This window comes from Gobio gobio (genome assembly GCF_949357685.1).
Source record: "Gobio gobio genome assembly, chromosome: 22".
NCBI lineage: Eukaryota > Metazoa > Chordata > Actinopteri > Cypriniformes > Gobionidae > Gobio > Gobio gobio.
Window position 1 is genome coordinate 39,527,524 of NC_137118.1, and position 133,229 is coordinate 39,660,752.

Below are 133,229 nucleotides of genomic sequence, written 5' to 3' on the forward strand. Positions count from 1 at the left end.
ACGTGCTGCGTAACACGAGAATGAACCTCATTGGTTCTTGCAGAAGCTCAAATGTGCTGCGTAACACAAGAATGAACCTCATTGGTTCTTGCAGAAGCTCAAATGTGCTGCGTAACACCAGAATGAACCTCATTGGTTCTTGCAAAAGCTCAAATGTGCTGCGTAACACAAGAATGAACCTCATTGGTTCTTGCAGAAGCTCAAACGTGCTGCGTAACACAAGAATGAACCTCATTGGTTCTTGCAGAAGCTCAAACGTGCTGCGTAACACAAGAATGAACCTCATTGGTTCTTGCAGAAGCTCAAACGTGCTGCGTAACACAAGAATGAACCTCATTGGTTCTTGCAGAAGCTCAAACGTGCTGCGTAACACAAGAATGAACCTCATTGGTTCTCCCACGTCAAGCGAACATGCTTGAGCTTCCGTTTACTACAACTGATGTGTGAGTTGATAAATGTTTTTATTTGAATAAAAGCATTAATTTCAATCTGTTCATTATATAAAGAGATAAAGAGTCTCTTCAGAAAATTTGGACTAAACCACTCTATTCATATGGATTAGTTTTATGATATCTTTATAAACAATTAAGAGTTTATAACTTGCACTTGTGAGAAAAAGGTCAGAATTGTAAGATAAAAAGTCACCTTTTTAATTTTTTCATTCCTTGGCGGAAACAAGCTTTCATACATTAGAGATCATTAGAGTCATAATGCAATTCTTCATTTTGAATTTTGAATGTATATTTTATAAAAGGGTGCCCATGTGACCATCAACGCTCGATCAGAGGATGATGTTGAACCTGCTGCCATCATGGAGAAAGTGTCCAAGGGCTCGGGCGTCAACTACAACATTCACAAAGAATTAAACCAGAACAATAATAGTGAAATTATTGGACGTGTGGTGAGTGAAGCAATGAATTATGTCCATACCTCATATTTAAAGGGGATTTGAATATCTGCATGCTTGCCTTCTGAATTACTCCAAGCCTCTGTTCTCACAGGGGTCTGTCTATAAAAAGATCAGTGCTTTAGCTGAAATCCAAGGTACGAACAGAGAAAACTTCTGGGCTCAGGCTGAGGTGAGGAAAACGTCACAGTAAAACGCAATGCTTTTATCTTCTCAACTGCTCTTGACGCGTTCTCTCCCATCTCCTTTATCAGCAAGATGAAAAGAACCGCCGGCAGGAGGAGCGCAGGAAGGCAAATGAGGAGAGGCAGCGTCTGGAGAAAGAACAGAGCCAGCAGGAGGCTAGAGAGGCAGAAGAACGAGAACGAAGGCGGAAGGAGAGAGAGAAAGAGATCGAGCAACAGAGGCAAGTGATTTTGTGTCTGTCCCATTCATATCATCAAATAGAATCTAGACTGCTGTTCAAAAGTTCGGGGTTTAGAAAGGTTTTTAAAGTTTTATTTAGCAAGGACACATTCATTGGATCAAAAGCGACAGTAAAGTCGTTTATAATGCGTTTCCATTTCTTCAAAGAATCCGGAAACAAAAGGTATCACAGTTTCCACAAAAATATTAAAGGAACACTACACTACTTGTGAAAATAGGCTCATTTTCCAACTCCCCTAGAGTTAAACAGTTGAGTTTTAACGTTTTCAAATCCATTCAGCCGATCTCCGGGTCTAGCGGTAGCACCTTTAGCATAGCTTAGCATAGATCATTGAATCTGATTAGACCGTTAGCATCTCGTTAAAAATCTTTTAATTTTTTTTCCTATTTAAAACGTATCACTTCTGTAGTTACATTGTGTACTAAGGCCGACAGAGCGCCTTTTCTATGCGATATGGCTAGGAACTATACTCTCATATACTCTCTTATACTCCCTGCTTAATAATCAAGGAACTTTCCAAAAACAGTGGAGTGTTCTTTTAAGCAGCACAACTGTTTTCACTATTGATAATAATAATAAATGTTTCTTGAGCAGAAAATCAGCATATTAGAATGGTTTCTGAAGGATCATGTCACACTGAAGACTGGAGTAAAGTAACTGGAATACATTATATTTTAAAATATATTAAAATATAAAAGTTATTTAAAATTGTAGTAATATTCCACAATATTACTGTATTTACAGACCCCAAACGTTTGAACTGTGTATATCAGGGGTGTCCAATCCTGCTCCAACCCCAATTAAACACACTTGAACCAGCTAGTCAAGGTATTATTAGCAGAAATGGACTGTGTCCGAAATCGCCCCCTATACCCTCATTCACTATTCCCTACATTAGTCCACTCATATAGTTCACTTGAAGGGGAGAATGAAAACAAGTGAGTGGATTCCTGCACTGAGTGCGCTGGAAGGGCTGACACTTTTGCATAGTTTGTGCTCGCTATTATTTGACACTTATCAAACTGGCAGCTCCAAGAGTAGTGAAAACAGTTATTTTGAACTCTGTCATGGAAACTATCTATAAACCTTAAAGGGATAGTTCACCCAAAAATGAAAATTCTGCCATAATTTGCTCACCCTAAAGTTGTTCCAAACCTGTATAAATATCTTTGTTCTGCGGAACACAGGAAGATATTTGGAAGAATGATTCAGCGGCGGGCGCCATCTTCTGGCGAGACATGGGAATTCATTCGGAGCGTGACTCTGACAGTGCATTATGGGTATTCTCTAACCATTGAGCGTACATCGGTTGTACACTCGTTATTGCGGTGCATTGTGAGATTAAATGAGTGCACTCGATAACGTTTACTTTCGGACACCACTACAAATGGCTGTTCCCTCAAATAGTGCCCTATTTAAGGGCGTAGAGGGCAATTTCGGACACAGCATTGTCTAATTATTGGGAGATGCAAGAGTCCGTGGCTCTACCATCACAAGCGCAACGGCTAACTTGGATCACGTGAGCCTTGATAACTAATCACAATGCAGCCTTCACGTCATTGAATTTCGTTCAGTGTTGTGCAACCGTCAATCACTGTTTGCAGATACCATAGACAGGAATGAAAAGTGAACAGATTCAAACCTGTTGCACAATTGTCTGTGACTTAAATCTTATATATCTCTTTTTTTCAGCATAACTCTAAAAATAGATAAATCCAAAACGAATGTTTAAGAGCAAACATGTTGAAGATTAGCCGATGGGCTGTCGATTCATTAAATGATAAGCTGTTTTCCCATAATAGCAGCTTATTCTGCTTGTATGACATCCATTAAAAAACGGCCTCTGGTCTCCTTTCATGCATACCACAGTGTTAGGAGGGATTACTCTTCTTTTTTTTGTGCTAACCTTGCACGCTTGCCTTCAAGTGGCTTTGTTACTAGGTAGACTAGAAACTTCCAGAAAGGTGAGTTGAGTTAAGTTAGAGCTAAACTCTGCAGGACAGTGACCATCCAGGACTGAGTTTGGACACCACTGGTGTATATAATTCACCAAATATTTAAAAGTTGCTTTGGAAATACATGTGTACTAAATAACTACCTACTTGGTGTCTCACAGGCTTTATGAAAAGAAACAAGAGGCAGCAAATAAAGAACAGGAGCAAGGAAAATGGGTAAAAAAAGAAAGAAATAAAACTGCGGCGGAAACCAGCTTTAATACATTAGAGATGGTCATAATGTAATTCTTCATTTTGAATTTTGTATGTGTATTTTATTAAAGGGTGCCCATGTGACCAATGCTCGATCAGATGATGATGTTGTACCTGCTGCCATCATGCAGAAGGTCTCAAGCGTCAACTACAACATCCAAAAAGAATCTAACCAGAACGATAATAGTGAAATTATTGGACGTGTGGTGAGTGAAGCAATGAATTATGTTCATACCTCATATATAAAGTGGATTTGAATATCTGCATGTTTGCCTTCTGAATTACTCCAAGCCTCTGTTCTCACAGGGGTCTGTCTATAAAAAGATCAGTGCTTTAGCTGAAATCCAAGGTACGAACAGAGAAAACTTCTGGGCTCAGGCTGAGGTGAGGAAAACGTCACAGTAAAACGCAATGCTTTTATCTTCTCAACTGCTCTTGACGCGTTCTCTCCCATCTCCTTTATCAGCAAGATGAAAAGAACCGCCGGCAGGAGGAGCGCAGGAAGGCAAATGAGGAGAGGCAGCGTCTGGAGAAAGAACAGAGCCAGCAGGAGGCTAGAGAGGCAGAAGAACGAGAACGAAGGCGGAAGGAGAGAGAGAAAGAGATTGCGCAACAGAGGCAAGTGATTTTGTGTCTGTCCCGTTCATATCATCAAATATTTAAAAGTTGCTTTGGAAATACGTGTCTACTTAATAACTTGGTGTCTCACAGGCTTTATGAAAAGAAACAAGAGGCAGCACATAAAGAACAGGAGCAAGGAAAATGGGTAAAATTATGATTTCCGTGCAATAAATCTGGACATTTTAAAATCATATTTTATATATAATGTTAGTCACTCACTCTTGATTGCCTCAATTGTTGTTAAGGAGAACGAGGAGAAGGAACACCAGTCTCCTGTAAAAGCAGGGATATTGCGATCTCAGTCTGTGCAGAAGGCCAATGTGAGTTCACCCTTTGATGAGTCTAAATAAATACAGCACAACAGCGAGTGTCCTTGGATCTTGAAGACTATTTCCCATTGATTTTCTCCATAGAGATTTCAAAAGCTTTTTAGTAAAGAAGTCATGTACAATTCCTCCTAGATGAATCACTGGTTCGAAGCAAAAAGTATATTAAAATCATCTGATCAATTGAACTATATTTCCCATGAAGCATTGGGAAAGATGCAATAAAAAATAAAACAATAGTATAATATAAAAAAATATTGACTTGATGTGAATGGTTATAAGTATAAAAAACATATTTTATATATTAACACTATATACAGTATATACATATATATGACCAGCACCGGTATGTATGTATGTGTATATATATACATATTTATTTCACTAATTCCATTCAAAAAGTGAAACTTGTATATTATATTCACTCATTACACACAGACTGATATATTTCAAATGTTTATTTCTTTTCATTTTGATGATTATAACTGACAACTAAGGAAAATCCCAAATTCAGTATCTCAGAATATTTGAATATTACTTAAGACCAATACAAAGAAAGGATTTTTAGAAATCTTGGCCAACTGAAAAGTATGAACATGAAAAGTATGAGCATGTACAGCACTCAATACTTATTTGGGGCTCCTTTTGCATGAATTACTGCAGCAATGCAGCGTGGCATGGAGTCGATCAGTCTGTGGCACTGCTCAGGTGTTATGAGAGCCCAGGTTGCTCTGATAGTGGCCTTCAGCTCTTCTGCATTATTGGGTCGGGCATATCACATCTTCCTCTTCACAATACCCCATAGATTTTCTATGGGGTTGAGGTCAGGTGAGTTTGCTGGCCAATCAAGAACAGGGATACCATGGTCCTTAAACCAGGTACTGGTTGACCTTGGACCTCAGAAAACACAGTGGACCAACACCAGCAGATGACATGGCACCCCAAACCATCACTGACTGTGGAAACTTTACACTGGACCTCAAGCAATGTGGATTGTGTGCCTCTCCTCTCTTCCTCCAGACTCTGGGACCCTGATTTCCAAAGGAAATGCAACATTTACTTTCATCAGAGAACATAACTTTGGACCACTCAGCAGCAGTCCAGTCCTTTTTGTCTTTAGCCCAGGCGAGATGCTTCTGACGCTGTCTGTTGTTCAAGAGTGGCTTGACACAAGGAATGCGACAGCTGAAACCCATGTCTTGCATACGTCTGTGCGTAGTGGTTCTTGAAGCTCCAGTCCACTCTTTGTGAATCTCCCCCACATTTTTGAATGGGTTTTGTTTCACAATCCTCTCCAGGGTGCGGTTATCCCTATTGCGTGTACACTTTTTTCTACCACATGTTTTCCTTCCCTTCACCTCTCTATTAATGTGCTTGGGCACAGAGCTCTGTGAACAGCCAGCCTCTTTTGCAATGACCTTTTGTGTCTTGCCCTCCTTGTGCAAGGTGTCAATGGTCGTCTTTTGGACAACTGTCAAGTCAGCAGTCTTCCCCAGCAGAGAACATTTAAAGGCCTTTGCAGGCATTTTGAGTTAATTAGCTGATTAGAGTGTGGCACCAGGTGTCTTCAATATTTAACCTTTTCACAATATACAAATTTTCTGAGATACTGAATTTGGGATTTTCCTTAGTTGTCAGTTATAATCATCAAAATTAAAAGAAATAAACATTTGAAATATATCAGTCTGTGTGTAATGAATGAATATAATATACAAGTTTCACTTTTTGAATGGAATTAGTGAAATTAATTAACTTTTTGATGATATTCTATTTATATGACCAGCACCTGTATATTAGGGGTTGCACAGACTAGTCGACTAATCGACTAGTCGACTTTAATGCTCTATCTTGACGCTTTAAGCTTGACAGTGACTAGTCAATACTAGTAATATATTTATATATATATACACACACACACATGTTGGGTTTTCATGTTTTATGGGGACTTTCCATAGGCGTAATGGTTTTTATACTGTATAAACTGTATTTTCTATCCCCCTACACTGCCCCTGCCCCTAAACCTACCCATCACAGGAGACATTCTGCATTTTTACATTTTCAAAAAACATCACTTAGTCTGATTTATAAGATGTTTTCCTCATGGGGACCTAAAAATGTCCCCACAAGGACGAGGATTTCGGATATTGCCATCTTTGTGGGGACATTTTGTCCCCATAACGTAGGGATTACCAGTCCACACACGCGCACACACACTGTATATAGTGTTTTTGAAATAAGTCTCTTATACTTATAATACTTATACTAAAATAGCTACAGTAAAAACAGTAATGTTGTAAATTATTATTATAGTTTAAAATATTGGTATTTAAAAAAAATTGATTTATTCCTGTGATGTAACACTGAATTTTCAGCATCATTATTACTCGAGTCTTCAGTGTCACTTGATCCTTCAGAAATCATTCTAATATGATGATTTAGTGGTCAGAATTCAGTTTTTCAGAATTATTTAATGAATATAAAGTTCCAAAAAATAGCATTTATTTGAAATGGAAATATTTTGTAAGGGTATTAATATACTGTCACTTTTGATCAATTTAATGCATCCCTGCTGAATAGAAGTTAAAAAAAAAATAAAAAAATTAAAATCTAACTGTACTTAAAGTTTTTTAAGGAGAAAATGAATGGGATTTTATTTCTGGAATTCCAATATTTTCCTCTATTATATTTTGAAGAGAATGTAAGACCAGACCAGTAAGAAAATAAGGCCATAGTGGACATAAAAATAGCATATTCTACCTTTATTTCAGGAGGCGGCATCAATCATCTCTCAGCGTTCCATCAATCCCAGGGAGCTGTTCATGAAGCAGGAGAAAAGCCTGATCAACAGTGAAACAATTTCTTCAGCTTCTCGACCAGGTACAAAAAACTCTTATCTAACAGTTCTTCACACATTACATCCGACAAAATCTCGTATATAAAACATGCACAGTTTCAAGGCATTCATCTCAATATTCAGATTACTCTTGCCTTTTCCCCTCAGGTCAGTTGAGAAGCCCATTTTTATCCCAGCAAGCAGCCGGTGCAGAAAACTCTTCTAGTGAGAGCAGGTCTCAGTCCTTATCTCCAGTTCGCCCTGCGGCAGCCACCTATGTTTCACATGTACCAGCTCCCATGTCTCCTGTGCGCGAAACACAGACTTTCCCTGTAAAAAGTGCAGGTGAATAAAAGCAACATTCCATCATGTTTCTCTAGTTCAACATTATATGTCAGTAAGTTATAAGTTGCCTTATTTCTGCCTTTCAGACCCCTTCTCTGATGATGCATTTGTATATGAACAAGCCGAGGGATCTGAAGATGAATGGGATGGTATATATTCTCTCAATAATGCTTATTAACCCCAGTCAGTCATATTTATGCCTGAAATCTGACTTACTGTGTATCCTGGTGGAGTTTCAGATGAGGAGGAATTGAGCCCCGCTGCCGGGAACCAACAAGATGAAGATGAAAACAGCATCTATACGAACGTCCCCTCACATCAAAGTCTCTATGAGAACATTAACCAGGTTGGTACCTTGTCATCTCATCCAAACCATGCAACCATGACCTTTTTAGGAATAATTTTCTCTAGTAATAATAATGATTTAACTGGGTTTAAGATATTGTGTGTTACAATAAATGGTTGTTTCATCTAAATGCCATTATTTATCCTAATTTTTGAAGGATTTCCAAACCCCTGCTGGCGAAGATGAGGAGACAGGCGATAACCCGAACATCTGCGCAAGAGCACTATATGACTACCAAGCTTGTGAGTGCTTGAATTCTGCTGTATTATCTAAAAAAATCATGCAATAAATTGTCAATATGAGAGAGTGAGAGAGAGAGAAAATGTTATACAGTATACATATCATCTTTCATGACTTTAAAGAGAATTTTACTTGCCCGACCAGACAAATGATTCTGATTTTATTTCATTTAGTGTAAGTGGTGATTGATAGTTTAGAAATCTAAACAAATGAGCGCAGCACACACAAAGAAACTCAGTTAACATACTGCGGTAAAAATTCAAAATGTGGAGTTTGTGTATAACACAATACAACATTTTTGAATGAATCAGCTGTTTAAACCAATAGTTTGAATGAATGACTCAATGAGCCCTATTTTAACGTTCTAAGCGCATGGCACAAGTGCACTAAGGGCGTGTCCTAATCCACTTTTGCTAGTTTAACAACGGGAAAAATGGTCGGCGCACCCGGCGCATGGTCTAAAAGGGTTGTACCTAGTCTCTTAATGAGTAATGAGTGTGTTTAGGGCATAATGTACAATAAACCAATCAGAGTCTCATCTCCCATTCCCTTTAAAAGCCAGTTGTGCTCGCGCCATGGCGGATTTGCTATTTACATGGCGCAATATAGACACCCTCAACCTGACGAGTCAGTTTAAATACATGTGTGTATTTGCCACGATTGGTTAAATAAGTAGCCAATTCCATTCGTCATTACTGCAAATAGGTAATTCTGATACATGCAATGACTATCCATTATGACATGTAGGCATTTTTATCTTTACGTACACAATAATAATCTTTTACATTGTAATTCTTTTATTTTTAATATTTGCCATGTTTGTGTGCTGCTGCGCGTCCCTGTGTGTGTAATATGCAGAGTGTAAACGCTTTATGCATCCGCCCATAGGCGCATATTACTAACACGCACTTTAAATAACACAAAAAATACTGCGCTATTGACTTTAGACCAGGTTTTGGTAGTAAATGGCGCAGTCGTTTTCAGTTGCCTCAAAATAGCAACGCGCCAACAATGTGCCTGAACACACCTCATTTTCATGGGCGAACAAATGGGCGCAAATGCATTTGCTATTTAAAGAACGTGGTGCGGGACCTGAAAATGATAACTGCGTCAGAATGAAACTAGCAAAAAACACTTGAGTCATGCCTGGCGTCCGGGTGTATGATAGGGCCAATGACTCACCTATTTAAGGCGGTCTCTTGCCACCACCTACTGGCAGGCGGTGTAGTTTCATGTTTAAAAGTCATTATTCTTTCCAACATTTCTTATTTGTATGTTCAAAAAACTCATAAATTATTAAATGCAATTGGAATTTCTAAGTGTAAATTATTTGATTTGATTGATAACAGCCCTATAGTATCTTAGTATTCTAATCGAATTTATTGATCAATTTAAAATGAAAAGATTTATTAAAGGGGAAAATTCCCTTTATAAAAGTAAAAGAAAATGCCCTCGGGGTAAATATCACAAATATGCAGATTTAAATATGTCAGCGCTGTTAGAGCACTGATAAGAATATTGCTTCAGAATAAATTAAATTCACAAAAAGGGACAAGCAACTTTTTTTCTTGTACAAGTGAATGACTGATCACATGATTACAAGGCTTAATGTGGAGCCCTGTGTGTGTATATATATTTGTATATATATATATATATTTATTATACTTTTTGTTGTAGTTGTTGTAAATTTGTTGTAAATTTAGAACTTGAGAATATTCCATACTCTCTTTTAATCAATGAAAATGTGGTATTGAAAACATATCAATTTGTTATATTTTCTTCCCATTTAGCGGATGACACAGAGATCTCCTTTGACCCGGATGATATTATCTCAGGGATCGAGATGATAGATGAGGGCTGGTGGAGGGGTTACAGTCCTGATGGTCACTACGGAATGTTTCCTGCTAATTATGTGGAGCTTTTTTAAGTCTACAGTAACCAATCAGATGCAAAGCTATGTGACAAAATGATTGTGGTTTGTTGGTGTACTTTAATGATGCTACGGGGCATTTGTAAAATCGGATTTCTTAAATTTGTACTTTATCTAAATATTGTTCAATAAAAGTTGTGTCTATTTTATGTTCTTTTCATGTCGATTCAAATAATCCAATCAAACAAAGCAAAGAAAATAAATGAAAATATTCCCATACAAAACTTACTTTCCTCAAACATTTACCATGGTGACTACAGTTTCCACATTCAATTTACAGTTCAAATCAGATCATAAGGTACTGAAAAATTACTATGTACCATTGTATTTAAAGGTACTTTGTATAAATTACATGCCAAAACCATGAAATATATATAAAAAGAGGTAATATTTTTTGTTACTACATCAAAACTGTGATGATTTTGCATTAGCCACTGCGGAAAAAAACATTAAAGAATACTTTTGTTTGAAGGACATCTCAAATTCTTTGTATGATTACAGAAACAATAACTGTAGAAACTATGTAATTTGGTCAAAACTACAAATAAAAAAAATATTTGTATTATAAATAATATAAATATTTTTGTGTCTTGAGGCTTTTCTGTCTAATATATATATTATATATATATATATATATATATATATATATATATATATATATATATATATATATATATATTGTGTGTATAAAATATTTTATTATGAGAAATAGATAATTCATAACAAAGTCTACATTTCTGTCCTCAAGTAATAGATGGAAAAAAAGATATGTTTTATCCAATTAAGCACCTCATTCCAAAATGGATTAACCAAAGTACATTGAGAAACAGTTTCAATATCATTATTACAAATCACACAAGTATTTGAATCCACATTCAATCTTAATATTAGAACTTCCTTAGCTGGGTAAATATCATATTCATCGCTATACACTTCACACCAGAGGGTATGGATTACATATGGTGATGACGTCTAACGCACGCGACGTGATGGTTACATAAGCGCCTCCTCTACGTCATCAGCCCGATTCTGGTAGTTTTGGGGAAGAGGAAGACATGGCTGCAAGGTTACTGCTGAGAACCGCCGTACGGGCCGCGACGACCTGCAGGCCGTCTCCAGCGGTCGCTCTGAGCAGAGGGATGTCGGCGGGAGGTCAGTCTTTTATCTCGGGCTGTTTTTAACAAACGAAACGAGCCACAGCATCATTTGAGAGTCAGTTTGAACGCGTGCCAAGGGCGCGATGCCTTCCGCGGAGGTCGATGCTCTCACCGCACCGGCAGTTTAAACAGGAACACAGTTGTTTAGTTATGATTTATCATGGGATATTATAAGAGATTGTGATGTTTTAGTGTTTTAATGTGTGTTATTGAGATGTATTTGTGTAGTTTGAAAGAAATCACGTGAATGTTATATTGACAGTTAGCAGAATGGACTAAGGCCGGTACGTTAAGTCTTTTAACAGAAATGTGACTCTTTTTCCCCCTACAGGTATTCCCACTGACGAAGAGCAGGCAACTGGACTCGAGAAGAAAGTTATGCATGCTCTGAAAACCGGCTCAGTATGTATTCTGGTCTCAAAGCTGTCAAACTTGATGTTGTTTATGCTTATATAAAACATCAGTTTCATAGATAAATCCAGAAATGAAATGGTCTTCTGTTGGTCCAAACCCACATGCTGTTCATTTTCCTAACGTAAATTGAGTTTTGAAGAATATTTATGTAGTTATTTCAATACAACAACTTATGGGGTCATGTCTGACATACTCCAAAAAATACATAAGTTGTCCATTTGACTTTCAAATATGGTGCATTTGATGGTCTCATGTTGGGTTTAATGTCATTATGAAATTACATTATGGTTCTCATGAACTTGAAGAAAGACGTTGTGACCAAATGTCATTGATGAAATGAAGTGACGTGAAGGCCAAGTATGGTAACCCATACTTGGAATTTGTCCTCTGGATTTAACCAGTCCAAGTTAGTGCACACGCATTAGCAGTGACTAGTGAGCAGACACACAATGCAAGCGATTGGGGGGTTAGGGCACCTCAGTCGTTTCCTACCGGTACTGAGAATCGACCTGCGACCTTCAGGTTTACAAGTCCAACTCTCTAACCTTTTGGCCAAGACTGGTGCCATATTTGATATGATCATGCATACATTTATCATTAAATAAAATTAATTTATATTCCTAGTTTAGAAAAGGGCTGCATTTACATACTTTTTTGTATGTATTAACATTTACATACCCTTGGTGTTGCCAACAACATGCTCCATTTTTATCTTCTATCCTGTCCTTCCATCTTTCAGGATCCTTACAGCATGCTGAAGCCCAAGGAGTACGCAGGGTCAAAGTCAGACCCCCATCTTGTACCTTCCATCACCAACAAAAGAGTTGTTGGCTGTGTCTGTAAGTTGAAACGCTTGATTCTAGACCAGGGATGGGCAACTTCGGTCCTGCAGAATTTAGTTCCAATAATAATCAGTCCCCCCCCATACCCTCATTCACTGTTCCATTACTCCACTAATATAGTTCACTGAGTGCGTTGGAAGGGCTGCTGCTTTTGCATACTTTGTGGTTTAATTATTTTAAACTTAGCAAACTGGCAGAACCAGTAGTAAGGAAAAGAGAACTATGTATAAACATTAATTTAATAATGTAATCAATTAAAATGGTATTTATACCTGTATGATATTACGCTGTACTCGCATTGGACCAGCGGTTTGGAAAATGGATGGATGGATGATTCATCTGTGGGTGAAATCTTCTGGCGAGACGTGGGAATTAATTCGGTACGAACCTCACAGTGCATTATGAATATTCTATAGAGCTCCGGAGGTCATGTGACCCATTCTGTTTACAACGGCATTTTGGCAGGCAGGACCAGCTGGCGCCAGCATGAGTTTCAAGGTAACGGAGTTCACTGCGCTCTTTAATTCAAAAGACATGGACTTGTACATAGCAAAACTTAATCGATTAAACATAACAGATCCCTATAATGCCCCCGGGGTGCTTTTTACGTGTATCGAAAAAGGAACGGATAGCTTTCCTGTCAGGACACCTGTGGCACCAGCTGTGCGCAAGTTACAACTAGCCTAGTTGACGTAAATGGGCACTAAGTTACTTAATATGCACTCCTAAATATTTTTGCGGTACACCATTAAACTTAGTTGGAGCCTAAATCTACGTATAAACTAAATATATACAGAAGCCTCCGATCAGGAGTAACATTAACAGATAAACTGCATCAATACGCTCTTGTTTTACATGACAGACTTCAGGTGCGTCTCAATCAGCTCTCTAGTTCACTAGTCAGGCCACTGATCAGGGATCAGCCCATTGCCTTATGTACTGATCAGTGCCCTGACTACTGAACCAGGGGCTGATTGAGACGCACCCTTCAATTCTTTACACGTATATGATAATGCTGACATACAGGCCTACATGCGCTTACATTTTAAGAGAGAAAACATGTGAATGGATTAATCGCCGCTGTGTGCATCTGTTCCTGCATCTGCAATCATAATCAATATTTTGTTTCAGTATTCAAATAGCCTTTCTTGATGTTATTTATATATAAAAGCACTTATGTTGTTCACGATTAAGTATCGTATTTAATGGGAACTTATTTTTATCATTAGTTACTTGAGGCAAAAGTAGTTAAGAATAAGGAATAAACTGAAATTCAAGGCATTTCAACAACTTATTGTGATAAAATGCTTTCCCCCGCCTGTTCTGGAATCCTGGCGCACATCAACTGTCCATCATGTTGAAATAGTAAGGTTTAAACAGCCCGGTTTTAAATTATTTTATAGATACCAATGTAGAGGTCTGCGCGGGACTGTTTTTTAAGTCCCGCTCCCGCTGGGGTTATATTCTGCACCCACCCGTTCCCGCTATATATATACACTCTTTGTTCACCCGCTGTCCGCTTAGAATAATTGTCTTCCCACCCGACCATCCCGCTAAATTTAGATCTCGTTTCCAGAATTTCACATTTAAATTTCCACTGAGAAAATCAAAATGTAGTCTGCACAAAAATTGTATTTATTATTTTATTCGCCTTGTCAAGATCCAAAATGCAACATTTTGCTGCCAACACAGTAGGGGGAAAATGTTGCTGAGAAATTTAAAAAAAAATTGAAGCCTATTTGTTATTTATATACAAAATATCTGGTCGGGTCGCATGCAGACCTCTATACCAATGCAACAGCCGCTCTAGCGCCCCTGGTCGCCTGGTCGAGTTTAGGCTGCGTGACGTCAACCTCCGGAGCTCTAGCAGTTGAGCGTACATCGGTTGTACACTCCTTATTGCCGTGCATTGTGGGATTGAATAAGTGCACTCAATATCGTCCACTATGGTTTCAGCTGTTCCCTCAGTAGTAGCAAAATGGCTACTATTTCCCAAATGACGCACTGCACTTATACACACTGAACTTGTGCACTATGTTAATCCGTCTAGTGTATGAGTTTTTTATGGTTATTGTCATTCACTGTCTGATAGCCCCTCCCCCTCCACTATGTAATTAAAGCTGCGACAGTTGGATAAAGTGTCCAACATTGCACACTTTGTTTTTCCTGTTGTTTTAGTGCATCATCCGGATGTCTAAAGTGTACTTTTTCTATGTGGAATTTTCAGTGTGAACACACTACTTGCACTATTTATACTAAAAACGTTATAGAATAGTGCACAAGTATGCAAATTGGGAAGCATCTATTGATAAGCTTGTTCAAGTGTGTTTGATTAGGGTTGGAGCCCTCCAGGAAGCTGCCCATTTCTGTTCTAGACATTACACATGGTTCTTTTTGTTAGAGTTTGTATTAAGCACATGCTTGTGTGTCTGTCTAGGTGAGGAGGACAACACCGCTGTGGTGTGGTTTTGGCTCCACGAGGGTGAACCCCAGCGCTGTCCCTCATGCGGCTCTCATTACAAGCTCGTGCCACACGAGCTGCCTCACTGAGCCAATGTGTCACATCCCAGAATTCCAGAGACCTGGTGACCTCATTCATGTTTGTCTTTTTGCAAAGTACAGGGGATGTAACCTGTCCTCCTGATGTGGGTGACCAATGTTTTAACAATCAATTTCCGTAAATTATTGGAGTGTATGTTTTGCTCTTGGTCCGGTTACACCTAATAAACATGCTTACTCTGACTTTGCCTCTTGTATTTTTATTCAGGTTCATTAAATTCTCTGTGCACCGCTGGTTAAAAGTGTGGACACTTGACTGGATTTGTTTCTTGTGACCCTTAAAAACCTTTTAAATGAAATGCTTAATTTTTGTTGACAAATATGAACTGTGCCTTTTGTATAAATGTTTACAAAACTATCATTGTCATTTTAATTTGAGTATTCCATAGTCATTTTAGTAGATCATTTTAGTTTCAGACAACATATATTTACATATTTATCACGTTTAGCAGTGTTTTATGTAACTTCAAAGGGTTTACTGTAAAATGACACCATTTTGTATTTAGACCACTGTATGTGGGTATGGGAAGCTTTTCAATTTGGGTAGGCCAAATCCAGGTGGAAATGATACCAAAGTAATTTAATGTAAATAAGTTACTTTGTGTAAAACAAATGCCCAAGTGATGCATGTCTCCAGAAAGTAGAGACTCTAAGCTTTCAAATGGTTCCACATATGAGGTCAGAGCTCCTCCACAGACTTTTACAATTGAAAGTATATACTTGATGTCATTCCTGTGCAGGGTCTGCAGAGTTTAAGTGGTTAGTAGTCTTCGATTTAGTTTACAAGAACAATAAAGTTAATTTTTAAACTTTAGACTAGTTTGGCAGTTTAAATGGTTCACGACCGACTTCTAGCTTTAATTTACTCTCTGTGTGTTAATCTGTTTGCTTTGCCATATAGTACTCTCACAACATAATGAAGTTTAGCTGTTGTTTCTGTATTTGTGATTTCTACCTGCATCCACAAGGGGTCACTTGTTTATAAGAATGAGAATTGAGGAATGCAAACACAGGTGCCCTTAAACATTATGCTGTTGCTTTGTCATTTCTCTATTCTTACATTGCCTCAAATATTCAAGATACAACTATTATTTTATTCAATTGCTAAAAAGTTCTTATACAGTTTCCTATACTCTATATAGTTCCCATATTGCTATTATTTTAATATTAAAGGGTTAGTTCACCCAAAAATGAAAATAATGCCATTTATTACTCACCCTCATGACGTTCCACACCCGTAAGACCTCTGTTCATCTTCGGAACACAAATTAAAATATTTTGGTTGAAATCCGATGGCTCAGTGAGGCCTCCATAGGGAGCAAACCAATTTACACTCTAAAGATCCATTAATGTACTAAACACAATTAAATCAGTTCATGTGAGTACAGTGGGTCAATATTAATATTATAAAGCGATGATGATATTTTTGCTGCGCCAAAAAAAAAGTAAATATCGACTTCTATAGTGATAACCGATTTCAAAACACTGCTGCATGAAGCTTCGAAGTGATTCGAATCAGTGAGTCGATTCAGTTGTTCGGAGCGCCAAAGTCACGCGATTTCAGCAGTTTGGCGGTTTGGCACGCTGATTCGATACCCTCCGAAGCTTCATGAAGCAGTGTTTTGAAATCGTAAATTAATAGTACATTAATGGATCTTGAGAGTGTAAATTGCTTTGCTCCCTATGGAGGCCTCACTGAGCCATTGGATTTCAACAAAAATATCTTAATTTGTGTTGCGAAGATGAACGAAGGTCTTACGGGTGTGGAACGGCATGAGGGTGAGTAATAAATGACATTTTTTGTTTATGGTTTCCGTTGTTTTGAACAGATTATGTGTTTTGTTAACACTGTAACAAAATCCACAAACTAAAGCCTAGAGTCAAACTGCCCAACTCCAAACACTGATCACCATAATGGTGACCAATATTTCCAATAAAACCAACATCTAAACCTCTGTTAATTCTCAATAAGAGCTTCTATAGATGTCTTTCAGGGTTGGAGCCAAACTCTGCAGGACAGTGACGCACTAGGACCGAACTTGCCTGCCAATGGTTAATTGTAGGCGTAATTGTACCCTAAGGACCAATTGTGTACCTTTAAAGGTACAGTTATACGTTTTGTTCCCCAAGGAACAAAATTGTACCTCCACTGTACCTTTTTTTCTGAGAGTGTACCGGGTTTCTACTGATACAAAGCTTAATGCTAATCGCTGAAGTAAACCCTTTAATCTACTACTGCAAGTGATGATGCACAATGTATTTCCTTAATAGTATTTGTTTGTATTTTAGTGTTAAATGTAATTAAAGTGGGTAATTAAATTGCAGGTTACACATTATTGATTTACATCTATGAGTCTAGGCTGATATTTAATCTTTTAGAATGGCTGAGCAAATTGGCTTTTAATGCTGCTTTTCCTATGACAAAAAAGACACTTGATTCTTGATTACCTAATGTCTATTAGCATAATGGAATTCATCAATATTATATCCAAGCTGTCGTTTCAGCGTCTCTCCTGTTTACTGCACCTACCTACAGTATGTGTGAAACATTTAATAAGCATTGCAGAAGCATCGATTTGTTTATACCTCATAAGTCATTATAATCAATGCATCACACAAGATTCATTTTTTTCAGGAATGTGAAAAATGCCCTTAGTGGGTCATTTATGCCTTCTGTATGTTTTTTTTTTTTTTTTCATTTTTTCTCTGACAAGAAAACCTGAAAGCGAGATGGTATGAGCAATTTGCACATAATTGCCAACATTTTCTGAGGCAGACTGTGAAAGCGAGGAAACTGCAACAGAGACATTTGAGGGGGATTTTATTTCCTGTTCATCGCTCCAATGAGTTGTTAGACATTGTGACGTTGTGGAAAAAAAATTCACTGCAGATATTTTGTTTCGTTTTTTCCTCCCAAGAGTGTCTTTCAGAACGTGCACTGGCAGTCATTTATATTTGCAGTTTAAACGGGTTTATAACCTTGCTTATTTTTTCACTTATTTTAGGTGGAAATGTCACTGAACTGTACAAAAGGGTTTTTTGAGAAAAGTTAAAAGTCAAGGCAACATAATGCACTGAGATCTTTCATTTCACTTAACAACTGTCTTAATAAATTATTCATGCTGCCACGCATTCGTGCTCACAAACCCAGCAACAGTTTTGTTTGTTCAGACCGCTCAGACAACAAATAGACTTGTTAGAACAATATTTGAGGGGATATTGTTTGCCTGACTTGTGTATTTATGCAGATTCAAAGTAATTCTTTGTCTGTGTTGGAATGATAATGGCCTGAGTTTGCCACATGCTGAATACTGCACAGTATATACTGTATTGCCTACTGTTTTTTTTTGTTTTTTTTAATAGTAAGTGAAACAGCATGGCATGCATTATTCCTTGATCAATATTTTGAAAAATAGTAAGTTACATTGTTATCACATGACCACACTACATTTGTTACATGACCTGGTCATGTTGCATGTATGGCTGCATCCCGATTCGGAGGCTGCATTCTTTGAAGGCCGCATTCGAAGGCCGATTGTGTCACATGCAGCGGGACTACAAATGCTGTCCCAATTCGAAGGCTCCTTCAAATGCAGCCCTCAAATGCGTCCTGTGTTTCCCGTGGAATGAAGGATACAACAGATGGTTCCTTCGTGGCCTTGACTACCCAAGAATTCATTGCACGCCAGCGATAACAGTATTTTTTTGAGAAATTGCAGAATTACCTTTTATTTTTACATTATTTTTAAAGGTAAATTACCTTTTAATTTACCTTTGCCTTTTAAACGTATAAGGTTTCTGCTTACTCAAATATCTAATGATACAAATGTAAAAATAAAAAAAGCAGTTCAAATGTTGACATATTTTACTAACATGCAATTATATAGTTTATACTCTATTACAGAAATGGACCGTGGAGAACATATTAAGACAGTTTGTGAATCCTGTTTAATATACACCATATTGCCAAAAGTATTGGGACACCCCTCCATATCATTGAATTCAGGTGTTCCAATCACTTCCATGGCCAACTTTCTGCAGAGTCAATAGCTACAGACCTCCAAACCTTGTGTGGCCTTCAGATCAGCTCAAGAACAGTGTGTAGAGAGCTTCATGGAATGGGTTTCCATGGCTGAGTGCAATGCAAAGCGTGGGATGCAGTGGTGTAAAGCACGCCGCCACTGGACTCTAGAGCAGTGGAGACGTGTTCTCTGAAGTGACGAATCGCCCTTCTCTGTCTGGCAATCCGATGGACGAGTCTGGGTTTGGCGGTTGCCAGGAGAACGGTATTTGCCTGACTGCATTGTGCCAAGTGTAAAGTTTGGTGGAGGGGGGATTGTGGTGTGGGGTTGTTTTTCAGGAGTTGGGCTTGGATCCTTAGTTCCAGTGAAAGGAACTCAATGTTTCTACATACCAAGACATTTTGGACAATTTCATGCTCCCAACTTTGTGGGAACAGTTTGGGGATGGCCCCTTCTTGTTCCAACATGACCGCGCACCAGTGCACAAAGCAAGGTACATAAAGACATGGATGAGTGAGTTTGGTGTGGAGGAACTTGACTGGCCTGCAAAGAGCCCCAACCTCAACCCAACAGAACACCTTTGGGATGAATTAGAGCGGAGACTGAGAGCCAGGCCTTCTCGTACAACATCAGTGCCTGACCCCACAATTGCGCTTCTAGAAGAATGGTCAAAAAGTCCCATAAACACACTTCTAAACCTTGTGGAAAGCCTTTTCAAAAGAGTTGAAGCTGTTATAGCTGCAAAGGGTGGACCAACTCCATATTAAACCCTACGGATTAAGAATGGGATGTCATTAAAGTTCATGTGCATGTAAGGCATACGTCCCAAAACTTTTGGCTATATAGTGTAACTTTCTGTTACTGTCACTCATCAATGGCAGCTGTTACAGTTGCCAGGAGACAAGAACATTCCTCCGTAGGCTAGACCATCCTATTTAATAATGCTCAGTCTGACCTTTGTGGCCTTTAAAGTCAGAGTCCTTCAAAGGATGAAGCCTCTCAATTGGGACGCAGCTTTTAATTCAGTGGCTACATCTGAAATCGCGTACTTCCGATTTGACAAAAATAAGTATGTCCGAATTGAGGGTAGCCTACTCATAAAAGAGTACCCGGATAACCTATTACTTCCAGCGAGATTCTGAAGCATGCATCTGATGGACACTTTAGTATCCCATGAGGCCACGGGAGAGAATTTATGAATGGTGGTGATGCGACGCAGCTGCCGCTGGTATGTCACATGATAATGACAAAATGGGGAATCTAGTATACTCTAGTACGCTCTAGGATTATATTCATACTATAAACATTAATAATATATAGAAATTACTTTTAATAGTCACAAAGTAATTACTTGTTCAAAAGAAGTACCTACTCAGCGAGTTTGTGAATTTGATTTGTTGCACATCACACGCATCTTGTATTAGGTTATGTGTGAATATTAGGTTATGTGTGTATTTTCCCACAACAATGTCCCACATTTTGTTTACTATGCACAGTAGTTCTTTTTTAGAAGTGAACAACTAGCATTTTTTTACCATCTTTTAAATTTTAAGTTAAAGGAACACACCCCTTTTTTTTTGAAAATAGGCTCATTTTCCAACTCATCTAGAGTTAAACAGTTGAGTTTTACCGTTTTCGAATCCATTCAGCCGATCTCCGGGTCTGGGGGAAGCACTTTTAGCGTAGCTTAGCATAGATCATTGAATCTGATTAGACCGTTAGCATCTCGCTCCAAAAAATGACCGAAGAGTTTCAATATTTTTCCTATTTAAAACTTGACTCTTCTGTAGTTACAACGTGTACTAAGGCCGACGGAAAATGAAAAGTTGCGATTTTCTAGGCCGATATGGCTAAGAACTATACTCTCATTCCTGCGTAATAATCAAGGGACTTTGCTGCCGTACCATGGGTGCAGCTGGTACAATAATATTACGCAGTGCCTGAAAATAGGCTAACTTCCGTCAGCATAACCCACGTGACAACCTGCTTACACAGGGAGTATGCAGGGGACTATTTTCAGGCGCTGCGTTCCTTGATTATTACGCAGGAATGAGAGTATAGTTCCTAGCCCTTTTGACCTAGAAAATCGCAAATTTTAATTTTCCGTCGGTCTTAGTACATAATACAGAAGAGTCAAGTTTTAAATAGGAAAAATATCGAAACTCTGGTCATTTTTTGAGCGAAATGCTAACAGTCTAATCAGATTCAATGATCTATGCTAAGCTATGCTAAAAGTGCTACCGGAGATCGGCTGAATGGATTTGAAAATGGTAAAACTCAACTAGAAAATTAGCCTATTTTAAAAAAAATGAAGTGTTCCTTTAAAGTTATGCTTATGTTTTTAAGTGTTAGAAAGGATCTTGTTTTTTTTTAGCGGGGTTGGAAGTGAACTATTGTTCTTTAGTTGATCCTTTTAGCACAGTCATCTACATAATGTGACCGTCCTTGCAGCGTGTCCTCGTTGAATGGCGTTCCAACGAAAGCGTCCCGCGATGCGTAATGAAAGTGATGAGAGGTGTAATGAGATAGATGAGGACGATTTGCTCCCTCTGTAGTGGGCTGCCCGTCACATCTGGCCTAAATGATTGAATAATACCGCTCAGTAGTCCACAGGGCCTGGTACATGCTCCCGCAAAAAAAAATGACTGAAAAAAGCCGAAGCTCCAGGCGGCCTGAGTATGTTGTGAGATTACAAAGAGTCAAAGATGAAATGATGTGAATTTCAAGTGGACATACATGTTTAATATCCTTCCATTCTGTCTGAAATCATTTGTAAAATCCCGCTTGACTTGTCAGCGGAGCTACGAGAGATTGCCTTTAATTAGTCTCCGAATGACACTAAACAAAAGCGTTGAGCGATACTGGCATCCTAACAGTGAAAAAGCATCCATTTCACAGACGAGGAAGCTTAGTCATAGCCTTTCACAACTGCGTAAATAGGGTTGTTCTTTGTGATTCGAGCAACTGCATTCGATATGATGACGGTAATGTTACATAATAGTGCCTTCCAGAGCCATCCTAACAAGAGGTGTACAATGAATCTCACAGAGAATATGCCATGCGTGTTTCCGGAGGGTATACTGTGACGCTTCATGTTCTAAAAAACGCTCAGATATACACCGTTTTTGATAGGCTAGACTTAATAATTTAATAACTATTGTTTTCAGGCCAAAAAGGGCTCTCAGCGCCCTTGCACAAGTCATCTCTGCTTTTCAATTCTCCACTTCTGTTCTGCATTTCTCAGTGGGGCCGAGAAAAGAAAACAACTGCAGAAGGGGAGAATTCTAAGGAGGGGCGGATTTAAATGTACCCGAGGAGACCAGCCAGACATTTGGCAGGCGGGGTCCGTCACACAGGGGCATGGGAGACGCACAACGCGTTTCAGGACAATAGTCTATGATTAGCAATGTGCTTATCTGCGCAACGCCGCCTGCCATTAGTGTGCTGCAGGGGCGCTGTCTCCATAGCAACCAATCTGCCTGAAGTCCAAGCCCCAGTTGTGCTTGTCAAAGATCCACTCAAAAACCTCTATTCACCGTTTTTTGCCTTGAAAGCCCATTTAAGGCTATAATGGCCGTTGTGGGGTGGTGGGATCACGGAGATCTTGACGTGGCTGTAAACCCTCACATTAACTCCATTTGAAGAAGATTAATTAACCCATGTGACCGGCGCATAAATGTTTGGAAGTGAACCTCGCTCATAGCCTGACACCTGCCACTTGATATTTTCAGACCCACTGCATCGTGGGTGTATGATAGGACCCCCTGATTTTCATGGAATCATGGGAGTTGTTGTCTTCACCTCTACAGCCGGTGGAAAACAATCCAGCGGGACTCGGGAAGAAATCATATTTATCATAATTGGATGAGCTAATGTATTAAAGATTTATTAACGTTACTGTAGCAGGGTGGAGTGGAACGAGGCCGCTGATTGCTAATGAGAGACAAGCGCGACACGCAACTCGAGAGCAGTGGAGCTTTTATTATGCCACAGACAACCGCTTCTGCTTCATCCAGTCATGCGTATGTGGGGAAACGCTGTTTATTCATATTAAACGCATTTGAGTGTGTTGAAAGTTATATTATAATGACACTCATATGCGGCTACTATGAGACACTTGTTGCACACTGCAGTAAGCTTGATCGAGATTAGGCATAATAAAACATGGTACTCGTAGTAAATCAAGAAAATGAGATTTAAACAATAAGATGTGTTGAGCTTTATAACAATCATTTGTATTCTGTTTATGAATGTATCCAAACAGTTGCTAACCTGTCTAATAAAACACATAGGCCTATATTAAAACGTCTTTGGTTTCTATAAAATAAAATCGAGGGTAATGTAGATATTATGTCATTGATAGGCAACGCACGGACACTGTCCGTGTCCTGGTTAAAATTACATATTTCTCTGGATTTAAATATTCTTGGAAACATTTGGGATAATGTAAGTACACAAGTCAACAAAATATATAACATTGTTCTAGTGGTTTTTGGATAATTTAATCCACAAATCTTACAAATTGTGCCTTTAACATAAAGGTTTGTAAATATGCTGTATGTATATATATATCTCGGTGTTTCTGCCACTACGGCCGATTTTGACTATCCCAATTTTTAAAAAATCAACCTCTATGAATTAAAATTTTAACCATCACAGTCTGTAATACATATAAAAATCTACACAAAATTGAATGTAGTCGTTATGATTTGTAATCTGGAACTGAAATCATGTTTATTTTTTATGTTTTTCATCTTCTTAAAAAGTGTCCTTATTTTATCATTTCTATAAAAATTTAATATATTTAAATAGCTTTTTCAAATTTGATGCAGTTTTGTAAATACTGATATAAAAAAATTATATACAAAATAGCGAATTTGGAAATAGGAAAATAGAGCAGCGCTGCGGTAATGACATATTGTGTCAGTAAGGACACAATGTTAAAGTGCCACAAAATCAAAAACAGGCTACTGTAGAGAACAACAGTAAAAGTAAAAAAAAATACATCAGTACTAATCAATACATCATATTATACTGAATATTTGTCATTTAATATACAGTAAACCTTGAATTTGTCTTTACCGCGACACAAGGTCTGTACCGCAACACCTACATTTGTTGCGGTAAAGAAATGTTTCGGTAATTAAATTTTTGCTAATACTTTAGCTAATTGGCAGCTAGCAAGGCCTACTATATTAGTTTTGACTCTTAGCATCTTAATATACATGAATTCAACAGTAATATACATTTATTTTTAAAATGTAGTTCAAAATACACAATTATTAAGCTGAATGGTAAGGACGCACAATAAATACTAGAGCAGAAAAGATATTTTCTTATTTTTTTGGTATCTTGTGAGTGAGGTAGTGTGGTGGCTCAGTCTGTCAGCAATGTGCTCAAGTGAAAATTTCTGTTTCCATAGAAACTAGTCTTGTTTGTGTTTGATAAAATTTCATAATAAAAGCTTTTTTTCATTGTTGCGGTAAGGACTCAAAAGTGTGGGACAGGCACATTTAGTAAAAAATCATAAAAATGATCAGTAAATAATACAAAGAATTTAAAGATGCTGTAAATGAATCTGTATGTTAAAAAATTCCATTTGAAATAATGTCAAAATATATATATATATATATATATATATATATATATACAACCCCAAATCAGAAAAAGTTGGGACAGTATGGAAAACGCAAATAAAAAAAAAAGAAGTGATTTCTAAATGTACTTTGACTTGTATTTCATTGCAGACAATATGAACACAAAATATTTAATGTTTGTCTGGTCAACTTCATGTCATTTGTAAATATGCATCCTTTCCTGTCATTCAGACCTGCAACACATTTCAAAAAAAGTTGGGACAGTAAAGCATTTATCACTTTGTAATGTTGCCATTCCTTTTCACAACACTTAAAAGACGTTTAGGGACTGAAGACACCAAGTGATGAAGTGTTTCAGGTGTAATTTTGTCCCATTCTTCCTGCAAACAAGTCTTTAGGTGGGCAACAGTACGGGGTCTTCGTTGTCGCCTTCTGCGCTTCAAAATGCGCCACACATTCTCTATTGGAGACAGGTCGGGACTGCAGGCAGGCCAGTCAAGTACATGTACCCTCTTCCTCCGCAGCCAGGACTTTGTAATGTGTGCAGAATGTGGTTTTGCATTGTCTTGTTGAAATATACATGGACGTCCCTGGAAAAGATGTCTTCTTGAAGGCAGCATATTATGCTCCAAAATCTCTATGTACTTTTCAGCATTAATGGTGCCTGCACAGAAGTGCAAGTTACCTTTGCCAAGGGCACTGACACAACCCCATACCATGACAGACCCTGGCTTTTGGACTTGTTGCTGGTAACAGTCTGGATGATCCTTTTCTTCTTTGGACCGGAGCACATGGCGTCCATTCCTCCCAAAAAATACCTGAAATACTGATTCATCTGACCACAGTACACGTTTCCACTGTGTGATGGTCCATCCCAGATGCCTCCGAGCCCAGAGAAGTCGACGGCGCTTCTGGACACTGTTAACATAGGGCTTCCTTTTGGCACAGTACAGTTTTAACTGGCATTTGTGGATGTAACTACGTATTGTGGTACTTGACAAAGGTTTGCCAAAGTAGTCCTGAGCCCATGTGGTGATATCGCTTATAGATGAATGGCGATTCTTGATGCAGGGCCGCCTGAGGGATCGGAGATCACGGTTGTTCAGCTTAGGCTTGCGCCCTTGTCCTTTACACACTGAAATTCCTCCAGATTCCTTGAATCTTTTAATTATGTTATGCACTGTTGAATGTGAAATATCCAAATCTCTTCCTATCTTTCTGTGAGGAACATTGTTTTTAAACATTTCAATAATTTTCTCACGTATTTGTTGGCAAACTGACGATCCTCGGCCCATCTTTGCTCCTAAAGGATTAGACCTTTCTTGGATGCTGCTTTTGTACCAAATCATAATTACAATCACCTATTGACATCACCTGTTTCAAATCACATCATTATTTAACCATTTTACCTCATTACTAGCCCTAAATTGCTCCTGTCCCAACTTTTTTTGAAATGTGTTGCAGGTCTGAATGACAGGAAAGGATGCATATTTACAAATGACATGAAGTTGACCAGACAAAACATGAAATATTTTGTGTTCATATTGTCTGCAATGAAATACAAGTCAAAGTAAATTTAGAAATCACTTCTTTTTTTTGCGTTTTCCATACTGTCCCAACTTTTTCTGATTTGGGGTTGTATATATATATGTGTGTGTATTTGACAGCTCAGCACAAAAAAGACTCTGAACAGCATTTCAACACACTGAAAACCACCCAGAACACCCTGGCATTGTGGTGGTGAGTTTCACACTTACATGTTCTAGTTCTTCTCAAAATGTGAAAATGTAGTTTTAGCTAATGCAGTTTTGAAAATGCATTGTTATCACACACTGTTCATGTCTATTCTTGCTGCGCGTTCATTGTCTCGTCTCTTTGTGTTCTCACGCAGGTATCGACGACACGGTGACACTGGCTGGTGCTTAACTTGCACCCTGGTTGAATCATCTCAAATTAAAGCACATTCTAGTCGCATGCTCCAAAAATGAGGATTATCAAATGCAGACTCACAGCCTGTCTCTTGATCTCAGGGCACCTGTGTCTTTTTTGCAAGCTCAGGGAGAGCCTATTCAGACACATCTGGTCTGCCGAGGAGTTCTGATAGAGACCAGCGTGATTTCAAAGGGAGATAAAACCTCTGAGAATTGCATTGCACTGAAAGACCTGACAGTCCTCTTTACCCACAGGGTGACTTTAGCCCGGGCACCCGCTGTCACGCCATTATGAGAGGAGATTCTTTATAATTGCCCATTCCAGAAATGGCAGATAAGGTGTCTGATATAAATTGATAGGACAACTTGAAATTTGACTGGAAAACCTGCTAGAAAAAGAGTCTTGTAACATTTATATCACATCATAATGTGAATCTAGACTATAGTGTTGGAGTTTAATTGGCAATTTAAAACATTGCTAAATCTGATAATAATATTCATCATTTAAATGAGCTTTTTGACTTTTGTTTCGAGTCATTAACTCTTTCTCTGCCACTGACTGATTTTTTCCATCATTTATGACACAATGCCTCCCCGCCATCAGTTTGCCAATTTTGGACACTTTGTCACTAGATTATTGACTTTTCAGACCCATGTATAAACGTAGCAACCTAGCAACTAGCAACACATTTTGTGACTTTTCACAAGTTCACACTTACAGATATAGCTAGTTTAAAATATATTTCACGAGTTCACACTTACATCAAATTATAGTAAATTTAGTAAAGATGCGTATTTGGCGTGCTGTCCGGGGGATGAATTTTGGCCCGAACCCAGAGTATCCCCCCCGTGATAGAGATAGAACTAGACTGCATTGTATTATGGATTGTGTTGACGTCTAATAAGAGTTTATTCATTCAAAATGAGGAGATGGAGTAGGGATGCTAAAAACTGTCAACGAAATGGAGGTACATCTGCAGTATTTATACACCTCTTATCGCTGATTAAATTGATTAACTTAATGTGCTCCACTCGTGTTTAATTAGGGTTAACTATCTGAACATGTTCCACTTGTGTTTACTAGGTTTAATTATCTGAACGTGCTCCTCCCAAAATATGTTAATAAAACCACGTATTTGCCCCGAACCCAGAGCACTCAATCCCAATCCCTTGCTGGGATAGTAATAATTGAGAGTGAGGAGTTGGGGTGGAAGAGGGATGCTGGAAAACTGTTGTGTCATTTTCTCAGCTTTTTGTTGAAAATTTGGCTTTTTTCCGTCCTTTTTTTTTTTTTGTGAAACTTACCCACAAACAAGCGTTCATATAAAAAAAATGCATTAGGTTTTTTTTTTTTTTTTTTAAATAGATATTCGTACAACAAATCATTCTGGGACATGAAATTATGAGTTTACTATTATGAGTTTATCATTTAATTTCCCCAAAATTGCCTTAATACAATACATGTACTTAAACATGAATAACTTATGTTAAAATGAGTTATTTCAACCCCCAAAAGGAACTAAAGTAAAATACACGAGCTCACTGAGCTGAGGAAAATGTCAGCTTTCTAATTTCAGCTTTGCTGAATAGGGTCAACAGAAAGACATTTTCTTTGTGGCTAATTTGAATGCAAATTTTTTATTGAGAGCATACTCGAGCACTTGCTGACCTTTTCTTTGAAGAGGATAAAAGAATTCTACATGAATGATCACATTAGAAGGGAATTAAGAAGGGAATTAACTTTTAAAGGGAAAGTTCACTCAAAAGATGAAACTTCTGTAATCATTTACTCAGCCTCATGTTGTTCTATAACTGTATGCCTTTTTTTTTTAGTCTGTGGAAGATAAAAGATATTTTGAGAAATGTCTTTATTGTTAGTGTTTTGTTTTTTTTGTCCATACAATGGAAGTCAAATAGCCCGGATGCCAGCCGAGCTTAGCCCCGCCCACAACATTTGAGGTCGGCAAGTTTGGTCTGGACTTGATCCATTGTGGAGCAACTATGCTCGAACCAATGCTCTTCGGACCAATCAAATTGTCAGGGCGGGCTTTATACGATGATCGTTTACACTCATCTTCTTTTTCTACTTCTTCCAGCATGCGTGCAGTTGAGTTCTGTTGACAACCATGCGTTTTTATAAAATTTGTATTAAACATTACAAAACATCACAGTATTAAAGCAATACAGATAGACATGTAAACGACAACTTTGCGTTAGTGATGTGTCGTTCATGAACGATTCGTTCTATTGGAACTAATCTTTAATATGACTCAGGAACAACGAGTTGTCTCAGAGAGCGATTCGTTCATTTTGTGCTGACCACGCGTGCACTGTACAGGATCTTCTGCATTCATAGCCTGGCTCCGCCCTCCTACGTACTTCCGCTCAATTTTCATTTTCCTTCAGTAATCCGTCTGGGACTGCGGTATATGCTTTGGTTTTCTCCGGAAAAAATTTTACCGGTCCAATCAGCGAACAGAGGAAGTGGCTGAGAACGATGATGTTGATGTTGTGCGCTAGTTTGAGTTGTAGTTCAGTAATGGCGGCGGAGAAAAGATGCGAGCGAAGCCATTCATTCCGTTGTGGCACCGCTGCCAAATATCCAGAAGTTAAAGCCGGAGCAAGAACAATATTTGCTGTGGTGTAAAAACAATATTTTGTTGGTGGCCATGATGTTGTGGCCCTCCTCCCCACGGTTCGGGAAAAGTTTGATTTTCCAGCTCGCTCCGTTAGTGGTGGAGGAGTTGGCTGAAGCCCTATTCGGACGGTAATTGTTTCTCGTGGGGTCGGAAGGTATTGTCATCATTTACAGGGGCTAGTCAGTGATTTTATTGCCGTCTGTCTCCCACCACCCGCGTAAAAATCCCCGGCCGAATTACCTAACGTAGGGCCTACTGTTTTAGACAAACACCAAGGTCGTGTGGTAATTTAATTGCTGTCCTAATCCACATCTCTGAGTTGTCAAGAATATATCACTTCAAAATTCACTGTTTATATCCTTTTTGACCCCTGCAGAGCACTGTACGGTTGCGCTTCACTGTAATTTAGATGCATTTCTAGACTTGTATTTCTTTAAATGCTGGCAAGTATTTACAAGACCAAAATATTTCATCACTGCTCAAAAAGTTAAAAGAAGAAAAGCACATAAACATTTGAATTGGGCCGTTATTTACGGCAGCATTTATTCTTATCATACCAAGCATATGACATTTTATTTACAGCATACAATCATGTTACGGACCACATGAGTAGCGCGTTCCCGATCACAAAACTCTCCCCTCCACACTGTAAAAAAAATCCTCGTAAAATTGACGGTAAAAAACGGCAGCTGTGGTTGCCAGAACTTTACCGTAAAAAATACAGCAGTAACGTTTTAGGTTTTTAGGGACAGCACCATATAATTTAAAGGTTTATAATGTAATAATTACGGTTAAAAATGTTTTATTTTACAGTTCAAAACCATGTAATTTAAAGGGTTATAATGTAATAATTATGGTTAAAAAAAAATATTTTACAGTTCAAAACCGTATAATTTAAAGGTTTATATTGTAATGATTATGTTTACACTGTAAACAATTTACGGTAAAAAAACATATTTCATTAACTGAAATAATGTTAAATTACCATTCTATTGAAATACTAATATCTGTTATGTACCTTTGATATATACGGACAACCACCAATCACAGTGGTGATGAGAATCACGTGATGAATCAAAGCTCATCACAAGCAGCTTTTAAGAGGACAATAATAATATATAGAAGGTGCTCAGTGTCATTCACACAAACACTAAACACCATCATGGTAAAACACATGAAATTTAAAAAATGCAATAAACATTAATTTAACAACATCAGATGTAACATAAAACCCTAATGTACATAACTGATTAGAAAAAACAAAGAAGAAACAGATATTGCAATGAAAATACATCAAATGCGAAGTGTCACGCAGGGAATTCTGGGGATGTCAATTTACGGGTTTTCACTGTAAATTACACAATGACTTGTTCTTTTTCACTTCCAAAAACAGCAATTTAACGGTATTTTACTGTAAAATTACATGAAATGTAAGGTTAGCTCTATTACAGTTATTCACCATATATAGTATGGAAACTTTCTGTTAACCAATGAAGTATTTTTCACTGTAGCATTTTTACAGTAAAATACCATTATAATCACAATCATTTTTTACAGTGCACCGTGAATAAATCACAATCCGAATGCACAAGTTTTAGGTTTTATCACTGAGGTGGCATGCTCAATCTGCACATTTATTTTTACGGATTTCCATGTGAGAAACAGGCGAACGGTGCACGACATACCTCACGACCAAACGTTAGCGATTGGTTATGGCAGATCCAGAGTGGCTTCTGGCAGATCCAATAGTTTTAAACTTCAACAGAGTATCCGCCTTCAAGGAAGTAAACGCTTGTCAATGGAGAGTGGCCAGACTCTCTGTACAAATGAAATGTACGAGAGTCTGGTAAGACCAGGCTACTGCATTCAGCCTATGGGGCTGTGAGTTGGTGAACAAATGACTCCAACCTGAAGACTCGAGAGGCGAACTAATCTTTCCAGGGAATAGACGTGATTAAATGTGAAGTGACAAAAAGAAAGAACGGCTCGGATTCAGAGCTGAGGTGAACTAACAGACTGCATAGCCTGAAGACCCGGCTAAGCAATTAATGAATCATTTCTTTCTTAAAGTCTGGCCTTGGCTGCATTAGCTTATAATTTATTATTTATTCCAAATGTGATCAACATTTGCGTAAATACTAGATGTGTTGGGGAATTTAACATGTGACATTTTAACTATATTCTGCTGAAATGAATGAAATTATTTTTTTTCCCACTTCGAACTTCCCACTACTACTATGCGTCGCTCAACTTACTCCCTTGCTCTGATTGGTTGTAGGTCTATCCAATTGAGCAGAGGCATTTCGGTTGAGACACGGCCCATAATCACAGCCCAAAAGAGCAGTATCAGACTCATATTCTGACTAGAATCTGGATATGACAACGTCAGGCTAGAAGTCAATGGTTTCCAGCGTTCTTCAAAATATATTTTTTAGGTGGACTGTCCCTTTAAGGTTACATGTTTGAAGTGTGGCTTTAAATAGTGTTGCAGTTAAATAGTTTACAGTTGTGACCTTATCAGCTGGCACTGCGGGCAGCGTTGGATGCTAGTGTCATATTTGTGTCACCACGGGGCGAGCGTGCTAGGGTTGGATCCCCTCCCACTCCACTGGCAATCAACCCTCCATCATCTCCTGCCATCTGGCCTTTGATTAGATCACCGCAGTTATTCTTTTTTATTACAGCCTTTTTTTTGTTGCCACTGAGTCTGAATGCAACTACCATCTCTTTTATATCCTCTTTCAGTTGATAGTGTCCAGCACCACGGGACTGTTAATCTACTGGCTGCCGAAAAATGGGCTTGTGTATAAAACCTGTGAAATGCATCATGTGGCTTAGTGTGACTTCTGACAGGATGCAATAAGCGACTTTTGAATGCTTTTGGGTGTCTGAAGCGCAAAGACTTTTGAAGAGTTGAAATGAACACAGGCTGCCCACTATATGAATGGAACATTCATGCAAATGTTCAAGGGGAAACTGCACATCTGAAGAGGCGTGGCAGGGGCAAAAGGGATCTCTGATTAATTATGCGGGTTGTAGCAGAAACAAAAACACATGAAATGAGTGAACACGGACTGTCAGACTCGATACATCTCTGCTCCAGTGCCTGTTTACATTTATTCATAGTGGAAAGACATAAGGGTCATTCAGCACGTGCCATCTCTTTCCAGCTTCTGTGCCAACAAATGTGCACATCATTTTGATAGCCTACTATATATACATATATATGTATCATACAAAAATTTTTAGATTCTAGTTAGAATAATATATTATTAAGAGGACTAAGTCAACCCTGTTCCCATCATATTTTTACCTTTTAATGTAATGAAATATTACAAAAATGATGCATTGATGCAATAATTTGATTGTATATATATATATATATATATATATATATATATATATATATATATATATATATATATATATATTAATGCTGTCAAATAGATTAATTGCTATTAATCTCATCTAAAATAAAGGATTGTGTTTATACAATATGTGTGTACTGTGTATAATTATTATATATATTTAAGAATTATATATATATATATATATATATATATATATATATATATATATATATATATATATATATATATATATATATATATATATAAACATCTACACATAATAATTATACAGAAAAAATAGTACACACATATATATTGTGTAAACACAAACCTTTATTTTAGATGCGATTAATCGCGATTATTCGACCTGACAGCACTAAATATATGTGACCCTATATATATATATTTATATATATATATATATATATATATATATATATATATATATATATATATATATATATATATGACCACCAAACCAGTCGAAAGTCGCATGGGTATATTTGTGGCAATAGCCAACAATAAAAGTATGGGTCAAAATGATTGATTTTTCTTTTATGCCAAAAATCATTAGGATATTCAGTAATTAATAATTTTCCATAAAGATATTTTGTAAATTTCCCACCATAAATATATAAAAAATTTATTGTGAGTAGTAATATGCATTACTATGGACTTCATTTAGACAACTTTAAAGGCGATTTTCTCAATAGTTAGATTTTTTGCACTCTCAGATTTCAGATTTTCAAATAGTTGTATAAATATCAGGTGATGTATAAATCTCAATTTCCAGGGTCCAGGGTCACACACACACACAAACATACACCGATCTTAACATTATGACCACTGACAGGTGAAGTGAATAAAACTGATTATCTCTTCATCACAGCACCTGTTAGTGGGTGTGATATATTAGGCGGCAAGTTAACATTTTGCCCTCAAAGTTGATGTGTTAGAAGCAGGAAAAATCTAGCCTGACAAGCCAGACCCACATCAAGATGATAATTTTCTGCCGCTAGGGTGCGTCTAGATTTCTAGGCTAGGAAAAATGGGCAAGCGTAAGGATTTGAGTGAGTTTGACAAGGGCCAAATTGTGATGGCTGGACGACTGGGTCAGAGCATCTCCAAAAACTGCAGCTCTTGTGGGGTGTTCCCAGTCTGCAGTGGTCAGTATCTATCAAAAGTGGTCCAAGGAAGGAATCTGGGTAACACAAAAACTGCCCAAACACTGGGTTGTTACATTTGACCCAGGATCTGAGTTACACAAAAAATACCCAAACACTGGCTTGTTACATCTGACCCAGGATCTGGGTTACACAAAAACTACCCAAACACTGGGTTGTTACATCTGACCCGGGATCTGGGTTACACAAAAACTACCCAAACACTGGGTTGTTACATCTGACCCAGGATCTGGGTTACACAAAAACTACCCAAACACTGGGTTGTTACATCTGACCCAGGATCTGGGTTACACAAAAACTACCCAAACACTGGGTCTGACCCAGGATCTGGGTTACACAAAAACTACCCAAACACTGGGTTGTTACATCTGACCCAGGATCTGGGTTACACAAAAACTACCCAAACACTGGGTTGTTACATCTGACCCAGGATCTGGGTTACACAAAAACTACCCAAACACTGGGTTGTTACATCTGACCCAGGATCTGGGTTACACAAAAACTACCCAAACACTGGGTTGTTACATCTGACCCAGGATCTGGGTTACACAAAAACTACCCAAACAATGGGTCTGACCCAGGATCTGGGTTACACAAAAACTACCCAAACACTGGGTCTGACCCAGGATCTGGGTTACACAAAAACTGCCCAAACACTGGGTTGTTCCATCTGACCCAGGATCTGGGTTACACAAAAACTACACTCTAAAAAATGCTGGGTTATAAATAACCCAAGTTAACTAACCCAGCAATTGGGTTGTTTTAATCCAGCGATTGGGTTGTTTTAACCCAGCAATTGGGTTGTTTTAAGAAAACATTTAACCCAACCGCTGGGTTAAAACAACCCAATTGCTAAGTTAAAACAACCCAATTGTTGGGTTAGTCCATTTTCAACCCAACTTGGGTTATTTATAACCCAGCATTTTTTTTAGAGTGTACCGAAACACTGGGTGGTTCCGTCTGACCCAAGATCTGGGTAACACAAAAACTACCTTAACACTGGTTGTTACTTCTGACCCAGGATTTGGGTATACTAGCACTAAATTCAACTCTGTTGTTTTCAATCCTGTGAGCTTTTTTGAAGGCACAATTGTGTCCCAACATATCGCCACCTTGGAATTTTAAGGTTCAATCTGCATTCTGAGCGGTTTTGAGATATTGAGTTACAAAGTTTTTGCATTCCCTTTGACTTTGTACCTTTTTGTCTCCTAAATAAAGTCCCAAAATCTATACATAAAAAAACATCACTTAATGTAAATAAATTGTCACAGAATACAGAATTATGTAAATAACTACATTAGATGGAACCTTATAATTACCTGGTGATGATATTTTAGAATGTACTCCTTTAGCTTAAGGTGGCTCAATGCAATTTATTATTATCAACCTATTGTACAGCATTATAGAGTGTTTACAATCTATTAAAATACAGCTAAATAGCAATAATTAAGACCATTCATGATTTCCTCACCCAAACAAATCAAATGTGGAGGATGAGCGAGAGAGCCGTACAGGGATTATGTAAATGTCAGACACTCTTTTTTTTATCATCGGGTCACAATACAGGCTAGATGACGTGAAGGGATACTCCAGAGAAATGTCATCACACATTACGTCTCCACATAACAACTGAGCATTTTAAATCATTTAGTTTGGTATTTCTCACAGAGCTCATGTAAAGTGGAGGAGTGGGTGAATTTGATTTTAGAGTTTGGCCGAGCCATTTTTAACCATGTGGTTAAGACAAGCATAAGAAGCTTACAGATCGGTTCACTCGCCAAAATGTGTTCTCAGTGGAAGACCCTTGAGAGAGCAGCAAATGTAACATTTATGCATTTTTTAAGATGCTTTCCTTACATGTTCTGTTTCTCTTTTTACACACGCAAAAAAATAAAGACCCAGAAACAGTTGCTCCCTTTTGATGGATGTTCTGAATGCAGAAACTCTGGTTTTATCTTTCAGGGATGATTGCAAATATGACGAAACGAGTGCTAGATGACATCAGAGGCTTAGTGAACTAATTTCAATGGTGCTGCAGAGAGATTTTCCAGGGATTTTCCCAAGACCGTTTACGACTTTTAAGCTTTTCACCACTTAAGACTCAGAATTGGGATGCATTCAATTTCTCAAGTGCCCAATGAAGGCACTGAGCTTCAAGAAATTACCTTCCAAATGAAGCTAATAAATAATATTCTTCAGAACCGGGGCTGCGACACAGAAAAAAAAGGCTGTATCTCATTAACTGTAAGGTTTTGAGTCAAAACGTCAATTACACAAATGCTTATTTTTATTCATAAGTGGTTATGTTGATTTCAAACACTTAATTTTCATCTAAACTAAATCCTTAAAAGACTTAAATCCAAGCTAAGTCACATAACATCTCTCCAAATGAAGCTAATAAATATGAGTTGACGAAAATATTTTGATCCCGTTATTGATTGTACAGAACCGGGGTTAGTTGTCACACGGAGAAGGGCTGGAATCTCATAAACTGTATAACAAAAGTACAGTTATGTTGATTTCAAATAATAAGCTAAAATTCTGATAAAATCTAATTAGATAAGAGATTAAAAACTGAACACAATAAATACAGGCATGAGCCTGTCACAGTTCATGAATCTGCTGTCTCTCTCTCGTCTCGTGTTGTGTCTGTGGGCGTGGTCACTGATCATTGCTGATCAGCAGCGCCAGCTGGTTCCAATTGTTTGTGTCTTTATATGTGCAGTGACTGGTGTCTCATGTTGTCAGATCGTTGTGGTTTCCCCGGTGTGTGTTCCTGCCCTGGTTGTTCCCTCGCTGTCGTCTGGTTCCTGGTTCCATGTTCTTCGTCGTGTTCGTTCTGGATTCTCCACTCAGCACTGGGATTATGGGCACCTTCACGAGGATTCACCACACCTGGATTGAGCACGATCACCGTCTGTCCACCGAAGTCCCTGCGTCACCATACCATCCAGCTTGTGTCTGTCTGACCACCTGTGTGTGTGTGGACTGCCGGTTTTGACCGCGAACCTTGTCATTTAATAAAGAGCGTTTTGCACTTGCATCCTGAGCCTGTCATTGTTACAGAACGATCTGACCAACGATGGATGCAGCAAGCGCAACAAGCTGGGATGAGTTCGCTGCACGGAGCATAGCGAGAATGGATCAACAAGAGGAAGGTATCGCACACACAGGTCGGGCAGTCCAAGCTCTTGTGACGCAGGTGTCTGAGCTCACCCGTCAACTACAACTGCTGAGGACTCCCACTGCGCCACCCACACCGCCCGTGCAGCCTATACCAACGGAGGAGAGTTCCCCACGAGAGCCGCGATTGCCCACCCCGGAGGAATACGCAGGTGAGCCTGAATATTGCAGAGCATTTCTGACCCGTTGTTCAATGCATTTCTCCCTGCAACTGTAGACATTTCATCTTGAACGGTCCAAGGTGGCCTTCGTTCTCACCTTATTGGCTGGAAAAGCGGCTCTTTGGGGAACGGCGGTGTGGGAAAGTCAAGACCCATGCTGCACCTCGTTCCAGGCACTCTCCGCGGAGATGAAGAGGGTTTTCGGCGGGTAAGGAGGCGGCCAGGTTACTCGCCGATCTCCGCCAGGGAGAGCGCTCGGTGTCGGAATATTCCATCCAGTTCCGCACCCTGGCCGCAGAGTGCCGTTGGAACGAGGAGGCGCAGTGGGACAGATTCCTGCATGGGTTGGCTGACCGTGTCCAAAAAGAGATTTATATGTTGGACCTTCCAACCAGCTTGAATGGACTCATTGAACTGGCGCTAAGAGTTGATGCTCGGTTGAGCAGAATGGGCCGATTCCAGCAGAATCACCAGTTTCGTGGCGTGGAGGAGTCCCGCTCCGGCAGAGGGGACACGGTCAGTCCCGTCGCCGATCACGAGCCCATGCAGGTGGGGAGAGCTCGGCTTTCCCGGGAGGAGAGAGAGAAGCGGAGATCCCAGGGACTTTGCCTGTACTGCGGCAAGGCGGGCCACTTCATCCACTCCTGCCCGGTAAAAGATCAAGCCCGGTAGTAACATTGAGGCTACTATCGGGTGGGATCTCTGCTGAGAAGACCTCATCATGCTGAGAAGACCTCAGATCTGACAAGATGGCGCCGCCGTGCTCGGTCGCCGTTCAGGTCGCTCCGCTAAGACTTTGCTTTTATTTATTATTCTACTCTCTTTTACTCTCTATTTTTTCCAACGGATCATCTGCTTTGATCTGTTACGACAGCAAAACACTTCTGGAAATTGGTTACCGCTACACTGACCTGTTTCAGGACACTTTCTCCAATCTTCCATCTGAGATTCGCCGGGACGCCGAGTTGAACAATGGCCACTCGAGTCGACGGCGAAGATTCAAAAAACACCGCGGGAAACGCGCTGGGATCCGCAACAGACTGAGAAAAAGAGCATTCAGTCCTCCTCTCCCGAGCATTTTGCTCGCAAATGTCCAATCCTTGGAGAATAAGATGGACGATCTTAGAGCCAGGATAAGTTTTCAACGGGACATGAGAGACTGCAACATCTATTGTCTGTCCGAAACATGGCTCACGCCAGCGGTCCCGGATACAGCCGTGACGCCGTCCGAGAACTTCTCTGTTTTTCGGATGGACAGAACAGCCGAGGCCGGGAAATCTAAAGGCGGTGGAGTGTGTTTCATGATAAACAAGAAATGGTGCGATCCTAGGAACATCTCCATTCTTTCGCGATCCTGCTCGCCTCACTTGGAACATTTAACTATCATTTGCCGGCCTTTCTACCTACCGAGGGAGTTTTCCTCGGTCATCACCACTGCCGTTTATATTCCACCACAAGCAGACACGGGGCTGGCTTTATCTGCCCTCCATGATGTGACCAGCGGCTTCATAAACAAACACCCCGACGCTGCTTTCATCGTCGCGGGTGATTTTAACAAAGCAAACCTAAAGAAAGTATTGCCAAACTTTCACCAGCATGTCTCCTGTCCCACACGAGGAGCAAACACACTGGATCATTGCTACTCTCCGTTTAAGAACGCCTACAAAGCTCGTTCACAGCCAGCTTTTGGCAAATCGGACCATGCCGCCATTTTCCTCACACCGGAATATAAACAAAGGCTCGTTCAAGAGCCCCCGGTGAGGAGGGAAGTCAAACGCTGGTCATCCCATTCAGAGATCACGCTACAGGCAGCTCTTGATGACGTCGACTGGGACATGTTCCGCGCGAGTTCTGAAGACGTCAGCGAGTTCACAGAAGTGGCGCTCTGCTTTATTAACACACTGACAGAGCAAGCCACACAAACATTAACTATAACGTCCTTCCCTAATCAGAAACCGTGGGTGGACAGTTCAATTCGCACTGCAGTAAACTCGCGCACCACCGCTTACAATGCCGGTCTCCTAACGGGGGATATGAGGGAGTACAAAGCTTCATGTTACGCCCTCCGGCGCGCCGTTAAAGCCGCAAAACTCCGCTATAAAGACAGAGTGGAATCTCATTTCCAACTCAACGACTCCCGGCGGATGTGGCAGGGACTGAGATCCATCTGTGCTTTTGGAACTAAATCCTCTGCAGAGGTGAGAGCTGATCCGTTACTGGTGAACGAGTTAAACTCTTTCTACGCTCGCTTTGATGGTAATCGCGGCAGCGCGACTCCGGCGAGTGACGCGTCAGAGAGAGTCCCTCAGAGCAGCAACGGTCACGTGATCTCTGTCTCGGAGGACGAGGTTCGGAGGGCACTCAAACGTGTGGATGTCAGGAAAGCTGCTGGGCCGGATGGTATTTCAGGTCGTGTTCTGCGGTCCTGTGCTGATCAGCTCGCAGGGCTCTTTACATCCATATTCAACGAGTCCCTTGCTACATCTGTTGTCCCCACCTCCTTCAAACGATCCTCCATCATCCCTGTACCTAAGATCAGTAAACCCTCTTGCTTAAATGACTATCGTCCAGTGGCTCTCACATCTTTAGTCATGAAGGTCTTTGAGAGACTCATTAAAAACAACATTTGCTCCTCCATTCCTGACACTTTGGACCCTCTTCAGTTTGCCTATCGTCCCAATAGATCGACTGAAGATGCCATTTCTCACGTCCTTCACTCCTGCCTCACTCACATCGACAGCAAAAGTGGGAACTATGTCAGGTTGCTATTTATTGACTATAGCTCAGCCTTTAACACCACAGTTCCCATTAAGCTAACACACAAACTCCTGGATCTAGGCCTGAATTCTTCTCTCTGCCTCTGGATTGAAGATTTCCTCACTGGCAGACCCCAGGCGGTGAGAGTAGGCCAGTTCACCTCCACCTCCATCACCCTGAGTGTTGGAGTTCCACAGGGCTGTGTGCTGAGTCCCCTGCTCTACTCTCTCTACACCCATGACTGTTTGTCCACACACAGCTCCACCTCGATCATCAAGTTTGCTGATGATACTGTTGTCCTGGGTCTCATCTCCAACAACAATGAGACGGCATACTTGGACGAAGTGGAGCAACTGACATCATGGTGCCAGGACAACTGTCTCTCTCTGAATGTTAACAAGACCAAAGAACTGATTGTGGACTTCAGGAAGAGACAGCATCGGTCATACTCCCCTCTCATGATCAGCGGGACACCGGTAGAGAGAGTGAGCAGCTTCAAATACCTGGGAGTGAACATCTCCGAGGATCTGACCTGGACTACACACATCCAGACACAGGTGAAAAAAGCCAGGCAAAGACTGTACCACCTGCGCCAGCTGAGGAAATTCAGGGTTTCACCAGCCATCCTGAAAACCTTCTATCGAGGGGCGATAGAAAGTGTCCTGACTCAGTGCATCACAGCGTGGTACGGGAACAGCACCAGTCACGATGGCAAAGCCCTGCAAAGAGTGGTGCGCTTATCCGAGCGCATCTCAGGCTCAGCTCTCCCGTCTCTGCAGGACATCTACACCAAACGCTGCAGAGGTAGAGCTACCAAAATCATCAGAGACATTAATCACCCTGCAAACTCTCACTTCACCCTGCTGCCATCTGGTAAGCGCTTCCGTAGCCTGATGGCAAAGACTGAAAGACTCAGGAGGAGTTTCTTCCCCCAGGCCATCAGACTCCTGAACTCAGTCACGTGACTTCACTTCACCCCGCACACGCATAAACATACGGTTTTTTAACATTAACATCCACATACTGCAATTGCACTGCACTTTACTTTCCTATTGTTACTGCGTAACAACCTGTAATAAACCTAGCACATTATACTTCTTTATATATACATATATATATATTTTATGTTAACCACTTATTTTTAAGTCTACAGTTTATCTCACTTATCATATCCACATATTTTTTTATATATATATATTTTTTTTTTATATTTTTATTTATCTTATTTCCTATTTTTATCTTTTACTTGATTTATTTATAATTCTACTTATGTTAATACTTTTTATTCTAATTTTATTCTATTTCTATTTTAATTTCTTGTAACTGTTATTTGCACTGTCCATGGAGCGGACCTGTTTACATTTCACTGCCAGTTGTATATTGTGTATATAACTGTGTATGTGACAAATAAAACTCTTGAATCTTGAATCTTGAATCATCCACACTCCTCCCGGTAAGACTAAGGTGGGCAGCTCACATGCACGACACCAAGGCATTACTGGACTCAGGGGCTGAAGGTAATTTTATGGACTTTAAACTGGCTCAAAGACTTCAGATTCCTTTCTCTCCACTTACACGCCGCATCTCCGTCAACGCTCTCAATGGCCAAGCACTACCCAACATTTCTCACATTACTGACTCCATCACTCTCATCACATCCGGCAATCATACAGAGACCATCACATTTTTTCTCATGAACTCACCTTTGGCACCCGTTGTTCTTGGACATCCGTGGCTCACCAAGCATAACCCCAGAGTCGATTGGGGCCACAACACTGTGTCTGAGTGGAGTAGTTTGTGTCATGAGTCTTGTTTAGTGTCTGCTTGTTCGTCTGTTCCTGTCTCTGTGTTCCAGGAGGAGGCAGTGGATTTATCTAACGTGCCCGTGGAGTACCAGGACCTGAGGAGAGTGTTCAGTAAGTCTCGTGCTGCTTCTCTTCCTCCGCATCGTCCCTATGACTGTGCTATAGACTTAGTACCGGGTGAGTCTCCGCCTAAGGGCAAATTATATTCACTTTCTGTTCCAGAGAGGGAGGCTATGGATAAATATATTTCTGATTCGCTAGCATCCAAATTCATTCGCCCTTCCTCATCTCCAGCGGGGGCAGGGTTCTTTTTTGTGGGGAAGAAGGATGGCTCTCTGCGACCGTGTATTGATTACCGGGGGCTGAACAACATCACGGTAAAGAATACTTATCCTTTGCCGCTGATGTCTTCAGCTTTCGAGCGATTACAGGGAGCATCCGTCTTCACAAAATTGGATTTAACGTAACGCTTATCATTTGGTTCGCATAAGGAAGGGTGATGAATGGAAGACCGCATTTAATACCCCTAGGGGGCACTTTGAATACTTGGTCATGCCGTTCGGGCTGTCCAACTCCCCAGCGGTCTTCCAGGCACTCGTCAATGGCGTGCTGAGAGATATGGTCGACCAGTTCATATATGTCTACCTGGACGACATATTGATTTTTTCATCTTCTCTCCAGGATCACGTTCAGCATGTCAGACGAGTGCTTCAGAGGTTGTTAGCGAATGGGCTTTTTGTCAAGGCGGAGAAATGCGTTTTTCATGCACAGTCTGTTCCTTTTCTAGGGTACATCGTCTCGTCTGAGGGAGTGCGTATGGATCCTGACAAGGTTAAGGCTGTGATAGATTGGCCAAGTCCGGATTCACGTAAGGCCCTACAGAGGTTTCTGGGATTTGCCAATTTTTATCGCTGTTTCATTCGCAACTACAGCCAACTAGCCGCACCTCTGACTGCCTTGACCACCCCCAGAACGACGTTCAGGTGGTCCGATACAGCAGAAGCTGTATTCGTCAAACTCAAAAGCCGCTTCGTTTCGGCTCCCATTCTCGTTGCACCTGATCCATCACGTCAGTTCGTGGTGGAGGTCGACGCATCAGAGGTGGGGGTAGGAGCAGTTCTCTCCCAACGTTCTTCCACAGACGACAAGATGCATCCCTGCGCGTTTTTGTCTCATCGTTTATCACCTGCCGAACGTAACTATGACATTGGTAACAAAGAGTTTTTGGCTGTCAAGTGAGCGCTGGAGGAGTGGCGTCACTGGTTGGAAGGGTCAGGGGTACCTTTCATTGTTTGGACCGATCACAAGAACTTAGAATATATCAGAACCGCGAAAAGACTCAACTCTAGGCAGGCTCGGTGGGCACTTTTTTTTGGACGTTTTGACTTCTCACTCTCGTACCGCTCGGGTTCCAAAAACATCAAACCCGATTCTTTATCTCAAATTTTTGACCAATCCGAACGCCCGTCTACTCCTGAGTGTATTTTACCCGAGACCCTTTTTGTCTCCACTCTTAGGTGGGAGATCGAATCGAAGGTTATATCAGCCTTAGAAGGGGTAACGCCTCCGCCCGATTGCCCACCGAATCGTTTGTTTGTGCCAGAGGGAAATCGGTCCGACGTTATTCAGTGGGGTCATTGTTCCAGCATAGCTTGCCACCCAGGGGTGCACCGCACCAGTTATTTTAGATTAGATTAGATTAGATTCAACTTTATTGTCATTACACAAGTACAAGTACAAGGCAACGAAATGCAGTTTAGGTCTAAACAGAAGTGCAATAGCAGCAAGTGCAGGATATACAATGGATGCGTAAGTGCAGGACATGGATATGTACTGAATATGTATAAATATGTATAAATAGAGAGACGTTATTACTATAAACAGAACTGAATTTACAGGTGAATATGTACAGTGAATAAATATACAGATGGCTATTACTATAAACAGAATTTACAGGTGAATATGTACTATGAATACAATATACAGATGGCTATTACTATAAACAGAATTTTACAGATAGAGGTATACAATAATATGCTAGGCTAATATGAGGAATAGCAGTGGATTAGGGTAGTGCAATAAATTATGGACAGAGCTATCCGGAAAAAAAAAAAGTGTAAAGTGCAGTGGAAAGTGGTTGCATATTACAGTTAGAAGTACAGTGCAAAATGCAAATGTAAACATTGGTACTATAAATACAGTCGGCAGTGCAAATGAGCATAATCCAGTTAAGATATGGCAGTGCAAGATGCATATGTAAACAGTTGTTACTGTGATAAACAGTCGGTAGTGCAAATAACAAAGTGAAGGAAGATGTGAGGTAGGAGAGTTATCAGTTTATGAGGGAAGTGGATCAACGGGGGTTTGAGTTCAATAAAGAGACAGCTCTGGGGAAAAAACTGTTCTTTAGTCTGCTGGTCCTGGTCCGGTGGATCCTGAAACGCCTGCCGGAGGGCAGGAGAGAAAACAGTCTGTGGGCTGGGTGAGAGGAGTCCTTAAGGATGCTGCGAGCTCGATGCAGACAGCGTTTCCTCTGGATGTGTTCGATGGCAGGCAGTGGAGTCCCTGTGATGCGCTGGGCAGTTTTCACCACCCACTGCAACTGGTATTTGGTAAGACAACGATTCTGGTGGCCACTTATGGCTCGCGACATCCGCAATTTTGTCTTGGCTTGCTCGGTTTGTGCCACTGGTAAAACTTCCAATCATCCTCTGGATGGGTTATTGCAACCGCTGTCAGTCCCTTCGAGACCCTGGTCCCATATCGCTCTAGATTTTATTACCGCCCTCCCGCCCTCCCAGGGCAAGACGGTCGTTTTGACCGTTGTGGACCGGTTCTCGAAGGCGGCTCATTTTATTCCCTTACCCAAATTACCCTCAGCCAAGGAGACAGCGGTTACTGTCATTGATCACATCTTTCGATTACATGGCCTCCCGATGGACGTGGTGTCTGACAGGGGTCCCCAATTTGTGTCCAAATTTTGGCAAGAGTTTTGTAGACTTCTGGGGGCGAGTGTCAGTTTATCTTCGGGGTTTCATCCTCAAAGCAATGGACAAACCGAGAGAGCCAACCAAGACTTGGAGAGAGTGTTGCGATGTTTGGTTTCCAGGAATCCTTCCTCCTGGAGTCATCAACTCTCAATAGTGGAGTACGCTCACAATTCGTTGCCAGTGTCATCCACGGGCCTTTCTCCGTTTGAATGTAGTCTAGGTTACCAGCCACCAGTTTTTCCCAGTTTGGAATCCGAGGTCGCGGTCCCCTCCGCTCACGCCTTCATCCAGAGGTGCCGTCACACCTGGAGCAGAGCCCGAGAGACTCTTCTCCAGGTAGGGGCGCGCACCAAGGCTAAAGCCGATCGCCACCGGTCGAAGCCTCCCGTATACGTCGTTGGTCAAAAAGTGTGGCTTTCTACTAAGAACATTCCTCTCCGAGTCTAATAAGCTTGCTCCTAAATTTATTGGCCCGTTTCCTGTCACCAAGATCATTAGTCCGGTGGCAGTCCGACTCAAACTTCCTCCTGCGTACAGGAGAATTCATCCCGCCTTCCATGTATCTAAAATTAAGCCCGTGTTTCATGCACACATTAATCCGCCGTTCTCGGTTCCTCCCCCGCCGCGTCTCGTAGATGGGGAACCCACTTATTCGGTTAACCGTATTCTGGATTCGAGAAGGAGGGGACGCGGATTTCAATACTTGGTGGACTGGGAAGGTTACGGTCCGGAGGAGAGAAGTTGGGTTCCTGCTAGAGACATTCTGGATCACTCCCTGATCGATGATTACAATCGACAGGTAAGTCCGTCTGGGAATGTCAGGAGACATTCCTAGAGGAGAGGGTAATGTCACGGTTCATGAATCTGCTGTCTCTCTCTCGTCTCGTGTTGTGTCTGTGGGCGTGGTCACTGATCATTGCTGATCAGCAGCGCCAGCTGGTTCCAATTGTTTGTGTCTTTATATGTGCAGTGACTGGTGTCTCATGTTGTCAGATCGTTGTGGTTTCCCCGGTGTGTGTTCCTGCCCTGGTTGTTCCCTCGCTGTCGTCTGGTTCCTGGTTCCATGTTCTTCGTCGTGTTCGTTCTGGATTCTCCACTCAGCACTGGGATTACGGGCACCTTCACGAGGATTCACCACACCTGAATTGAGCACGATCACCGACTGTCCACCGAAGTCCCTGCGTCACCATACCATCCAGCTTGTGTCTGTCTGACCACCTGTGTGTGTGTGGACTGCCGGTTTTGACCGCGAACCTTGTCATTTAATAAAGAGCGTTTTGCACTTGCATCCTGAGCCTGTCATTGTTACAGAGCCAGTAATATTATGAACATTAAGTGGTATTTTTCATAAATGTTTTAATGAACTGTTTTAAATATTGTAATTGACATATAAAATAAAAATATTTTAATTGTAATAAAATATTGTACAGTCATCCAAAACAATGACATTTTTGTATGTACCTTTTACTTTTTTGCTTTTAAAAATGTTTTATAAAATTTTTGTTGTTTGAAAATCCATAAACCCTTTTAGCGACTTGCTTTGGATTCAAGATACATGTTTCAATTCAGTTCAAGTTTTCACAATGCATATTGTTTCAAAATAATGTCAACATGGCAGTAATACACAGCTATAATATAATTCATGTTATGTGGTTATTTAACCTCGTGTATTCTGTTAAGCAGACACAATAAACGTATTTGGCAGAAAGGACAACTTTAACGATTACAATATAAAGGCCTGTTCACACCGGGACGATTTTCACGCGCGTTTATCGCCGACGTTTAACGCCTCGTGACTAAACATAGGGCGCCAATGTGAGTGTACACACCGACGTGCAAAACGGCAGACGTAAAAGCGTAATTTTAAAAAAAATGCCTTGGGTTCATTTTTTTATTTTGACGCGGTGGGTGTGAATACTCAAGACAAACGTCACGAAAAACGCTGGCGATAAACGAGTGCGATATTTGTCCCGGTGTGTACAGGCCTTAAGGATAATATTACAATATTAGTATAATATTTTAATGTTTTGCGTGTTAATCCAAAATTGCCGTCATCTGAAAAATAAATACTCTTAGATATTTAGCCTACACTGTAAATCCGAATGTTGGCAAAACGGAAAAAAATTCAGGCAATCAGTTGTAATCATACATTTTAATTACTCTGAACATGAAATAATTGAGTAAGCTAATTCATACATCTAACTTAAAAATATCATGTAAACTCACATTTTTAGTAGTGGAAACTTGACTAGCTTTAGCTATTTCAATAAATGCCACCTTGCTAATTGGTTACACAATGCTTTGGTAGCATTAGCATAGCACTTGCTGAATGAGGACAGCAATATAATACATTTGAATCTGTTCTCAAACTAAGCTCATGCTGCACTCGTCACCATAAAAAAACAACATAACAGAAACTCTTCTAAACTAGCCTAACAAAACATTGTTGTTTGCTATGTATGTGGTGCACTATGTAACATTTATTCAGTAAAATATCCCAAAACCACCAAGCCAGTGTTATATATTTTGTTCAGTTGAGTACAATATGCCAAATGTTTCCAACAATTTGTAAATCGTGAGAAAATTGCTATTTTTAACCAAGGAAATGGGACGTGTGAGGGAGCTGCCTGTCAATTGCGTCATATCTGCGTTCCCCTCGGTTTCCGTTTTTATTTTGCAGAAACGCTTTACTCTGACTGCAGTGTGAACAAGTGTCATAGCAGCCGCCAAGCGAACGCACAGAGTAACATAATTTTCAACACACTCAAATGTATCTAATATGATAAACAGAGCTGCATTACCTCATACTCATGACCGGAAAAGCGGAAGTGGCGCCGGCGACTGTGTCATGATAAAAGTCCCGCTGCTCACGAGGCGTTTGTTGCGTTCATCTTATTAACAATCGCTCCAGCATCTTTGTTCATCTCCCACAACTGCATCATACTACACTAAAGTTAATAATCGCATCCATGAACATGATTTCTGCCGAGTCCTATCCCAATTCTTTTCCACCGGCTGTGAGGTGAAGACCACATGTCCCAAGATTCTGCGCTCAAACTTGGCGTCATCAAACTACACTTTTGTTTTGAACAGGTGACCTCTAGTGGATGGAAAAGTTACATAGTGCACCTTTAATGTTAATATTGCACAAAAAAAATGAATTTTGGCATTTACTCCCTTTTAAGAGTCATGGCAAAGCATGGGAAATAGAAATCCCAACCCAGTTTTAGTAACATTTAAGTTTGTCTAAATTAAGTTCATAAAACGCAAAACAATGAAACATTTCAGTTTACTTAAAATGTGTCAGTTTTGAGAACTCAAAAGAAAAAAGTTCTAAATACTCATAAAAGGTTTTGTTTGAACTAATTTGTTTAATTTGAGTTGGCTCTACTCAAAACAATTAATTATTTTGAGTGTCAGGCTTTACAGTGTACTGACACTATTGGATGAGAACAGCACATTAACTGAATTGAGCTGAATAACGACACACCACTGTTTTCTGTAGAGCTGCTTTATCGCTAAATCGACTTTGTTTCGTAATTGACACATTTTGCAAGACTGATACATATTGAACTGAATTGAATCAACATCGAACTGACTCAAAGTGAATCATGACACTATTGTCTTCTGTAGAGCTGCTTATAGCTGAATTGAACTCATTTCATGATGAACTTTACACAGTTATTGAACATAATTTTTTTTTTATTTTTTTACCTTTTTTTCATCCCTGATCATTATTTTTCTGTTTATCACTGTAAAGCTGCTTTAAAAAAACAATCGGTATTGTTTAAAGCGCTCTATAAATAAAGCTAACTGACTTGACTAGAGTAAATCTTCCCTTTTAAAGAAGAAAAGAACACACCACCTTGAACATCCGTTGCTCAAAACAGCAGCATCGCCTGCCTTTCTTGTGCAGACTGCTCAAGTTCTGCGCTTCAAAGCCTTTGGCTCCTGAAGTACTTCTGAAAGTGGTACTGAGAAGAAGCTCATTTGCAATTCAAGAGCATGGGTTTAGTATCTTAAATGGGTCATGAACTGCATTATTTTATAATGTTTCCTGTGGTGCGCTTATAAAGTTAGAAGGATTTTTGTATTAAATATTGTCATAATCTAGAAATAAAAGCTGTGATTTAAGCCCTCTGATTTGAACGCTCTGTTTGAAGGGGTGAGTGAGGTTGTACAATTTTGTACGGATTAGCCACTTCGTAAAATACGTGCAAATTGCTGTGAGCTCGGGTTTAAATAGCCCACCTTGTTGGCAGAGGCTGTTTACACTAACTCCCACTGTAGGGAGGGCTTTATTGGCCCAAAGGTGGCATCTATTTAATATTTTTTAATAAATATAATATGGCCATCCCCAAACTGTTCCCACAAAGTTAGGAGCATGACATTGTCCAAAATGTCTTGGTATGCTGAAGCATTAATAGTTCCTTTCATTGAAACCAAGGGGCCAAGCCCAACCCCTGAAAAACAACCCCACACTATAATCCCCCTCCACCAAACTTTACACTCGGCACAGTGCAGTCAGGCAAGTACTGTTCTCCTGGCAACCGCCAAACCCAGACTAGTCCATCGGATTGCCAGACAGAGAAGCGTGATTCGTCCCTCCAGAGAACACCGCTTTGCATTGCACTTGGTGATGTAAGGCTTGGATGCAGCTGCTCGGCCATGGAAACCCATTCCATGAAGCTTTCTACGCACTGTTCTTGAACTAATCTGAAGGCCACACGAAGTTTGGAGGTCTGTAGCTATTGAAATATAGCTATTGAAAGATGGCGATTTCTGTGCACTGTGAGCCTCAGCATGCGCTGACCCCGCACTGTGATTTTACATGGCCTACCACTTTGTGGCTGATTTGCTGTTGTTCCCAATTGCTTCCACTTTGTTATAATACCACTAACAGTTGACCGTGGAATATTTAGACGTGAGGAAATTTCATGAATGGACTTTTTGCACATGCAGGTGACAACCAATCACGGTACCACGCTTGAATTCTCTGAGCTCCTGAGAGTGACTCATTCTTTCACAAATGTTTGTAGAAGTGTCTGCATGCCTAGGTGCTTGATTTTATACACCTGTGGCCATGGAAGTGATTGGAACACCCGAATTCAATGATTTGGAGAGGTGTCCCAATACTTTTGGCAATATAGGGTACGTCAACAAGGAAAATTTGATTTCTCAATTCATGATCCCTTTAAAGACAAAAAAGAAAAAAGTTTTGTCTCCCAGCAAGGTTTCTTGTATAAGATCTGCTTTACATCACACATAAGCCAAAAATAGTATAGGGCCTGTGCAGTAAATCATAGACAAGAACCAGCGAAGTGAGTTTAATATTTTCCATGCTCAGTTCACACGTCAAGGTCTAGCCATCACCGACTGCACCACCCCTGCCGCCGAAGTAACTCAAACTCCCACCGCACATCTAATCAAACATTCGGTTAGGCAGCAGACAGCCTGCTCGTTGTGATTTCTTTTCTATTTTTCCTGAGATGAAAGAGCGATATTCGTAATGACAGTTTCTTCTCCGGCTTGCCTTCGTTGTCTTGCGTGCTCTGCTCCTTTTATTATCTTCTGTCTGCAATCCTTTTCCCAGGGTCTGAAAACTCATTATTCACTCAAATTGATGTGATTACCAGTTCTCAACAATACACCCCAGTGGAGATTTCTTGGATTTCATTTGTTCTTAAATCATACTGTCATGTTCCAATGGAGCCTGAAGAATTAATTTTGACCCTTAATTGTGTCAAATGTCAGAAAAAAGTAATAAGAGTACATCTGTTTGACTATCTAATCTTTGAAGCATATACTTTGCGGTATCGTTCCAGCTGCTGGCTGGTGAATAGCTTGTGTGGACGGGTACAGCATTGTCACTGAATATTCAGTGAACTAAAAATACTTTTCTCTTCACTCTCTTTTCTCGAAATGTTCTTTATGCTGCAGTAGTTGAATGAGATATAATGTTGGGATTTTAGATCAATCATAACCAGAAAATAACTTTAAAGAATATTTTAGGATAAACTTCAAGTCGGAAGAGTACAGAATAACATGTCAGTTTCAATCTACAATCAAAGTGCACTGTAAAAAGTAAAAATGCAGATGTTGAGCTGCCTTTTTTCGGTGTGTCAATTACACTTAGTGCAAATAGCCAACGCTATCTCACAACCAATCTGTACGTATTTGTACGAGGTGACTAATTCGTACGAATTGATACGACCTCACTTGTATGAATTCGTACGATTTGTCTATACTGCAGTGATGGGTAGGTATTAGGGGCGGGGTTAGGGGTAGGTCATTCGTATTTTTTTAGCAAAAATCGAACGAGTGAGGTCGAACAATTTCGTACGAATTAGCCACCTCGTAAAATACGTACGAATTGCCGTGAGATTGGGTTGAAATAGCCCAACTTGTTGGCAGAGGCTATTTACACTAACTCCGCCCACTGTAGGGAGGGCTTTATTGGCCCAATGGCGGCATCCATTTAATAATTTTAATTAATATAATAATTTACACTCTATGTTATTATTGCACACCGTTTACTGTACAACAACACCGAGGTGCAAATAGTATCTGCCACTATTTATAAGTATAAATAGCATCTAACTACTATTTACATATGTTGCAAAGAAAATACTGTAATTTTTATGTAGTGTAAATAGAATCTATTGCTACTTGCACTTTTTATATTTTTATCTGATCTAACTATAAAAATGACTTTTGTTGGTTTAATTTAATGTAGTTTTAGCAGCATCCTGCTGTGTGAGACATAATAATTCATCTAAATGACCCCCCCCCCCCCCACACACACACACACACACACACATTTTTCTATAATAATTATAGACCTATAGACTTATGCATAATTTATGACTTCATATTAACTGAGAGGCAACGGCAATGCTGGCACAGGTGTATGCAATTTTTTCTGGATCTGTTAATTTATTAAAACAAATACATTAAAAAAATGTAATTCATACAAACATGAACAAACCTTTACTGAGATTTGTCATGTACTATGACATTTTTCCGTTTTTTAATTTAAAAAATAATTTATTTATAAAACATTTTGTGGGGCTTAAAGGCCCACTGAAGTGCCTTAAAATGCGCAGCATTATTTAATGTGTTGATGTAATTTCCACTGAAACAGGAAGACAAGGCGGGACATATCAAACAGCTCCTCCCCTTTTTTTAAATAGCCAATAGCAAGTTTGTATCTCAGCTCGGCCAGAGCTGTTAAACTTGTTAAAGTTGCAGTTTCTTCCTAATCTCTAACTGTTTCTCCATCTAATCTCCTCCATATCGCTTTAAAATATAGCATTCTGTGCAGGATTCAAATGGGTCCGATATTTGCTCATATGATCTGCTCTGTGCTATTGTGTCTGGACGAATGACCAGACTTCATTCGCCCCAATGGAAACTGTCTGAACTCCCTATCCCCTATATCAGATATCACTATGTGCCATTTACCATACAGAAAATAGTTATTGAGAACAAGCTTCAGTGTCTATTTATAATGTAGGGGGCGGAACGCTCTAGAGCATTTGATTAGACTGAAAATCTGACGAGAAGCTGAAGTGCAGAGTGATGTCATCAAAATCATTGATCCATATGGGCAGAAGTAAGAGACTGAAGTTTTGAATGCTTATATCTTCTAAATATGAATTATGTCATTGTTTTGAAGCACACTAGCTTATAGATAACAGTAAGGCTAACATATTCATAATAAAAGCCAAAAAACATTAGACTTTAACGTCAAAAAGGTCTAATTGGCATAACCAACTACCCAGAGATTGTTCAAAAAAAGAGAAACAAAAATACATTAAAAATGTTTCATTCTTAAGTATAATCAATGTTAGCTTAAGTAGATTAAAAAGAAAACTATATCTGAAAACGTTTGTCCGTCAAATCAAAGCCAGTTGTGCGTAACCAAGGAGCTATAGGGCTTAACCAACACTCAGGAAGCCATTGTTTTCATGGGAAGAAAGTCGAAAACAGAGGACTCACATTTTGACATTTTGACACCACATTTTGAGAGGGGTTTTGAAAATTCAGAGCCACTGGATGACGAATACGAAAAAACGCATACGAAAATTTCGGAGCTAATGTGTTGAGCTAACAATGATTTCTGTCAATGAATGTATCCAAACAGTTGCTCACCTGTCTAATAAAACACATAATATATTAAAGTGTCTTTGGTGTTTCCATGGTTTCTACAAAATAAAACAATAAAACCGGAAATTGAGGGTAATGCGGGTATGATGTCCTTGATAGGCGACGCACGGACATGCTTATTTCTCTGGATTTGAACATTGTTGGAAACATTTTGGATAATGCACTGGTCAGGGCCAGCAAGTCCTTCTCTGCTGGCCTAATCATTATCAGAATCACTGACTTAAATTTTTATATATTTTTTTTTCCATGAATGTGTGTTAAATTATTCCCAATAGTCTATTTTCTTAATTTCATAGCTTTTCTCTTGGTTGCGCTGCTTCCAGTAGTTCGTTTATGTTAGAGCTTTTATCCAATCATGTTTCAGGCATCCTGTGTTGCCAGGGTCAAAGAAATCTGCCTTGAGGCCTTCAGAATCAATATTGGCCCTGTCCCAAATGACACACTTAATGTGCACTTTCGGTCTTGTGGACTTACAATGGCCGCTGTGTGCACATGTCCATTAAGTCCACAAGACCGTAGGGTGTCCCATTCGTCATTTAAGCTTAAAGAAGGGTGCTTGTGAGCGCCCCCTTTGCGGCTGCTATGGGCCCTTGATGCGCACTTCAGCTGAGCCCGCAAGTTCACCAGCTACGCAGAGGACTTCTACCTGGAAACGCGGCTATATCGGCATTATGTTGTGAAAGTGCGGACTCAGAGGAAGACCGTGAGGGTTTAGGGGGCCATTTGGGACAGGGCCATTTGTGGGCGCCTCTAGCTTAAAATGAATGGCAATGAAACTGTGCGCTTTAACCAATCAGATAATCACTCAGATTTAAACAGCCAATAAGATTTCGAGTTGACGACACCAACATCTAGCCGGCGTACAATAACAGCCCCTGTCTCAAATGGCACCCATCATGGTCTTCCTCTGAGTCCGCACTTTCACAACGTAATGCCGCTTTGACTGCCAGGAAGAAGTCCGCTGTGAAATCCGCACCAGTGCAGGCTCGGCAGAAGTGCGCATCAATGACGCATATCGACCTCAAAGTGGGCACTCGCGAGCACCCTTCTGAGACCTAAAATGACAAATGGGACACCCTGCGGTCTCGTGGACTTAACGGACATGCGCACGCAGCGGCCATTGAAAGTCCACAAGACCGATGCTGCGTTCCAATTCGTTTTTATTATGCCCTTCACTCGTTAACTTCCCTCTGTCTCGTTCACTCGGATGTGCATCATTGCTTACGTTGCATGAGTGCCCACTACTGGAGGAACCTTTGCAATGGACTGAACTGTAACGTCCTAAGCCCTTGATCACTTCGAATCCACTATGGAGTTGATTTATTAAGAATTTTTTTCCTTTACGAAATTGTTTAATGCTGTATTCTATATGTATATAGGTGTATTTGGGTTGTTTTAAATGTTTTTAAAAATAATAAAAAATATCATAGAGTTGTTTGTGGTGGGGTAAATTAAACGCGATATGCGGTGACGTCACAATCGTGTTGCATTGTGGTATATGAAGCTGCCTGAAGTGTACAGTAGACTCGCTCCCTCTGTCAAAATCGAGGGAGCAAGGGTCTGTCCATATAACCTTCCCTTGTCCACTTCACGAAGTGGAACGCACTTCAAAATGGCGGCGGGGATTCCCCCAAGGGGAAGTGCTTAGGGAAGTTCGCAAGTGTGGTGTTGCGTTCCAGTTCATTTTTATTATGCCCTTCACTTGCTAACTTCCCTCCGTCTCGTTCACTCGGATGTGCGTCATTGCTTACGTAGCACGAGTGCCCACTACTGGAGGAACCTTTGCAATGGACTGAACTGGAACGTTCTAAGCCCTTGATCACTTCGAATCCACTATGGAGTTGATTTATTACTGATTTTTTTCCTTTACGAAATTGTTTAATGCGGCATTCTATATGCATATAGGTGTATTTGGGTTGTTTTAAATGTTTTTAAAAATAATCAAAATAACGCGGTATGCAGTGACGTCACAATCGTTTTGCATTGTGGTATATGAAGCTGCCTGAAGTGTACAGCAGACTCGCTCCCTCGGTCAAAATCAAGGGAGCAAGGGTCTGTCCATATAAACTTCCCTTGCCCACTTCACGAAGTGGAACGCACTTCAAAATGGCGCCGGGGATTCCCCCGAGGGGAAGTGCTTGTTCGCAAGTGCGGTGCTGCGTTCCAGTTCATTTTTATTATGCCCTTCACTCGTTAACTTCCCTCCGTCTCGTTCACTCGGATGTGCGTCATTGCTTATGTTGCATGAGTGCCCACTACTGGAGGAACATTTGCAATCGACTGAACTGGAACGTCCTAAGCCCTTGATCACTTCGAATCCAATGTGGAGTTGATTTGTTATTATTTTTTTCCTTTACCAAATTGTTTAATGCAGAATTCTATATGTATATAGGTGTATTTGGGTTGTAAAATGTTTTTAAAAATAATAAAAAATATCATAGAGTTGTTTGTGGTGGGGTAAATTAAACGCAATATGCGGTGACGTCACAATCGTGTTGCATTGTGGTATATGAAGCTGCCTGAAGTGTACAGTAGACTCGCTCCCTCTGTCAAAATCGAGGGAGCAAGGGTCTGTCCATATAAACTTCCCTTGTCCACTTCACGAAGTGGAACGCACTTCAAAATGGCGGCGGGGATTCCCCCGAGGGGAAGTGCTTGTTCGCAAGTGCGTGTCTAAAACTGAAGTGGAACGCAGCACGAAAGTGCTCATGAAGTGTGGCATTTGGGACAGGGCAACGTCGGCATTTGAACGTCCTTTCATTGGATCAGAGAGCAGCCTACTATAACTAGTAGCTTAGTCAGAATAACTAGCAAACCGCAGAAGATAAATCCGATAATGTAAGTAGGCTACACAAGTCAACAAAATATAACATTGTTCAAGTGGTTTTCGGATATTGTAGGCGAAAAATTCCAAAAATTGTAGGCGTAGCCTACATATTGTGCCTTTAAACGAGCATATTTTTGCAGAGTAGGCTATTGTATATTTTGTACATTTTGAATGTAGCTATTACTATTTATTTTAGGTTGAATTCGTGTTTATAAAAAAGACATTTCCGTAGAAATTTCGTATTCTCAAAGTCACGCGGTTTAACGAGAAAACGTTGGCATTGTTTTTTTTTTTTTAAATTGCTTGTGTATTCGACGTGCAAGTATCTTACCTACTTGACAGCTAGTTACACCATTTGAGATTTTTTTGCGTCATTAAAATCAACCATTTGGTTTTAATGACCTTCGTTCTTAATGTAAAGTTCACCCGCATAAAACATCAATATTTGAAAAAATGACGAGACATTTCTTTTCAATCAATAACAACACAGTGGCATTGCAGCAATTACTTATCAACCTTAATTAACCGTCTGATTAATTACCCTTTCTCACAGCATGCAGCGCGATCAAGTCAGCTTCAAACAACAACCAATCGAGCGATGAGCCGGGTGCCCGTGAAATCTGCGCGCGAGGGGGAGGACCACACCGAAATCACGTCCACGCAAAGTTTCCCAGCATTTCATCTCGACACTTTCTGCCCATCTGTACGCATGAAGTCTCGTTGAGAGAATCAGACAGCTGCTGATGCTGTTACACTACAGGGAGTTTCATCCTCCTCCTCCTCCTCCGTCAGTAGTCGCACTGTCGGTATCGGCGCAGGAGAAAACACAGCTTTACGGGTAAGATTGTTTATGTATCGTGAATATGTCGTGCTGTAGAGGTTTAGAAATAACACAAACTCTGTTTTATGTAGTCTATTATGTGTGAACATCTGAGCAGATTTGAACAGTTTAAAAGCATCTGGAGTTATTTTAGGATTCCTCGCATTTCTGTGTTGAGTAGTTATGCAACTGATTTTCATCGTCACAAATGTGTGTTTTTTGACTTTTAGATAAAATGCTAAATTATCCTTGAGGTATTTTAAATAAACTTATGCTTATGGGAGATGAAGTCGTTAAAAATGTGTGTCCAACAATCTAGTGAGCAATTTGCTCAAGTATCTGAGCATAATCTCAATTCAGGAAGCATCATGTGAAATGTGGATATCTGTTGATGGAAATCATAACTGAAAGGAGGTGAGAGCATTTTCACCTTTTCCACCAAGTTGGAATTTGAGACTTGATAGAATGATCTAGTTGACAGCTGAACGTGATGGGGAAACAATTGGAGCAAATAGTAAGTCTGGGGAAGAATAATCACAATACTGGAGATTTCGACGAGTGGGATTTAAAATATAATATCTGGCTTGTGTTTGTCAGGGTGCATTAAAAATCTTTAATCTCAGAAAATAATGTTTTTTTGTGTGTCAAGACTAGACACATGGATTGTTCGGTTATGCAGCTTGAGAGACAAAAGATTAATGTGAGGATGAGAGGTGTTATTGTTCTTTATAGATTAAGAACGCTTCCCGTCCTTGTGGAGTGTTTGGTTTCTGTCTTCCTCCCGGCGGTTTAATCGACAGGTGTGAAAGGATCTCAAGGTAATGGTTATTACAAAAATAGACCATTACTTATTTCCTGGAGATATACTCAAAACCGTATCACGATTCAGAGAGACTCTTCAGTCAAGACATGGTGCTGGGAGGTTGTCATCTAGAAATAAGTCACCATAAGATTAGTTTTCGGGCGGCACCTTGTATTATCCGGAGTTCAAGGGTTTGTACTTGACCATCGAGATTGCTTGTAATCTTAGATGTCATTGCATATGAGCAACACTTCACATTGTGTAGAAGATTGCACAAGATGGAAGAATGGGAATGGCAGAACATTATTTTTAATCTATTTAAAAAAAAAACAATATGCTCAGAAACAAAAACAGATGGTCATAGCAGTTTTAGTTTATGTAGCTTAAATAGGAACCCTCAACTGGTGAGTTAATATACATATAAATGGGGGGCAATGCTAAATGCACAAAATAAAATGCATCTAACCATATAATTGTGTTTAGTTGGGGTCAACTTTTAAAAGGGAGCAGAAATGCAGCAAAAAACTTTTGCTCTTGACGTCAAAAGGGTCAAATTTATGTCATTTGGTTGACGTTAGACAAATTAGGTTTGCGTTATAAGAATTGGTGTAAGGGTGTGTTCACACTTGGCATGTTTGGTTCAATTAAAACAAACTCTGGTGTGATTTGTTAGTGTGGTTCATAGGCCTGTCGCGATTGGTCGATACAATCGACTGTGTCGACGCTGTTAATTAGTCGACGTCAATATTCTTTGTCGACTGGGTAAGTCTGGTAGGATATGAACTTGTATTAGTACCGGTACTTTAAAAATGACAGCACTCTAATAAGAGCAGTAGTTCTTAATTTGCGTCGATGTGTGACAGCAGGAGTGAGGACGTGTGTGTGTGAGCTCTGCTTCCACCGTTCACTAAACAATGGAAGCAGAACAGTCAAATATATACGCGCAGCTCAGGAAAAAGAAAGCAACAGAAAAGTGCGGCGCACACGCCTTTCACACAGACAGATTGTGACGTCAGTTTCGCGGATTATTGGGTTTGAATGGTTAAAAATATGTAGGGTTTTTTAACCCTAAAACAATGAATAGTAAGTTCTGTCATATTATTCAATTACTTTTACTGTTTTTTGCCATGGTATGGATTCAGTATCGGTATTGAGGTATTTTAGTCTGGTATCGTATCAAAGTCATAATTTTGGTATCGTAACAACACTATTCTATATAAAAAGTATTTTCTGATACTCTCTTTTTTTTGTTATGTTGGTTTACAAATGTGTACCTTTTTACTCTTTTAGTTTTACATTTTGTCAAGGGCTTGTTTACATTTATACTTTTTTATAGTACACTACTGAAGGCCAATGTTGCAAGTTAAATTCAATGTTTTTAAAGGTGAACTATGTAAGATTTTTGCAGTAAAATATCCAAAAACCACTAGGCCAGTGTTATATATTTTGTTCAGTTGAGTACTTACAATATCCCAAATGTTTCCAACTATTTGTAAATCGTGAGAAATTGCTATTTTAACTAAGGAACCGGGACGTGTGAGCAATGCGTTTGAGGGAGTCGCCTGTCGATTGCGTCATATCTGAGTTACCCTCGGTTTCCGGTTTTATTCAGCAGAAACGCTTTACTCTCACTGCAGTGTGAACAAGTGTCATAGCAGCCGCAGAGAGAACGTCATAACTTCCTTTTCAACACACTCAGATGTATCTAATACGATAAACAGAGTTGCGTTACCTCATACTCATGACTGGAAAAGAGGAAGTGGCGCCGACGACCGTGTCATAATAAAAGTCCCGTCGGTGACTATGCCATAACAGTCCCACTCTTCAATCGCTCCTGCGGCCTTGCTCAGCTCCACAACACTCGGGCCTGCTCTGCTTCATACTACAGTAACGTTAATAATCGCATCCATGAACATGACTTCTGCCAGAGTCCTATCCTGACTCTTTTCCACCGGCTGTGAGGTGAAGACCACATGTCCCAAGATTCTGCGCTCAAACGTGGCGTCATCAAACTACGCCTTTGTTTTGAACAGGCGACCTCTAGTGGATGGAAAAGTTACATAGTTTAGCTTTAAGTAAAATTGTTGAAAATTATTGCGATAAATTAGTCTATTGATTAATCGATATAAAAAAGTCGTTAGTGGCAGCCCTTTCATTTGAATAAGTGTAAACGCTGCCATCTGAACCCTGGTGTGCACCAAACAAGTGGGCCGAGACGCTAAAAAGATGGGTCTTGGTCCGCTTCCAAACGAACTCTGGTGCGGTTCGAATGAATTATGAACCAAAAACAGGACGTGATGTCACAAGATGTGACCCTAAAAAGGAAAGAATGCCCAACACAGTTCGGTACAGGCGCCAGAACCGCATCTCCTTGCAGCAGATCTTCGTTTGTGTGTGTGATGGAGGGATTTCTGCGGCTGTTTTGACTCCTTTACACACTGGTTAAAATACCACCATATGTAGGCTACGCACATACAACGAGCGCATTTAGCCCAGCACACAGCATTGTTTTGGATGTTCGGTAAGTTCCGTCTTGAAATATACGTTATATAAGCCGCCTAATAAGGTTGTGAACATATCCCTATGTTCGGTGTCCGGACCAAACAAACCAAGCGAACTGAACTACAAGTGTGAAGTGTGAACACACCCCTAAGAAGTGATTTTGGGTTTGGTTCATACTTGATGTCCAATGTAAAATCTGCATCCTCCAGCAAAACCAGTTGAGAATCGGTGCAATGTACAACATAAGGTGTATTTCTATAGATTGTGGATCATTGATTGCTCCTGTATCTTTCCTATTTGTCTTCAGAGGAGCAATAGGTTCAAGGTTGGGAAAAAAGAAAGAAAAAAGTCTTTACATGAGTGTGGAGGGTTTTCTCAATGGATAGAGATCACATATATAGCATATATGTCTGTCTGATGTGAAACCATATTAGATAGTGAGGGGAAGCTTTCCCAACCTAAAAAGGTGCTGATGAAACATCAAAGGTCAGTGGATGGATGTAATACATTTTGATGGATTGTCAAACTTCATCAGTTGAATGAAGATGAAGTGTCTGGAATATATTCTTTTACGACACTTGTGTCATGCTTAAGCCATCCCCCGGTGCATTTTCAACAACCGTCTCCCAAGAACCAAGGTGACACCAGGAGATTCTTTAAAGGATACCCTGCAGCAATTATTGGAAGGGGTGAAGTTTGAGATGATGGGTAGCCTGTGTTTTTTACTACAGCCCTGTGGCCCAAAATCTGACATTTTAAAGAAAATCTTGTCACACATTTTTAGTGAATGTGAAGGTTCGGTCAAAAATCAATGTGTGTGTGTGTGTGTGTGATCCCATGTATGTGTGTGTGTGAGTATATATATGCACTGTTCAAAAGTTTGGGGTCAATAAAATTGTATCATGTTTTTGAAAAGAATTAAGAAATTATATTAAGAAAATATAATTTCACAATATTAAATATTATTCCACAATTTAAAAGAACTGTTTCCTATTTAAATATATTTTCAAATGTAATTTATTCCCGTGATGCAAAGCTGAATTGTCAGCATCATTATTTCAGTCTTCAGTGTCACATGATCCTTCAGAAATCATTCTAATTTGATGATTTCATGCTCAAGAAGCATTTATTATTATTATCAATGTTGAAAACATATAATATTTTTGTGGGAACAGTGATACATCTTTTTCCCCTTTGATTCCTTGATTAATATAAAGTTCAAAAGAATGGCATTTATTAGAAATAGAATTTTGTAATGTGTTTACTGTCACTTTTGGTACATTTTATTCTTCCTTGATGTATGAATAAATGTATGAAAAAAATTCTTACTGATCCCAAACTTTCAAATGGCTGTGTGTGTGTGTGTGTATGTACATAATATGCATATACACACATTTTAGGGATATATTGAAAGAGAATAGTGACCAGGTTTAAGGGTGAGTATGAGTGAATGACAGAATTTTCATTTATGGGTGAACTGGAACTATGCCTCTAGACGGAATTTTAATGCTTTCCCCCACACATAGCTTTATGCTTTATTTCCTGCTATTTTCATGTCCTTCCACATAATAGACTACGTTAGAGCCCTAGTGCAGCTATTCTACAACCCTGATTTTTCCGATAAATTGACTTGTCTCTATGTAGTTGGCCTGCCCAGATGGATTTTAACCACATCGCCTCGGGCCACTTTGAGGTATTTCAGCAGTGTTATTACTTTCAGTGTGTGTCCTATGTAGTGAATTGCCCTTCCACCATCCCTAGAGAGACTCATATTTATGGAAACACAGCAGTGTTCCTCAGAACTGATGTAAATCCACTACCTCTTCAATCAGAGATTCTGAGGGCTTCTGTGGCCATGAACCCGCATACATAACGCTATTTTTCAGCTACCATATGTGGCATGTCATTGTCCTTTTGCTGAAGGTCGAGAGAACTCATTCCAAAGAAGGAGAGAGATAATATCCCGCTATCCAAGGTTGTTGAAATGTGTAATTGCCGTCTGTGTAAAGAACATAATGAGTGGAAATGTGTTTGTATGGTTATCAGAATAGCTCAGGGATACACTTCTCAATCAAGATGGGATTCCATCCTTGAAAGCTACATAATATATATATATATAATTTTTTGTTTAAGTCCCCCTGTAGCCAATAATTGTATTTCTTAAAACTCATCTTTGATCACCAAAATTACATATTTAAATGTTTTTTTCCAGTGAAATTGTTTTCTTTGTGCCTTAAATAGCTTGAATGTAACACTCTACACCCTTGCTTCATTTAGTATACGTGGATTCATGAATATGCAAATTAGCACCGCCTCCACTCATAAATACAGTCGGGCAACTTGCTGAGGTAAACGCTGCACAATGGCGCACTTTACAATGCCGGACACATAACGGTAATTCATATTTTTGAGATACTCCTTTAAGATAAACAAATTACACACTTCAACAAGACAATTATTTTAAGACCGAAGGAATGGTTTGATTAGGTTTGATCACTCCCATTATAATTTGTAGATTCAACAGTTCCATCAAGAGTCTGTTTAATCAGAGGTTGTGATAAGCCTGACATAACTCAAGGTCATTATAACGCTGTCAATTTCCCAAGTGACTCACAGCTGCTAATATGATTCAAATATCTTTCTAATGCCGAGAGCACAATAAAGTACCAATAAAAAGGTTGTAAAAACATATCATATTGAGATCATCATAGTGGGGGCCAATATCTCCCCATCCCCCTTTCCCAAGCTCAAGGTCGCTAAGCAGCAAAACACTATACAGAGGAAGGCTAGAAATACTGTAAAAAAAAGATCTACCACTCATTGATGATAGATGAAAACGAGGTATAGTAATCAGTTTTAAGTCAGATCACCGAAAAGAGCGAGGAAGTGTATAATAGTGCAGCAGTTCAGATAAATAATGGGGCGCAAGTCCAAGACATTTAAAAGTTAACACGAGAATTTTATACTGAAGGTGGACAGAAACAGGTAACCAATGTAGATTATAGAGAAAAGGGGCAATGTGATCCCATTTCTTGACTTGATTGATGACTCTGGCAGCAGAAATTTAAACAATCTAGTTATTGTTTTAGCGGGCAGCCATAGAAGCGAGTCAAGGCCCTTTCACACTGAAGGCAAAATTTGGCGTAAATGTTTGCCGCGATGACACTCTTGAATCCAAACAATAGATCCCTATGGGGCTATTCACACAGAATAGGACAGAACATTCGCGATGCGGAAAAAACATTTTTGACCTGTGTGTCGAAACATTTATTATTTTTAAATAAAGAGGAGGGAATGGTCAAAAAACAGGGCAGGATTATGCTGGCCAAGCTAGCCTAGTTTTATAGATACTTTTTTAAAGGTCCCATGGCATGAAATTTTCATTTTATGAGGTTTTTCAACATTAATATCAGTTCCCCTAGCCTGAATATTGTCCCCAAGTGGATGGAAATGTTGATCGGTGTAAAACCGAGTTCTGGCTGTCTTTCTCTGCCTTTGAGAAAATGACAGGCCAGACGAGCCAATCCTGAAGTCTCCTGTTTTGACGTCCAAGCAGGAGCGGTTACCTCCCTTTCCTCCGCCCAGAGAATCTGGCACACCCATGCAAACGCTCGAGTCGAGAGATCATTACTTGTGAACGAGTGAACGCTGGCAGTTTCTCAGTGTTCGGATGTAACTTACAAATGAAAACAGAAGTCTTTTTTCAGTTCCTTCTGATCTGTGATCAGTGATTTCTGATGTGTAGCTAATTATTTATTATTCGTGCACACAATGCGGCTTCTCTCTCTCCAGACAGAACGGTGTTTTCGTGTTTTCTATCTTGTGAGTCAGTGTTTTTGTACGTCCTCGTCGCGTCTATCGGTTCTAAACTGTGCATACAGGCATGAGTTTCTGCTCAACATCAGCAGAGATAAACCTCACACACGCCGAAGCTCGGCCTTAAACATCCCCGACCCCCAGTACTGCATCTGGTCCACAGCGGAGGAGCCAAACGCGGCGTGAGATTAAGCAGAAGGGGGGTAAGCGTGAGCATATCCGGGCTAGCCAGCTTTCCCCACAATAAACTGGATTACATTCGATTACTGCTGTTGTGTCTTTGTTTGCGCTGTGTACTCAACGCGCGTCACTGACGCTTTTATTTTATTTTAAAAATAATGCTATTATCAACACTTACTTTTAACTCGTTCATCTCGACAGCTGTAATGGTACTTTGCATGTGTTACAAAGTTGGTAGAATAATGATGAAGACGGACTCTGTGTGACTGGGACTCGTGTTTACTCTCAGATACAAACAAAATAACCTTGCGCTGACTGACAGCGCTCTCATAACTCAGTAGTTACTATAAATAACTTTGTTAGCAATCGCTGATCTCCGTCTCTAGTACGTTAGTGATGTCCGGTTCGCGAACGATCTTTCTTTTGAACCAGTTCTTTTTAGTGAACCGAATCAGTTCACCAAATCGGACTGAATCGTTCTAAACGGTTCGCGTCTCCAGTCAGCGCTGATCCATAATTTACTAAAGTTACTAACTTTCTGACATGAGTGACAGTCCCTCCGACTAGAAATAGACTAATAACCTGAAGTATATGCTGTAACTACAACAGTTCAGACATGCTGAGAACTGATGTGAAGTGAACTCAGGTCCATCCGTCTCTCTGGCAGCTGCTCGTGCCTGCTCGTGCCTCGTTAAACCACGCCCCCTCCAATCATATAAAATGCAAAGATGTCAGCCAATCACAACAGTGGGTGTTTTTACTGAAGTCTCACAGCAGACACGCCTCTTGAAGCAGGGCATTCAAGCCACAGGGCAAACAGCAGTATTGAAAAAATGCCTTTTATTTCTAAATTATGACATTTTATGATGTAAAAGTCATACTAACAATATAAGTACAGCTCAGGAAACATTATAAAATAATAGAAAAATGCCATGCCATGGGACCTTTAAAACAATGAATAGTAAGTTGTCATATTATTAAATTTCTTTTACTGTTTTTTGCCGTGGTATTGATTCATTATTGGTATCGAGGTATTTTTAGTCTGGTATCGTATCGAAGTCATAATTATCGTAGGCATTGTGACAACACTAAAACATATTGTAGCCTAGTGATTGTTTTAGCAGGCAGCCCAATAAGAAGCGAGTCAATGCCCTTTCACACTGAACGTGAAATTCGACGCAAATGTTCCGCGCGATGACACTCTTGAATCTAAACAATAGATCCCTATGGGGCTATTCACATGGTGTAGGGGTGTGGACGTCATGATTGATGGCTGTGATTGACAGCTTCTCTGAGCGAAGTTGACTGCCTACTGCACAGACACCTGTGTCCAAAAAGATGGACAACGCCTCTTCACTACCTTTCAATGAAGAAAAGTGAAGCCGCCAATGTCCGAATATGGCGCTGACATCTTGTGCTGATTTGGGACCTGCGTCTGCGCAGTAGTGACCTCGGGACCTGAGTCTGCGCAGTAGTGACCTCGGGACCTGAGTCTGCGCAGTAGTGACCTCGGGACCTGAGTCTGCGCAGTAGTGACCTCGGGACCTGAGTCTGCGCAGTAGTGACCTCGGGACCTGAGTCTGCACAGTAGTGACCTCGGGACCTGAGTCTGCGCAGTAGTGACCTCGGGACCTGAGTCTGCACAGTAGTGACCTCGGGACCTGAGTCTGCACAGTAGTGACCTCGGGACCTGAGTCTGCGCAGTAGTGACCTCTGGACCTGAGTCTGCGCAGTAGTGACCTCGGGACCTGAGTCTGCGCAGTAGTGACCTCGGGACCTGAGTCTGCGCAGTAGTGACCTCGGGACCTGCGTCTGCGCAGTAGTGACCTCTGGACCTGATTCTGCGCAATAGTGACCTCGGGACCTGAGTCTGCGCAGTAGTGACCTCGGGACCTGAGTCTGCGCAGTAGTGACCTCGGGACCTGCTTCTATGCAGTAGTGACCTCGGGACCTGCTTCTGCGCAGTAGTGACCTCGGGACCTGAGTCTGCTTAGTAGTGACCTCGGGACCTGAGTCTGCGCAGTAGGGACCTCGGGACCTGCGTCTGCGCAGAAGTGACCTCGGGACCTGCGTCTGTGCAGTAGTGACCTCGGGACCTGCGTCTGCGCAGTAGTGACCTCGGGACCTGCGTCTGCGCAGTAGTGACCTCGGGACCTGATTCTGTGCAATAGTGACCTCGGGACCTGAGTCTGCGCAGTAGTGACCTCGGGACCTGAGTCTGCGCAGTAGTGACCTCGGGACCTGAGTCTGCGCAGTAGTGACCTCGGGACCTGCTTCTACGCAGTAGTGACCTCGGGACCTGCTTCTGCGCAGTAGTGACCTCAGGACCTGAGTCTGCGCAGTAGTGACCTCGGGACCTGAGTCTGCGCAGTAGTGACCTCGGGACCTGAGTCTGCGCAGTAGTGACCTCGGGACCTGCGTCTGCGCAGTAGTGACCTCGGGACCTGAGTCTGCGCAGTAGTGACCTCGGGACCTGCGTCTGCGCAGAAGTGACCTCGGGACCTGCGTCTACGCAGTAGTGACCTCGGGACCTGCGTCTGTGCAGTAGTGACCTCGGGACCTGAGTCTGCGCAGTAGTGACCTCGGGACCTACGTCTGCGCAGTAGTGACCTCGGGACCTGCGTCTGCGCAGAAGTGACCTCGGGACCTGCGTCTGTGCAGTAGTGACCTCGGGACCTGCGTCTGTGCAGTAGTGACCTCGGGACCTGAGTCTGCGCAGTAGTGACCTCGGGACCTGCGTCTGCGCAGAAGTGACCTCGGGACCTGCGTCTGTGCAGTAGTGACCTCGGGACCTGCGTCTGCACAGAAGTGACCTCGGGACTTGGGTCTGCGCAGAAGTGACCTCGGGACTTGGGTCTGCACAGAAGTGACCTCGGGACTTGGGTCTGCGCAGAAGTGACCTCGGGACTTGGGTCTGCGCAGTAGTGACCTCGGGACCTGCGTCTGCACAGAAGTGACCTCGGGACTTGGGTCTGCGCAGTAGTGACCTTGGGACCTGCGTCTGCACAGAAGTGACCTCGGGACTTGGGTCTGCGCAGTAGTGACCTCGGGACCTGCGTCTGTGCAATAGTGACCTCAGGACCTGAGTCTGCGCAGTAGTGACCTTGGGACCTGCGTCTGTGCAGTAGTGACCTCGGGACCTGAGTCTGCGCAGTAGTGACCTCGGGACCTGCGTCTGCGCAGAAGTGACCTCGGGACTTGGGTCTGGTCAGTAGTGACCTCGGGACCTGCGTCTGCGCAGTAGTGACCTCGGACCTGAGTCTGCGCAGTAGTGACCTTGGGACCTGAGTCTACACAGTAGTGACCTCGGGACCTGAGTCTGCGCAGTAGTGTGCGTTCGGAGCATATAGACGTGCCTGGCACACACAGGTATTTGCGCGTCAATGATGAGAGAAGTGGTTATCTTTAACGGTTACTTTAACATCTACGGTGTAGAACCCAAAATGTTTCCAGACACTACTTTTAAGATGGGTTGGGGTCGTAATTGTCCGCTCAGGCTGGCAGTTCTGAGAGTTATTTTCCATTTTCAAAACAGACTGGCTATTATTCGCTTTATTTGGTCATGGGCCTACGCTAAAATACGTTTAGAGCGCCCTCTATTGGATGAGATGACAAAACAAAAAATAAAAAACAAACGGTCTAATCATGAATGCGCTACAAATGAATGCGCTACAAAATTGATTATGGATGTTTCACGTCATGTTCGAATGCATATTCGAATATCGAATAAAAAGTGACAGCCCTAGTGCAGACGTAAATGCATTCTCGTGACAGGTGATCAGTCGTTTTGCGTTCGGTGTGAAAGGTCTGTTCCTCTGCGATTCGCCTCGCTTTTCCGCATCATGCTCATTGTGAAAGGGCCTTTACAGTAGTCAATGTGAGAGGTTATCAAAGCATGAATTAGAGTTTCAGTGTCTATAGTGCTGAGAACAGGTCACAGTTGGGCAATATTGCGAAGGTGGTAGAATGTAGTCTTGGACAAGAAACTTGCAGCTACAGTGAAAATGACAGGATCCAAATCATGAGGAATGATCTAATAAACTAGAGCAGGGGTGTCCAATCCTGTTTCTGGAGATCTGCCTACCTGCAGAGTTCAGACCCAACACTGATCTAACAAGCCTGTCTGTAATTATCAAGTGTCTTAATTGGCTGGTTTAATTGTGTTCAGGGTTGGAGCTGAACTTTGCAGGAAGGTAGATCTCCAGGAACAGGATTGAGCAGCCCTGTACTAGACCATTTGTCAAAACTCCTCATGGTTAATGGAAACAGAAAGCACTTTGGCAAAATCCACTCTTTTGTTTTGACTGAATCTATTGGATCTGACCTTGTAGACAGTCAGCAGCTCACAAACAGTGATAAATGTCCTGTTGTGTTTTGGATTCCTGTGAGAGGAGTTTTACATCACGTTGTTCCATTTTTTTCTTGGAACACACACAAAAGGAGTTTCAGTGAAGGCAGATGGGTAGGGGATATCAAGCCAATATCTATTATTAAAAAAGATATATCAATATAATAGTACTTCATATGACTTTTATGTGATAATTCAGGTCTTCTTGTTTAGCAGTGGTCACCATTTACTTTCATTGTACGGGCCAGCTTGGATATTTTGCTATAATTTTCTCCTTTTGTGAAATAAAAAAAGTCATACCGGTTTGGAAATGACATGAGGGTGAATAAATAATGACATAATCTTCATGTTTGGGTGAATTATTCCCTTTACGTGTTCTTTTTGACCTTAGCTTGATTTAGATGCCTGCTAAAAGCACTCCTTTGCCTTCATTTTTGTTATTTTGGTTTATTTATTTCTTCAATTCTTTTTTATTTCAAACACAATGAGTATTTGATTTGCACAAGTAGCGAATCTCAGTGAGTGGTTATGAAAGCATGTCGCTCAGACTTGTCTGTGTGATATGAAAATTAGATGATTAATTTTGTTCTGCCTTATATAATTTCACACACTCCCTTAAATTCTTGAGTCACTCTCTCCACACACACAAACCTCAGATACTGCTGCCTCTGATATATGCCATTATATTTCAAATAGACAGCATGTCAGCGCTGTGGTAATACGATATACTTTGTATCCTGTGAAGGACACACCTATCAAAGATATCACATATCAGATATATGCTATTCTCTTATCTGACCTCTATTTTAGAATGTAGTGCTTTTAAAAATGCTGGGTTGTTTCAACCTATGTTTGAGTCAAATATGGTCAAACCCGACCGTTGTGTAGTGATTAGTGATTAAAAATATATATATTTTTAATGGTTTAGTTTAAATGGTTAAATAGATCTAGTAAATATAAATATAATTCCAATTCTTACTGCCAGTAATTGTCACATTTGCATACATTGTATCAATATTTTCCTAGCGAATTGTAATGGTTTATTAATGTGAAACTTATTGAGAAGTGTCAATCTCATAGACTTGCACTGAAGGAGAGATCTAATAGGAAACAGAATAGAGACTATTTAGACTAACCACCCTGCAACCACCACATTTTAGAAACCGCATAGCAATGCCCTGCCAACCTTGCAGAACACTCTAGTAACCACCTGGCAAGCACCCAACATGTCTAGAAGCCACATAGCAACAACCTATCACTCAGAACACTTTGGCTACCACATAACAGTACCCTGGCAACCACCCAAAACGTCCAGCAGCCACATAGCAACACCCTAGCAACCACTCAGAACACCTGGACCACCTTGCAACTAGGGTTAGGAGGTATCGTTTTAATTTTATCGATTCCGATTCTGCTTATCGATTCCGATTCTTATCGATTCCTAATTTCCCTTCCAATAAGGTAAACAAATATACAAAACAAATGTAGTTACAAAAGTTATTTAGTCAAGAACAGTGAGTGAATTTTCTCTTTGTCTTTTGTTGTTTGATTAGCGTTATTATAGAGACGGCAGCAGGAATATTAGGCTGCTGTCACTTTAAGAGGTGCGCCGATCCAATATACTGTTATGCATTTTCTTTGTCAACTGTTTACGTTCACTTAAGACATAATTGACTGCGTTCATGAGGATATTGTGACATTTTTGTGTGGATTGTGCCGAGTATGCCACACAAGTCCTGAAAAGTGAAGCCAAAACATTTTGATCGCCCCCAGGTGGTTGTTTGCCAGTATAGGTCATAAACCCGCCCTCTCTATGTAATCGAATGGGACGTGAGACTAAACAATCAAATCAATAGTTTCTGTCATTTTAGGTAGTTTTGATCATGCTGATATTAGTCAAAGTGTTTTTTAAATAAATAAATTATTTGATGCTATAAAAAGGGGGGTGTGATGTCATGATTGACAGCTGAGATGGACAGTTTCTCTGAGCGAAGTAGTCGCTGATTTTTTCCGGAGGAGATTGGAGCTTTAACTTTAATTTTTACATTTTCTTTTCTGTTTATTTCATACCGACATAATGAGCTGTTCTGTAGTGAACTGTACAAACCGATTCTGCAGGAGTGTGGGCGGGGCCTTGATACCGCAGCTACACTTCACACTCACTACTGCGCAGACTCGGGCTCCAAGATGTCAGTGCCGTATTTGGACATTGGCGGCTTTATTCTACAATTTTTTCTACAATGGAAGAAAGTAAAGATGCGTCCATATTTTTTTACAGTCTATGAACGTTCAAGTGCGAAAAGACGCGTAAGAGAACTCAGTTCAGTATCGCGCACTATTAAGTATGACACTGTGTCCTAACTACACGCGACGCAACGACATGGGATAAAAGGTATCTTTTCCATGTTAATTAAAGTTTTTGTCCTAACCAGCCGCAACGGCGACATGCGATGATTCTATTTTAGAAACAGTTTCTATTTCTGCGATGTCGCAGCTGGAACAACAACACAAAACATAATCTCAGGTAATGTTTATGTGCTTTATTTAATGTTAAAAGTGTGTAACGTGACTTGTTTTAATATCAGCTTTGTAACGTAGTTGTACTAAAAGCAACAATGGATAATTCACCTCAGATCTTTAAATTAAACAAATGAAAACAGGAACGTTCAAACTGTGAACAAACAAGTATATTCAAACTATTTTTTGTGATGTTTAAATGGCATAATATTTGTGAATTTGATTATGTACTAATCCATTTCCTTGCGAGTGCCGTCACGATTAATCTCTGGTGCCGTACATTTGCCGCGAGAGCCCGCCCACACGCTGTTCAGATTGGCTGTGGTTTTTGATTGATTTGCCTCGTAGTCGCGATGTGTTTGGTGTGGACAGACAATTTGCTTGTCGCTGGAATCTTATCGTGCTGCAAGTAGTTAGGACACGATGTAAGAGTCAGCTTGCTGTGTGCATGTTTTGGATGTGTGCGCAGAACGGTGTGCGAGTCTTCTTGCACTTGAATGGTTTAAAGGCATTCAAATTCCAAAAAGGAATGGATAAGGGGAATTGAAATTTTTATTTTATAACTAGATCCCCAACCCCTTGCAACCACCTAAAATGTCTACCTGCCACAGAGCCACACCCTAGAAACCACTCGGAACACTCTAGTAAACATCTGGCAACCACCCAAAATGTCTGCAATGGCCTACCAACCACTCAGAACACTTTAGCTGCTTCATAACAATGTCCTAGCAACCACTTATGATGTCTAGCAGCCACATAGCTACACCCTAGCAACCACTCAGAACACTTTGCATAGCTGTGCCCTGGAAACCACCCAAAACGACTAGCAGCCACTTGGAAACACCCTAGAAACCACTCAGGCAATGGCCTAGCAACTACTCAGAACACTTTAGCTGCTTCATAACAATGTCCTAGCAACCACTTATAATGTCTAGCAGCCACATAGCTACACCCTAGCAACCACTCAGAACACTTTGCATAGGTGTGCCCTGGAAACCACCCAAAACGTCTAGCAGCCACGTAGAAACACCCTAGAAACCACTTAGGCAATGGCCTAGCAACTACTCAGAACACTTTAGCTACTGCATAGCAATGCCCTGGCAACCATTGAGAGCACACTTGTCTTGTGAAGGTAGGTTTTTTTATGGGTACCGCTCATTTACAAAATGTAAAAGTTGGAAGCACTCTTTTGCTGCCTTAAAAGCATTGGTATTTCATTCATGAAATGCAAATTGTAGAGTATTTCTTTAAAAGATAATGTGTGATTAAATTATGCTCTTTAGAGCTGTGAATGATTGGAACTGTGGAGTACATAATCTCAGTAAGGCATTCCCTGAATTAGCTTCCCACTCCATGTGAGATGAATGACGTAATAAGCCGGTGTGAAACTCCTGACAGTTGGTTTGGAGAAGAGGAGAAGAGAGAGGGTGGAGAAGAGAGAGGATATTAACTGCGGCTTAATTACAACATTTACTCAATCCAGAAATTCAGAGTGGCCGGCGCGAGGAATAAATTAGCTAAAGTGACTGCGGGAGTAAAATATTCGATGCAATTGATACCAATCTGTATACATTACAGAAGTCAAGTGAAGTCAATTTAGATGCAGTGCTTATTCAAGTATGAGGAGTAATAGAATAAGGGAGGAAGGAAGAAAACAGGAGTTTAACAAATCTGTTTACAATTTCACCTAAGAATTGTTTTTGAGCAAGCATGCCTAATACGTACTATGCAGACATATTTAACGTTTATAAAAATAAACTTTTTTGAAAATGTATCTTACATGTTCTCATATTTCCTGTTGTGCACTAACAGTTAGGACAATGCAATAGAAAGATATATGGTTATTAAAGTGATAGTTCACCCAAAAATGAAAATTAGCCCATAATTTAGTAAACTTTCGGCCGACCGCCTTCCCTGTTCAATTTATGGAAAAATTGTTGAAAGTTCCCCTGCCGATCGAAAGACTAACGCGACCAGGAACGCTCGTCATGACGTCACGTACACATCTTGAGTTTCACTTTCAACATTCAACACTTTTCCACGGAAGGCGGTCGGCCGAAAGTTTACTTGATAAAGTTTTAAATATTAATATTTTTCTTACACAAACGCGTCGATTCGCTTCAGAAGGCCTTTATTAACACCCCGGAGCTGCGTGGAGCACGTTATTTGACGGACAGATGCACTTTTTATGGACTTCAAAAACAGAGCAACTATGAATCAAATTCTAATGCTTGGATTAGCCTGGACTTTTGTAATATAACTCAGATTTTATTAGTCTGAAAGAAGAATGTCATATACAGCTAGGATGACTTGAGGGTGAGTAAATTATGGGCTAATTTTCATTTTTGGGTGAACTATCCCTTTAATGTCCCTGTCTAATGTATTATTTGACAGTGTCCAGTCTTGTTCAATTCATACTAGAGCTGCTTGATTATGGTAAAAACCATAATTATGATTATTTTGGTCAACATTGAAAACACGATTATTGGTGGGCGATATGATCAAAGTCAAATTTCATGATATGAGTCATTTTAGGCCACATTTAGGCCAGTGCGTGGCGCTGTAATTCTGCCACAGAAATACACTAAAAACAGAGAAGAACAGTTGTGGCTAGAAGGGGTACAGCAATGGTAGGAAGTGAGGCACGATAAAATAACAATAAATAAACTTGCTACTTACCAAATTGTGTTTTATTAATGCCTACACCTACCCCAACCCTAAACCTACCCTTACACTAATGCAAATACAGCAATTAAATGACGCAAATATTGATGTGCGCATGCCCAGTGCGGGACGTGGTGTGATGCACCGTTTCACAAAATATACGGATAAAACGCAAGGGTGTCAATTTCAGGTTTATCCACTCTGGGACCCAGTTTCAAAAAGACTTAGAAAACGGCAGATCCATCTGGACGAAACGCTAATATGATAAAACATTTTTACGTATTCAGCTAAACATGTCTCCGTGTGGACGGGGCCTTTTGATATCAGTAAAATTTCACAATTATCGATAGGCTACTTCAGCAAAAACGTTTTAATGTTTTCATAATTGTTATAAGCCAAAATCGATTCATAATCAATTACAATAAATTGCACAGCCCTAATGCAGGCTGCTAGCTAAAGCATTATTTCTTTTGCTATGGCACTGTAAATTCAGCAGCATAGCGCGGCCACAAACATATTTAGTTTGACTATTATTAGATTCTCAATGCCCAACCCTTCAGGTTGACTGAGGTTGACATGGTAAACCTGTCAAATACTGTGTAAGAATGTCCTAATACATAGACTTTTAAATCTGTAGTTCGTGATATGATTATTTTTATCGCTTCATCACACAAAAGCCATATGAGGCCAAAGAAAAGAGAACTTGGAGATAAAAGGGATAAAGAGAGAATTCTCCTGAGAGAGAGACTTCCATCTGTCAGCTTAACAGACAGGATGACCTGTCAACATCCAGAGGGATTTTGCAAAGAGTATTAGTTGAGTTTATGCCTTTATTAGAGCAGAACGAATCATGTTTTGGTGGACATATGCATGAACTAATTTATGAAATCATTGGGTGAAAATACTTTGAAAGATTTTAAAGATATTTCTGCTCAGTGTCCACAAACATCTATTGGATTAAGGGGGCTTAACCTTTCCCAGAGATTCACTTGTTGAGTTAAATCCTTCCCCATTAAACATATTGCCCATTTTAATGCCAGCTAACGGTCTTTACATGCTCCTTTTCCTCCAGGTCCACCAACTGGCCGTCTGCGAATAAATGCAAGGAACTAAACGATGAGTCGACTTTCTTGGGGTGTTTGAAGAGTGGACGCTTTTGTGAACGCCTAGCTGCTTCTCAACCAATTTTGGGACTTATGGAGGCCTCTCCAACCTCAGACAACATCAGCAACACCTCAACTGTGGTGGGCCAGAGAACATGGGTGGAGTCCAACGTGTGCCCTCCCTCTGTGAGTGGCACAACCCTTCTGATCGTGGCCTACAGCACTGTTATAGCGGTGGGCTTGGTGGGCAACACTTGTCTGGTCTTCATCATCTCCAGACAAAAAGAAATGAGAAACGTCACCAACATCCTCATCGCCAACCTCTCCTGCTCCGACATCCTCATGTGCGTGGTGTGCCTCCCCGTGACGGTCATCTACACGCTCATGGACCGTTGGATCTTAGGTGAGACGCTGTGCAAGGTCACGCCTTTTGTGCAGTGCATGTCCGTCACGGTCTCCATCTTCTCGTTGGTGCTCATCGCGTTGGAGCGGCATCAACTCATCATCCACCCCACCGGCTGGACGCCCGCCGCAGGCCATTCGTATCTGGCCGTGGCCGTCACCTGGATGGTGGCCTGCTTCATTTCCCTACCTTTCCTGTCCTTTAATATCCTAACTAATGTCCCGTTCCAGAACCTCAGCCTGCCGTTCAACCCGTTCAGCGACCACGTCATTTGCATGGAGCTCTGGCCGTCCGAACGCAACCGCTTGGCGTACACCACCTCGCTTCTGCTTTTCCAGTACTGCCTACCCCTACTTCTCATTTTAGTCTGTTACTTACGCATATACCTGCGTCTGCGCAGACGGAAGGACATGGTGGAGCAGGCCACCGAGGCCCGGCAGAGAAAAGCACGGGGCGCTCAGCGCATCAATGCCATGTTGGTCCTAATCGTAGTCGCCTTTGCTCTCTGCTGGCTCCCGCTCTATGTCTTCAACACCATCTTTGACTGGTACCACCAAGTGCTTCCTTCTTGCCAGCATGACATCATCTTCTCCGCCTGCCACCTGACGGCCATGGCGTCTACCTGTGTGAACCCGGTGGTGTACGGCTTCCTCAACACCAACTTCCAGAAAGAGCTGAAGGCGACGCTTCAGCGCTGTCATTGCGGCTGGGGCGTTCCGGAGACCTACGAAAGCTTCCCGCTTTCGACGGTGGCCACCGATGTCACCAAGGTTTCGTCCTTGCAGCGGGGCTCTCTGGTCAGACCGGAACAGTGCGCTCACTGCTAAAGAGACTGCAGGAACGGAGAAGTGAACAAGAGGAGGGGTTGAGGATGAGCTGGCACTGTTTCCATGGAGACGTGGAATTGCTATGTGGGTTTCTGCATCAGTTCATACCCAAGAGATCTAAAAACAACCTCTACCCACTGTTGCCGTGTTTTCCGGGGTCTAGGTCTGCGTGTTCCTGCGAGGAACGCTGCGTGATGTTTTGTTAACGACAGGTAGTCAGGGCGTCATTCCTGTCCCAGTGTACGACCTGTACGGGATGAATATTCCATCAAGAATGTGATTATTCCTCTCCTGACGCTTTCAAGCTGTCGTGTTATGAGAGGAAGGACTGACTTGTGAGGCTGGATTGTTTTAGCACACTGCGTGCCAGACGTTTCACATCAAGCAGGAAGTTGTTGTTGTTATAATGAAACTACTTTTCATGTACGATTCTTTTAGTTCTTTGTTAAAATCACTGTAGCAGTGAGTTGGTGCCCTCACCAAAGTATTTATTCCGTTCATGTTTGGTTTTGTTGTTGTTGTTTAATGAATTGTAACTATTACTATTTATTGTGTTGCTTTGGTGAGATCGCTTACGCTGCATTTTAACTTTGAATCGTGCCTCTGTACTGTCGGGAAAACATATTAAACATTCGAGCATTGGTGTTAACAACACACCCATCTTCTACATGACTGTGGCAATGCCAGTTTGGTATTACGCATTTTCTTGATGATTCGAAGTCAAAGCAAAAGTGTTTGGTGTTGACGTTCTTGTTGCCTTATGAATACTAGTTCTGAAAGTGCAAATAAATTTGGAAACATGACATCCATGTAATTCTCTTCTGTCACTGTTGTTTCTCTTGTTAATTTTCACTCTCTTCAATTGTGTGGCAGCACCGGTAATTGCATTGAACGCTCGTTCTTCTGCTCATTACTGAAGATGAAATAATTTGCATATACAGCCGGTGTGTCTGTATTACCAATGCATGAGCCACTAAGTGCACGTTTACAGAAATAAATCGTTTATGTAGGTAACATTCCACCTGAGGCATCTTCCTTTTGATGCACGTCAAGGTACTAGTCGAGTATGCCTCTTTCGAAAAATATTGCCAATTTGCCAAGCCTGTATAACGGCAGCAACATAACAGCACTTTCATGACAGACACAAGAGAGTAAATGTTTTATAGCATTCCTGTGGTGATAGAAAAAAAATGGGGAATATTAAAATTTATGATTTTCATTTTACAGATGCTGTAGTGACATTGGATTCAAGGTTTAGCTTTTATCACCTCATGCATTCCCTGGGAATCATATATATATATATATATATATATATATATATATATATATATATATATATATATATATATATATATATATATATATATATATATATGTGCTTTCAATCTATTTAAAATAAATAACTAATTAATTGCACTTTTTTTCTGTAATTAATCGTGATTAAAAACATTGTTTTTTATATATTTTTAAATTGTAATAATTTCAGTTACTTTCCAAAATATTTGTTGTAAAGGCATTTTTTTTTATGAAGGCCAGTATCACTAATACTAATACTTCTAATACTAATGTCTCTATGAATTTTTTTTTTTTTAAACATTAATGATAGACATTCAACATTACAGTATAATTGAAAGCTATCAATTTCAACATTTATTAGTCTTTAAAAAACAACTTTTAATTTAAGTGAACTTAATGGTTCAGTGTTTAGTATTTATGAGGTATAGTATTTTATAGTATTTTATCTATTGACAGAAATGCAATATAATATACATAACTATGTTTTCAGTGGAGTATAAAGACCTCACATAATGAACTGTTATGTTTTTATTACCTTAGAATGAGCTATTTCTATCTAAAAGGACGCTGCAGGTCCTCTTACAGGAAATCGCCATTTTGCACTGTCATGTTTCTACAGTAGCCCTAAACGGACAAACTTCTCTATAGAGCGCTAGTCACTGTTCTCTCCGACGACAACATTTTTGTCCTGTGTCTGCCCCCGTAGCTTCACTATGTGCTCTGAAGGGGGGGGGGGGGTGAGTGGTGGGGGGTGCAATTCACAACCTCACCACTAGATGCCGCTAAAATTCACACACTGCACCTTTAAAACAATCTTCACATAAACCCATTATATTAAATGTCATATTTAAATATAGATTCATCCTTATTAAAGCTACAGTTTTCTCTTTTACCTTTGTTCTTTGATTAACATTAATGACAGAATCGCAGCAACTGGTTTATTAGGCTGCTGTCCCTTTAAGATCTACCCCTGCCGAACATGATGTGGATCTGACACGTGCGTCTCTTTAAGTTCATTTAAAACGTTATTTAACTCATTTAAGATGGCTCTTATAAGAATACTCGATACTGTGTTGTTTATTCAAACACGAAAGAGAACTCGTTTCTGGTGCACTGTCTGTGCGCACGATACTGGCGCGCGTCTTTCAGTGCGTCGTGTGTGTGTCCAACGCTATCTCACGTCCAATTTGTACGTATTTGTACGAGGTGGCTTATTGGTACGAATTCATATGACCACACTCATATGAATTTGTACCATTTGTGTAAACCGCAGTGACGGGGTTTGAGGTTTGGTCATTCGTACGAAATCATGCGAATTGGGCAACTCGTCAAATGCGTACAATTTACTTACAAATTTGTTCAAGCTCACAATTAGCTACCTCATAAAATACCTACGAATTGCCATGAGATCAGGTTGGTGTGTCACATAGACAGGACTTTCACAGACAGCACATTCTCTTTTGTCTTGCGCTTAAATGACGACAATGCATAAGAGCATGATCATGTAACTCTAGCCAAAGGATGATAGGAAAAAATGGATGCTGCTTTAATTGCGCTAAATATTTTTTACGCATTAAACTAAAAATTAATTGCACATGTTAACACACTCATTTTGACAGCACAAATATATGTGTATGTATCAAGCGGCAACCTCCCGCATTTTCTCTTGAAGCCAATACGGAAGTGACTTAAACTGCAATTCATCGACTGGCCACTAGGGACATGCTCCAGAAGGGAGCAGAATCTCATTGAGCCCCATGTTAAAATGCCCAACTTTACAGCTGAAAAAAACATGTTTACAGCCGGGTACAAATTGTGGTTTTGGTCTATATATCTAATTTTGCCCTTCATGACAACTGTGAGAGGGGTGAATCTTTTTATAACTCATTCGTTTACATTATATAAAGCCTTAAAGTTCTGCATAATTAAAGGCGTGGCCACTTTGAGTGACAGGTGGATAGCCATTTATCTGCTGTCTGTTAGTCATCGCGTCACCTCAGCACCACCCACGTCCCGCCTCTTTGCCCATTTTCTGTTATCCGGGAGTGACCCGCTGCCAAGATGGCAACGGCCAGCTCGACCCTACTTTACGAAAACTGCTCTTCAGAATCCTATGGGTGACGTCACGGACACTACGTCCATATTTTTTTACAGTCTATGGTATGTATACTGTATAAATTTAATTAATGACAGATTTCATGTGACTAACACAAGTGTTTTTTTTAAAACACTTATAATTATAAACAGCTGTAAAACATATAAATGTCTTGGAAGTTCATTGGTCAAAAGGACATCTTGTCATAGAGAGTTTAATTTATGCCAGATCATGCCGCTCTTCAGTGAGCAGTCTGTGATATGACATCCCAGGTGATAAAATCTTTCTTCCGTGAACGGTGTCCAGGTCAAGGAGTCCTATTTAGAGGTGTTACTAATCTCAGGTCACTTGATTTGTTGTCTCACATGTCCCATTTCACCGCCGCCGCCGGTTCCTATTAGAGAGATGAAACGTGTGGCACATAGATAAAAGCTTCTGGCTAACCCTGTTTTCTCATTCTTGATAAGATGCACTTATTTTAAATTGCCATTGATTTCTAGCACGTCACTAACAATATCCGAAAGTGAAGTGTTTGAAGACAATCCTACTTTGGTTCGTGTAGGATGTGTAGGCCGAAGCCTCAGGGGACGCACCAGCAAAAGAGAGCTTATAGAAAACGGATAACCATCATTTGTCCAGGGGGATTGTCACTTGCATCTCCTCTCTGTTTTATAATTCTCACCACACTTTATTAGCTCGCCGTGGGTTATCTGCAATACTTTCATCAAAAATGAGTCCTACTTTTGTTCATTTATTCATACATCATCTAAGGAAGCCCAGTAGCTTTGATGTGTACTTCTTGATATGACAGAATCTCCCCTATAGCCTTTCAGCAATCAGATTTACTTGCTAATGCAGCACATTTGATATTCTTTGATGTTTGAGGGCATTGCTCCTGCTATTTAGCACATTTTTGTATTGTTTATTAGAAGAAAATGCTAAGCTTAAGTGCCATTTTATCACAGTTAAGTAAACAGAGTGGTTAATCTATCCATTTAGTATTGTATTAACTAAAAAAAAGACAGTTCCTCAATGACATCCTTCAGGAAGTGACATCATTTTGCTGGGTAAACAGGTTTGAGCATCAGTATTAGCAATGAATTTGATGAATTCTGTGATGTTTTGTGGTATTAGTTGTTTTATTCCTCACATTTTATCCTTTTTGATATTACAAAAATGTGTTATAATATCACTATTGAAAAAAGATAGGCCTAATACACATCCTAGCTAGCTCTCAATCCCTGAGTATTGGCTAATTGGATAAAGGCCCATTCACACCAAGAATGATAACTATTAAGAAAACTATATTAGTGTCCACACCAGCATGATATCATTTTGTTTATTATAGAGTGGTGCAGGTATGACGTCACTTTGTAGGCCAACTAGCGGTTAGCATCACACTGGCTCCCTCGACCAAAACCCAATAGGATTTTTTCCATAGACAAAAACAAGCTCTGTGATCAACAAAAGTTTATGAAACACGTTTTGTCCGTCAATATAATTTTCACAGATGCACACAACTTGAATTCTGAAGCTTAAATGCAGTCGCAGAATTAAAAAGCTAAAGGTAGGCCTAGGCTATAAATGAATTACACCACGGTCACTCGACTTTCACTAAGCTTCAGACAACTCTTTCAATTCATCTAAAAACATTTCCCCAAAAAAGTTTGAGTTAAAATCGTCTATAAGAGCACAATTATAAGCATAACTGCCACTTTAAATGCTCAAGCTTGTTAAGGAAGGATGGATTCTGATTGGCTGTCAAAAAAAACGTTCTGTTGTTATCATTAGCCTGTAGTTGTGGTGTGGACTCTGATATTCTTTTACATTAAAAATGATTTTTTAAAATATAACATTATCATTATAGTTATCATCCTTGATGTGAACGGGTCTTAACTTTAGGTCTTTAGGACTAAAGGTCTTGTTAATGTTTGTCAGTTTTGTTCAAGGTAATTAAAGCAACAGTCTTTCCATAACGGAAGAATATGTAAAAGTATGGTATTTGGGGTAAAAGGCACCCCTGCTGTTGGGGCAAAAGGCAGCATATTTAACATGATAATAAACAGCTGGCTGACTTTTCCATTTGTTGACATGACATGTTAGATTCAGATTGTAAGTATCATATATTAAGTTGGGTGTCCATCTTAGAGATAATCACCATATTTATAATGAAACCATCGTATTTAAAAATGTGATATTAATCATATCATATAATAAAATATAATTCATTGTTACTACTGTAAATCTATATTAAATTATTATGGGATCTCTTTCAATGCTTTCAGAATCTTTACTTTTTAAATTATTTTGTTTCTACATTTTTCATATGTATTTCTATATTAACATATTTTAATGACAGCATATTTATTGATCAAAAATTAATACTTTTATTCATCAAAATAAACAGAAAATAGTTCAAACTTTGCTAAAGTGATTGTTTTGTACAAGTATTAACTTAGACATTATTCAAAACATATTATTTTAGCGAAAGTATTTGTATCAATACTGTGTGCCTTTTGCCCCATGTGTAAAAAAATAAAAATAAACCACTTATGATTTATTTTCACACAAAATCTGTTGCTCCATAAATGTTCAAAACAATATATTTTTCTGTATATCATACATTATAGGAATAGTGAAAAGCTTTGGGACCATTTTTGGGATTTCCGCCTGGATTTGGCCTACCCAAATTGAAAAGCTTCCCATACCCACATACAGTGGTCTAAATACACAATTTTGGTGTCATTTTAAAGGAAACCCTTTGAAGTTATATAAAACACTGCTAAAAGTGATGAACATGTAAGTACACTCACCTAAAGGATTATTAGGAACAAATGTTCAATTTCTCATTAATGGAATTATCTAATCAACCAATCACATGGCAGTTGCTTCAATGCATTTAGGGGTGTGGTCCTGGTCAAGACAATCTCCTGAACTCCAAACTGAATGTCAGAATGGGAAAGAAAGGTGAATTAAGCAATTTTGAGCGTGGCATGGTTGTTGGTGCCAGACGGGCCGGTCTGAGTATTTCACAATCTGCTCAGTTACTGGGATTTTCACGCACAACCATTTCTAGGGTTTACAAAGAATGGTGTGAAAAGGGAAAAACATCCAGTATGCGGCAGCCCTGTGGGCGAAAATGCCTTGTTGATGCTAGAGGTCAGAGGAGAATGGGCCGACTGATTCAAGCTGATAGAAGAGCAACTTTGACTGAAATAACCACTCGTTACAACCGAGGTATGCAGCAAAGCATTTGTGAAGCCACAACACGCACAACCTTGAGGCGGATGGGCTACAACAGCAGAAGACCCCACCGGGTACCACTCATCTCCACTACAAATAGGAAAAAGAGGCTACAATTTGCACAAGCTCACCAAAATTGGACAGTTGAAGACAGGAAAAATGTTGCCTGGTCTGATGAGTCTTGATTTCTGTTGAGACATTCAGATGGTAGAGTCAGAATTTGGCGTAAACAGAATGAGAACATGGATCCATCATGCCTTGTTACCACTGTGCAGCCTGGTGGTGGTGGTGTAATGGTGTGGGGGATGTTTTCTTGGCACACTTTAGGCCCCTTAGTGCCAATTGGGCATCGTTTAAATGCCACGGCCTACCTGAGCATTGTTTCTGACCATGTCCATCCCTTTATGACCACCATGTACCCATCCTCTGATGGCTACTTCCAGCAGGATAATGCACCATGTCACAAAGCTTGAATCATTTCCAATTGGTTTCTTGAACATGACAATGAGTTCACTGTACTAAAATGGCCCCCACAGTCACCAGATCTCAACCCAATAGAGCATCTTTGGGATGTGGTGGAACGGGAGCTTCGTGCCCTGGATGTGCATCCCTCAAATCTCCATCAACTGCAAGATGCTATCCTATCAATATGGGCCAACATTTCTAAAGAATGCTTTCAGCACCTTGCTGAATCAATGCCACGTAGAATTAAGGCAGTTCTGAAGGCAAAAGGGGGTCAAACACAGTATTAGTATGGTGTTCCTAATAATCCTTTAGGTGAGTATATGTTGTCTGAGTGAGTGTAACGGAGGCCAGCTAGTTAACCTCACTCCTCTGATTTCAAGAGACGCTCTAACAACTGACACTAGGGGTTGCAGCCTTTAGCTTTCTTGTTAGAGCGTTCGACTCTCATGCCGGTGGACCTGGGTTCGAGTCCCACTTGGAGCAAGTGGTTCGAACAAGAGGGGTTGCATTGGTGCCGTGACCCCGATGGGAGTGAGGTTTAGGGAGGTGAGTGTAACGGAGGCCAGCTAGTAGTCGCTGTGCGAGTAAACCTCACTCCTCTGAGATCAAGAGATGCTCTAGCGAACCCCCCCCCCCCCCCCCCCCATACCAATATACAGTGGTATAAATGCAATATCCCGGTGTCAATCAATTCTTTTTTCCAGTGTTTGCTGAGATATGCTGGCGACAACAAAAACTGTCTGCAGGGTGCTAGAGCACACAGGGCCTGAGATATACACTTTCAAAAATGAATTTATAACCAAAAAAATCAAAAACACCTATTTTGTTTGTCTGGTTTTTAAAAAAAATATTTTGTGTTTATGTCACACACAGCATATACTACAATATTTATCACTTTCAGAAGTGTTTTAAGTAATTTCAGCGTTTTCTGTAAAATGATCGGGATATTGCATTTATACCTCTGTATATGGGTATGGGGGGAGGGGGGTATGGCGGAAATTACATAAAAAAGGTCATATTCCTCCATTCAGATTCATTTGAATAGCTCTTGCATACATGATCCAGACAAAAAAACTTTTTTCCAGTATTTTCTGGAATCTAGTGGAAACAGCCCAAACTGTCTGCAGGGTGCTAGAGCACACAGGGCCTGAGTTGCACACTTTCAAAAATGAATTTATAACCAAAAAATCTAAAATTATTACAGCTCAGACAATATATACTTACATGTTTATCCCTTTTAGCAGTGTTTTATGTAACTTCAAAGGGTTTCCTGTAAGTGACACCAACATTTTGTATTTAGACCACTGTATGTGGGTATGGGAAGCTTTTCAATTTGGGTAGGCCAAATCCAGGCGGAAATGGTCCCAGAATAATTTGGTGTAAATAAGCTACTTTGTGTAAAACAAATGCCAAAGTACCACATATGAGGTCAGAGCTCCTCCACAGACATTTACAATTTAAAGTATATACTTGATGATGTCATTCCGGACTCTGCACAGGGAGTTTAAGTGGTTAAGGTGTGCCTTCAGCCCCGTTGTGCTCTATACTTCCAACAGGACTATTTATGCTTTGAAAGTTACAGATTACAAAAGGCAGGCTACTGCAGAACAAAAACGACCCACTTATGAGTTATAATGAGCCAATGTTAGATAACACTTTTTGCTCTGGTTCTGCTGTTTATAGCCTAGATTTCCATAGACTTTCATTTTATGTAAAGTAACATACATGAATAGTATTCACAAAATTTGCCTTTTTATCTTTTTCTTTTCTTTTTACATGGCTGCACATTGCAGTATGTAATGCCGTTCTTACAATGGTGTGTCTTTTTATGTTCCTTTGCTCATTACTTTTCCATTATGGCTAAATATACTTACATTTCTTTTCATCTGTTGCAAGGTAGGCCACTTAAAAAATATCAAAAAAATAAAATGGGTTCTGCTAGCCTAAAGGTAGACTATTGTTATGCATCTTAAAATATTTGAATTAATATTTGGCCAAAATGCCTTAAAATGAAGACATTTATTTACGTCTTTATGTTATAAAATACGAATGCGTAGTATTACATGGCAGCAAGTGCATTGAGGGGGTTTTCTGCGTCATGAACGCATTTACGTTCCACTGACTGTATTGGCAGCTATAACAAGGCCTGGCTGTCTGCCGTAGTAATACTTAGCAGAGATGTTTAAAAGTGGGCGAAAACAATCCCAGAGGACTGTTTTAGATGTTCTACGGCTGTGAGTAGGCCTATTTTTAAACCCAAATGAAGTCATCTTGGGTGAGCCGATTGCGCTCCCCCCGCTGTCTTTTCTCCCAGCCAGCCGTTTCCCATCTGTAAACTTTTGCATTATTCATAGTTTGTATTCCCTTTTCTCGAAATAAAGAAATACGAGATCAAGAAGCGGAACAGAATATTTACGGGGTGCTTTTCCTCAGCTTTGTCTTCGCCATTCCTTCAAAGGGCTGCCGGAGTGCACAGAGGACGCGATGCCACTCGCTCCCAGCATGAAGGGCGGCGGGGAGCGGGGAGATTCTGCGCGTCACCGCGCCCACCACGACTAGATAATTAACACTTCTGTTAAAGATAAACATCATTATTCTGCGGTCCTTAAATACACACGCATTTATTACATCAACTCAGTGTTTTCATCTTATTTCAAAAGCCGTTTTCATGCGAATCTTATGAGACACCTGTCCAAGATCACAGGTCAATCATAAGAGATTTTATTTTATGCATGAATTTTTCATAAGGGAAATAACACCTATTTTTAGGACCATTTGCATTGTTACATTATTTTCATAACAAAAATCTAATTATCCTTTTCGCTACTGTAAATGTTTTACATGTATTTATTTCAGATTTAAATTGCATTGTAAAGGGCTACACATATACATCTATTTTTACTGTTTTGTTTTATTGGAAAAATTAAATATATATTTTCTTGTGCTGTCAAATTGATTTATTGCGGTTCATCACATCTAACATAAAAGTTTATCTGTGTGTGTGTGCTCTTGTGGGGTGTTCCTGGTCTGCAGTGGTCAGTGTCTATCAAAAGTGGTCCAGGGAAGGAACAGTGGTGAACCGGCGACAGGGTCATGGACGGCCAAGGCTCATTGATGCACGTGGGGAGCGAAGGCTGGCCCGTGTGGTCCGCCCAAAAAGACGAGCTACTGTAGCTCAAATTGCTTAAGAAAAAGTTAATGCTGGTTCTGATAGAAAGGTGTCAGAATACACAGAGCATCACAGTTTGTTGCGTATGGGGCTGCATAGCCGCTGAGCAGTCAGGGTGCCCATGCTGACCCCTGTCCAACGCCAAAAGCGCCAACAGTGGGCATGTGAGCATCAGAACTGGACCATGGAGCAATGGAAGAAGGTGGCCTGGTCTGATGAATCACGTTTTCTTTTACATCACGCGGATGGCCGGGTACGTGTGCGTTGCTAAACTAGGGAACACATGGCACCTGGATGTGCTATGGGAAGAAGGCAAGTTGGCGGAGGCATGCTTTGAGCAATGTTCTGCTGGGAAACCTTGGGTCCTGCCATCCATGTGGATGTTACTTTTTCACATGTACCACCTACCTAAGCATTGTTGCAGACCATGTACCTCCTTTCACGGAAACGGTATTCCCTGGTGGCTGTGGTCTCTTTCAGCAGGATAATGCGCCCTGCCACAAAGCAAAAATGGTTCAGGAATGGTTTGAGGAGCACAACAACGAGTTTGAGGGGTTGACTTGGCCTCCAAATTTCCCAGATCTCAATCCAATTGAGCATGGAGTCCATGCCTGAGGTCCGGGCTGTTTTGGCAGAAAAAGGGGGATCAACACAATATTAGAAAGGTCATAATGTTATGCCTGATCGGTGTGTATATACAAACTTTTATGTTAGATGAAATTTATCATGATTAATCGATTTGACAGCCCTATTTTCTTTTAATACATATAGGCCCCTTATATTAACATAAGACAACAGTTAAAATCACAAATAATAAAAAAAAATAATAAATATAGCTGCAAGCAGCAATACCGGGGCCAAGCTCAAATAAGCCAATTAGACATGCCAACATGGCTGGGAGGGTTAGACCAACTGCAGCAATGAGTAATTAAAGATAATTTAAGGCAAAAAGGCTGAAAAATGCATTGTAGTCTATGGGAATTTCCTGTTTTGTTCTATTAGAGCACCACCAAGAGGCACAATCCTATCATTTTTTTATGTGTCCTCAGAGTGAGCCCATACGTGTGTGTCAATTTTGGTGAAAATATCTCATTTCAATTTGGAGTTATAGACATTTATTCGAAAAGCACGTTAAAAAATGACAGACACCTGACTTTGATTGGATTTTACTACCGCTTACTATCAATATTTTGACATGTGGGCATTAATGTGTAGATATTGACCTATGTTTTCGAACTTCTGACGCTGGTTTTGTCTCGTCTGGTATCGTTGGACTCGGCAAGGATTTAGGAGACAAAAAAAGTTACTCTCACCCAAAGTTATAAGCATTTGGGGGGAAAAATTCTCCACTAGGTCGTTTCAAAACTTCTCAGGCTCCTTCAGGACATTGTGCTGTTGATCCATACCGAGTTTCATAACAATCCGGTCATGTGTTCATAAAATACAGCATTTTAGCACATAATTCAAAATGGCCGACAGCCAAAATGACTCGGCATGCCGTCTGGAATCTAACGAGACCTGCGCCGAAACGCTGCATGTTGCCTCATGTTTGTGATGACATGTACCAAATTTGGTTTGAATATGATGAAGTGTTGCAGAGATATAGCCTTACGTGTATTTTTGCAACCGCTATGTAAAATTTGTTCGCACGTTTATCAAAAACTATTTGACGAATCAACTTGAATTCCATACATTTTTGTTAACATGGTCTGAAAATGATCTGGTTAAATTTTTGTTAAAATTAGAGCAACGGCCTTGGAGGAGTTCGAAAAAGTAGGTTTTTCTGAAAATTCTAAATGGCGGGAAAATTTTCATGACGTCATAGGGTGCAATCGAATCAAATTGAGCCATAATTTTGTTTCTAGCCAATTGGGTTCAAAAGTTATTCGCATAAACATGAGTGAAACTTTGGACTGGTGGTGGCGCCAGAGGGCAAAATTGATGTGGTTAATTTTGGGCAGACTTCTATCTGTGTGCCAAATTTCATAACTTTCCCGCAAACGGTTCTATGGGCTGCCATAGACTTCAATGGCGTAATAATAAGAAATCTAACGGTTGTTTCAATAGGTGCCTTCGCACTTTCTTTGCTTGGCCCCTAATAAACATCCAAGTGCATTACAGCTCATTTGAATTCGGGCTGAAAATACATTTATTTGTCATGAAAACAATGTCACAAATTGCAAAAAATGTATAGCTCTAAAAAACACATATCTAAACTACCTTTATGCAGAATAGAATTTATTATTTCTTTCATTTTTGGAGTGAAATGATCCAGATGTTTCTTTCCACGCTGTGCCTCCTTGAAATAATGTAACAATGCAACCAATCTTGATGGTCCTAAAAATTGGTTTTATTTTTTTTAATTCAAAACACATGCATAATATAAAACAAATATAAATCTCTTTTGATTTGGGGGTCAAATATGACCTCTGATCCTGGACAGGTCTCAAGATTTGCAAACTGATTTTTTTCAGGTTGTACCACCTTTATCAAAAATGATTACAGAAATGCAAAGTCAAAGTTTCTGTGTTTATTATCCTTTATTTGTAATTGCCTTTAAAGAGCAAGTGCGTATTGCCTTTTAGAATCAGTCAACTCATTCTCATTACATGATTCTGCTGGTACATTTGCAGCATAAATTACAATGTCTTTCTTCACCACAGACATCAGTGCGCAGTGCAGTTACCAGCTTTGCATTTGGCGCCATCTGAAGGTGTGTTTTGCTATCACAAGCACTTAAACACCCCAGTATGTTCCTCACAGATGAAAGAATTCCAGCCATCATTGCATTATAATAACACATAGCAAACGTGTTTGTGCTATATTAGAGCCATGTGAAGCTGAAAAATTATGTCTTAAACATCCGTAAATATGTATTTTTATTCTGCAAATCCTAAACTACAGTGCATTTGTTCAAGTGCATCCTCTTCATTCATTGCTACTGTCTTCGTTGTCGTCCTCAACAGCGCCGTCTGCTCGTCCCTCGGGCTCAGGGTAATTCAGGATGTGTCTGTTGGCCTGGATGAGGTACTGCTGCTGTTTGAAATACACTTTCAGCACTCCCTTGATCACCACGAAGGCGATGCCACCCTGGAAGAGGAAAACTCGGTTAAGCTCCGCTCTTGCTAATGTAATTCCGGGTTGTATGGTAGGCGCTCCGCCCTCTCGACACTCACCAGGATGGTGCGCTGCAGGTTTGACGTGACTCTGCGGAACAGGAGACGACCCACCAGGCTGGCGATGGAGGGGAAGATGAGGGCCCCGCACAGGGTGCGAGACACAGAGAGATGGTCTCCTCCGTAACCTCCGTCTGCTGGGACGCGGGGCAGAGTACGACCCACCCCTGTGCAGACAGATTATATTTTATGCTTCTTTTTAAAGTTTATTATTATTATTATTATTTTAAGCTTACGGTATGATTATGACAGTAAATCCTAAATTCTAAGATGCTTTAAAGGAGCAATTCACCCAAAATTGAGCTACGCACCAAATATTTATACATATTAAAATGGGTTTAGAATGAGAGGGTGAGTAAATGATGTCAAAATGTACATTTTTGGATTAATCAGTGTAGTTTTAGTATTATGTATATACTATTATAATATTTTGAATTAGTTATATTATATTTAACATTTTAGTCATTTTGGTACTTCAAAAAATGAACTGAAAATGTAAAAATTAAAGTGAATTCCTTGAAGTACTAAAATATAGTATAGTAAAAAAATATAGTTAAAATAAAGCTAAATATAATTGTTTTTTAAAATAAAAAGTGACACATTTAAATGAAAATGAAAACTGACACTATAAAAATAAATGCTTTAATTTTTATTTTAGTTAAAGTTTTTTTTAAAATCATATTTATCTTGAATTTTGTTTTCAGTTTACATTTTTGTAATTTAAGTACTTCACTGAAACTAAAGTATCAAAATAAAAGGGAATTTTAGTAAAAAAATAAAGCTAAATATAATAGTTAAAAAATATATATATATAACAAGCAAATAAAGTGACAAACTTAAACTAAAATTAAAATGAAAACTGGCAATATAAAAAATCATGCTTTCTATCAATTTTACTTTCAATTTATTTTAATTTTAAAAATAAAATTAAACTTCAACAAAATCAACTGAAAATATAAAAAAATAGTTAAAGCTAAATGTAATAGTTTTAAAAAACAATATGACTAAAACAAACTAAAATCTAAATGAAACCTGAAAACATAAAATAAAAGCTTTCATTTTCATTTTAGTTTAAGTTTAGTCATTTTGTTGTGCTATAAAAATAAAAGCTTTCATTTTCATTTTAGTTTAAGCGTGCCCTTTGTTTAAAAAAATCCTATTTATCTTGAATTTTTTTTTTCAGTTAAAATTTTTGTACTTTAAGTACTTCACTGAAACTAAACTAAAAATAAAACGGAATTTTAGTAAAAAAAAAAAGATAAATATAATAGTTTAAAAATAAATAAATTTAACAAAAGCAAATAAAGTGACAAACTTAAACTAAAATTAAAATGAAAACTGGCAATGTAAAAATACATGCTTTCTATCAATTTTACTTTAAATTTATTTTAATTTTAAAAATAAAATTAAACTTCAACAAATTAACTGAAAATATAAAAATAACAATGACAATTGTTCTTATGAATAATGACAAAAGCAAATAACAAAATGACTAAAACTTAAACTAAAATCATAACATAAAAATTAAAACTTTCATTTTAATTTTTATGTTTTTTAAAAACAATAATATATAGCTTTTTTAATTTTAGTGATTTTATTTACCATTTTTTGTAGCCTTTCAACAAAATTAACTGAAAATATAAAAATAAATTAAAGCTAAATGTAATAGTTAATAGTTTAAAAAAACAATAATGACAAAAATTAAAAAACAAAATGACTAAAACAAAAATCTAAATGAAACCTGAAAACATAAAAATAAAAGCTTTCATTTTATTATTTTTTAGTTTAAGTTTAGTCATTGTGCTTTTGTAATTTTTAATAAAAAATTAAGTTTCTGGCTGTTGACAGTATTTTATGATTTATGGAGTGATAAAAAGAGATTTCTTTAAAGGGTTACTTCACCGCTGGAAAGATGAAAGTGTATTTAAACTGTGTCATTTATGTAGTAGAAATGTGAAATTATTTTTTAATTTGGTGCCTTCTAGACTGAGAAAAGACAGAAAATGTATTTTTGTCTCATGCGGATGAAAGATGACAACTCCCAGAATGCACTTGCTTCGCTGCCCAACGAGGCCACTCCCAAGCCACGGCCACTGGTTATCACTTCCCCAATGTCATTTTGTTTTTCATAGTAATAAAATAATTTTGTTCAGTTAGAGAATAAACACAACAATTAAAAACTGAACGTGTCTTTTCAATAAAGTGTGAGTGAGCCGAACGAAAGGAACGGCACAGACGCAGCAGGAGTCAGATTTCATACATCACGAGAGCGAAGAGCTGAGCAGAGCTGAGGTAAGCGCGGCAGTCATTCACGAAAATTCACGATTTTCAGATCATGCCTAAGGAAGCTTAACTTTCATAGGAATTCATTGAAAAGTTGAAACACTCACTTTGCTCAGCACCGCTCCGTTATTAATGCCTGATCTGAGCATAAAATGCATAATTCTCTCGTCTCAGGGGGACATGATGGGGGAAAAGTACCATCATTCGAATATACTATGGGGTTTCTACTGATACAAAGCTTAATGCTAAATCGTTGAAGTAACCCTTTAAAAAACTTAATTTGTGTCCTAACAAAGTCACCTATATCTTGGATGCCCTGTGGGCAAGCAGATAAACTTTTCGTTTTTGGGTGAACTATCCCTTTAACCCCGTCTTCCCGCATACCAGGTACAAGCCCGCTGAAGATCTGAAGCTTGGAAGAGTGTCGCTGCCAGAGCCGCACCACGTAATCCTCCCAGCGAATCATTTTCCCCAGAACCAGCATGACGGGGATGGTGGGTAAACCCATGAGCAGGAAGAGAGGATCCGCACGCTCCATCACATCCAGACCCTTCTTATGCCCCACCACCTAAAAGCAGAGAAGAAGAAGTGTTCAAAAGAGCCAAGGAGAGCCGATCTCCTCTCTTCCTTCCGTCTTTAACGCACCTGCATAACCGTGACGGCACCATAGGTCACAGCCGACCAATAAACGGTGCCCACAACGACTCCAGCCGCAGCGAACGGACTGGCCCTGGACAGAGCTCGATCCACCTGCTGGAGGAAGTACACCAGAGGCCCTGGAAGAGAGACAAAACCACACATTCAACACTTCCCTAATAAATGACCAAAATAACAGCCAAACAGAACGTCGGAATATTAGTCATTAGTAAGCCCACACAGCATCTGTGCACTGAGCTCAAAATTAAATAAATGATAATGTATGATAATGATAAGTGTAAATGAGTGCAAAACTGTTATAAAACAGTATTTAGTATTATATACTATTACAATGCAGAGGACAAATTTTTATTTTGAAGATTTATTTTGATTTAATAATATGTTGAATGACAGTTTTCATTTTAATTTCAGCTTGCTAATATTATGCCAGACATTTAATAATTGTGTTATGTGCTTTTGCCATTTTTTATTAGTTTGTTTTTTTATTTAGTAAAATTTTTTTTAGTTTGAGTAATTTTAGTATTTCAACCTGCACTTCAGTATTTCAATTTTCGTTTACATTTAAGCTTTTTAATCTAATTATATATATATATATATATATATATATATATATATATATATATATATATATATATATATATATATATATATATATATATATATATATATATATATATATATCTCAGCTTTATTTCAATTTAAAAATATATTTTTAAAAGTTTTAGTAATTGTAGTATTTCAACTTACACTTATTTCACTTCAGTATTTAATTTTTTTTGTATTTTCAATATTTTATCTAATATTTATATAGCTTTATTTCAATTAACAAATATTTTTTGATAGTTTAGCTTTCATTTAATTTTATTTGCGTTTTAGTCATTTTAGTATTTCAACACACTTATTTTATTTCAGTATTTAAATTTTCGTTTGAATTGTTTGTTTAAGTTATTCATCTAATATTTATAATTTATCTCAGCTTTATTTCACTTATCAAAATTATTTTTAATAGCTTATCTTTTTTATTCGTTTTTGAGTTTAAGTAATTTTAGTACCTCAACTTACACTTATTTCCGTATTTTACGGTATGTTTTTCATCTAATATTTCTATTTTCATTTCTATTTTCAGTTAACAAAAAAGTTTTTTTAAATAGTTTAGTTTTAGTTAATAATAACGCTGGAGCAATAACACAGATCTGTTATCGTGTGAAAATGATCCAGAATATTTTTTATAAATATGCAATGATTCGAAAAAAAGTATGAATCTATGACAAGACACACAACGAAAGAGGAAAACGGTATCTGTAAGTCTCCCTTCAAAAAGGTGACGTGTACATACCCATTTTGGGGAAAACTATATGATATTCAGTGCCACATTGCGGACAGCTGACGGCTCCACCGCTGTTTCCCTTCTGTTTTTCATCGAGCCAACGCTGTAAGCAAGACTGATGGATCCACTTAGTGCAGCCCTTACACCGGCACGGACTGACCCATTCTGCAGCACGATCCTCTTTCTCTGTGGCAAAACACACCCAGCAGTGCCTGTCGTTGGACAACATGTTAGTGAGGGCATAACTAAGAGAGTATTATTAACCTGTTATTCACAACAAATGGAGAAACTCACTTCTCTGGAGGTTCATCTACACAGGCCATCTTGTGTCAGGTTTGATCCACGGTCTCCAGCTCAAACATGAGTGAGCCAGAGCAGGCTCAGTGTACAACACCTGTTAACAGAGATCATTAGACTTCAATACAAGAATATCTGCTATATTACATTTTTTATTCAATAATACTTGGAGCTAAAAACATAGTACAATTGAGCTTATATTAGGGTGGTTAGTATCATTTATATTACAAGAATGACTAAATAATTCAATTAAAGTCATTTTTAAATACAGTATAAGATATGGTATGATCCATGGCATGATAATCAAATGATATTCGTTCTTCTAACGTCTGTCTTTGTATGAAAGATGCGCTATAAATGTTTTGTTATTACATTATCATTATTATTTTTGTGTTAATCAGGCCTTGAACACGTATGAATGTCAGGTCAGTGAACATTTCTGAGATGTAAATTCTGTTTTAATTCAACACAATTGTCATTTGGAATGACTCACTCACTGTAAACCAAACCAAACAGCCCCATACCTCAACATTTAAGTTTTTACAGCTATAAACATGGCAAAACGGGCCATTCAGCCAACATTGTTTACTGAATTCAAATGTAGATCCTCACCTGAAGATGTTTTGTAGATAAAAAAATTCTGATAGACGTTTAGTTTGGATCTCTGGCTGATTTGACACTTTCAATTTCTCGGAGGACAGAATAACAACCTCATGAAGAACAACTTCCGGAAAAGCCACTTCCGGTTGTCAAAATAAATGTCCCAAACGTGCTTAAACATCCGTTTGATGTTTATCCATGTATTTAGCCACACTTGTTGTAAAATAATTCTTAAATAAAAAGTAAATTAAGTATATTGGATAATTGTTCAAAATGCTCTGCTACTGCAGTTGTGCGCTATTATCCTCTCCATTATTTTGCCCCTATAAAAGCAAAAATTTAAAGACACTGTATTTTCAATGTATTTATATAAGCATAACATATAAATACTAGTGCCGGGCAATTGATTAATAGCATAGCATAGACATAGCATATATAAATATTTTATATATAAATATAACATTTTTTTCCTAAATATATACATGGATGTGTGTGTATTTATATATACATATATATTATGTAAACATAAAACATAATTGTATTTCGGATGCGATTAATCGCGATTAATCGATTGCCCAGCACTAATAAATACATTTATAAAATTACACACGTTAAAAAAAATATACACTATCATTTTTGTGTGTGTGTGGTGTGTACGTCTATGAGGTTGTCAAACTGCGCCTTCGAACCGACTGACTATTGGCTAAATGAGCTGTCAGTCATATCCTAGTTACGTGGGTTTGATTGGCTTCCTCCACAGTGAGGTTCGGTTGACGACGCATCGCCGCTCAGCCTGTGGTTTAACTGCCAAGCAGCGACGGTTATTTTTTATTTACATGAACAGAAAATTATAAACTGTGCTTCTTGCGAACGAGTTGAGCGAAATACGCACACAAGCGCAGGCTGAACATGGAGTCGTATGATATTATAGCCAACCAGCCGGTTGTGATTGATAATGTGAGTATGATGTCAGCAGACCTCCACACCCAGTCTGTGCTGTGCTAAGAGGCTAAAGCTAATGCCATTGTGCCAGAGCCTGCGCTAACCGGCCAATGCTAAATGAGATGTGTTTAGGATTTTATTAATTGTGCACAGTCTGATGCACATCTAAACACTTCATCATGTAAAGCATAACCGTGTATCGGTCTAAATTGCGTTATCCTGAGGCATTCGCTTCTCGGTATGATGCATCGGTATAAAGCTGATATGTCACTCATTTCTGTGGTGCTTTGAATTAATCATTCAAATGTGAAATAAATTATACCACGTTGTTCATATTAATGATATATTGCAAGGTGCATGGTTGTCAAAGAGTATCTATAACATTAAAACCTATATTTTAGCTAGAGTTGTTATTGTTGCCAAGATGGCTGTCTGTGACCCCGCCTTGTATTTACAGCCACATGTCATAGTTTAAAATAGTTTATATAAATTACAAAATTGATTTTTAACCAAAGACTGGAGCAATAGATAGAGAACTATTAAGATTCAACCTTTAATCAGAATTAAGGTGGGAGTTCTGTAACCTCAAAGCCTGAATGAATGTCACTTTGACAGGTTGCTAAAATTTTGAAAACTTAGTAAATATCAGTGATATTTAAGGGAATATTGGATGTTTTCTCACATGGTGTCTCTTATGGAGTCTGTCGCTGGTTGATTTTCTTGTTGCACCCTCCAGCTCTGTCTCATGACTCAAGATCAAACAAGGAGGGTTCAGAACATTAGATGATTCATTTACAACTCATTCACTGTTTGAGTTTTTATAGTTCAAGTTTATTTATTACTGTTTACTCCCTGTATAATTGTAGTTTCATTTTTTTCTATTACTTCTCTTACAGGGTTCTGGTGTTATTAAGGCTGGCTTTGCAGGAGATCAGATCCCTAAATACTGTTTCCCAAATTAGTGAGTAACCATACATTAAAATAACCTTTACATTTTCTTTTTGTTATTCAACAAGGTTGCATTAAATTGATCAAAAATGTATAACATTACAAATTATTTCTATTTCAAATAAATGCTATTCTTTTGAACTTTCTAGTCATGAAAGATTCCTGGAATCATCGTTACCACAAAAATATTAAGCAGCGCAACTGTTTTCAACATTGATAAAAAAATAAAGAAATCTTTCTGGAGCAGCAAATCAGCATATTAAAATGATTTCTGAAGGATCATGTGACACTGAAGACTGGAGGAATGATGCTGAAAATTCAGCTTTGCTTCACAGGAATAAATTACATTTTAAAATATATTACAATAGCAAACAGTTATTTTAAATTGCAATAATATTTCACAATATTCCTGTTTTTACTGTATTTTTGATCAAATAAATGCAGCCCTGGTGAGACTTCTTTCAAAAACACAAAGAAATCGTACAGACCCAAAACTTGTAAACTATTGTTTGTGTTTTTTTTAAGCGTTTTAATAGTGTAATGTGTTGTGAATGAGATGTTGTATTTATGAGAACGGGTTTTTTCTAGTGTGGGGCGACCCAAGCATGTTCGGGTGATGGCTGGTGCCCTTGAGGGTGATCTGTTTATTGGACCCAAAGCTGAGGTAAAACTTGTTTTATTTTTTAGTAGTATGTGTTTTGTCTTGACGCTCACAATACATACAATTTCAGTAATGTGCAACAGTATTCAGTAGATATTAAATGCGATGGGTCTTGATTTAAAGGGTTAGTTCACCCAAAAATGAAAATGCTGTCATTAAATACTCACCCTCATGTCGTCCAAACCTATAAGACCTACTTCGGTTCACAAATAATGATCTTTTTGATGAAATCCTAGAGGTTTCAAGGCCCAGAAAGGTAGTGAAGACATTGTTAAAATAGTCCATGTGACTCCAGTGGTTCAACCTTAATGTTATGAAGTGACGAGAACACTTTTTGTGCGCAAAAAACAAAATGAACGACTTTATTCAACAATCGTGTCACTTTCCTACGCGATTCACACAAGCACAACATATGCATGTGGTGCTCAGCCAATAGTGTGACGCCGTTCTGCCATAGAACTCGGAAACGCTGAATAGCCCAGCAACATGAATAGCGGAAGAGAATACAATGTTGAATAAAGTCGTTCTTTTTGTTGCACGAAAAGTGTTCTCATCACTTCATAAAATTAAGGTTGAACCACTGTAGTCACATGGATCTCTTTACCACCTTTCTGGGCCTTGAAAGTGGTAATAACGTTGCAGTCTATGTGGGGCCAGAGAGCTCTCGGATTTCATCAAAAATATCTTAATTTGTGTTCCGAAGATGAACGAAGATTTTACATGAGGGTGAATAATAAATGACAGAATTTTCATTTTTGGGTTAACTAACCCTTTAACCTGTGATGCTATTGATTGATAATATTTTGTGCATGTCGTCAGAAGAGAAAAGTGTTATTATAACACACAAATTGAGAGCAGTTTTTTTATTTCATGCTGTCTTTAAGTTGCATTGGAATCATGTAAAACATGTGTTCTTCATATGTTTCATATGCAGGAGCACAGGGGGCTGCTGTCCGTGCGCTATCCCATGGAACACGGCATCGTGAAAGACTGGAATGACATGGAGCGCATCTGGCAGTACGTGTACTCAAAGGAACAGCTGCAGACTTTCTCTGAGGAGGTGCGGATTGAATTTTTCTTCATTTTGATTATTTTAGTATTATTTATATTAAATTATTTTAATTGGCTTTTACTTTTATGTATATTTAGTTATTGTTTTAGTTTTACTAATTTTGCTACAAGGTTTTGTTTTAATATTTGTTTTTGCTTATTTGAAATATTTCTGTTTGGCTTAAAGCTACACTGTGTGATACTTTCCCCCATCTAGCAGTTAAAAGGTATATGACCATCCAGTGAATATTAGTTTCTCTTCCTCTCAATTCTGATTTCGTTTTAACTCCTACGGTGGCCGATTTAGTCCAAGATTATTAGGGCTTCCAGTTCGACCTCGTCCACATTCGACACGGTGCCATCGAGTGTTAAAACGCGAAAGGCGAAGCTTGAATTTACGGGTATGTCCCTCTTTGGCTAATGTACTTTCAAGATGGAGGGGCAACATGGCGACCCGCATTCGAACCCCTTACCCGTATGTATTTTCAATGGCATATTATAAACTTACGAGAATACTTTATTACTTGAAAGAAGTAAATATACATTAATGAGCACATATATTTTTGAAAGAACTAAGTGTTTTTAGCTAAGAATAAACTAAAAAAGTTACACAGTGTAGCTTTAAAAAAGTTTTAAACATTTTAGTACTTCAACATAACTTACTTATTTCTGTTAGTTTTCAACTAAACATTTTAAGTTAAAATTTTGATGTAGTAATTGTTTGGATAATTTATAATTATTAATAAAAAAACAGTTTCCCGATTTTTAAGTTTAACCTTTGTATCTAATATTTATTGTTTTATATCAAGTTTATTTCCTAAAATTTCTAAAATCTTAGTATATATTAGGGCTGTCAAAATGTCTGTAAAGCTAAATGTGAAATTCTTTCATAAATTCTTTCTTTCACCGCGCTGTACTGGATAAACAAACCTCGTCAGTTACGTCATCATCATGTCTCGCGTGCCTCTACCAAAAATTCGAATGCACAGTTTTTTTGTAAATTCGACGAATATTTGAAATTCTAAAAAAAAATTGACAGCCCTAGTATGTATGTTTATATACATAAATATATACATTTATTTATATATATATATATATATATATATATATATATATATATATATATATATATATATATATATATATATATATATATATATATATATATATATATATATATAAAATTCAGCTTTATTAAAAAAAATTAAGATTTGTACTTTCTTGTGCTATATTGTTCAGAAATGTATATATTTTGTGTATCTTTCAGCATCCTGTACTGTTGACCGAAGCACCACTGAACCCCAGTAAAAACCGTGAACGGGCGGCAGAGGTTTTCTTCGAGACCTTCAATGTGCCGGCGCTGTTCATCTCCATGCAGGCGGTGCTTAGTTTGTGAGTTCTGAGCTTTCAACATCCTTCTTCCTGATACCACGTCTCATATTCCCTCTCTCATGCAAACGTGTTTCCTGCCTGACAGATACGCCACAGGCAGAACCACAGGTGTGGTCCTGGATGCTGGGGATGGTGTGACACACGCTGTCCCCATATACGAGGGTTTCGCCATTCCACATTCCATCATGCGTGTGGACATCGCTGGACGTGATGTCTCCCGATACCTCCGCCTCCTCCTGCGCAAGGAAGGCTACGATTTCCACACTTCTGCAGAGTTCGAGGTCGTTCGCACCGTCAAGGAGGTACGAGACTCCACGTCTGGGTTTATATGACATGTTCTTGGCGGTTCCTTCATAATGACAATTAGGATTTGGATAAACTATAAAAAAATCCTGTTTTATTTGTTTTCCAGAGAGCCTGCTACCTTTCCCTCAACCCCCAGAAGGATGAAACTCTAGAAACTGAAAAAGCACAATACACCCTACCCGACGGAAGCACTCTAGATGTAAGAATGAAATTACCAGCAGATGTTAATGTATGCTAAATGGAAGGGGTGTGACGAGATTAAAATGTGACAAGATTTCTCGTCGAGTGAAAATCTGCTGCGATATCGCCATGACGGAGCGCGAGGGTGAAATTAGCATAGAATATGCCACCGCTACATTTACAATCATCATCATCCACTGTCGTTTTGCTTTTTTTTATTGAAATTAAAACCATTTAATTCAGTTGGAAAACGGTCGCTTCAAATGGAAACTATTGTATACGTGTGCTCTGTTCTGCACTGTGTGCGACTGCGTCCGAGCTGCAGGAACAGAGCACAGTTCACTGGTCACGTGACGAGAGTAAGGAGAACCTGATAGTGTCTGATAAATGTCTTGTTATCTAAAATGTGCGCTCAGCACCGCAAATTAGGCGACATGCAATAGCCAGTCTCCAAATGTCAAAGCTATCTTAGAAATAAAAACAGTACACATAACAAAAATAAATAACAGTTTTTAGCCTATGTTCAATTTGTGAACAGGAGTTGAATTAGGAGGTCACTCACAGCCTCAGTCAGAAGTTCTGTAAGCTCATAATTCATGTACAGTAAGGTCTGAAGAGACCCGTGTGAAATCATACAGGAGAGAAGCCAGTCAGTTGAGTTTGTTACAGTGCTTGTATATTGTTGTCTTTCAATGCATATGATAATTCACACTCAGAAAGAACTGAAATGACATTCATTACAAGATGATTAAAGCATTTCAAAATGCACCTGCAGACTATTTTGCTAGTTGTGTATTTTGTCATTGAAAATTTCTTAAAAATACTGTGCAAAAATCTTGTCTCGTTCTAAGTGTCTCGTCACACCCCTACTAGATGGTCATAAAAATGGTCTATCATATCCTAGTTTTATTGAAGTTCACTAGAGGTTCAGTTCAGGTTCAAGTCCAAATTAAATAGCATTCCTAACCTTCCATAATGTGGCATATTTTTTCTTCTTTGGAATAAAGTGCATTGATGACTTGTTCGTTATGACACCAGAATTGTGTATTAAGAAAGTAAATAGTGTCCATTTTAATTTCATATTCGACTAGTATTCATGTAAACCAGTGTAACTCAAAGCTGTTTGTCTCACAGATCGGCCCAGCGCGGTTCAGGGCTCCAGAGCTTCTCTTCAGGCCTGATCTGATTGGAGATGAGAGTGAGGGTATTCATGAAGTTCTGGCCTTCGCCATTCAGAAGTCAGACATGGATCTGCGACGCACCCTCTTCTCAAACATAGTGCTGTCTGGCGGCTCAACACTCCTTAAAGGTAGAGCAAATATATCAGTCGAGAGCTTCTATCAGTTCTCCATCCAGTGACCAAACTGAAAGTCTGTCTTTTTGTTTCTCGCAGGTTTTGGAGACCGGTTGTTAAGCGAAGTGAAGAAACTCGCGCCCAAAGATGTTAAAATTAAGGTGACTGCCACATCTAAGAAATGTTTGCTTGGCATGAGAACTGTGTAGCTAAATAATAATTTTTCTTGTTTCAGATATCCGCACCACAGGAGAGACTTTATTCCACATGGATAGGGTAAGAACAGTTTATGTTACTGTTCAAAAGTTTGGGATCAAGTTTATTTTTTTTTGGAAATTAATACTTTTATTTAGGGCTGTCACGATTTGTCGATTAAATAGTACTCTATTTAAAAAAAAAAAAAATTAATTAAGTTTACCCGTATCGAGTAACCAGCAAAAGTGCCGCATTCCACTGACAAGAATCCATGAACCGCATTATTAGACCATTTTGGAAGGCTGCATGATTGGTAGAGGTGTTAGTGAGGCCAGCATGGGGTGCTCACCCTGTGGTCTATGTGGGTCCTAACACCCCAATATAGTGATGGGGACACTATACTGTCAATAATAATATACCGTCCTTCGGATGAGACGTTAAACCGAGGTCCTGACTCTCTGTGGTCATTAAAAATCCAAGGATGTCCTTCGGAAAAAGAGTAGGGGTGTAACCCCAGCATCCTGGCCAAATTTGCCCGGTGGCCTCTGTCCATCATGGCCTCTTAATAATCCCCATATACTGATTAGCTTCATCACACAGTCTCCTTTCCACCAATAAGCTGGTGTGTTGTGGGCGTTCTGGCGCAATATGGCTGCCGTTGCATCATCTAGGTGGATGCTGCCCATTGGTGGTGGTTGAGGAGACCCCCCTTCCATGTAAAGCGCTATATAAATGTACCGAATTATTATTATTATTAGGTCTATTTTTAGTACCACAAAAAAATCTGATTAATCGTCAAAATAATCGTCCGATTACTCGATTACCATAATAATCGTTAGTGACAGCCCATTAAATTGCATTAAATTGAACAAACGTGACAGTAAATAAATTTAGAATGTTACAAAAGAGTTCTATCATTGATGATAAGAAATATTTCTTGAGCAGCAAATCAGCATATTAGAATGATTTCTGAAGTATCATGTGACACTGAAGACTGTAGTAATGATGCGGAGAATTCAGTTACATTAAAAAAAATATTCAAATAGAAAATTGCAATAATATTACTCTTTTACTGTGTTTTTGATCAAGTCTTGATCGGTCTTCTTATCTACCCCAAACTTTTGAACAGTGGTATATGTATTTTTAAACGTTTTTTGGGTGTATTTTATGGTGTTTTTCCCTCATGCTTCGTATAGGGGATCCATCCTTGCTTCACTCGACACCTTTAAGAAGATGTGGGTCTCCAAGAAGGAATACGAGGAAGATCGCGCCCGTGCCATCCACCGGAAGACTTTTTAATGGGGTTTAAGGCCACCAGCCTCCCTGATCTCTGCGGTTTCACATCCCTCTCCTCTCTCGCTTGGCCTCCCTCTGTTACCCTCCCTCCCTACCCACCCGTCCCGACAGGGAACCTGCCGGGCCTCCCATCCGCAGCTAAGGCATGCCTTCCGTGTCCTCTGCCCAGCTCTCGTTCAGGACACCCGACGAGCGAGACTGGGGCAGGATGCGACCGGGCATCCCTTGCCCGTTTTGCACCCATCAAACATCGAAAACCCCCCCGGCTTTTCAGGGCATCAGTCAATACTGTTAACTATTGTTTCATTTAAAGCCAATGCTTCAGTCCTGCGCTTAGATATTTATTACACTATTTACCCTGCCCTGTATGATATTGTCATATCTATTCTAATGAAACATGAAGGTGAATGTTTTACTCTGTTGTAAGAATTTCATTCCAGAACCGAAGAGGTCGAAGTTGTCACAGTCAACATAGCATTTTTATTCTTATTTGTTTGACACTTTTTTGCGGCGTTGATGACGAACGTATACAATAGAAAAGGCATCGCTCACCACTACAACAGTTCACTGTAATGGACACTACTGTGTTTCCTGTCTGCGTCCCTCCCCTTGACCGCCTCGAGGCTGAAACCACTCAAGGGAACTTAATAATGTATACTGAAATACAATGTACACGGTAGGTAGCTAGGTTTATCGCTGCTTGAAATGTCGACAAGTGTTACTATTAGTATACAGCACATTTTCATGTGGAATCATCGGTTTATGAAAAGGGGTGGCTGTAAAGAACCGTTTTGAGTTGTTTGCTGTCTTTTTGTTGAAATGTTCCTCTCAGAATTATGTTTTTCAGCTTTAAGTTGTAGAGCATAATTGTTACCGCTCAGATGCGAGCATTAGCCCTTTTGAGTTGGCATTTTGCATTTCCCATGATTCACATATTGTTAACTTCCAGAGCTGTTGACTGAAGCTTTAATGAAGTCGTCCAGTAAGTTTTACGTTGCCATACGACGTCTCATTGTGGCACGATTTTGGTGTAAATTCAGACACTCCCCGAAATCCAGATTAGTGCATGATATCAACAGGACGACTGAGATTGTGTGTTATCTCAATGTAAATCTCATTGACGTGGATCTAGAAGGCAGAGGGTGGCCGAATGGATTTAGAAGCTCTTCTGGCACTAGTGTTTCTGTAGTGTTTGTTGAAAGAGAGCTGCTCTCTATTGGGATGATGGGTAGCAGGGTTGCGTTTAAGTCCAGATTGTCCAACCTAAGATTCGCCTTACTCCAGTGTCGTCATTGGGAAGTCAGAGCATCTTGGTTGTTTTTCTTTTTAAAGATATAGAAATATCATCATAAGCCTTGTGTACAGTGGGTTGCTTTTCAAAACTGTTAAAAAACAAAACAAAAACAAACAAAAAATAAATGACAAAAAGGACTAAAATGTACAAACCTGTTTCTTCAATTGTTGCTTTTTCTTTTAATTTTGTAAATTCAGTATGATAAATAAATTAATGATGTCTGAAATAAGCTTCTGTCCGTTCTTGTCTGCTTGTGCATTCTTGCTGATGTTGTCAACAGTGGTTTTTAAGACTGCTGAACTTTGTCACATTTAAGTGGTTTGACTTAGAGGAGTTTTGGGTGTATTAAAAATGTCATACTTTCTTGGGCTGCCTAAATATACTATTCTAAAATGATATAATGACATTTTGGAGTTAGTTGCTGTTATTGATAGTCAAATATTTATTTTTTATAAAGGTGCAAGTAGCTCAAGTACCACGTGATCAGGTCATCCGTGTGTTGCTTCATCATCGGTCTTGACGATATTCTTGATATATATATTTCTTGAATAATCAAACGAGAGAAAGGTAAGTAGTAATACTAAGACAATAATAATTTCCAACATATAGTATAAAAATATTGAGCAAATATAGACAAAAGAAATAGTAATACAGTATAAAATAATAATACAAGTACAAGTATTTTATATATATATATATATATATATATATATATATATATATATATATATATATATATATACATATATATATTTATATACACCCGAGAAAGAAAAAAACAGGTATGAGATAATCATACAAAGAGCATAAAAGCGTTTTCCTTTACTATTTTTCAACCCAAGTAGTAACACCGAAATCATTTTTCATCTCTATCTGAAATAAAAAGTTGTACTCATCGTATTTGACCAATCAGAGGCGACGTTCGGTCCTCTAACCCCGCCCTCCGTCCAGTGTTCATATTTCTGTGGACCTGCCCTGCCCTGCTGCGCTCCGTTTTCGGAGTCTCTGATTGGCCGCAGTCATTACGGAAGTAAACAGTCTTCTGCAATAGTCGGAAATGCTTTGATGTTTTACAGTAACGTGGAGTTGAAACAAATATAAATAAACACCGAATAGTCACCTGACAGCCTCAGATATGAGAAGAGTCACGCTGTTTGTAAATGGAACCTCACACAATGGGAAGGTGTGTATGCTTTGTTATCTATTGTCAAGATATTGCTGGATAAATAGCATTGCTCTGTTGCTTTATTCATGGCTTTTACAATCAGGTGGTGGCTGTTTATGGAACTCTAGCTGATCTACTGTCTGTTGCAAGCACAAAATTTGGAATAAAAGCTGCTAACATATACAATGGGAAAGGAGGTCTTATCGATGATATAGCCCTCATCAGGTAAGAACAATAACTAAGTTCTCTCATGTGTATTTACATGATCATAAACATAAAACATTTGGTGTTGCATCTGTTAACAGAGATGATGATGTCTTGTATATATCGGAAGGAGACTCTTTTGTTGGTGAGTGTGAAATTACAGCATCGTTTTGGTTTTAGATCTGTTTTCAATGGCCTTAATCTGTCTCATTTAATCATGTCCCACAGATCCCCCAAATAACCCAGACAGTCCGCATGAGTTTCATTCCTGGGCACACACAGATTGGATCACCCTCAATGTGGGAGGCCGGCGGTTCACAACCACACGGTGATGTCCCTGTACACAAAGCAGATCATCACACTAATAATCTCATAACTGTAATCCTAATCCATAATCTATTCTAAACCATCACAATCAACCATTTATTTCGTTGATTATTTTCGTGACAATGAACCAATATTTAATTCTTGTTACAGTAATGTGAAATAAATAATATTATTTAAATTAAATTATTGAAATAATATTAATATTTTTTAATGAATAGCAATGAATAATATATAAAATAATTAGTGCTGTCAAATTGATTAATCGTGATTAATAGCATCTAACATAAAAGGTTGTGTGTGTGTATATATATATATATATATATATATATATATATATATATAAAACGCACGCATATATTATGTAAACACAAACTTGTATGTTAGATTCGATTAATTGTGAATATTTTAGTTTTATTGTTTTCTTGTCATGTCTTTAACTATTCTGATTTACATTAAAAAAATCAGTGTTGAGCATATAATCATCACTGAGAATAATGGAAGTTATTATTGAAAGGAAAATGTCTGAATACATTACAGTAATGAGATTTTTTTTGGGGGGAATGTGAATCTTATTTTTTAAATGCAATTTTATTAATTTTTTTATTAAAGTGTTTATCCTTACAAATCATTCAGCAAACACATTGATGGCCCAGAAATCCGCATTCTCCACTGAGCTCAATTTAAATCCCTCAAGTTTTTTTTCCGTCTTATTGCAAATAATGTATTAATATGCAAATAATGTATCACACACACACGCACTCACACACACACACACACAGTTGTGCTCAAAATTATTCATACCCTTGGTAAATATGACCAAAGAAGGCTGTGAAAATAAATCTGCGTTGTTAATCCTTTTGATCTTTTGTTTTAAAAATGATCAAAATCTAACCTTTCGTTGGAGAATAAGAATTTTAAATGGGGGAAATCTCATTATGAAATGAATGTTTATCTCTAATACACATTGCTCACAATTAATACCCTTTTATTCAATACTTTTTGGAACCTCCTTTTGCCAAGATGACAGATTAGAGTATTCTCCTATAATGCCTGGAGGAATGATCTCTGATCATCTGATCAAACTCATTTTGATCAGATGATCAGAGATCATTCCTCCACACAGAATCTCTCCAGATCCTTCAGATTCACAGAATCATGTTTGTGCTTCTTCTCTTCAGTTCAGCTCACTCATTCTCTATAGTGTTCAGGTCAGGGGACTGGGATGGTCATGGCAGAAGCTTGGTTCTGTGCTCAGTGACTCATTTTTGTTTTGATTTTAATGTTTTTTGATATTGAAAGATCCAACCACGGCCCATTATATGATTTCTAGCTGGGACAGTCAGGTTTTATTTTTTTATTTGGTATTCATTTTTTATGGTATTTAATAAAATACATGACGCTATATGTCTGAACAAGATGTCCAGGATTTCTGGAAGAAAAATAGGCCCACAACATTAAAGATACAGCGGTATATTTCATTGGACACATGGGGTACTATTTTTTTTTTTTTTACCCCTGTGTGCACCAAACCCATCTTGAGTGTTTTCATCTGACCATAGAACGTTTGAAAAGTAACTGACACTACTGGAACTTCAGACGGGACCTGGTTACATGGGTTTGGTGCACACAGAGATAAAAAAGTACCCCATACCCACTGTTAAATATACCGCTGGATCTTTAATGTTGTGGGCCTATTTTTCTTCCAGAGATCCTGGACATCTTGTTCAGACACATGGCGTCATGGATTCTAGCAAATACCATACAAAAATGTAAACCTGACTGTCCCAGCTAGAAATCATATAATGGGCCGTGGTTGGATCTTCCAACAGGACAGTGATCCAAAAAAACATCAAAATCATCACAAAAATTAGTCACTGAGCACAAAACTAAGCTTCCATGCTGCCATGACCATCCCAGTCCCTGACCTGAACCCTATTGAGAATGAGTGAGCTGAACTGAAGAGAAGAAGCACAAACATGAATCTGAAGGATCTGGAGAGATTCTGTGTGGAGGAATGATCTCTGATCTCTTGTCAGGTGTTCTCCAAACTCATCAGGCATTATAGGAGAAGACTCAGAGCTGTTATCTCGGCATAAGGAGGTTGAAAAAAGTATTGAATAAAAGGGTATGATTAATTGTGAGCAATGTGTATTACAGAAAAACATTTATTTCATAATGAGATTCCCCCCCCCCCCATCTAAAATTCGTATTCTCCAAGGAAAGGTGAGCTTTTTGTAAATTTTTAAAACAAAATATCAAAAGGATTAACAACGCAGATTTATTTTCACAGCCTTCTTTGGTCGTATTTACCAGGGGTATGAATACTTTTGAGCACAACCATATATTACGATGATAAAAATGTCATGTAATTACAAATGACTGATTCTGCTTGAGAAAAGTAACATGTACCGCATGATTAGGTCAGCTTTAAGATGCAGTCTTGACAATATTGTTTTTTTATTGTTAAATTCACAGTAGAGAAAATAAAAACAATTATTTCTCAGTGATGAAAATCTCTTATTTTATTAATGCAAATGTATGTTTGTTTTTATTTATGTATGTATTTACAATAAATACAATTTGTGACATTCACCCACTCAACCCATTTAATCTGCTCTACAGCTGCTTTGTGTGATGAATTTAACACATTTTATTTGGTTTTTAGGAGCACTTTGGTCAAAGAACCGGAGAGCATGTTGGCTCACATGTTCAGAGACAAAGGTAAGGACTGAACCGATATTGTTTTTTGTCTACCGGTCAAAAGTGCTGCATGTATTCATACTGCAGTTTTTTTTAAATCTATTGTTTCCTGGCAGATGTTTGGGGAAACAAACAGGACGAGCAAGGGGCGTATCTCATTGATCGAAGTCCAGATTACTTTGAGCCCATATTAAATTACCTGAGACACGGACAGCTCATTATCAATGACGGCATTAATCGGCTGGGTAAGAGGCATGAAAATGAAAGAAAAAAAATATTCCTCCCATTTTATTTGCTCCTGATGTCCACTTAGAATGTTAGGCAAGGTTTTCATGCGGCAAACAACATGTTGTTTTCCGTGAGCATTTTCCACCCTATTTCTGACCTCAACGCTGCATCCGAAATCGAATACTTTCCTATATAGTAGGCGAATAGTAGTGCATACAATGGACGCTTTAATATCCCATAAGGCCACGGGAGAGAATTTGTGAATGGCGGTAGTACTGATGCTGGTAGGTCACATGATGTGTGAATATGTAGTACGTCTGAATTTCATTCATACTTTTTTAACGGTCGCAAAGTAAATTCTAATGTAGTACCTACTCAGACCGAATGCGATTTCGAATGCAGCATTATGTATACCAAACTGTTTTTGCTACTGCACCTTTAAGATTTTATTTAAATATTATGTGACATTCTAAGATGCAAATGAGCCCTGTCATGATAAGGCTAAACGAGTACATATGGAACACTATTTTGTACAGGTGTGCTTGAAGAAGCTCGTTTCTTTGGAATCGAACGTCTTGCTGAGCAGCTTGAAGGTGTTATTAAGGTAAAAAAAATAAGAAAAAAAAATGTACATAAAGTTAAGATGACTTGGGCATAGATAACAACAATGGGTCTTTCCTCCTGCTTCAGAATTCCCAGCCTCCTGAAGACCACTCGCCCATCTCCCGCAAAGAGTTTGTGCGATTTCTGCTTGCCACTCCAACTAAATCAGAACTTCGATGTCAGGTAGGAAGCCACTGAATATTTGCACTGCTTTATATTTTTAATTCTGTGTATTATTTCATGCGTGAACTGTTTCTCCTAGGGCCTGAATTTCAGTGGGGCGGATCTCTCTCGTCTTGACCTACGTTACATCAACTTCAAGATGGCCAACCTCAGCCGCTGTAACCTCACACACGCCAACCTCTGTGGTACCAACCTGGAGAGGGCCGACCTCTCCAATGCCAATCTAGATGTAGGATATACCTGTCATTCTCCCCAAAATCAAAAGAAAAAAATGCAAAATTTACATTTTGCTTAAAGAAAATGAGGCCTATTTTTTGGACCAAAAAATTGCAATTTTAATGGCAATTTAGCGTTACTTTAATAACTGAAGTCATATTATTTTAATTAGATTTTTCAATAATATTTCAAATAGTTTCACTAGCGTACGGGGTCAGTAAATGTTTTGTTTAAAAAAAATTTAAGTCTCTTTAAACTCACCGCGGCTGCATTTAGTTGATCAAAAATAGTAATACTATGAAATATTATTACAATTTCATGTTTTCTATGTATATATTGTTTGAAGAAAATGAGGCGTAATTTTTTTGGACCACTAAGATTTTTTGGTAACACTTTACAATAAGGTTGTATTAGTTAACATTAGTTAATGCATTAGTTAACATGAACTAATAATGAACTGCACTTTTAAAGCATTTATTTATCTTTGTTAATATTAATTTCAACATTTACTAATGCATTATTAAAATCTTGCTAACATTAGTTAATGCACTGTGAACTAACATGAACAGCTGGATTTATATAAACTAATGTTAACAAAGATTAACTAATGCTGAACAGAGGTGTTGTTCATGGTTAGTTCATGTTAACTAATGCATTAACTAATGTTAACTAATACAACCTTATTGTAAAGTGCTACCGATTTTTTTAATTATTGAATTATTTTAATGACAGTTTAGCACAGTTGCATTACTGTAATAACTTAAATAAATTAATATTATTTCAATTAGATTTTTGAAAAAACAAAAAGTATCTTTAAACTCACTAAGGCTGCATTTACTTGATCAAAAATACATTAAAAAAATTATATATGTATATTTTGTTTGAAGAAAATGAGGACCATTAAGATGTTTTGCATTATTTTATTGATAATTTAGCACAATTGCATTACTGTAATAACTGAAATAAAAAGTATATTATTTAAATTAAATTTTTTAAATAATATTTAAATAATATTTACACTACAATTCTACTGTTTTATATATATTCTAAACAGTATTGCAGCGATTTTCAGCATCATTACTCCGGTCTTCAGTGTCACATGATCCTTCAAAAATCAGTCTAATATACTGATTTGCTGCTCAAGAAACAAGAAACATAATTATTATTATTATTAAGTTGAAAACAGTTGTGCTGCTTCATTTTTTTTTTTTTTTTGTGGAAACCATGATATATTATTTTCAGGATTGTTTGATTCATAGAAAGAACCAAAGTAACGTTAAAGGGTTAGTTCACCCAAAAATGAAAATTATCCCATGATTTGCTCACCCTCAAGTCATCCTAGGTGTATATGACATTCTTCTTTCAGACAAATAAAATCAGTTATATTAAAAATGTCCTGGCTCTTCCAAGCTTTATAATGGCAGTGAATGTGATTTTATAAAATGAGTCCATAAAAGTGCATCTATCTGTCATATAACTGCTCCACACGGCTCCAGGGGGTTAATAAAGGCCTTCTTTGTGTAAGAAAAATATACATATTTAAAACTTTATAAAGTAAAATATCTAGCTTTCACAAGATCGGAAAAAAGCGCAACTGCAATGTCGTCAGACGTAGCGTAAGCATTTTGAACTGCGAGAGGCACTACACTTTTTCCGTAAGTTGAATACGGAAGGCGATCTGGTGGAAGCTATATATTTTACTACCTAAAGTTTTAAATATGGATATTTTTCTTACACAAACAGAAGGCTTTTATTAAACCCGGAGCCGTGTGGAGCAGTTATATGGTGGATAGATGCACTTTTATGGACTTCAAAAACGAAGCAACAATTCACTGCCATTATAAAGCTTTGAAGAGCCAGGACATTTTTTAATATAACTCAGATTTTATTAGCCTGAAAGAAGAATGTCATATACACCTAGGACGACTTGAGGGTCAGTAAATCATGGGCTAATTTTCATTTTTGGGTGAACTAACCCTTTAAAAGTAGAATTTTTGTATCATTATAATTTGATTTACTGTCATATTTGATCAATTTAATGTCCTTGCTGAACAGAAGTATTGAAAATACTGACTCTAAACTTTTATCATGCCTTTATTTATGCTAACTTCTATAAATCTTTTACTAATTACAGTGCTGAGAATCAAATCAAATGTATAATCTAATGATGATCATCACATTGTAGAATAATGGGAACTATTTACAATAAAAGAAAAATGTCCAAATGCAGTCCAGTAATGAGAATTTTGGATGAAAATAATGCGCTTAATGTTTAAAATTTTCAAAAAGAGTCTTTTTTATTAATGCAAAATATGATGTATTTGAATTTATTGATGTATTTTTGATGTTTTTGTGACGCTCTCTCTCTCCTTTCGTTCTGCATGCGTTCTTCCAGGGTGCCAATTTACAGGGCGTGAAAATGCTTTGCACCAATGCAGAAGGGGCGTCTCTAAAAGGCTGTAATTTTGAAGATCCCGCAGGACTCAAAGCCAATCTAGAGGGTAAAAAGAGCACACTTGACTTCTGAACTGCTTCTCTTGGATCTCATATTCCCAGTATGTAATATCTGTCATTTCCTCACAGGTGCCAATCTAAAGGGGGTGGATATGGAGGGCAGTCAAATGACGGGTATAAACCTCCGCGTGGCCACGCTGAAGAACGCCAAACTCAAGAACTGTAACTTGCGGGGCGCCACTTTGGCAGGGACCGATCTGGAGGTGACAGACCGTTTAGTTTCAGAATCATTCTGTATGTAGTTTGGCATGTCTTGTGTTTTTCACTTTGGTGTTTTTGTCAAACAGAACTGTGACCTGTCCGGCTGTGACCTCCAGGAGGCGAACCTGCGGGGCTCCAATGTGAAGGGCGCCATTTTTGAGGAGATGCTGACGCCACTGCACATGTCCCAGAGCGTCAGATAGCCGCTCATGTTCACTGATGTCCTTCTTCAGTAAGACTGCGGCCTCTTCACAGAGCAGCTTTAAATGAAAAACCAACCTGCAAACCTAATGACTGTCATGTGACCTTACGCCTGTTGATATTATCGGTTGCCTCAAGAACATTTATTTTGATGTATTGCATTATTATGGATGGCGTTGTCATATTTCTCAATGCAAGATTTTTTTCTTCTTGTGACTCGCAATTTTATGCAATACATTTGTGCAAAGCTTCTACATGTGTCACTGCTGGTCTGTGAACCGAACACCTGAAATGTGTGTTATTGCGTTTGATTCAGATTTAGGAATGTGGCTTTTCTGTGACTGTTCAATTTTATACCTTTTCATACATGTTGTTTTACACTGTTTTGCTCGTTTCACTGTTACATGGCTTTTTCTGGACTGTGTCTGCATGCAAAAAGGAAAACATCAGCTAGAAGGCTGCTAGTCTGAAGTCACCAGCCTGTCAAGATCCAATAAAGTCAAACACTGGAGATTCAAAGAGGAGTTTGGCTTTTTAGTTTTTGCTAACCCTAACCATAACAGAGACTTTATTTATAGCCATATAAAAAATATTTACATTATATTAGCTATAAGATTAGCAAATGCTGTGTAGATTGTAGGTTTTATTTTTTTACATTATTTTCATGACAAATCATGACATTTCAGTCTCATTAATGTAATGTGAAATAAGTTATATTAGTTATATACATTTTTTTAATAATATTTCAATTATGTTGTTGCTGTCAAATCGATGAATTGCGATTAATCACATCTAACACATTTATTTCATATATGTGTGTGTATATACATATACAGTATATATATATATATATACACACACACGCATATTGTATAAACAAACTTTTGTTAGATGTGATTAATCGCATTTAATCGATTTGACAGCACTTAAATATTTATATATAATGGTATTCATGTCTTTGTTGATTTAATTTTTTTTATTAAATATTTTCGTATATTTCAGTTTTAAATCAAATTGATAACCTAATGATAATCATTACTGAGTACGGAAGCCCTGAACAGCAAAGTAAAAAAAAAAACTAGAATTTCGAGATTAAAGTCGAAATATTTCGAGAATAAAGTCGAAATATTTCGACTTTATTCTCAAAATATTTCGACTTTATTCTCAAAATATTTCGACTTTATTCTCGAAATATTTCGACTTTAATCTCGAAATTCTAGATTTTTTTTTTACTTTGAATGAAGTCGAAATATTTCGGGATTAAAATTTCGGGATTAAAGTCGAAATATTTCGGGATTAAAATCGAAATATTTTGGGATTACATCAATAAAGCTGCATTTGTAATTTTGAATTTAATCTTGAAATATTTCAACTTTATTCTCGAAATATTTCAACTTTATTCTCGAAATATTTCAACTTTATTCTCAAAATATTTCGACTTTATTCTCAAAATATTTCGACTTTAATCTCGAAAATCTAGAATTTTTTTTTTTTTTACAGATTTTTTTTTTTTTTTTACTTTGCAGTTCAGGGCTTCCGTACTGAGAATAATGGAAATCGTTTAAAAAAGGTAATTGTCCAAACAAATGAATATTTAATTGTCATGAAAACTGTCACAAAATCTTTATTGTTAAAGGGATAGTTCACCCCAAAATAAAAATTCTATCATCATTTACTTGCCCTCAAATTGTTCCAAACCTGTATGAATTTATTTCTTCTGTTGAACACAAGAAGATATTTAGATATTTTTTCAGCAGAAGAAAGAAATTCAAACAGCTTGAGATGAGTAAATGATTACATCATTTTTTTATTTTTGGGTGAACTATCCCTTTAATAGACCAGTTTCACTTATTTCGAGTCAGTTATTTGCTCTAGTAAATGATGAGGTCAAATGCTGAATATGAAATATAGCAAGTTTACTTTGCTAAATATCCTGGCAGAGCTAGCATTAAGCCGCCAGCAGGGGCAGCAGTGTCTCTAAAAACACAGAAAGTTGGTTGATGGGACGGGTTGCCTTCTACAGATTCTACACCTTCTGGGAAGAGTCTCAGCTCAGCCATGACGGTCAGTAGCTCATCACAACAGATGAGTTCTGTAGCAGACCGTGAAATCTGTTCGCCAGGAAGCACTGCCAGAGTGATTGATTGGACCGGAGTGTGTGGGAAAACCATCTACAGGAGCAGATGAGCAAAGAGTCCCTGTTGTAATGAACGTCTGCCCAGCAGTTAGGTATACATTATATTTACACATGTACAACACTGTGACAGGTGCCATTTCTACAAATATTTCGTATTATTAATAATTTTAGAATTTGCGCAATAGTTTAAATAGTTCCGGATGGATGAGCCCAATCACATCGAGTTCCATATTACCGGTAATGCGCCTAGGTGTACTGCAAACATACACAGACGACGGTTAATGAACTAGAATACTTTTTGCAGAATAATTGTTTGGTGCTCATAAATGTTCATAAATCATGAAACTTTTGCTGTTGGTGCCGTTTTTTAAAAACAATAAATGCATAATAGTACCTACCCAACACTTAAAGAAATAGTTCACACAAAAATAAACATTATGTAGGGGAGGGGTAAGATGATACATTTTAACTTATGGGGTTTCTTCAAGATAACAGAAAATAAGGCAGAAGTACAGTGGAAGTATCTCAAGTAATTTCAGGATGTTTGCTATTGTTTTAAATGATCAAAATGCATCCATGACAAAGGGTTCTAAAAATATAGGTAAGTTTATCTGTTTAACTTAGTGCTCCGTTTGTTTGTAAATGAACCATCTAATTGAATCTGAATCAAACCCATGTGAAATTGTAAATATAATTTCCCTCTTAAAAACACCTTCAATAATCAAATTTCCTTTTACAAATAGTCATATTTATTTTCTTAAAGCTAACTTAAACAACATAAAACCTACCAAATGAAGTTGAAATTTGAAAATTAAATGAAATAAAAACTAAAAATTAGAATGAATGAATAAATGTCATTGAAACTAATAAACATTTTAGTCAAAAGGTTCTAAGGCATAGTAGTTTTTCTGCAATGTCGAACATGTTTTTTTTCCATTAGGGACTGCAGGTGGAAAGATATATATGATTAAGCATCTTCTGGGTCTTATCAGAGAAGGATTTGATATACTTGTACATTGTTCCTATCAAATAAACTCAAACAATTTTTTTTAAAGAAAATGATAAAGTAAACCAGTTATGTAGCATTATATTGAAATTATACCAGTTTATACTTCAGAGACTTAACTCAACTACAGTGCCTTATGGTGGGGTAAGTTAAAACACTGGCTCAATTTACCCCACAGCATTTGGCTCACTTTGCCTATAGCTGCCATTTTGGATAAAACTGGTCAGCTAATATTTAGGCTAATATTTAGCTAAATGACTTGCATGGTTTTATACATTGCTAAATCACCAATATGGATCATAAATATTTTAGACCTGGACAAATTTGCTTTGATGCAACAGCCATTACATCTGTTCTGCTAAAATGTTACTTTGACAAGCCAAAAAATGTTTTAAAGTAAATGGGTGCCTTCCACTCCTCCAATGTGCTTCTCATTTTCACAGTCAGGCAGAAATGATGAGTGGTTCCAAAATATATGGTCACATGACAATAAAAGTGTATAGTTCCCAAAACAAAGGGGGTGGGTCAACTTACCCCACTCTCCCCTACTGTCAGTTACTCACCCTCATGTCGATCCGCCCCTATTCTATGACTTCCTCCTTTCTTTTGACCGTTTCCATATAGTGAATGTAGACTGGATCTGTTCATCTCCAAAATTACTAAAACACACCATAAGCTAGTCAATATTACTTGTGTGCTATTCTGTAGTGAAATTAATAAGCCTTTCTAATTTTGTCCATGATATTATTAAACTATAATTTTGGTTAGGTTTATTGGATAATATATATACCATAATTCTATGGTATTCTTTCAAGCACCCTGTCAATAGTGTTGTAGGAATGATGCATTTTTGTAGGCCAAAACTTGGAAACAGATTAGAATTTTTGCTATTTCGGTTCCATTGTCCAAAAGTGGATTTGTTGAATGTTTTTTTTTTTTTTAAATGCCTGAAATAAGGCTTGTGGTTAACACAAGCTTAAGATAGTTTCACATTTCATTCTGTGACCAAATACATCAGTAATACCTCCTTGGGATTTTTTTTTTAAGCTTTTACTTTAAAAAACAAGTGGCTAAATGGGACTACAGAGGTTGACTGGGACATCCACGACTTGCATTTTAACTCAAACTTTCAGGAAAAATATTTTAAAGGTTCAGTGTTTAGTATTTATAAGGATATATTGACAGAAATGCAATACAATATTCATAACTATGTTTTCAGTGGAGTATAAAGACCTTATATAATGAACCATTATTTTTTTATGACCTTGGAATGAGCCATTTCTATCCACAAACACCGCAGGTCCTCTTACAGTGAAATCGCCATTTTGCGCCGTCATGTTTCTACAGTAGCCTTAAACAGACAAACTTCTCTACAGAGCGCTAGTCACTCTCTGCTCTCTCCGACGACGACATTTTTGTCCGGCGTCGGCCCCTTAGACTGTAAAAAAATATGGACGTAGTGTCCGTGACGTCACCCATAGGATTCTGAAGAGCAGTTTTGAAGCGTAAAGTAGGGTCAAGCTGGCTGTTGCCATCTTGGCAGCGCGTCACCGCGCGCCACACCCAGATAACAGAAAATGGGCAAAGAGGCGGGACGTGGGTGGAGCTGAGGTGACATGATGACAAACAGACAGCAGACAAACGGCCACCTGTCACTCAAACTGGCCATGCCTTTAATTATGCAGAACTTTAAGGCTTTATATAATGTAAACGAATGAGTTATAAAACAATTCACCCCCCTCACAGTTGTCATGAAGGGCAAAATTAGCCGTATAGACCAAAACCACAATTTGTACCAGGCTGTTAACATCTTTTAATCTGCTGTAAAGTTGGGCATTTTAACATGGGGCTCAATGAGATTCTGCTCCCTTCTGGAGCCTGTCCCTAGCGGCCAGTCGATGAATTGCAGTTTAAGTCACTTCCGTATTGGCTTCAAGAGAAACTGGGGGAGGTTGCCGCTTGGTCGGCCCCCGTAGCTTCTCTATGTGCTCCGAAAGGGAGGTTTGAGCACATGGTGATGAAATTCACAACCTCAACACTATATGCTGCTAAAATTCACACACTGCACCGTTTCATGCATACTGAGCTTTTTTACACTGTTAAAGACTTGGAGACTATTTTAAAGACTAATGGGACAGTGGATGGAGTTTATTTTTCCGGAGCAGGGGTTGTGCAAGTGTTTATTTGTTGCCTGAATTTCGGCGACAATGATTTATAAACAAAGTACAGTTCAACTCCGGATTTGTAGCTCGCCTAATGCTAAAAGATGGAGCAATATCAGCGATTAAGGTTCACGGTAGTGTGTTGGTAGCAGGCGGTGAGTAAAACTGCTTCAAATGTCTATGTGTTGTTAGCTATCGATTCCATTGTTTTTCTATGTAAACATGCATAGCTCAACGCAGTACCTGTGTGTGCTCCTCATTCTTTAGCTCCGCCCGAACGATACACCCCCAGCCGCTCGGCTTTTTCCGGAAAGACTCGGTACAGCGTATCTTTCTTTTATAAATATAATAAAACAAAATATTTTTCGGTGAAATGAAAGATGCAATACTACTCTATGGGTACTCAAGATTGACATGAGATTGACTGAAAATGAGTGTTTCACCCCCCCTTTAAATAAAGTATTTAAAGGCCCACTGAAGTGCCTTGAAATGCGCAGCATTATTCAATGTGTTGACGTAATTTCCCCTGAAACGGCTCCAGATGTTAAAAGCTCCTCCCCCTTTTTAAAACAGCCAATAGCATTTTGTTAATACCACAGTTTGGCTAGAGCCTTTCTGTCCAGTAAAGCCAGAGTTTCCTCCTAATCTCCAACCGTTTTATCATCATAATCTCCTCCATATCGTTTTGAAATACAGCATTCTGTGCGGAATTTAAATGGATCCGATATGTTTTGTTGTCTGCGCCGACTCGCGTATATAATCCGCGCTGCGCTCTCGTGTCTCTAGTCAACGGCTCCGGTCTAGACTATGTGTGTGCGCTGCGGCGCGTGTGAAACTACACTTCATTTGCCTCAACTGAAAGCATGTTTACACTGAATCGTTTCCTATCGCATGTATAGTGCGCTATGTGCCATTCACCATGTAGAAAATAGTAAATGTGTGAACACAGCTGACCGATTTCAGCCGCAGCTCCAATGTCTATTTATAATGCAGGGGGCGGGCGCTTCAGATTCTAGAGAGCGTTTGATTGGACAGAAGTTGTGATGAGAAGATGAAGTCTGCGATGATGTCATCAAAATCTGTGATCCATTTTAACGGAAGTGAGAGACTGTACGTTTTGAATGCTTATATCTCCTAAATGCGAATTTTGTCATTGTTTTGGAACACAGCAGCTTATTCATAACCTCAAGGCTAACATAGTCATACTAAAAGCTAAAAAACGTCCATTTTGATTTCAGGGAGCCTTTAAAGTGGAAGCGTATAGGTGGTGACGTTGAAGTCATGCGACGGTGTAGTTATTTATAGCCATGTTTAGTTTTTTACTTCTGGCCATTGAATTATGCTTTTACCATACATTTCATAAAAGTTGTGTTCATTTGTGAAGATTGTCATGATGAACAAAACTTTTGTTGGTCACAGAGACTTTCTGCAATAATCCAAAAGCCAATGGAAAAATCCTATTGGGTTTTTGTCGAGGGAACAGGTGTGATGCTAACTTCTGGTTTGGCCTGCAAAAATACTGCAGCAAACCGTAATCATTCAGTCAGCACTGCTATTATTTCAGCAGGTGCTGGACTTTTGGGAAACTTACAAGTGAAACTTATTTTGTTCCGACAATTAGACGTTGATGGTGGTTTGAGGTTTGGGTTCGTATGTTTGCAAGAAAGTGAGAGGAATATCCTGCACTTTCAGTTAAATCCTTTTTACAGTGCACTTACTCAAGGCACGTTCAAAAAGCTAAATAAACTTGCATATCCTGTCACATTGCACTTGTGCAAGAGAAAAGCTCTTGATTCTTGAAAACGTATTTGCTGTTTAAATATTTTCTTTGGCTTTTTGACTAAAGTTGCGACCTCAGAAATCGTGCATGGCCAACCGTTCCTGTTTTTAAAAGCGCCCACATGTTCACCTCCTCTCTTCCATTCCCTCAGTGTCGTGTGTGTGTGTGAAGGTATGAGTGTGTGTTTGTCCTCCTCACATGGACGGTCCTCACGACTGGCTGCAGTAGCGGCCCACACTCGCCCACACACACATGTGGCCTTTCCTCCCGCCCTCTTCCTCTACCCACAGGCCCGTCAGCGTCCGGCCCAGGGACGTTCTGACCCGAGAGCTCCCCACTCCTTTTCCTGTGAGCCCCAGCGGGGACGACCGCAGAGTTATTAGGCCTAATGGCCATCTGGGTTCCATTAAAGACGGCCTGTGTTGTATGCTGGCTGCAGAAAAGATCTACCACTGTTTCTGTTTTTAAGTCACCAGGGAGCATTTTCGCAAAACCTCAGAATGATGCAACAACACTTCATTTATCATCCATGTACAGTTGGGTTTTCTGTGGTATCAAAGCAACAGAAAATGTGTGAAAAGTCAGCGGGAATTAAACGCAGGTCATTTCATACTTGTGGTTGTGATGTTTGGTTATGGTAATACAGAAGTAAAGGTGCCTATTTACGTAGTAGCACAAGAAAACCTTATTTTACTCTCTGCATGGCCTTCTGTGTAAAACTAAAATGCACACATGGGCAAATCTCACCAAACCATGTCCAGGTCACAATTTACCCAGTTTACACCACACTGTTCAAAGGTTTGGGGTTGGTAAGATTTTTTAAATGTTTTTGAAGGAAGTCATGCTCACCAAGGCTGCATTTATTTGGTTAAAGGGGTCATGAACTGCCTTTTAAAAATGTTTATACTGTTGTCTGAGGTCAACTTATTGCGTTTGCGCGATTTTTACATTCAAAAACATCATAATGAATAAGTAATAGGCTATTTTCTGCCCTGGTTTTGAGGCTCTCTCAAGACACGCTCAGTTTTTATGGGCGTGCCGCACTGAAGACTTGGAAGTAAACGCCCATGGCTAGGATTGGATAAGATTTGCATATTTAATGAGCTTCAGCTCCCCCGGTCAGTGAAAGCGTGTGGCAAACGGCAACCGGAATGAATCGCCCACAGGGCTTGCAAAATGTCTTTATCAAACAAACACAATGATTCATCTCTCATCCACCCGCGATTTGATTGGAATGTTATTTTTTTATTAACGTTACTTGGCCCGCCCGATCAATGAATAATGAATATAACCGCAAACCGTACACACACAGAGTCAAGAGAGTGAACAATGCACATCAAGACAGTAATGAACCAAGAACACCACAAATAAAGGATTCTCCAGCCTTTGACAGCATGCTAAGGTATGTTCTGTTAGACACGTACACATAATCAATACTAGCTTTAACAATGCAATACTATCACATATAAAAAAAATTTTTACTCGCATTATTGTGTTGCTTCATTCGTTCATGTAATCTCATCCTGTCTGCAAATCCAGTCTCTTGTTTACAAACGAATCCGTGGTTAAATGAAGGAACAGACACGCAATGTCTTCCCCGGTGAGCTGGATATTCGTTAAAAATAAAATTCTTCTTGCATCCATAATATTAGAATCCGAATTAAGCTTATATGGTATGTTTACTGCTTCGAAATTCGATCCGGTTTAGCTCTATGTAGGCCTATGTCATGTCAGTGGCATGAGTCTGTGGGCGGGTCTACAGAATCAGGCGTTGTTCTTTTTCTGTTGAGGTGGTGCTTCACCACACAATGATGTCAAGGGTTGGCATATTTTGAGAGCTCTCGTTTGCTGGGCCTGGTGTCAATAAAAGCTTTTCTTTGACTAACAACAGACTGATCTCATGAAATGGCGTTTGTATGACACGCCAATTCGTATGCCATTTTGGCGGTCAGCTCAAAATGCGTACAGTTAACACGCCATTTGGCTTTAGAAAGTGGCGTGTATGTTTACGCAAAGTCATGATGTCATTTTGCTAACAAGGACGTTTTCAGCTCTGAAACATACAGGATATTCTTAATTTACCATGACCTTTTATATATCAAAAGCTCAAGGGAGAGTTGATTTCTCAATTCATGACCCCTTCAAAAATACAGTAAAAAGAATAATATTGTTTTTATTGTCATTGTTATTGAAACTATTTTAATATATTTTAAAATGTAATTTATTCCTGTGATTAAAGATGAAATTTCACATGATCCTTCAGAAATCATTCTAATATCTGATTTGCTAAAAATGTCTTATTATCAATGTAAAAAAGTATTAATTAAAAAAATCTTACTGATAGCAAATCTAATGACTATTATATAGCATTTAAAATGTTTATTTATTTAATAAAAAAAAGAGAAATGTTTTATAACATTTATAAAAAAATAAAGTGCAAGTATAAATGTAAAATTGTATGTTATATTTTTATATTATATTAATAATATTGTTTTATTTAATTATTTATAAAATAATTTATTATTGCAATTTATTATTAGAATAATACAATTTTCTGCTTTTGCATTATAATAATTTGGGGAGTAAAAGGTGTTCGATTTCCAGGAAACTAAAGTTGCAGTGCAAATTGTTTAATGTTCCTAAAAACTAGATTTTGGTTATGCAAATTAATTTAGCCCCCATCCCCCTGATTGACATGACCTTAACATGTTTTTGCGTTTCATGAGATTCACTCACGCTCACCAGCACACGAGGCCCGATGTGCCATTGGGCAAAATTACACAATCCCTGGTTTAATAAAAGAACATCATAAACCCACCCATTGTTTCTCTTACTGTGGCCACAGTTGCATAATTGGCTAAATATACACCTTTTTGTTGTTTGGATGTTTAAAAAGGTTCTACACATGAAAAACAGGCCAGTTAGGCCCTGCTGGTGTATGTTGTAACTACACCATCTGGACCAAAAAGCATCTTTTTCTATTGGCATCCATTCAAAAGTAAAGTTAAATAAAGTTATGACAAGATATAACAATACTTTTTCAGATACTTTCCTTCAAGTAGTATGAACAGTGTTGGGGAAAGTTACTTTTTAAATATAATGTGATATTAAACTAAACAAGTAAGTAATTACATGACTTTTAATGGAAAGTAGTGCGTTATGAAACATTTGCGAAACTTTTTCTCACTTTGCTGAGGCTCGCTCTCTTCGGGCCTTGCAGTTGTTGTTGTTTTTACTGAGAATTTTATTTCGCAAGTGTATGATTTCGACATTGGTGGGGACATAAAACCTTTTGATTGACAGTAAGGGTTTTAGTCTATATTGACTTCAACTAATCAATTCTATAATGTTATACAAGGTAGGCTAATGACGACAAGGAGGCAGTTAAACGGAGATTTAAAGGGACAGTTCACCCAAAAATGAAAATTCTGTCATCATTTACTCACCCTCAAGTTGTTCCAAACCTGCATACATTTCTTTGTTCTTCTGTACACAAAAGGAAGATATTTGGAAGAATGTTTGTAACCAAGCAGATCTCGCCCCCCATTGACTACCATAGTATTTTTTCTTACTATGGTAGTCAATTCGGGGTCGAGATCTGCTTCAGGGTAAGTAAATGATGACAGAATTTTCATTTTTGGGTGAACTATCCCTTTAATTTTTTCCTTTACTCTGTCCATAGTGCAATCCTCAATATCTTTCATCAGCATCAGAGTACACATACATAATACGTAATACTCTATTTAATATATAGAGCACTTACTGTTTTTTGGGGGGTCACCGCTGTTGATGACACACACATCACTTTATTTTAATAAAGTGAACTGAACCAATGATGATTCTGAAAGAATGCGACCGAGAGTCTACTGTAGCCGTAGAAACGGACTTTCATACGCATCTGACAGATAAACCGTGCGCTCTTATATCAGTGTTGTTTTTAGATCAGATTACTTTTTTGATGTAACGAGTAAAGTAACTCATTACTTTATAAAGTTACCCATTAATATTTAAGTAACTTTTTGTCTGTCCAAGCACAAAATGCACGTCCTTGAATGACTGCATTTTTCTTACGTAGGCTATTGACTTTGACTTCCTGGGGAATGTCAATGGTATGACCCATTTCAGATGCGTCCAAAATTACCACAGCAGTGGTATCAAAATTATTGTTAAGGTCAATTCAGTATCTGTTACTTTTACAAGTTATGGAAAAGAGAGAATTTTAATTCTGTAATTAAAAAAATGTCTAAGCAAAATTAAACTGAAGAGTAATGTGCATTGCTTAAAAAAAAGTACCTCAAAAATGAATGTTATATCACTCGTTATATCAAAAAAGTAATCTGATTACGTAATGCATATTACTTGTAATGCGCTACCCCCCAACACCGATTATGAATCACAGACATCAGAGCTGAAAAAAACCTGTGTAGAGAGTGTATGTGTGTGTTCACTTTTATGGGTGACACTGATCAATTTTGCTGAGGAAACCGCACACGTGTATTTCTTCAGATGTAGAGGCGTGCTGGAAAGCCGGCAGTCCTTTTGTTGGCACCTGGAGCCAATCCAGACGTGTGGTCGTGGGGGTACAGTGCGGAGAAAAGAAAGAAACACATCTGGAGCTCGTGGCAGTCGGCGCCACGTTGGGCCTCAGAGAGGAGATGAGAGGGCAGGGCTGCTGAAACATGCTTTTATTAAAGAAACATTCATAAATCATCTCTGATTAATTCAGACAAAGTTCCGTGTTTAACGTGAAAATCTTTTACCGAGTAACAGCCTGAAGCGATGCCAGACTTTAACAGAAAAACCCCATCACAGTCTCACAGGGGCTTTTTATCTCTAATCAGGAGTTAAGCTCATGGATGAATATGTCAGATTGGCTAATGTTGGTATATGGACACTTTTGTTTATTCTTATACAGTCATGGCCAAACATTCAGAGCTAAACACACACACACACACAGATCCTTTACATGGAATCTGCAAGCAATCACATCATTACCGCATGGCACAAGTTGATTGGCCTCTGCTGATCCTGCAGCCAATGCTTGCTCAAAATTGAAATAGTCTGGTTCTGGCGTCTCCAACACGTCGCTCGCGAGCTACCAGTAGCTCGTGCCCAGATTGGAGATAGCTTGCCAAGACGTACTTTTCATCTAATCAGTGAGCTTATATTTTGACAGGTGTCTCACACATACACACACGCGTGACACTCGCTGCTGTCTTTGTAGTCTCTGCCGTGTGTCACTATATGAGGACAGGAACGCATAAACTGTCACTTCATGCGAATTTACCGTTTCATTTGAGAAAACTGTCATATCATGAACACAGACACTCAAAGGTGTTCATGGCAACCCGTCAAAATAAAAGTTGAAGAAATTGGTACAGAGTACCGTAAATTTTTTATGGTATTGGTACCGACTACTGGAACTACTACACTCTCTCAGGTGTAAAACAGTTTGGATAGTTGTTAACATGAGAATTATGATGCATTATTTAAGAGTTTTAATAACATGAGTAGCTCTCTGCGACTTTCATTTTTAAAATCTAGCTCTCAAATGAAAAAAGGTTTGGAGACCCCTGGTCTGGTTCATTGTTTGCTGTAAGCTAGTCCTGCAGCACGTTGTCAGAGTTCCTCTGAAGCCCTCCACCTCCCCCAGCTCCACCTGTCTAGATCTGCTATGAGATTTATGTGTCTATGCAGAAGCAGAATATCTTACATGCTCACAGCGACTGTGTCTATTAGCAGAATCAAGTTCATACTTGCTCTGCAGCGGCAGCAATAATCAATAGCAGCAGCATTGAACTATTAAAGTCCCCCTGTAGTCAAGTTGATCATTCTCAGACAGAAGATGAGACAGAGTTCTTTATTAAACTCATAAAAGACAATATACACTCACCTAAAGGATTATTAGGAACACCTGTTCAATTTCTCATTAATGCAATTATCTAATCAACCAATGACATGGCAGTTGCTTCAATGCATTTAGGGGTGTGGTCCTGGTCAAAACAATCTCCTGAACTTCAAACTGAATGTCAGAATGGGAAAGAAAGATGATTTAAGCAATTTTGAGCGTGGCATGGTTGTTGGTGCCAGAAGGGCCGGTCTGAGTATTTCACAATCTGCTCAGTTACTGGGATTTTCACGCACAACCATTTCTAGGGTTTACAAAGAATGGTGTGAAAAGGGAGAAACATCCAGTATGCGGCAGTCCTGTGGGCGAAAATGCCTTGCTGATGCTAGATGTCAGAGGAGAATGGGCCGACTGATTCAAGTTGATAGAAGAACAACTTTGACTGAAATAACCACTCGTTACAACCGAGGTATACAGCAAAGCATTTGTGAAGCTACAACACGCACAACCTTGAGGCGGATGGGCTACAACAGCAGAAGACCCCACCGGGTACCACTCATCTCCACTACAAATAGGAAAAAGAGGCTACAATTTGCACTAGCTCACCAAAATTGGACAGTTGAAGACAGGAAAAATGTTGCCTGGTCTGATGAGTCTCGATTTCTGTTGAGACATTCAGATGGTAGAGTCAGAATTTGGCGTAAACAGAATGAGAACATGGATCCATCATGCCTTGTTACCACTGTGCAGGCTGGTGGTGGTGGTGTAATGGTGTGGGGGATGTTTTCTTGGCACACTTTAGGCCCCTTAGTGCCAATTGGGCAACGTTTAAATGCCACGGCCTACCTGAGCATTGTTTCTGACCTTGTCCATCCCTTTATGACCACCATGTCCCCATCCTCTGATGGCTACTTCCAGGAGGATAATGCACCATGTCACAAAGCTCGAATCATTTCAAATGGGTTTCTTGAACATGACAATGAGTTCACTGTACTAAAATGGCCCCCACAGTCACCAGATCTCAACCCAATAGAGCATCTTTGGGATGTGGTGGAACGGGAGCTTCGTGCCCTGGATGTGCATCCCACAAATCTCCATCAACTGCAAGATGCTATCCTATCAATATGGGCCAATATTTCTAAAGAATGCTTTCAGCACCTTGTTGTATCTATGCCACGTAGAATTAAGGCAGTTCTGAAGGACGAAAGGGGGTCAAACACAGTATTAGTATGGTGTTCCTAATAATCCTTTAGGTGAGTGTAATTACAGGAATACTGGATTCTAAACATAAAAAATGCCACATTATCATGAAGACCTTGAAGCAGATGAAGGAGAAACGCATGGATAACACGCCTACGTCTCCGATTAACAATAATGGCTAGTGCGGTGGCTGGTATATACATAAACCTACCAACATCCATGGCAAAATTTCAGGAATTACTTATCGCGCGAGAAAAAAAAAGTTTTAGTCGCATAACAGTGGTTAATAGAAACACTGTCATATAGTTTTTTATTAACATTTAGAAAATAGTGCAAAAGTTTTGCGCAAATCTGTAATGGAAAGTTGACTACTATGATTGTCGTTTGGACCTTTCTGGATTACAATTCGCCATCAAAATGAGACATTTAATCATGCCAGCTGCTGTGAGAAAAGGCTATAAATGATCCGCCACCTGCAGCATGCGATAGCCTACTAGCCAAACTCCTTCTTTAAGTATGGAGTCGTGACGTAATGACGCAAAGACGAGCGGCGCCATGCTCGAATTTCCAGCGGAAAGCTACCAGTACCACTCAGATTATAACACAATATATAACACATTATTACAAGCTTACCGTTGTGAATCGGGCTAAGGTAAGGAGATTTGAACACTGGTTGATTTTGGATCATTTACCAAAAAAAGTTACAGACTGCAGCTTTAATGTGATGCATATTTAGTCACACGGGTAAGATTTATGTAATAGTACCAATATAATGAATGTGTTTTAAATACACAATAACCAGATTTGTATATTTATCATCATTCATCAATAAATCCAGTTTGTTTACATTTCATACATTCTCACAAATTAATACTGCTTTTAACCATGGTTTATACTTTTTAACCGAATAAATTCAATTGTTTTCACAATGGACAGTTTCGGCCTGATTAGTAATTTGAATAAATGCATTCTGAAAAATGTTAATAAAACCAAATAGATGCAAACAGTTAATAATAAACTATGCCATGATTTTGAGTGCAGAAATCATTTATGTATGACTGACAAATATGCATGTTGAGGAAATTTAGTCCACAACTTCGGATATCCTGAATTTGACACATGTCTATATGGGGCTGTGAGTGTTGACGTTGTGTGGCATGTGTGTTTTCAGCTGTCCCATCAGCAGAGGGAGAGCTGCTTCCTGTGTGGAGGGCGAGGGGGGCTGCCAGTGTTTATACCCTGCGGCGTATTTGTTTGCTCCAGGATCCCGCAGAGCATTCGCTCACCCCTCGAACAATAAACATTGTTGATTGCTGACGAAGGCACCGGTCCCGGTTTCTCCGAACTCCGGTGATTTAGAGGTGCCCGTGGTTTACCCAAGTATCCCCGGGGCCCTGCCTGTGGCACAGAGACCGTAAGTGTAAATACTGTCAGTTAGGACTTCATATGCACGCACTTTGTAACATCAAACTGTACGTGAGCACTGGTGGAAGGAGCTTGATTTGTGTCGGGTGATCACAGGCGCCGTTATGACCCGTTTGCACACGGATGAATCATATGGTGCATCCCACAGTGAAGAAAACACCCACATAAGGGATTTATTTGATCATTGAGCCTTACTGTTTGAAACAGAATGCTCTGTCATGTATATTTTTCTGCATTAATAGCATTAAAAATGGCATTAATAGAAAAAAACATTTATGTGTGTTAAGAATGTGTTTTTTTGTTTTAAAGATAGGAACGAAAATCACAAAAGACTCACCTTTCTCATCTAAAGTTGTAGATGAAATCTCAACAACGTTCTCAAACTGTACTTAGATTTGCAAAAATGCAATCAAAAGGGATAATATGATCTCTATTTTAATATGATCTCTCAAAATGTCTTCATATTTTTCCAAGACGAAACTATCTGACCTGCTATCCACGTTCATTTTAATTTTTTTTACATTTTAAAATTGTGACTTTTTATTTCTTCTAGGACATTTTAGGATAAACATCTGCAGCAAAGTTGACGCTCTGGCTGTATTCAGGTAATTTTGACCTGGAGAGAACTTACTGACTTTGCTCACACTGGGAATAACAATTTCCCTAACCTTATTGTGTCAAAAATTACCAACTTACAAAACATTTCTTATTAATCTTTAGTTATGCTGTTATTGCCAAATATTGGATTCAATCTTTAACTTGTTTTCTTTCAATTAGGACAGGTTTTGTATTTCTTTTTGCAACTGGTTCATTTTAGGCCTCATTGATCTGAGCTTATGTGTAACTGTTCCTACTCGACCCGCTCCGAGTGGGATTCGTGGTGTAGGAGGCGGGAGCTCTAAGGAGGACAATAAAAACCACAGCCTCTAGGGTAGAGCCCTGCATTTCTACACGAGCCCGACGGGCCCCGACTATTTTACGCCCCTAGGGCCAGGCTTCGGGCCAATTTTCCTGTCATTCAGACCTGCAACACATTTCAAAAAAAGTTGGGACAGGAGCAATTTAGGGCTAGTAATGAGGTAAAATGGTTAAATAATGATGTGATTTGAAACAGGTGATGTCAACAGGTGATTGTAATTATGATTTGGTACAAAAGCAGCATCCAAGAAAGGTCTAATCCTTTAGGAGCGAAGATGGGCAGAGGATCGCCAGTTTGCCAACAAATACGTGAGAAAATTATTGACATGTTTAAAAACAATGTTCCTCAAAGAAAGATAGGAAGAGATTTGGATATTTCACATTCAACAGTGCATAACATAATTAAAAGATTCAAGGAATCTGGAGGAATTTCAGTGCGTAAAGGACAAGGGCGCAAGTCTAAGCTGAACAACCGTGATCTCCGATCCCTCAGGCGGCCCTGCATCAAGAATCGTCATTCATCTATAAGCGATATCACCACATGGGCTCAGGACTACTTTGGCAAACCTTTGTCAAGTACCACAATACGTAGTTACATCCACAAATGCCAGTTAAAACTGTACTGTGCCAAAAGGAAGCCCTAAGTTAACAGTGTCCAGAAGCGCCGTCGACTTCTCTGGGCTCGGAAGCATCTGGGATGGACCATCACACAGTGGAAACGTGTACTGTGGTCTGATGAATCAGTATTTCAGGTATTTTTTGGGAGGAATGGACCAAAGAAGAAAATGATCATCCAGACTGTTACCAGCAACAAGTCCAAAAGCCAGGGTCTGTCATGGTATGGGGTTGTGTCAGTGCCCTTGGCAAAGGTAACTTGCACTTCTGTGAAGGCACCATTAATGCTGAAAAGTACATAGAGATTTTGGAGCTTAATATGCTGCCTTCAAGAAGACATCTTTTCCAGGGACGTCCATGCATATTTCAACAAGAGAATGCAAAACCACATTCTGCACACATTACAAAGTCCTGGCTGCGGAGCAAGAGGGTATGGGTACTTGACTGGCCTGCCTGCAGTCCCGACCTGTCTCCAATAGAGAATGTGTGGTGCATTTTGAAGCGCAAAATGCGACAACAAAGACCCCGTACTGTTGCCCACCTTAAGACTTGTTTGCAGGAAGAATGGGACAAAATTACACCTGAAACACTTCATCACTTGGTGTCTTCAGTCCCTAAAGTCTTTTAAGTGTTGTGAAAAGGAATGGCAACATTACAAAGTGGTAAATGCTTTACTGTCCCAACTTTTTTTTAAATGTGTTGCAGGTCTGAATGACAGGAAAGGATGCATATTTACAAATGACATGAAGTTGACCAGACAAAACATGAAATATTTTTTGTTCATATTGTCTGCAATGAAATACAAGTCAAAGTTAATTTAGAAATCACTTCTTCTTTTTTTTTATTTGCGTTTTCCATACTGTCCCAACTTTTTCTGATTTGGGGTTGTATAAGCTAGACAAGTCAAGTGTTGATTTCAGAGGCTAAAGCGTTGGGTTAACTCACTGTCGGCCGCTGGCCGCTTGGTCATCACTTTAAATAACAAAAACTTTAATTTAACGGACAACAAAATGCTTCAAAACATTTTTCTAAATTAACTTAACAAAAATAAACGAAACGAAATATAGCCTAACTACTTTGACAAGTGTTGATTTGAGAGGCCAAAGCGTTGGGTTAACTCACTGTCGGCCACTGGCCGCTTGGTCGTCACTTTAAATAACAAAACCTTTAATTTAACAAGCAACAAAATGCTTCAAACATTTTGTCTAAATTAACTTAATAAAGAAAAAAAACGAAATATAACTACTTTGACATTAAAAACAAAACTGAACTATTTTAATGGCTGCAACTAATGTGTAATAGGGAGGATTAAAAAAAACACGGGCTCCAGTCGGACTCGGGCTGATAATTTTGATGAGCTGTTGGACATGGGCCGGGCTAGGGCCTCAGCGTCTCGGGCCAGGGCCGGGCTAGGGCATAGTTTTGAGGCCTGTGCAGGGCTATACTCTAGGGCAGTCACTAGAGCGCCTCTTGTTGCAAGAGTAGTGAGGTTTACACGCACAGCTTTTACTGGCCTACGTCCGTTACATTCCCCCGCTTAAACCTCACTCCCATCCGGGTCACAGCACCAAATGTAACATGTCCAAATGTAAAATGTAAATGTAATCTTGAGTGGGATGCGAACCGGGGTCTCCGGCATGGGAGGTGGGCGCTCTAACAAGGACGCCTCTAGCATCAGTCGCTAGAATGCCTCTTCAGATCAGGGGAGTGAGGTTTACACGCACACAGCGCTTACTGGCCTACATTCCACTTGAGTAAACTTTTTCACTGTGATAATTGAAAGTAAACAAGTTTACAAAATGATTGAATCCAATATTTGATGATTATATAGAATACTGAAAGATTTACAAGCAATTTAAAAGGCAATTTTGACCAGGAACAAATTAGATGTATTTCAGCACAGAAGACAAAAATAACCAGTTTCCTCTTATTAATAAAATTAATGAATGCTGTTTTCAGTAATGTGAAACTTGTATATATCTGTTAAAATAAAAAAAAATGTTTTTGTGTTTCATGACCCTAACAAAACTGAGAACTTCATTAAGTCTCTTGAGCATCGAAAGCAACGTCTAAGCAATACAGAATGTGTCAATGCTTTCTTTTCTTTAACGAATCAACACTTTCACTTCTTTAGCTCAAATCACACTAAAAAGATCTTCTTTGACTGATCTACTCCACCAGCAGCGGTTGAACTCGTGTGCAGTGCACAGCAGCCTCAGGATGTGACCGATGGCACTCGCCACAGAATGGGGCAAGGTTAAAAATACGGAAATGTGGACGTCTCCTCGGCAAGCAGCCTGTCCGCCAGCTGCTCTCCCAGCACAGCAGCGTCTCCAAACCTCAGCCCCAGACCCCGCCACAAACTCCAGCACCAGCCCAGAAACACTCCCTGACGGCCTGTGTTATTCACAACAGCTCCCATCTGCCTGTTACCATCCATCTCATGATCAAAAATGACTGAAAGCTGAAAAATACAGAGGCATATTACAGTAATCTTCCCTCACAAACACAAGGAGCTCCTGCACAACTACAGGAAGAAGAACAGGTGCTCAATAAACATCATATCTTCATGTATTAATATTTTGAATTTGTTTCTAATAGATCCTTACGTGGGTCTAATAAGACCATGAGCATGTAAATATTTATTTTTACCACTAGGTGGCACTGACCCGAAAATTCTCAGGCTACGCTAATGCGTTCATAAAATACAGCATTTTACTACAAAATGGCCGACGTCCAAAATAGCTGATATCCAACGGTTCAGAAGTAATAAGCAAAAATAGCGATTTTTCATATCTCCGGACCAGTAGGTGGCACTGTGCCGAAATGCTGCATGTCGCCTCAGGTAATGCTTGTGGTGACATGAACCAAGTTTGGTCTAAATACGTTAAGCGTTGTGGATATATTGCCTCGCTTCTAATTTGGCATGCTCTTCGTCGAATTCGTTTGCGTGTTATTCGAGAACGGTTGGGTTTATCAAAAAGCTTTTGATAACTTTTTGCCAGCATGGTCTGAAGATGATTTGATTCTATTTTTCTTTGAAAATCAGACAAGCCACCTAGGAGTTCGTAAAAGTGGGTTTTTCGGCAAATTCAAAATGGCGGGAAAATGTTCATGATGGAAAATTACGTCATAGTGTGCAATTGATTTGAGCCAAGAAATCAGAGGGAAAAAATAATCTATCTATCTATCTATCTATCTATCTATCTATCTATCTATCTATCTATCTATCTATCTATCTATCTATCTATCTATCTATCTATCTATCTATTTTATTTTTATACTTTAGCTATACTTGTAGCTATTACTAGCTTTTATCTATCTGTCTTTCTGTCTATCTACCTCTTTTATTTTTATACTTTAGCTATACATGTAGCTATTACTAGCTTATATCTATCTATTTGTCTATCTATCTATCTATCTATCTATCTATCTATCTATCTATCTATCTATCTATCTATCTATCTATCTATCTATCTATCTATCTATCTATCTATCTATCTATCTATCTATCTATCTATCTATCTAAGTCTATACTTACAAGTTTAGACACTGCAGACTAGAGCCAATCCAGCTCCCCCCTCTCTGGACATAATGGGTGGAGCTTGAAGGTCCAGCCACACCCTAACCCTACCATTACCCAATTAGGTATGGACTGGGTCAAACTCCACCCATGGCA

General features: G+C 39.1%; 6 protein-coding genes across 8 annotated transcripts in view; 5 read left to right on the plus strand and 1 right to left on the minus strand.

The window, feature by feature from the left end:
* dbnla (drebrin-like a) overlaps positions 1-10,748 on the plus strand; it is a 12,675-nt gene extending 1,927 nt beyond the window's left edge. Inside the window, exons 5-19 of one of the 3 annotated variants that reach the window (XM_079804938.1) lie at positions 755-901; positions 1,002-1,079; positions 1,162-1,313; positions 3,451-3,505; positions 3,613-3,747; positions 3,848-3,925; positions 4,008-4,159; positions 4,253-4,307; positions 4,408-4,482; positions 7,257-7,365; positions 7,490-7,666; positions 7,753-7,815; positions 7,900-8,012; positions 8,170-8,254; positions 10,043-10,651. In XM_079804938.1, coding sequence (XP_079661064.1) covers positions 755-901; positions 1,002-1,079; positions 1,162-1,313; positions 3,451-3,505; positions 3,613-3,747; positions 3,848-3,925; positions 4,008-4,159; positions 4,253-4,307; positions 4,408-4,482; positions 7,257-7,365; positions 7,490-7,666; positions 7,753-7,815; positions 7,900-8,012; positions 8,170-8,254; positions 10,043-10,179 — 1,611 coding nt within the window. In that variant the 3' untranslated portion in view covers positions 10,180-10,651. Of the gene's footprint in view, positions 1-754; positions 902-986; positions 1,080-1,161; positions 1,314-3,450; positions 3,506-3,612; positions 3,748-3,847; positions 3,926-4,007; positions 4,160-4,252; positions 4,308-4,407; positions 4,483-7,256; positions 7,366-7,489; positions 7,667-7,752; positions 7,816-7,899; positions 8,013-8,169; positions 8,255-10,042 lie in introns of all 3 variants that reach the window. The other 2 variants (XM_079804939.1, XM_079804937.1) reach the window with 2 other exon arrangements.
* Positions 10,749-11,213: 465 nt separating this feature from the next.
* On the plus strand, positions 11,214-15,337 carry cox5ba (cytochrome c oxidase subunit 5Ba). Its single transcript, XM_079804189.1, has 4 exons — positions 11,214-11,334; positions 11,671-11,741; positions 12,493-12,592; positions 15,033-15,337. The coding sequence occupies exons 1-4, from the start codon at positions 11,238-11,240 to the stop codon at positions 15,143-15,145; spliced, it is 381 nt and encodes a 126-aa protein (XP_079660315.1). The 5' UTR covers positions 11,214-11,237; the 3' UTR covers positions 15,146-15,337.
* Positions 15,338-56,565: 41,228 nt separating this feature from the next.
* Positions 56,566-76,559, plus strand: npy8ar (neuropeptide Y receptor Y8a). The gene is made up of 2 exons (XM_079805450.1): positions 56,566-56,607; positions 74,491-76,559. The coding sequence occupies exon 2, from the start codon at positions 74,615-74,617 to the stop codon at positions 75,749-75,751; it is 1,137 nt and encodes a 378-aa protein (XP_079661576.1). The 5' UTR covers positions 56,566-56,607; positions 74,491-74,614; the 3' UTR covers positions 75,752-76,559.
* An 11,718-nt stretch (positions 76,560-88,277) lies between these two features.
* marchf5l (membrane-associated ring finger (C3HC4) 5, like) lies at positions 88,278-94,500 on the minus strand. Its single transcript, XM_079803964.1, has 7 exons — positions 94,372-94,500; positions 93,757-93,856; positions 93,472-93,674; positions 92,124-92,254; positions 91,863-92,046; positions 89,196-89,362; positions 88,278-89,109 (listed from the first exon to the last, which is right to left on the minus strand). Exons 2-7 carry the CDS (start codon positions 93,783-93,785, stop codon positions 88,948-88,950), a joined length of 876 nt encoding a protein of 291 aa, XP_079660090.1. The 5' UTR covers positions 93,786-93,856; positions 94,372-94,500; the 3' UTR covers positions 88,278-88,947.
* Positions 94,501-95,111: 611 nt separating this feature from the next.
* actr1b (actin related protein 1B) lies at positions 95,112-104,140 on the plus strand. The gene is made up of 11 exons (XM_079804802.1): positions 95,112-95,316; positions 96,198-96,262; positions 96,838-96,913; positions 97,845-97,970; positions 99,228-99,352; positions 99,438-99,654; positions 99,765-99,857; positions 100,973-101,147; positions 101,232-101,293; positions 101,368-101,408; positions 102,524-104,140. The coding sequence occupies exons 1-11, from the start codon at positions 95,269-95,271 to the stop codon at positions 102,624-102,626; spliced, it is 1,131 nt and encodes a 376-aa protein (XP_079660928.1). The 5' UTR covers positions 95,112-95,268; the 3' UTR covers positions 102,627-104,140.
* Positions 104,141-104,873: 733 nt separating this feature from the next.
* kctd9b (potassium channel tetramerization domain containing 9b) lies at positions 104,874-112,982 on the plus strand. Its single transcript, XM_079803897.1, has 12 exons — positions 104,874-105,100; positions 105,186-105,307; positions 105,388-105,431; positions 105,515-105,614; positions 108,279-108,334; positions 108,430-108,558; positions 109,078-109,145; positions 109,232-109,327; positions 109,407-109,556; positions 111,939-112,044; positions 112,127-112,260; positions 112,345-112,982. The coding sequence occupies exons 1-12, from the start codon at positions 105,053-105,055 to the stop codon at positions 112,459-112,461; spliced, it is 1,170 nt and encodes a 389-aa protein (XP_079660023.1). The 5' UTR covers positions 104,874-105,052; the 3' UTR covers positions 112,462-112,982.
* The last annotated feature ends 20,247 nt before the right edge of the window (positions 112,983-133,229 follow it).

What these genes read in the sequence shown, in the direction of transcription:
- cox5ba (XM_079804189.1), top strand. Translation starts at nt 11,238, where the DNA reads ATGGCTGCAAGGTTACTGCTGAGAACCGCCGTACGGGCCGCGACGACC. An exon ending in CAGAGGGATGTCGGCGGGAG is followed by an intron (nt 11,335 to 11,670) that starts GTCAGTCTTTTA and finishes TTCCCCCTACAG; the next exon opens with GTATTCCCACTGACGAAGAG. An exon ending in ATGCTCTGAAAACCGGCTCA is followed by an intron (nt 11,742 to 12,492) that starts GTATGTATTCTG and finishes TCCATCTTTCAG; the next exon opens with GATCCTTACAGCATGCTGAA.
- npy8ar (XM_079805450.1), top strand. Translation starts at nt 74,615, where the DNA reads ATGGAGGCCTCTCCAACCTCAGACAACATCAGCAACACCTCAACTGTG.
- actr1b (XM_079804802.1), top strand. Translation starts at nt 95,269, where the DNA reads ATGGAGTCGTATGATATTATAGCCAACCAGCCGGTTGTGATTGATAAT. An exon ending in CGGCTCAACACTCCTTAAAG is followed by an intron (nt 101,148 to 101,231) that starts GTAGAGCAAATA and finishes TGTTTCTCGCAG; the next exon opens with GTTTTGGAGACCGGTTGTTA. An exon ending in CTTTATTCCACATGGATAGG is followed by an intron (nt 101,409 to 102,523) that starts GTAAGAACAGTT and finishes TGCTTCGTATAG; the next exon opens with GGGATCCATCCTTGCTTCAC.
- kctd9b (XM_079803897.1), top strand. Translation starts at nt 105,053, where the DNA reads ATGAGAAGAGTCACGCTGTTTGTAAATGGAACCTCACACAATGGGAAG. An exon ending in CGGCGGTTCACAACCACACG is followed by an intron (nt 105,615 to 108,278) that starts GTGATGTCCCTG and finishes TTTGGTTTTTAG; the next exon opens with GAGCACTTTGGTCAAAGAAC. An exon ending in ACTCAAAGCCAATCTAGAGG is followed by an intron (nt 112,045 to 112,126) that starts GTAAAAAGAGCA and finishes ATTTCCTCACAG; the next exon opens with GTGCCAATCTAAAGGGGGTG.
- marchf5l (XM_079803964.1), bottom strand. Translation starts at nt 93,785, where the DNA reads ATGGCCTGTGTAGATGAACCTCCAGAGAA. An exon ending in GTAGATGAACCTCCAGAGAA is followed by an intron (nt 93,675 to 93,756) that starts GTGAGTTTCTCC and finishes GTCCAACGACAG; the next exon opens with GCACTGCTGGGTGTGTTTTG. An exon ending in GTGCCGTCACGGTTATGCAG is followed by an intron (nt 92,047 to 92,123) that starts GTGCGTTAAAGA and finishes CTCTGCTTTTAG; the next exon opens with GTGGTGGGGCATAAGAAGGG.